Source organism: Larus michahellis, chromosome 12 (assembly GCF_964199755.1).
Source record: "Larus michahellis chromosome 12, bLarMic1.1, whole genome shotgun sequence".
Taxonomy (NCBI): domain Eukaryota; kingdom Metazoa; phylum Chordata; class Aves; order Charadriiformes; family Laridae; genus Larus; species Larus michahellis.
This window is the reverse complement of record NC_133907.1, coordinates 4,704,206-4,819,702: the sequence shown is the minus strand read 5'-3', so window position 1 is coordinate 4,819,702 and position 115,497 is coordinate 4,704,206. Positions and strand designations below refer to the sequence as shown.

The window sequence follows — 115,497 nt, the reverse complement described above, 5'->3', positions numbered from 1 at the left end:
CGTCTGCACAAGACCCTGTGCAGATAAAGCAAATGTAGCAGCTGCTTTTGCAGGCTCGTTCCCACCCAGAGGTTTGCGAGAGCTCGGGTGCCACCGCTGCGACTCCGAGGGGACAAACACCCCCACGCGTAGGCGGCGCAGGCGTGAGAAGCCACCGGCTCCTTCCCGTCCTCCTCTCCTGAGCCGTGCTGCCTTGCTGAGCCCCCGCGGCCCTCCCAGCACTGAGCGTGGGTCGACCGCGTCTGACCAGCGCTGGGACGGGCGTCTGTCACCCCTCAGTCGCGCCAGATTGCAGTGGGGGCCACAGACCTCAGCTCACCGGAGCAGGAGAGGATGGTTAAATAACCGGGGATGGCCCAGCCTGTGCCAGACGAGCTCCGCGCTGCCGGCCTCCCCCGGTACAACCGGGACCGAGGGTCTGGGGAAGGCAGGAGATGCTCTGAGCCACCCGGCAGCTCCCAGGATGTCTCACGAGCACCCACGTGTTGTTCTCTCGCTCTGCCCAGGTGGCTTTGACCCGGCGGTGGCTCGGTGGGAGTTTGGATGCTGGCGTGTTATAACCCAGGTTGGAGGGTCCCTTTGGGAGCTCTCCAGGCCGGCGGCGTTCCGGGCAGCGGTGCCGTTGGCGGGCTGTGCGTCAGCAGTGCTGAGCTCTCCCCAGGCCCCCCCACTGCCGCGGTCCACAGCCTCCCCCCGCCCCGCGTCCCCTCATGCTGAGTTAGTTGGAATTTCTGCCCAGCAAAGGTTCTCCTCCTGTGGGCTCACAGACGATGCGACAGCGGGGGATCTTTCTGGTAAATATTGACCTTTCTAACAGCATCCAAACACCCCAGCGTGTGAGTCCCGCTCGGTTTCCAGGAAATGGGCTTTGCTGGAAAACCCTGACAGAGCACCGCGCCATGCTGGCTCCAGCTCCCACCCCCTCGCACCCAGACCGCCGCGGGCAGTCACGGACCAACCTCGGATTGATCGCGAGTTTAATTAATTGAAAAGGTGAAATAATAACTTCAGAGGATAAAACCCCCTTTTGGTTTTAACTGAAGTTTCCAAAGCCCAGAGAGAGAAGAGGAACAGTTGGTAGCGTGAGCTTCTTCCTGGTAATTTAAGTGACTGCTTTCCCTAAATAAGCTGCGGCTGAGGACAAGCACATGGTAACATTTAAATGTGGATGTAGCTCTCTCCTGGCGATGACTCAGATGTTTAGTGCGCAGAAGATGATTTCCCCAAATGCTATGAGAGTACATAACAAGCCCAAGCCCACACCAGCCAGGCTTCCCCTATCACCCTGTGCTGTTAAATGCTTACAACAGGTGGGGGGGGAAAAAAACCACGCCACACAAAACCACTAGTTTATTTAAGGTGCTGAGGCATGGCCGCCTGTGACGTCTGTGCCAGGGGCTGACTCCAACGCCTCTCGCCGCAGCCAGGTGCGGCCATGACTCAGGGTGGCAACGGGTCCTTAAACCCACGAAACCACCGTCGGCAGGAGCCGACTTGCTCGTCGCGAGCGGGGTTGGGACACGTTACGCGGGCTTTCACGCAAGGAGGGCACCACGTGTGCTGGCCCACCTAAACGGGGTTAGGTAAGCGATGAACGTTTGTTTAAAGTGTTGGTGTGTGTTTTTCTAGTGAGGTCACGCACAGCCGGTTTATGCCTTGACGTCACGAACCAGGACCAGAACCAGCTGGGATTGTAAAGGAAACCAAGGGGGGATTTTTCCAGGCGTGAGAGGGATGCAGAGGGGATGTCACCAGTTCTGACTCATGATCCTGCTTGTCCGGAGTGGCTCCAGCCACCCTTGGCTCTGGGGTTACAACCTAGTAACAGGACAGGTAAATTCACTCTTCTGCCTGCGCTTTTCCCGACGCTTTTGTTTTGCTGGAGGCGGTTCTTTGTCCCCTGCCCTGCTACGTCGCTCCGCGGTTGATGGTGGGCTGAACCCTCCAGACACTGTGGGAGAGGACTCGGGGAGTGCTAACACACACCGATGTGTTTGAATTTGCCCATCATTATTCCCAAGAGGCGCCGATTTTATCTTCTTTTGAAGCGTGCGTCTCTATTTCCTCTGATCGTAGGGTTTTTTTTTTTTCCTTCTGATTGCAATCCCCTGCGTTGCGTGCCGGGGCTTTCCCCACTGAGACTCGTCCCTCGCTGTTGCACGTGTTATTTCTGCAGTGACCTGACGACGGGACCGAGCTCCTGCGGTGCCAGCGCTGCAGGTGGAGAGCCCTGGTGAAGCAGAGGTGAGACTGAGGAACTCGGCCATGTCCAAGAGCAGGAGCAGAGACAGCTGAAGCGTGCAGGGCAAACCAACCTCTGCTCCATTTGGGGGTCCCTCAGTTGGGGGGGTACCTGAACTGAGGTGCCAGAGAGGACCCCTGACATAGGCAGGGAAAGGGGTGCCATGATGTTAAGACAAAGCCACTGCCACCACCCCCACCTGGGATCGCACCAGGGATGCGGGGTGCACCAGGCTGCCCAGGGTGGTGGTGGAGTCACCGTCCCTGAATGTGTTTCGGAGTCGTTTAGATGTGGTGTTGGGGGATACGGTGTAGGGGAGAACTTTGTAGAGTGGGGTTGATGGTTGGACTCGATCCCAAGGGTCTTTTCCAACCTAAATGATTCTACGATTCTATGCTGTCAGGCCGGACCCAGACCTGCTGCGATGCAGCAGCAGCTTTCACGCACCCTGCTGTTGTTTCACAGCCCTCCTTTGCTGCTGGGGCTCTTCATACACGCTGGTTTCTGTCTGAGCCTCCCATGGCTTTCAGGGGGCGAAGTCTGAAAACGAGCAGAAGCAGAAGTTGCAAAGGAGAGGAGGCTTGGCCAATGTGACCCATCCCCAGCCCGGGCCGGTGGGACACAGGGACCCGAGAGGTGAGGCCCAGGCAGCCCCGGGGCGGGTTGGTGTGGGTTCGGCAGGTGAGGAGATGCACCAAGTGCTCTTGGGCTGAGCGTGGCTCAAAACCATTGACCTGCACCCGGACAGAGCTGGGCGAAACTCTGCCTCCTGATCACTTCCCTCATATTTTTTTTAATGAAATAGGAATTTTTGCCTCATGTCGACCAAAACCAGAATCCGACTGATAATTCTTTTTAATGAAAATGTGAAAAACTCAATGAAAACCATTAATGAAAAGGAAACACTTTGGTTTGTTGATATTATTCTTAGTAAAGAAGCTCAAACACTTTGACCCTACAAGTGTTGCCAAAGGGCCCCCACTTCAGAGCCACGTCTCACCTCGGGGTTGCTCCTCCCTGCCCCTTCCCTCGCTGCCCACCTGCCTGCGCTGGTCCCCAAAGGCCCCTTCCTTCCCCCTTGTAAAATGCGATGGGCTTTCTACGTTCCACGGTTCAAAGGAGTTTGGAGGTCTTTGCAGTAAGCAAGTTCCAAAAAAGCAATTTTTTTTGCATTTTCCTTTTTCCTTGCTTTGCTTCCTGCCGCTGAGTAAGGCGAGAACAGATGACAGGACCTTCCATCCATGACTCCGTAAGTAGATGCAGTTATTCGGGAGTATTTAGCACCCAGCAGACTTGTTCAGACAGTGCTGTAGCACTGACTCAAGAGTTAAAATGGGAGCTAAAGAAACATTAGCATGAAACTGTTTTTTTTTTAACAATACCTTGGATCTGGTTTCGTATGGTTACAAAGCACAAGAGCGTAGTTTTCACTTATTATTTCCAGCGTTTGCTTCCAAGCAATTGTTGGGAGGACAGCTGTCCTTCACAGAAAAGCTTGCTTTTGCCCTGAAAGGATTAAAAGGTCGCTTACGGGAATCCGTCCAGCAAACAGGGGCACAGCCGAAGCACGTTTCTTCTATTTGTTCAGCCATTCCTTGGCTCCCCTGAAATTTGCTCCCAAGGTATTTAGCCTATAACGCTCTGCTCTGGGTACTGCCTGCTCTTAGCTTGAATAAAAATACAATACATTAGTAAACCTTCTAATGCCCTTCAGCTTACATCAGTTTTCTGGGAAACATGGTCAGGAAGCTTGGAATGACTACAGCTATAATATCCTTACACAACACCCTCGCTGTTTAGAACCGCAAGCACTTCATGCATTATTATCTGGGTCAACATAAAATAGTCTTCCCAAAACAACTGTTTGCTTACTCTTTAAAAACAATGGCATTTTCCATCTTACACAATGTTTAGGGAGAAGGCTAGAAGAGCCTGCTGTGCCGTAATGAGTAAGCAGTATAGGAAATCACAGACTTTGTGTGGCCACACGTATGCAGGGGGGGATCAAGGTGCCGGTTGTTGCGTGCGCTGTCCCTTATCGCTGCTCACCTGGGAAAAGCACCAGGCATTCAAGGCACCAGGTGCCAGCAGCGTCCCATGCTCGGTTTGGGGATTTCCCGGCTGCTCTGAACATAGCGGAGCTCCAGCTGTGCAGGGCCTTAGCTGCAACAGAGAGGAGCGGAGCCGGGAGACTGGATCATTTTTCTATGGAAGCGGAGGGAACGGCAACTTCCCAGCTATTGCTACGAGAACATGAGCTCAGCGAGGCTGCGCGTTGGGTGGTCTGGGTGCTGCTGGCGAGGCTCAGGCATGGGAACTTAAGGGCGTTTTTGATGTGAAGTGTAAGGGACTAGATAAAGGTTTGGAGAGTTCAGATCGGCTTCAGGGCCGCGCTCCAATGTGCTCGTTCAGCCTCAGTCAGCCCGTACAGATTTCCTGATGCTGGTTTCTGTCTCTGTCGCTACTTCCTTCTGTGACACTGGAGCTTGGTAGGTGATTTATTGGATTTCTCTCGGTCTTCCCAGAAGTTAAGGCAAGAACTCTTTAGTTGGGAAACTCGGAAAGTAGGAGTGTACATTCCCCACTTCACGACTCTAAACCCGAAACAACATATCCGCTCTGACAAGATCAAACCCAAGTTCTGCTTTCATCCAGTTTCGCATGCCGTGCGCTGCCGTGATGTCCCGCAGGAACGGCCTTCCCTTGTGATTCAGCACCTCTTGTTTACAGAGATTCCCCTGCCCTTTGATACAGCAGCCGCGCTCACGGGGCATTTACTAGGTCTTTCACGGTCTGTGGCGGTGACTGTCCTGTGATCGCGCCTCTTCTCGCGGCAGGGAGATGAGCTGGCAACATTTCCGCCACGCTGAGGATGTGGGTGCAGACTTGGGAGAGCTTAGTCCTCGCGGAGGACGGGGCCGCGTGGGATCAGGCGCTTTCGGTTCAGTAGTTGTCCTTCCCCAGGTGACGGGCTGCCTTTGCTGCCACCGCTTCCCTCCCCAGGGCAAAGGTCTGCTGTTAACAGTGTGGTGTTCAATTTATGCGGGTATTACCTATAACTGCAAATATCTCATGTAAAAATAAGCCTCGTTTGTGCCAGAGGAGCAAAATCTTTCAGGAGGGCAGGATAACCCTTGGCAACTCCCAGGTCATCTTGCTCCCGACAGACGAACGCAGCTGACCGAGCAGCGGGCTTCGGTCACAAACCGGAGACAGCCACCAAAATCTCGGCGCGAGATACAGGGGCCGTCTGTGTATTCGTTTGTCTGTTACGGTTCAAAGGGGGAGGCAGTGAGGAAATGCTATTTGTAATACCAGTTTCTGGGAACAACAAATTCCTTATTCCTCTTTACGACCATCTTATAGAACCCCCCCCCTTTTTTTTTCTTTTGGTGGGAGTGTGACTCAAAAAAAAAAAAAAAAAAGTTGCTAAAAGAAATCTACAGCTGAGATGGTATCAGGTTATTTGACTTCTGAGAATTAGCAGAGGAATTCCTGACTATGAACTGAACTGGAACACAAGGAGAAACACAACAGAAACAACCCTGTAGGTTTCTGTTTCAGGAAAGCATTAAAGGATACACTTAATTTCACAGTGAATTTAGTTCATCCTCAGAGCAGCGCTTATGGCATGTACTGAGTACCAGTCGTGAGGCTGCACTGGATCAGAGGTGTGAATTAGTTCCTCCAAACATTTAGCCTGACATCCATTCAGCGGAAGGACGTACGCTTCAAATGATGAAGCTTTTACTAAACACCGCCGCCCTTGTACGCTGGCAGCTGCCTCCCCGGTGGCGCGGCGGGGAGTACGATGCCTGTAGGAAGCTGCTGGGGCCCCGCGGCCCCGCACAGCTGGCAGCAGATGGTTCCGCCCGTGAGGAGCTCGGGTTTAGGCAGGCGGGTTTGAGCACCTCCACGGTGCCTGCTGGCTGCTGTCACAGCCACAGCGGCAGGGAGCAGGGCCAAGAGACGACTGGGCGGAGGAAGGGTAGGCAAAGCACTTGTGGCTGGTAGAAAGACCGTACCATCTATGGACATGCACCAAAAGAAGTTGTTACTCATGAGTTATTGGTGTTAGTAAAGATTACTACGTATTCATCCAGCAAGGATTTCGTTTCAACGGTAGCTCATCCCCTGAGCTCCTAAGCAAAAATAACCCCTGCCTCATCTCCGCAACTACCACTGCCAGCGTGTGAGAGCACGGCTGGGGGAAAGGTGCGGCTGCTGCAAAGACGTCCTCAAAAAAGGATGCGGGGAATGCGGTATTCAACAGAGGACGCCGCTAACAATACTGAAATTTGGAAACTCTTTTGGAATTGGCAGCTTTAAGAAAAGACAGCATAACTGAGATGGAATGAGGAGATTCCTGCCTCCAGAAAGTCATTTTATGTTTAAACAAACGTCAGGCAGAATTCCACAACTGAGTAATTCACTGCAAATGTGACGCCTCTTCTTGTTTCCACTTGATAAGTACCTAGTTTATGGAAGAAATTTAGGTCATTTTTTCCCACAGTGATGTTGCATACTGTGCTGTCCAAGTTTTCCACGCCAGTCCTCAGTCATTTTCCTCCATGAGCTTCCAACTGCTTTTAGTACCAATTTGTTTCTTTCTTTCATCAGAAAATTTAACCTGCGCTCCCTTCCGAGGCAACAAGTGCCATGGGTGAAGGCTGGTGCTCACACCGAAGTCGTGCAGATGAAGTAGTGTGAGAGCAGGCGCTACTGACAGCTAGGACTACATCCTTGTGAAGTGGTTTTGGATACGAAAATCCCTCAGCGTGCATAGAGAAACTAATGGAAAGCCCCCAGTAGTTGTCATGGAAGCTGGTTTTACCAGAGGAGCAGAAAAACAACTCTCGAAGGGATTTCAGAAGCACAAGAAACAAAACCAAGGGGCAATGCTGCAGGAAACGCCCCAGGTCCAGCAAACACAAATCATGTGTGTTACAGACCAGGAACGCCTCATGTGGGATTTCCAACTTGCACAAAATTCCAGTGTGAAAAAGCACCTGCTCTAGTTCCTCTGGAATCCTTTGTCCTGATTGAGAGCTTGGCACAGGGCAAAGGCTCTTCCCCCACCTCTCCACTGCCTCTCGTCTCCCTGGAGATAGATTCAAGCCAAATTTTAATAGAAGACCGTGCCAAAAGGGATTTTTAAGAGGGCAAGCAGTCTATAACCTGTCTCTGGGGCTGGTTTTCAGCCTGTTTTTCTTGATTGTCCAAATTACTTTTGGGAAACCTACGGATAAACACTTGGGAGTAATTTCTTTCAGTCTCTGAAAAGACTGAAAGGCAAAACTCAATCTGCTTTTGGTAAAAGCGGAGGAGCATAAACAGGGCTACAGGCAGAGGTAGAACCCAGTGTCCTTTGTGCGTGGACACTGCTGTCTGTGGCTGCCAGCCAGTTACCATCTACATTAATCAGATTTTTATTTTGTTTTTAATTTAAAGGGATAACGGTCAAGACCAGGGACAGTACCGCTCTTTGCCTTTCTTAGCAGATCCCTCTAGAAGTTCTCTCCTTCAATCAACACCCCTGGCGAGCAGAGAAGTTCCACGATACTGTTTCAAGAAATTATGAAAAGCCTAAATCAATTCAGAAACCTCCAAGTGCTTTAATCCAGGTTTTTAGCTGAGGACTGCTGTAACCTCACATTTTCCAAAGCCACAACGAGCACCTCATAGTCAGTTATTCATGAGCCGACACTTCTGGAAATCGTGACTAACTCAACAGTCTCATGCCCAGTAAAAACATCATCACCAAGGAGAAGCAAACTTCCAGACTTGCAGCTAAGTGCCCTTTCAGCTTGTGATTGCTATCTGTAACGCGTAAAGGCAGATCCTTACCTTAAATGAACTAATGGATGTACTGGACGTGATGGCATACAGATGATGTTATAGGATGTGTCAGCAGTACAGAAGCAGGATCAGGAAGAAGAGACTAAAACCAGCTCAATTAGGAATAAAACAACCACTGGAAAGGATATTAAGTCCACCTCTCTGTTACAGGCTTCTGCTTGTTTCTTCTGAAACGGATGGTGCCAGCCACAGCCCTAAATAAGATGTTGGAACTGGCGCGAAGCTGTGTCTGATTTGTCCTGCTATTTCTCTGGGTTCTGTGGGACGGGATGTCGGGGCGGGTGGGGTAAGGTCTGACATCAGCCTCACTGAGAAGCCAGCCATCGGGCCGTCGCAGCGAGGGTAACACATCGCTGCTGCCCTGCAGCAGGAGGGGATGGGATTAGGTTGTACCAGCAAAAAGTGCTGTAATTCCGTCATTCCGTGTCTTTCCATCGTTCCAAACAAAGATGAAATTGCCACCACCACGTGGACAGCACTGTGATCCACAGAGTACTCGAAAGCATTAGCATCAGAAGTGGATTTGGGGATTTTTTTTTTTTAAGGAATGCTCTTGCCTCCTGCTGCTAACAGCTAATAAATGTTTGTATAGCAGAGAAATTCCAGACGGGTGAGAGAAAGTTAATCTTCTGCCAGTGTTCAAATAAGGCAAGCAGAATGACTACCATGATTATCAGAAACTTGGCTTTATCTCAGTGTAATGCATGCTGAAGGAAAAAGTGATTACGAAGTACAGATGATTAATCTGCTTTACCTTGGGAAGATAAAGCACCTCTTCAGAGAAATAAATTGCTGTGAACAGGTGTGGGCAAAACAGGTCCATCTCAGATGTATCAAAAATCGGAAAAACTGATTACATTCAAACTACTCAGAAAAGTCCTCGCTGTTGGTGAAGGTCTCGCGGGGGCGGGGGGGTGTCATATGCAACACAAAGGCATTTTAAGTAGGAATCTCTGCTTCCTGTAAGGACTTAAATAAAGCACAAGACTAAAATACGATAAATTATTGATTACATTATTGATCAAAATATAAGATAGTTATCAGCTACCAGCATATCATTTTAGACTATTCCAGTGGGTTTTGTTTTTTTTTTTTTTAGTGGATCTTATGCATTGACTACCATCCCTTTTCAGAATGCTTTTCCATGTCAATTCGATCCTATTCCACTGGCCTGTACTGAGGCACCATTAGCAGAAGAGCGCTGCTTATAGAGACTGAAGCCGCAATAAAACCAACTGAAGGAGGAAGTCATCAGTGTCCTTGTGTGGCCATTTATGACCACATAGAGCAGATGCAACCAAAAACCCCGGCTGACTTAGCACCATGCCATTGTCTTTGTGCTTCACGTAAAGCAACCGCACGTGGTACGTGATCAGTGAGATCCACGTCCAGGTTGTGCTGCCACAGCAAGATCTTTGTCTCGCAGCTGTCAGCTGATCAAGCTGAATTCCTTCACTGCAGTCATGCCGCAGCACGGAGGACACACCACGACTGGCGTGATTATTTCCCTGCTGGGCTTCCCCAGGAAATCTTTCAACAGTATCAGGTAGGTGTGCTTTATCTGTAATGCTGTAAAAACCTGACTGCAAGCTCTTTCCTAAAACCACCTTTAGGTGCCGAACAGCTGCCTCTGTGTGCCCCGTTAAGTGACTGCTGTTACCGCTGTAGGAGCTAACTCTGCACGACATCGAGCTTTTCACTCCCGGTTTCAGAGAAATCCTCCCTGATTCTTTGTGGACATCAGAGCACGCTCATACCTATGTATCGCAGCTGACGCATCTTTCTGGGTGAAAGACTCTCCCACTCTTGGAAACTTTGGATTCTGAAGTCAAAATGTCTGCTTTAATTTAAGACCTCCTGCTGATAGGTGCCACAAAGCCGTCTTTGTGTCTAGAAACTTGTGAGAACTGTTATGGCCTCGAGCTCAAAACTGTTTTTCCTCCCTAGCAAACAGGGAGAGGAAGAGATCTGAGAAGATTATGTGGAAAGCTTGGAAACCCCCTGGTATCGCATTAAACAGACATTTCAAGTTACTTGACTAAAGTGTTTTGTCTCTCAGCAAGGCACTTCTGTCCACCAGTGACTGTTTTACGACTTCAGTTTCATTGTTAGCACCAACCCTGCCAACCAAAACAAGAGCCAGGACCACAAAGATACCTTGAAAATATTCAGGCTTCCAGAGACGGCCAAGTAAGAGAGATTTTCCCTTATAATCAGCAGCCACTGGGTATCCAATACTTTTATACGCTTGAAACTCTCATCCCTACACCACAAGCAGCACCTAGAGAAAGTGCCACTTCTTACGGTAGGCGAGTGATCTTCAAGGGATCCTCTACGTTCACGGGGCACGCAGGAAACCTGAGATGGGCCGCTAGGTCTAAGGGAGCCTAAGGAAATCTCTGGTGTCTGGGTTAGATCTACTGCAGTTTAGTTCCTCTGGGATGTGATGTTGACATCAGCACCATTCAAATTCAGACTCGAGCACGGTGTTATACCACCTGTTCTAACAACAGCAAGTAATTGAAAGGGATTTGGTATCTTATCTGACAGTTCGCTTAGCTTTCTTCTATCCTAGCGTTACTGAGAAGTACAATTTTACTTTCCAGCATGCAATTGTTTCCACTGACTCCATGAGCTTAATGACACAGTCCAGCTGCCCTCACACTTTGACCCGAATGTGAGGGAATGAATTATGTTCTCTCTCAAAAAAAAAAAAAAAATATTGCAAATGAGTTACATAACAGAAAATTTAGCAGAAGGTTCTTTGACAGATGCTAAATAACATATCTTTAAACAAAGAATGCTGTCTAACTTGCTCAAGTAGAGCTTGAATAATGGCCCCCTTAGCACAGGATGGTCACCAGTGCCAGGAGTAACTAAAACATGCAAAGAGCAACACCCACTGCCAAACCACTGTAAAAAGAGATATTCACGTAAAAAGAGACATTCGGAGAACTGTTAGTGATACATCAGCAGAATTCCTAGCCGGGTAGGCTACATAACAAGTGAGCACTTTGACAGCTGCCTTTCTGTTCTTTCTTGCATTTCAAAAAACTAGAGGGCTAAGTACCAGAATTTCCAAACAACAGTTGTTTCAGCAAGAGAAGTTCAAAGAAGTAGGAAGCTTTATTGCATACTGATTTCTCCCTGCCCAGAGGTTCAGCTTTCGGCCTAGAAAGATCACAGAGAGGGCCTCAATTCATTCCAGTTACAGAAGATACCAATTATTCTTACAATTAAAGAGAATGCACAACAGAGAGATTGGCAGTCAGAGCAAGGTAGTGCTTCGGGATTCGTGTCCTATTAAGAATACCCATTTTAAACAGCGTGCCATTGTGCAGTTGCTGGCTTCCATATCTGCATTTACCACAGGTAAAAGTTACAAATCAACATGCCGACTGAAAATTGAGTTATAATCAACACTGTCTCTTCCCATTATACGAACAGCAGCATAACAGGGCCAGTAACACCACCTATAGTAACCAGGGGGCCGGAGCAGCAAGGTAGCTTCTCAGTTAGAAGGGACGGCCATTCCCCAGGCTCTCCCTCCCCTTTCGTATTCACCTGCACAGTTCCTTCAGGAGTTCCTTCATGTCACTGGCCTCTAGTCTGTTAGACTAACAAATCAAGAATCACAAAGTAATACAGTAGAAAATTAAGTGCTTTGCACCTGCAACAATGTATAGATTGCCACTTGGTCTGTGCTCTCAGGCCAAGGACTTAATACTTAGTGTAAGAGATACCCACCCCCCACCCAGCTGGAATCCTTTGCTCAAGTTTTTTAGACACAGAAAGAGAATGTTTGTCTCCAAACTCAGGAAAGAATCAGGTGTGATAGGAATCCAGTGGACCACCTTCTTTAAAGCGAACACAAAACTGTGTGGAAAAGGACTCTCCATTCCTTGGCTGACTTGGAGTTTCTTACGTGATGTCCTTCTTTCTCGGGGGCCGGTGAATATTCCTCACCACGCACTTCACCATCCATTCAATTCCCTCGTTCACTCCTTTGCTAAGGAAATAAGATAAGTAGACAAGATTAAAAAAACAAAACAAAACAAAAACAAAAAACAAACACCACCACAACAAAAAACAATGACAACAAAACCCCAAGAACAAATACATGGCTCGTGTAGTCCCTAACTGAGCCCTCACAAGAGCAAGCGAAGGGTTCTTGCTCTTGAAGGGCTGCTCTGCAGTTATTTACTGGCATTATTATGTTAGTTTCTCATATACACAAACAATGGGGAACTGATTTCTTTTAACTCGGTATGTAAACTCCATCCTTTATTTTTCTTCTGTCTGTACAAGTCTACGTTCAATTTAGTCATCAACTCTGTGGAAATTTTGGGATGAACAAGTATCAAACCACCTGACAGTCAGCTGGTTTGAGGTTATTTTGCTACAAGCCTCAGGCTACTTGTATCAGAGCTTCCAATCCCGGCTCCAACTTTCTGTAACCACCAAATAAGTCACCAACTCCCTGGGTCTGCACAGCTTCCCAACCAGCACTTCCACAATTTATTTTTTTTAATTTTTTTTTTTTTAGTGCAAACTCAAACTGAAATTTTGAAAGGAAATTCCACGCAGATCAAAACTAGAAGTGTTTGTACAAAACCCACAACAATTGAAAAGGTTGCATTTCATAAGACTGTTATCTAATGCTTCTCTTCCAGTCACTGCTTAACCGTTGTTCTTGTGGTCATTCAGCTGCTTAATGATGGCATTTGATTCTTAGGAATGCAGACAGCAGAGATTTTTCTCATGGTTTAAGAAGCTTTTCTTATCCTTTGCCATACCTTGTATAGTAACACAGCATTCTTGCTAGATTAAAAACAAGAAGAAATCTCAAAGCTCTGGATTCAGTACAGGCAGTAACTGAGACAGGAGTATTTGTAGCCATCTGGAACAGTACTTGGGGTTTATGCCAAATAGCACTTTTCACTCAAAGAACTGAAAGTGTAACCAAAGTATTGCAAGACTCAACGTGCAACAGCGATGCTAAGACATCAAGAATCTAGTGGGTCGATCAAGGTCATGGCATGCAGCTGTGGAGGCCTGAAGAAGAATCAGTCTCCCAAATTTTGGTCTGTTCTAGTCACTGTATCTTAAACCACAGGCATCCCCAGTGTAAGAACACCCTTGGAGATTGTTATATTATCTATATAACAAAGCTTATCTGCACGCCAAAAAATATGCAAGCAAGAGCATAATTACGCCACCAGCAATGGAACACCACTCATTTCTCTGGCAGTGTCATAAACAGCTACATTTTCAACTGACTTCTTACATGAAAGCCAGGAGCTGCAGCAAGCCAACGACTGGAAAGATTACTGTGTACAGAGAAGGGATAATAAAGGACAAGAATCAACAGCTCCATATGCCTCCAAGTCCCATTGCTCTCACCAGTAGTACATTCCTGTTGTGTTTCATAGGCAGGGTTTACAGATGAAGTTACTGACCTGGTAGAAGTCCAAGGTTCACAGACAAGTATCTGTCACTGCTGGGAAGGAAGCGCAGCTCCCTTTCACGGCTTATTAAATCCTATAGTACCACTCTGCCTGTGTGACGCCCTGCAGCTGTTCAGTTAACCACACCGCCATCCGTTCCCATACTTACCCAGTAAGAGCAGAGCAGGCCTGTGTCAGGCAGTCTCTCTTCCCAATTTTGTTAATGCAGTCACTAAATGCCGTCTTGATGTCCGGTATCGACAGACAAGTCTGCAAGGGAAACCAAAGAAGAGCTTGCTCTCTACGCTACAAGAGATAGCGACCTTCTTCCAAAATGAATCCTACCACATCCAAAGTTCTGCTTCAGCCAGGGTGGCACAACGCTCTTAGGTTAAACCCCCTCACCCACTAACACAGCAAATTCACTTCTTTACATTCCAAAAAAAATGAATACATTCTTTTTTCACCAAAGAGAATGCTATTTTCAGAAGTATACACACACTGCCACACCTCCCTGATCCTCAAGGTGTACACTTCTAAGCAAATAGTAATGAAAGTGAGCACAACCTGCACACCCTCAGGATACTCCTTCCAACCGGCTCCAAGCACCACCGTCTACCAGAACAGCACGAGAGCCTGTCTATTTACACAGCCTTTTGAAACAGTGTCCCCGCCAGAAGCCATGTCAGTTCCTGTAGCTGACTCCACCAATGGCCTGGATCATGTCCCCCTACACACACACTCTCACAAAATGGCTTAGATGTGATTTTTCCTAAGTTCTCAGCATGCTCCTGGACATTAAAGCCATGGCTGCCGTGGACTTGTTTGTTTGCATTTTGCGTGCAGGAGAAAATGCTGACGGCACCAAATGCAGCCCATTTTCTGATGCCTGGTATCACTTTGCTCTTAATCACCATCATGTTTTGCACTTCTGTGAGGTTGCTAGGAGATTGCTGGGAAATGGTTTTAAAATACACAAACGCATAAACCCACACTAAACCAGGAGATTACTCTCCTGACATAAATCAGTGTCACCACAAAAACTTTACTGAGTTACAAACACAACCAAAGCAAACCTGCCCTACCGAAGTCTAGACTTGGTTCTTCTTCCCTGAACACAGGAAACAGGTACAAGAAAAATCACCGACCTTTAAATCCTTTTCTCATCTCAGTGCTCACTTTTTCCTCAGAAGCCTTGGACAAGCCATGTAAGCACTTTAGCTGGCCACAAGCCCAGCTTCCTCTCTCTGCAGACATTTTGGATCTTCAGCGAGGCTCAAATACATGTTTTGGGCAAGCATTTACTCAAATGCCAAATCAGACCCTTGTGAGTCTTGAGGGTTAGTCCAAGTGGATCTACACTTTGAAAGAACTTGCAAACAGGAATTCAGTCTTCTACAAGTCTGGGCCTCACCTTAGCAGCAAGATGGAAATTAATGATACCACTTATCCATTTTGCAAAATACTGGTTCTGGAAAAATTAGCTATAGGAAGCTCCCGTAGGGATGACCACGTAACAAATAAGCAGGTTTCAGTGCTCAGCAATAAGAAGGGTTCTTAAGGAAATGGCTTGAGAGGAGTTTAATGACACCCAATTCACCCAGTGCCCTCGGATCCAGACTTGTGATTTTCCACTGCGAACGGTCTAGAATCCTTTAGTTGTGCAACTTTTGATGACTGTACTTTCTTATGACCTAAGTTGCGTTTCAAATTTGCAGTTTCAATCAATGAGCTGGAAATTGTATCCAGAAACGTCACATACTTAGAATCACAGAATGGTTTAGGTTGGAAGGGACGTTAAAGACCACCTAGTCCCACCCCCCTGCCCTGGGCAGGGACACCTCCCACCAGCCCAGGCTGCTCCAAGCCCCATCTAACCTGGCCTTGAACCCCTCCAGGGAAGGGGCAGCCACAGCTTCTCTGGGCAACCTGGGCCAGGGGCTCACCACCCTCACAGCAAAGAATTTCTTCCCTTATCCACCAAAGCTGTAACACCATAGCAGAAGGTGACCAAATTTGTCAGGCACAATTTGCCTTTAGTGAAGCCATGTTGGCTGTCACCAATCACCTCCTTATTTTCCATGTGCCTTAGCACTGTTTCCAGGAGGATCTGTTCCATGATCTTGCCAGGCACAGAGGTGAGACTAATCAGCCTGTAGTTCCCTGGGTCTTCCTTTTTAAAAATGGGGGGTTATGTTTCCCCTTTTCCAGTCAGCAGGAACTTCACCAGATTGCCATGACTTCTCAAATATGATGATGGACAGTAGCTAAGTAACTTCGTCTGCCAGTTGCCTCAGGACCTGCAGATGCATCTCATCAGGTCCTGTGGACTTGTGCACCTTCAGGTTCTTTAGATGGTCTCAAACCTGGTCTTCCCCTACAGTGGCTGGTTCCTCTTCTCCCAGTCCCTACCTTTACCTTCTGCGACTTGGGCGGTGTGGCTAGAGCACTTGCTGGTGAAGACCAAGGCAAAAAAGTGATTGAGCACCTCAGCCTTCTCTGTATCCCAGGTGACCAGGTCTCTCACTTCCTTCCAGAAAGGGCCCACATTTTCCCTAGTCTTCCTTTTATCACTGACATACCTATAGAAGCTTTTCTCGTTGCCATAACACAGCAGAGAGGATAGCATCAAACTATCATTTCAGAGAAGCCTTGTTTTAGTGTACCAAGGGGAAGCCATGAACTGGAAATCTTGTCTTACAGCAGAGGATGAGGTGGATTTACCCATCATTTCAACTACAAGAATCTGAGCTTCTCGTGCTCGACAGAAACTGTCAGCTGCGGCTTCTAAGTTCCCCTCTTTTCCACCTCCCTACCTACATTGCAAAAACATTTGTTTACAGATGTGTTTTGTTTCTCAGCTGAAACCACATAAATCAAGAGAAAACTAGGGAAGCTGTGATCACATAAACAGTGTACAATTACAATAATAAAATCCACAGATGACCTTTTTACCATACATTTCAGAGGAAACTCACACAACGTGACAAATCATAATTCTATCTCAACTTCCCCAAAAGAATCGTCTTTTCATGAAGGCTCTTCAGGGCACAATCTAGCCTGCCTGCACAACCAAACTCCTTTTACGAAGGGTTCAGAACAGCAGCACCCAAATTAAGACTCAGGAATGGTACCCCTAGATGAATATGAAGCAGCAAAGCTCCAGTTGCTGGAGTCACCTGCAGAAAAACATGAGAGGCTGTTTTAGGGAAAAAAGGCTGGATTGTAGAGTCTTTATCCGTTTGCCAAATGCACTGCAGGAAAGACAATGCTGCCGCTTGGCCTCGTATCAGAATAAGTACAGACTCTTCAGCCATCTCAAGAGTAATCAACTAGCAGAATGGAACTAAACCAGAAACAACAGAAAGGTGGATAGCCTAAAGAAAACTATTTAATAAAAAGTGTAACCAACCTGACCTATGTGGTTTTTTTTTTTTTTTTTTTTTTTTACACAAGCTTATTTTAAATTAAAATTGAAGCTTTGTTTAAATTAAAACAAGCTTATTTAAATTAAAACTATTTTTACAGGGAGGCTGTGGTACTTCTTAAGTTGGAAATTAGAATGGCCATCACGCAGAAGGCCTACTTTCTAGCAACTGTGTAGAAAAGAGATAACACTATGAGTCTTCAAATATATGCTGCTACTCATCATGACTCTTCTCATTTTCCAAAGACACAAGGAGGCTTTCCAACATTCTGGAGATATTTCCAAAATTTATCTTAAGATTAGGATGGCAAAACTTCCTCCCAAAGACATCATACAACACCCGATTATTTTCATATGCTATTTTTTCAGCTCAGTTTTTCCAGTATTTTTAACAGTGTTGCAAAATGAGCCATTCTGTCCTCAAGTTTTAACAGTTAATTGTACATCTCAGAAAAGAGATGTATTTGCTTTGATAAACCTTTAAACAGCTGCATTCACAACAAAATGACAAATATAAACTCTTATTTTGCAGCTTTTTCTGCAGTTAACAGCAGGTAAGCAAAACTGCCTAATATTTTCAAAAGTGACATTCTGACTCGAAAGGCAGTCCACATGAATTATTACCTATTAGACATTTAATTCCCTTACAAATCAATAGTTCCTTTAAAAAACAAATCAAAAACTCCCTCCCATACACACATTTGACACAGTCTTTGAATTACAAAACGATCCAAAACGAACACAGAGAATTCTCCTGGTGCAAAAAAAAAAAAATTCACATACAGTATTGTTACCGTATTAGAATTGTCATTTTGCAGCCTACGACTGTATTTCATCTCCTGGTCCGGCCAAGCACCACTCATGCTCAGCAGTGCTGAGTGGATGCAATTTACCCTGGGGTAGTGGGTAAACAGCCTATTAACAGGGGAATTCTTTTCTACAAGGAATCAGGGCCAAAAATTTCTTAAATTTTACAGAATTTCAGGCACTGAGTCAGAACTTTTATTAGCTAATTGGGAGGAATGTAAGTGGTAAAAAAAAAAATAAATGTCAGACGTACTACTTTGATATATTTCATCACAAGTCTTCTGCTGGCCTTTAAAGATGTAAGCATCGCTAATTATCTTTTATCAGCAAATACCAACAAGGCTAAGAATCCACTTATCCTCCCAAAACATGATCCACATTAACGACAGAGGGATGCTGGTGGGAATTCCCCACTACAATTACACGTCTGAGGATCCAAAGCAGAAACACCTCTACCAACGATAATCCTGTAAAGTTCAATTTTCTTCCAGATGTCTTCAATGCTGCTAGTTCAGTGTAAGAGGAACAGGCCTTCCAGCTTTCTAAACCTTGCTTAAGGGAGCCTGAATAATTACTGAAAAATAAGGTATAGTCTCTTTAATGTTTTACTGATAGCATTGGTGTCTCTCTGCTCCATGTCCATATCCAAGATCATACTCTAGGAATAGACCTCTGAATATACAATTTAGGTATTTCTTAAAAATAGGTATACCTCCCGACGGTGCGGTTTTGCTAATCTCTTGTCACAGTTCTACAACTGCATAAGGCACTGAATCTGGGGGCTGGTCTTGGATCCTCCAGAAGGGGCAAGGAGTCATTCAGAGTTTTTATCCTGAGAGCCTGCGCCAAAAACCTCTTTCTACTCGTAAAAAGAAGTCCACTTTTTCAATCATTTTTCTTTAGTCTGGCTAGGATGCCAGAAGAGCTGGCTTCTGCAGTATGCCCATAACAAAATATGCATATACAGCCATAAGGAAAACTGGAACAGCTTTCCAGGTCACTGCATAGAGTTTAATTACCAACAGCTAAAGGCAAGAGTGCAGACTGCTCCCTGCTGTACAGCTGTAGTGTTGCACGGAAATACGACAGTTAATATTCTTGTTTCCACGCAGAAATGACAGTCAATTTCCCCACATTCCAGGGCTCACAACAAAAATCAGGAGTTCTGTCTCTTAATCTCATGCTGTCTTTAAAGTGGAACTACATTTCTTTTATTTCTATGACTAGATAACCTTATCATCATCCGTCGTGAGGTGTAACCAAATCCTCCTTCAAAGCCAAACTGACCTCTATGTAAGTCTCAAGTATTTCTCACGAGTACACTCGCTGAGATTGGTGTAAAGTCCAGGGGAGGAAGCTGGGAAGTATTAGCATACTTTGAAAGAGATACTGATCACAGCTGCCAGGGCTGGTACTCCAAATTCTACTGGAAGTCTCTGGCTCCATCTAGAGATTAATCACTCGAACTGCAGCACTGCAATTCCAGGAACAATGCGTTGGAAAGGAGGAAAACATGGAAAATACCACAACCACTTTAGGCACTCCCTTCCTTTTTTCCCATGCCGCAGAGATGAAGACTGCCCTGGATGCATCACCTAAACAAGTCACATTGTAGCGTCCATGAACTTGTCGAATATAAAACAAGAGGTCTGCAGTTCTGGATATCATACAATGGTTAGAGTTGGAAGGGACCTCAAAGCTCATCTAGTCCCACTCCCCTGCCCTGGGCAGGGACACCTCCCACCAGACCAGGTTGCTCCAAGCCCCGTCCAACCTGGCCTTGAACCCCTCCAGGGATGGGGCAGCCACAGCTTCTCTGGGCAACCTGGGCCAGGGGCTCACCACCCTCACAGCAAAGAATTTCTCCCTAATATCTCATCTCAATCTCCCCTCTTCCAGCTTAAAGCCATTACCCCTCATCCTATGGCTCCCCTCCCTGATCCAGAGTCCCTCCCCAGCTGTCCTGGAGCCCCTTTAGGGACTGGAAGGGGCTCTAAGGTCTCCCCAGAGCCTTCTCTTCTCCAGGCTGAACCCCCTCAACTCCCTCAGCCTGTCCTCACGGCAGAGGGGCTCCAGCCCTTGGAGCATCTCTGTGGCCTCCTCTGGCCCCGCTCCAACAGCTCCGTGTCTCTCCTGTGCTGAGGCCCCAGAGCTGGAGGCGGCACTACAGGGGGGGTCTCCCCAGAGCGGAGCAGAGGGGCAGAATCCCCTCCCCTCACCTTGCTGCCCACGCTGCTGGGGATGCAGCCCAGGATGCAGTTGGCTTTCTGGGCTGCCAGTGCACGTTGCTGGCTCATGTTGAGCTCCTCATCAACCAACACCCCCAAGTCCTTCTCATGCTAGAAATATTTTAAATTATACCATCAAGAAAAAGCATTCCTTGCTATTCAGTGTTGTCATTGGTGGAATGCTCTAGGACAAACACAGTGTTTCACTGAACAGATCTTATCTGCTTATGGGAAAAGGAATATATTGCTCCACATATATTTGTCATGCTGTTCCCAGGTTATAGTAAAGCAACATAAACAAAGTGCACTAAACATTATTTGGCTGAATAAACAGGAAAAAACCGCATCAAGATACCAAGTCACGATACAAGAAAGACCCGCCATAGCCATGTAGTCTGTTGTTTACAGAAAAGGCTCAAAGATTGACATGGCTGTAACGAGCTTGCTTATGCCACTGGAAAAGGCTTGGAGGAGAAAGCGAAATAAGTAAAACTAAATTCAAAGCAATTATTTCCAGCAGCGGGAAAGTGCCATAGGAGCAGTCGAGGAATGCAAAATAAACTTAACACGAATGCAGAGCTCACCTTTCCAAGGGTAATTTGCTCACTTAAGAAGTAAAGCTGCAATAATCTTACCTCTACATCCTGCTTGTTAGCTAACACCAGAATGGGAACTCCTTCCAGAGCTTCGCTGGTAATCATCTTCTCTATAAAGCACAGAAACAAAACCAGAGGTTTAGCTAGTTCTAGAACATAAAGCTGTGTAAATGCCTGACAAACTACACACAGGGATGAAGCAAGAGGCTCCTTCTTGGATTATAGTTTAATTTGATCCAACCCTTCAGGCCACACAGCTTACTTCCAGAGCACAGGAACAGACATGATAGTAATGAGAGAACTGTGCCACAATACGTCATGAAATCACAGTATAGGTAAAACACAATGTACTCACCAAAAGCTCGTTTAGATTCTGAGAGCCTCTCTTCATCAGTGGAGTCAATAACATAGATCACTCCATGAGATTCAGCATAATACTGAAAGGATAACACAGATTAGTGTATCCATCCGCTAGGACCATTTGTTTCTCTTCCTGATTTTTTTTAATTTGGTAAAATTTTAATACACGTGGAAGAGATCTACCAGTTAGAGCCAGCTGTTTCTGTAGTATGTCTGAAGAGAAGAATGCCAGCACACAAAAGGCACTGCCTGCTGTGTTTGCAAGCCTACTGAATACAGCAGGTGAAAAAGCCTATCCGTCCCCAAAAAAGTTCACCTCTATCCACACAACCCTCAGTTACGGGTTGGCGATTGCTGTCTCAATGCTTTATATTTGCATTATTGCATAATCTTCGCTAATCTTGCACAGACATAGTTGAGTCTCTGGAAAAATGTTGATGCTAAATACTAGGGTTACCAATAAGCCTATATAACTATTAAATGTTCATACTGCTTCAGCTCTAAGAGAGACAAAAAAAATATATCTCCAACCTTGTCCCAAAGAGACTGTAGTTCCTCCTGTCCTCCAAGATCCCAGAACATTAGCCGAGTTTTGCCAACATCAATAGTACCAACTAGAGGAAAAGAAGAAAGAAACAACCCAATGAAAACTAAAGGTGTTCTCTAAAGCACCAACACCTGCACCCCCCCCAAGAAATCTGGGGTAGAACAGTCTTCTAGAGGAAGAAATCACATATGGTGGCTACTTTCAACAACAGAACCACCCCTTCGCAAAGAGTGACAACTAATATAAGACAAAGTCGTATCAGCACAAATAATATCAGAATCAGGCCAGCAAATGAATTCCAGTGAAATTTAGCTTAACCTCTAAGCGCAGTACTCAAATGGGATACTTGGGTTTTTTTAAGACTTCGGGTTTTTTTTCCCCTTATAAGCTAAGCAAGCCTATTTTATTCTCTTACAAAAAGACAAGGGGAGCTGGGAGATAAGATCACCACTTCCAAAAACTATTTTGCCCTTGTTGATTCTTAAACATTTCAAACAAGAACCAGCTGTTGTCTAATGCGCAGGTAAGCTGAGAAAATTCCAAATAGATTTACTTACTGTTTAAGCCTACAGTGGTTGTGATTTTGGACAAACTCATCCCTTTGTAGTTCTTGTTAAATCGAGTTTTAGTTTGTTCAAGGAAGGTCTGAAAAGGAACAAGAAAAAGTATTTACTCTCAAATATTTTACTAGCTAGGGTAATCCTAACCCAAACCTGCCTTTTCAGTTCTGCAGAATCCTGCTCCAACAGATACTGCCCTGCCTAACCTTGGAACAAACCACTCTTCTTGTTCCCTATTTTAGCAAGGAAAGAAGGGATCACAGGTGATTACGGGATTACCAAAGCCTCAGCTACATCCCTGAAAGCTTATACTAAATTTAAGTAAGAGGAAAAAGTTGCTTCTTTGGTGTGACATCACTAAAATAACTCACAACACAGATGAAGAAAGATTGACCTGTTGGAAGTTTTATCTTTTGAGGATGTTTAGAATTGCGTGTGCCCTCCACGCAATTGGTAATCAACAGCACTTACGGTTTTACCAGCATTGTCCAAACCAAGGATCAAGATGCAGTACTCATCCCTCTGGAACATGTATTTATAGAGTCCAGACAGCAGAGTATACATCCTGCTCCTGCAACAAGTACCAGGAAATCATTAACAAACAGGTCGTTTCCGAAAGTCTCACATTTCACAACGCAAGCTTCTCCCAAGACCAGATAAATAAGTGACGTTATTCTTTTATCAGTAACTCTCATATTTAGGCAATCGCAGGAGAAATCACAGATCCAAGAGAGATCACACAAATAGCTCAAAATCAAATTTTCAAACACATACAAGTGAGAGATTATCTTTCAAAGAGCTTAACCTCTGTTACTGCACGTAGTGCCCAGCATCTACTGCAAGCTCAACCCTCAATTGAAAACTATCCTGTCTGCTTTGGGGCTTAAAGGAGAGCTAAAGAAGACCTCGAATGCGTTTTACAGTACATATAAGACCCACATAAAATGAAACCAACTTCATATAAATACATAGAATAGGTATTTTGAGCAATAATATACAGGCCAGTCCCTCCCTCCTTCCTCCTGATCCTGTATTACGGGATCTTTAATGGTTAAACTGAGCGCAGCGTATCTTAAAGGCACATGAAACCCCCTACTTATCTTAATTTAAGCCTTCTCCAGCAACATTCTTCTGTTATGGTATCCACCATACAAGTATTTTGTCATCTTACAATGCCAGGAAGACAAGACAGGTAACTTAGCGAACCAAAAGCACAAGACTAAGAATCAGACAAAGCGACACCAACACCTGCAGAAGCCCACACGTGTGTCGTTGTTGGATTTCCACAAACAAGGCAAAGATTTACTCAAGAGCAGGAAACATTGGTACCAAATGCTACAGCTGACGCAAACAACATTGCAACAACTCTTCTGTTTAAATACAGGCAAAGTGAACTCAAGGCAAAGACTCTGAGAAGCAACAGTCTCTGAGCAAGTGCGCAGATAAATAATCACTTTGAAGCCAAACAACAGTGCCGAAAGGAATAAAAAGAAGTGTTTCGGAGTAGAGGTAAGGGGTTTCTCAGGCGGGGCACAGCCAGGCTGAGGACAGGGCACCGCAGGGCTTTACCCGCCCAGCGAGAGGGGACCCTTCACCCCGGGCCGGGCAAGCGGCGCAGGCTCAGGCCGTTCCCGGGAAGGCCTGGAGGCCGCGGGCTGGGGACAAACACCCCCGTCCCGCTCCCCTTTCGGGCCGGCAAGCGATCCCAGACGTGCCCAACCACAGGCCCGCTCCCCCAGGAGACCCCCCTCAACCCCCGCCTGACAGGGCAGAGGAGAGAAAACCGACCCTCCCCAACATTTCCCCCCCACAGCCCGGGGCCGGGTCCCGGCGGCGCCTCACAGGCCCACCCCGAGCCCGCCCATGTCCTGCAGCCCCCCCCACCGCGGCGCCGGACGCCCCCCGAGCGGCGGGTAGAGCCAAAGCCCACGGCCCCTCACCGGGTACCGGAGACCCCTCCCGTCACGCAGGGCCTGAACGCCGCCCGTCGGCACCGACCGCTGTCGCCGTCCCTCGCGCGGCGCTCTGGGAAATGTGGTTCCGGCGCCGCTGCGGGGGCGGTGCCGGCAGGGCCAGGCGGACTGCAACTCCCAGAATGCTCCGCGAAGAAGAGCATGCGCAGTAGAGGGGGCGGTTCGCTGCTGAAGTGGCGTAATGCGTTGGCTCGAGAAGCCGGAAGTGAGGGTGCAGGGGGACCGGAAGTTGGCGGGGTGTCATGGCGGCGGCACAGTAGGGGAAGGGGGAGCCGAGGGGCCAGCGGGGCGGCCGAAGCGGGGTCAGACCGGGTGGAGATCGGGGGATTGCTACCGCCACCCCCGTGGCGGAGGGGTCGCGCTGCGAGAGCCCGGGCTGCGGGGGAGCGGTGCCGTGCGTGGGCCCGGTGGGCTCCAGCGGGCGCCGTGGCGGGGGAGGGCAGGGCAGGGGCTGGCCCGGCCTCTCCCCGGACCTTCTCATCGCCTTTCGCCGCCTGGTCGCTGCAGGAGCATCTCCTGGTTACTTCCGAGGGGAGAGGCCGGACGGCGGGGTAGATGGTAGCTTCTGCAGAGAAGGTCTTGTTATCCAAAAAGTTGCTCGTCTTAAGTAAACTGTTTGCATATGTTCTGAGTTCCCGGAGAGGACACAGTTAAACACACCTTTATTTTGCTGATAATGGATGAAGAGAGTCTGGAAGCAGCCATTCAGACCTACAATGCCCAGCTGCAGCAAGTGGAGCTGGCTTTAGGGGCAGGCCTGGACCCATCGCAGCAGTCAGACTTGATTCAGTTGCAGGAGGATTTAAAGCAGCTGATAGAACTGACCGAATCCAGCCTGGTGTCTGTTAAAAAGAGCAAACTTCTGGCTACTTTAGATACAAATGCTGCTTCCTCCTCCTCCCCAGTCAGTCTCCTGGAACAGGACACCAACCCGGACAGCTCTGCCCAAGATGAGGAGTACGCTGCTTTTAAGGAAGCCATTGCTGAGCTTGGAACCGAGGAGGAGCCTTCAGCTAATAAGATAGCATCAAAGGCAGATGAAGAAACTGCTGACAAAAATGACTCAAAGTACAGTGAAGAGGAGGAGGAGTCTGACAGAGAGGAGGAGGAATTGAGTGGGATGAAGGTTAAAGCCCCCTACTACAGTTCTTGGGGGACCCTGGAGTACCACAATGCTATGATTGTGGGGACAGAGGACTTAGAAGACGGCAGCGCAGGAGTTAGAGTGCTGTATCTCTATCCAACTCACAAGTCTCTGAAGCCATGCCCGTTCTTCTTGGATGACAAATGCAGATTTAAAGAAAACTGTCGGTAAAAAAGAAAAAGGGGTGGGAGGGAGCTTATGTCCTTCCTGTAGCTGAAGGCCTTGTCCTTCAGAGGGTTAAACCTCCTCTGAAAGTACCATGTTTGGCTTTTATACCCAATGAAATGTTGCCTTTTTGTTTATGTTTTTAAAATGTGTTATGGTAAGCAGTGGCATCAGTTTGGATGTTTTCTTTAGCTAATGCAGAGATGAAATGGAAAATCACATGGGAAAGTTGCAGAGGTTTTACATAATCAGTTGAGTGTCTAACTTAATAACCGATTAAGTATTTTAAAATAAAACGCCAAAGCTGTCTGTTGACAGTACATACGTTCCAGTTGCGTGGAGAGGTTGTAGAGTCTCCATCTTTGGAGATCTTCAGAACTGAACTAGATAAGGCCTTGAGCAACCTGCTCAGTCTTTGAAGTTGGTTGTGCTTTGAGCAGGAGGTTGGACTGGAGACCTGCGTGTCTGTGTGATCCTGTTTATCTCAAAGGATCTGTGAACTTTTTTACTGGATGTGTCACAAGCAAGGAAAGCTTAACTCTCTGGGGTGGGATGCATTCTTTGTTACGTGGCCTAAATAACATGTTTAAGATGAAAAATGAATAACTTGTGTAATTGAAGTAATGCAGGATAAAACTTCCGCGATTACTGGTGAAGATTTATCACCAGTGACAACTTGTTTGCATTTCCTTTAAGGAGAGAAGGAATTCTTATTTAAAGCCTGCTCAAATGAGGTAGAGGTAATTCGTCTTCTGCCTTCCCTGGCAGGTTTTCGCATGGGCAGGTGGTCTCTGTGGAAGAGCTTCAGCCGTTTCAGGAGCCCAATCTGAGCGCGCTGGAGGTGGGCTCAGCCTGCCTGGCGAAACACAGCGATGGGATATGGTACACTGCAAAAATAACTGGTGAGTCCTGTGTGAGTGTGCTTTGCCAGGATTCTGTGTGGAAAATGAAGGTTCGTGCTTAAGTGAATATAAAACTTTACTATTTTGGTTAACGATAGAAAAACTTTAACTATGCTGTGTAGCTGCATCCCTAAACTGAAAATCTTGACATAGCTGAGAAAACAGTCTGAATTTTGTCAGGCTTGGGAAGGGAGTAGGTTAGGAAACAGGAGAGTGTTAGACAAAAGGGAGACATACAGAGCAGGAATGTGGAAAGGAAATGACTACATGGTCGTTAACTTCACTGAAGGGGAAGAGGCAGGTATTGCAGGAATTTGCATGCGTATTAGGTTAGAACTGCAATAATCTGCTCTTGTTTAAACAAAAGCCAGGGGAGCTGGCCCTGCCCACCGGCTCTTGATACAAGCTCCCCCATGTCCTGGGAAGGGTGAGGGTTTATTCTCTCTTTCTGTCTTTCTTTGACTATTATTAGGTCAGCGGGGAGCAAGTCTAACTTCTCTCTAATTCCATTTCTCAGCAGCCCATCTTTCTTCATTTTTAGAAATAAACCTTTATATATCAACACAGGCATTGTGGAAATAAATGTGCATTGCAGTGGGTGCTTCTCCCTCCCAGACAGAAGTCTAAAGCACAAAAACCCCCAGAATTTTTTAAAACACGTGTTCTGTGGGCCTTCCCCCTCCACCATGTTGTTCCGCTGTAGGTAGCTGTGTTTTAGAAAGCCAGTTGTGTATTGGAGACTTCCTTGAACTCTTGTTCCTTGCTTTTCCTTATGCAGACATTGACAGTGGTTACTACACTGTGAAGTTTGATTCCCTGCTACTCAAGGAAGCTGTTGTGGAAGGAGATAGTGTCATTCCCCCGCTGCGAAGTGAAGATGGTGCCGAATCTGCCGAGTCTGATGAAGACAGTGTTGATGATTCTGGTTATGCTAAAGGTAAGAGAGTGGGGATGGTGTGAGCGAAAGCAACCTGTGGTCTAGGTCAGCCTTTCTCTAGGACCTGTGGAATTACTTTCCTGGAGCTTTCATTATAAGTGTCTCACCTCTGATGAAAGAGTAGCTAATCTCTTTATATGTTGCTGAAAAATAGAGAACAGTAATTAGCTATTATGTTACAATTGCAAACTAAACTCTTTGTTTAATGCAAATTACTGGGCTAATGAAGGTTGGAGGTTTCCATGGGAACTTGTAACACATGCAAGAAGAGGGTGTGATGTTTTAGAGCCGAGTTCCAGGCTCTGAGTCTGTTTCTTATGTAGCTAGCTGAGTTGAGCTAATAAGTAAATGAGGAGACTTCCTCATCTCTGGGAGCTCCGTGTAGCTCCATGACCCAAGAGTATGAGACCCCAGTTATTGTGAGTGTTTGGTCGTCGATGAGGTCGCAGGAACAGCCATGCCCTCTTTTTCTATTGAAAGCTGACACAGAGAGAGGCCAAGTGACTTCTTTGAGGTTACGCAGACAGCACCGTCCCTGTGCTAGTGCCACAGTTACGTCACAGGGACAAAGTTGTGTCCTAGAGCTCCTTACATTTAGCCTAATAGAGATTATTGGATCCTAATAACACAAAATTAGCATTGTGGCCTAGAGGAGCCTCATACCAGAGACATGAGCTGGAGGCACAGAATAAGTATTAACATGCCACTGTGCCAAATTTTACTCTGGTGTATGTCAGTCGGTATCACCGTCCTAGAAGGAAGGAAAGGAAGCATAAAAACTTCTGGATGATTCTGCCTGGAACTATGAGATGGTATGTGTGTTAAATCAAGTGAGAGCTCTCATTTAAGTGACTCGCTGTGCAGTGGTTGTAAAAGGTGACAGCTCAACAGGAGCTAAGCAAGGCTGGATGAGCATCTGAATAATTCTAGAGTGGCAGAACTATATTGCTTTGCTTCCTGAGGGGTTTTCATGCTGTGGGGGTGCCCCAGATGAAGGTTTTGCGTAGCAGCTTTGTTTCTGTGTTTCACCAGTTTTTCTCTTCTGTGCCACAGTGATAGATTCAGGAGTTCCAGAGAATGGGGAATGGGCTCCTGCGTGCAGTTCCTCTTTCGGTGGCTGGGAAGCCCATACTCGTGGTATCGGCTCCAAACTGCTTGTTCAGATGGGATACGAGTTTGGAAAAGGTAAGAGGGCAAGGTGGTCCTGGTGGTGTGAGCGCCTGACTGCCTCGTCATCTCAGTCTCGTGATGGATCCTAAAGCTAGTTAAGAAAAACAAGATTTTTGATGAAGCTAAAACTTTCCTTTGCAGAAGGGCCTGTTAGATAAGGCTCAAGCTATGTGATGAATCACACCTGTGTGGAAGTGTTAAAAGGAAAGAAGGAATAGCTATCTAATCGAAGTACAGGCATATGTGCGCACCAGCCCCTGTATGGTAATAGCTAAAATTGGAGGCATTTGGAACCATGGTCAAGTTCATGATTAAAGCCGTGAGAACTATTGTGTGAGATGTTCAAAGGCTTTAGGTAGAAGGGAACTGATCTGTGAAGCTTCTGATGTCTGTGTTAAAGTATCTCCTGGCTCTAGACGCAGACTTCAAAGCCTGCTGAACTAGCTTCTCACTACACAAATTGTATTGAGCCTTGGGGGCTTTACGAGGCCAGTCTGCTGCCTGCATTTGTCTCTGGTTCTCCCAGAGGAACCAAACCAGTTCTAAGAAGAACCTGGCTTGAGAAGCTGAGAATGTGAGGCTGAACCTAGTTTCACAGAAACCGGCCTGACGGATGGCCTGGGGCTTTTTATCACATATCTCCTGCTGTAGAAGGCTGCTGTCGTAGCATCTGCATCCGCCGTGCTGTGGCCTTTGCTGCTCCCCTTGACTTGGGTGGTAGTTACAGCTTTTTGTACCTCCAAAAGCCTGTTGTTCTAAGCTTGTGACTGTCAGTGTGAGCTTGTGGTGGGAGGTGACTCGGAGAGGGGATGTCCTTGCTTGCAGTAATCACTTGGTGTCTCTCCTCAGGGTTAGGGAAGAATTCTGAGGGCCGAGTGGAGCCGGTGCAGGCTGTGGTACTTCCTAAAGGGAAGTCCCTCGACCAGTGTGCTGAGGTGCTTCAGAAGAAGAAACAGGGGAAGCTGGACCCAAGCAAATCGAGGAAATGCCGAGCAAAGGGAAACAGCTCTGGACGGTTTCCTGCAGGCGGCCGTAAGCCTCCTCGCAATGTGTTCGACTTTTTGAACGAGAAACTGCGAGGGAAGAGCACTGGGGAGAAGGCTGGAGGGATGGCCATGCCAGAGAGGAACAGCAAAGAGATCTACCATGCTAGCAAGAGCACCAAGAAAGCCCTGAGTGTCCGCCTCTTCCAGACTATGGAGAAGATTGAACAAACGCAGAAGGATATCGTAGGAATCCAGCAGGCCCTGGCACGCAACATTGGACGGTAGGAAAACATTCTCTTTGGGAGTGCAGGAGGAACTGAGAATTCTTGGTGCTTCTAGGAAGGGGGAGACTTGAAATGAGGTACAGGAGAAGCAAGTAAAATATATCCAGATGAGACCTAAGGGGAAGTGGAGGAGAGAAACTTTAGTGTGTGCTTCAGACCAGCTTGGACACTGGCAGATGTGTCTGGGGTCCTTTGGCTGGAATTTGGGCTGTGGCACTCTGAGGAGCTCTGTGAGGAAAGGTACTGACGTCCTTTCCTTCTCCTCCCCGTCTCTGCAGCTTTGCTGTTGAGCATCACAGGAAGACGTTTTCTAACCCAGATTGTGCTGAGCATCAGGTTCTTTCTGGTTTTTAGCAGGTCACTTGCGCTAATCCCCCAGGAAAGGGGAAACCCTCCTGGGATGGTGACAAGCCTTTGATCTTACCGTGCAGGATGACATTGCCGTAATGCCTTTTGCTTTCAGGCACAGCGTTGCTACAGCTCAGCTGGAGGAGAAGCTGGCTAATGCGCACAAACAGCTGGGGCAGCTGCAGGCCCAGGAAGCCAGTCTGCAGCGGGAGCAGAAGAAAGCAGACACGCATAAGAAGATGACTGAGTTCTAGTCTCTGCGGAAGGCGTTTGACTGCAGTGATTGTCCTTCTAGGCAGCCCCAGTGCTTGTGGCCTCTGAGCCTGGGGGAGCCATCCTGCTCCTCTGGGCCTCAGGCTGCCCAGCCTGAAAACTGGGCTGAAAAGCAGCAGTTTCTACAACCAGATGCTTCTGAGCTCTGCTGGGAGGGGGAGGAGTACACATCCGTTCAGCCCTGAGAGCATTGAGTAAGCCCGAGCCTTCTGAGGACTAAACTACAAGAAATACGATTCTCTGCTCTCTTGCACACTTCTTTCCTCCGTTATCACTGCGGTAGCACCTCCATCCAGAGTCTGTAGCTACTCGGGTGATAACGTTGCTGGCTACGAACCAGCTGAGGAGGGGCTCTGAACGCCCCACATCCTGCCATCAACTGTGGCTTGTGTTTGCAGCCAACTGACGAACGCAAGTGGAGGCAGGGTCCCGAGCGCATTCTGGCAAAGCAGAAAAGGCTTGTGCTGGGTGAAAAAAACAACAAAGGCAAATTGCTTCGGCTGCTCTCTACCTTCTCTTTTTTGCTCTGGGTTTTATTTGAGAATTCATCTTTTTGGGGAACAGTTCCCTGTAGCCCTAGTAAAATGAATAAACAGAAAACTGACAGCTTGGAGGTGGGTACTAGTGGCCTCCAGCATCAGATTTCATCAGTTTGACTGTAAGAGTATCCCTAGGACATGCTGTAGCCTAACTCATTGACTTGGCATGGGAAGCTGCGTGGTTCCACAAGTAGAGCGCCAAAGCTGGGGGAATGAGATAGCGGAGTAACGAATTCTCAAACCTCCTAGCTAGGAGCGACTCCACAGGGAACCTTGTGGGTTTTTGTCATCGTTACGTGAGTTTTTCTGTCCTAGGTGGCTCACCGAACACAGATCCTTTTATTAAAAAACCTCAAGACCCAGATCCAGGTCAGACTGGGCCCTGAATGAGCACAAAGATGAGGAGGGCTGGATGTGCTCAGCGTGCAGCCCGGTCTGCGCGTGAGCTTCAGGCTGTGCTGGAAGCAGGCCAGGCAAGCGAAGTGCCCTTCCCCGCAGTGTGGACAGTCTTTGGTCAGGAAGGATGTCTTCTCCCCTAGATCAGGTTCTGTGTTGGTGGCAGCCAGTCCTTGTTTCTGGTGGGACTTGTGCATTATCATTGCTTTTTTTAAAAAAAAAAAACCAAACAAACTTGTTTCCAATGTCATGCATGGAACACAAAATGTGTCCATGCAATGGACACATTTTTTTCTTAATTTAAGAAATCGGTTTCCTTTTATTCTGTGAGTCACTTTTCTAATGAAAAGTTTTGCTCCTTTAGTACCACCTTTTTTATCTGTTATTAAGCAAACTTATAAAGCTGTCAGCCTGGGCAGGGCTGCACCTACTCGTGGGGTCAGGCTGCCAAACTAACCAGAAAATCTCAGGCTGAAGGAGATACGATCAGAGTTGTTCAAGTCATGTGGGATTTAGCGTTGTTGCAGACACACCTCAGAAAACACAGAGCAACAGCAAAAGTAAACAAGATGAACGTCTTCAGGAAACCCTTTTAGAGCAACTGTCCTGGAAAGCGCTTGGGTCCTGCTGTGATGAGCACCGTGTAGATGCGGAAGGTGGCGTGGGCTGCCGTGAGCACTTCAGCATTCATCGGTTTCTAACTAAATTGGCCGTGCTGTCTTCATTGTTCTGAATTTTGTTCTCCATGCGCTGGGCTTAACTCAAGGGTTTGACAATGGCTGCTCAGTGCCCTTCCCTCACAAATGACTATTTGTTTCCCACACTCAAGTGTTGAGTGGTGACAAGGATTAATGTGCCCAGCTTAGCATGGGTGCTCGCTGAATTGGCCCGTGGCTGGTGAGCCGAGCTGGGCAGAGAAATTTCTGGGGTTTGTTTTGTACTCTGACTCTACTTAACATCATCTTCTCTTTAAGAATTGGATGCATTAGCCCTGTGTCTCAGCTAAGTCGTATTTTGACCCTTCCTTGGGATTTCCGCAGCCTTACTTGTCAGACTCCTATTCAAATGGCTGCTGCTTCCCACCCAAGACAGTTCACGTCCCTGGTGAATAAAGCTGGTTTTTATTTTTTCCCTCGGTCCTTGTAAGGCGTTGTTCATTTGCAAGGTAATGCTGATCTGTGGCGACCCGTTCTTTCCTTATGTTCCCCTGCGGGGAGAGAGCTGGCGCTAAAACCAGCCGGGTGGGGAGCGGAGCGCGGCAGAGGGTGCTCGTGTGTGCCGGGTGCCTGCAGCGCCCGTCTGCAGCGCTGCTCGCGGCCGAGGCGGGGAGAGACCCAGCCTACCACGGGGTGAAGCAACCACCTCTGCGGGCCAGGAAGCGAGCTGTGGTGTGCCCTGCATGGTGCCTGCACTGGAAGGAGCTCAAGAGGAGTGGGAGAGCTCAGATCGAGATGCTTGAAATGTTTGGGAACACCTAATTAGGAGTAACTCTGCGAGAGTAAAGGAATGAAATTCTCCAGGCTGGCTGGCAAGGAAAGGAGCATGGTCGGATTCCTGCTCTTCGTGCTCATCGGCTTTTGAGTTTCTGCAAAGTAAGTGGGGTTTGCTTTATTGCCTGGCAAAACTGGGTATCTGCGACTAAATCAGGGATTGAAAAATACTTTAAAAACCCCCGATCTCTATAGAAATTGCAGTGCCGTTGGAGATGCTGCTGCAGGCAGCTAGACTGGCCGGGCGGGATTCCTCCTCCGCAGTGGGGAAGCATCGGCTGGGTTAAGCTTTGAGGCGGCTGCAAGGAGGGCTGCGAGCTTTGTGTCACTTCATGCTTTGTCGCTCTGGCGGCATCTGGCCTTAAAAAGGAAGAAAAGGTGCTGGAGCTTGGCGAGGTGTGCTGGGGTCCCATGGCTTGAATCTAGAGGTGGAGCAAGAACCCGTTACTTTCAGGGTGAATGAATTGTTGAGTTCAGAGGTGTGGGGCACTGGGTTTTTTTCAACAGAAAAATTTCCAGCTGTCTTGTGGGGAGGGGGACGTGCATCTCCTTAATGCCCCCGCCCTGTATTTTGGAATGGGGCTTCCCATAACTGCAGCACTGAAGTCTCCGCTGGCGTCCTGCTGCCGCTCGGCTCCGTGGAACTCTGGCAGGTTCTCGACCTCTGCTCAGAAACGCGTTTCTCTGCCCGAGCAAGTGAGTTTCCAGCAATCGCGGAAGGGTGGGAAGAAAGAAAAATGCTGAAACGATGTCAGCCTCGACCGAAGCCACAGGGTGTGAGCAGGCGGGTCACTTACCCTAAGGTTTTAAGAACTGTATTTTCACAAAAGCCACTGCAGCGTGTGAGTAGCGATCAGGGCTGTGATTAGGAGCGTGCATCCAAGTTTTGTGACATTTGGGTCTGACGTTTAGAAATATAGTTGGCCCTTTCTAAATGAAACGCCTCCAGAGGAGTTTGACCATGAAATCTCTCCCTCCTGCTGCGGAAGCGCGAGTGAAGTGGGTGAGATCTTTTCCTGCTCCATGTTTGAAATAGTCTTAAAATTTACTAATTGCATCCCACCGTCGAGGGCAGATTCAGTGGTGTTGACTAACTATTATGGGGCTTTCAATTTTCATAACAGAAAAGAAAAACCAAAAAAAATCTACTTCTGCTTCTCGGGGCTTTTCTTTTTTTCAGTACAAGTCCCCAGGGTCCCCGAGCTGTGCTCGCTGCAGCCGTGTTCGCAGTCACTGATGGAAATCAGCTCGCGACGTTTGTGCTGATTTCTTGCTTTTAGTAGTTTCGTAGACTTTCTTCTCCTCCCCCTGCGCTGAACGCTGCGTGCGGTTCTATCTGGGTAGATGCATCAAAGGCCAGGCACAATCGTCAGCAGCAAGCGCTTAATTTTACAGTAAATTTAATCTGGTTTTCATGAAGCCCAGCCGAGAAACTTGCGCCTTTTGTAGGAGTCACCAAAAAAAAAAAAAAAAAACAAAACTCCCACGTCCTGGAGTACTGAACAGAGGGCACTGATGGAGCCTGTGGTCGGGTGCCGCAGGAGGGGGTCATTCCCTCCTCGGTGGGCTGTGGGTGCACGTCGCACGTAGGCAGCGGCTGCGACGGCTCTCATCTTCAAAGCCATCTTGGCTTGCGGAGCCAGCGCGTGACAAAATGCCGCCTCTGAGTCTCCTGCCCCCGGAGAGTAGCCCCGGGGCTGGGAGATCGATAACTTTATCGGCAGGAAATTTCGGGGGTGCGTTTCAGAAGGTCTGTTTGAGACTTTGCCTTGCAAACCTGCTCGGTCCTACCTGCGCGACTTCAGTCAGACGCCGGGGTTTTCCTCTCGAATCGGTAATTCTGGGAGAACCAACGTCTCGTCCCAGAAGTGGCTTCTCCCAGGGACTGCCGAGCCTGGAAGAGCGTGCGCTGGGCATTGCCGTAGGTCAGAAATCCAGGAGCAACCACCGACCTCCCCCCACCCCACCCCTGCACAAGAGAAAGTAGGTCAGAAGAATTTCTCTATATTAATTTTGATTTAGGAAGCTTCTCCCTTCGTTCTTCAAGCTTAAAAATTCAGGGGATGGAAAATCCACCCGCTGTGGGATAAGCTGCCCCTGTTGGGTGCCTGCCTCCGCGCGCTACGAGCTCTCACTCGGATGCGGACGGAACGCCAGCTCCCGGCCCTCGCCCCTCGCTATAATTTTGGCTGCTAAACCTCAGAGCCTGCTCGGTTCGGCCCCGAATGCAGTCACCTCTGCAGCCTGCGGGTCCTGTCGCTCTAATGAGCTAAAACAAGTTCAGCGAGGACCGTCTAAAGCCACTGCCCGTGTTGCAGGTAATCCCTCTAATTAATATATGCTCAGACAGAAAAGCGGTGTTGTCTAATTAAAACATCGCTGGAGAGGGAACAGCTTTCCCTTCCCAGCTCTGATCTAAGCCAGTCTGTCCAGCCGGGTTAGTCCCTAAAAGCTCTCTGTCTCAGCTTCCACGTTGAAATAATTGCTCTCCGGGGGTGAAGGCTTCAGCCAGGGAAGTTTCCGAAGGCGTGGGAAGTTCTCAGATAAAAGGGCGCTGCGAGTGGGCAGAGACGCGCTGATACCGGGGTAAAGATGCGCCAAAGACGCAGCCGTGTGACACGGGGGGCAGGGGAGAGGGGAGCGCCGTCGGTGGGGCGGCTTCTCAGCGCGGCTCGTCTGATCTTCCTCGTCTGGATTAAGATACGTGAGTGGGTGAGTAGGAGGCGCGCAGCGTGGCCCACGGGCGCTGCGTCCCCAGCCGGGCCGGTGGAAGCCATCCTGCTCGGCCGTGCCAGCCCCGTCCTGCCTGGGGACTCTGTCGCCAGCCCTGTCTCCATCAGTTACGCGGCTTCTTCGAGCCGTGCTTCGCTCCAGCGATGGGAAACTGCCTCGTCTCCCTTCGGAGCAGGCGTTCCCCAGGTGCTGGCGCGCACATCTCCAGTGGCAGGGAAGGATTTTGGGGAGCGGGGGGTGCAGGGAGCGGGGCTTGCGCAGAGCTGGGGGCAGCAGCCGCCGTCTCGGCGTCGGCACAGGTGAAGGGGTGTCAGCTCTTGCTTTGGGCTCTGCAGCACGCTGATGGCCGAGCGGGGACAGGGATGACGGGACGGGGTGTCACCAAGAGCCACCCTGGGAAAGGCGTGGGATCCTGAGGGGTTGAGGAGCATCTGCTCTTTGTGTCGGGCTCCCCGGCACCTTCACGCCTCTGCACCGCTTGCTCTGGCCTTGCCACTGCCATGGTTTGCAGGGAAGGACCTTTTTCCTTGAATAAAGTGCAGGGAAGACAGCGGGGTTTGGGTGAGGCATGGCTTTTTCTTTAGGCAGAGGAAAGTGGTCGAAAGGTTGGGCGTTTTCTGCTCTTGTGCCGTGCTGCCTGTGCCAAAGAGCCGGCCTGGCTGGGCTGGTGCTTGGTTGCGATCCCGCAAGCTCCTGGCCCAAGCGCGGATCGTGCTGGGATGCTGCAGGGAGCAATTTGGGTTCCTGCGAGAGCAGAAACATCACGGTGGGGTTTGCAGGGCTGGGCTGGGCTCGTTCCCCCGGGAGCTCGCCATGCACCGCACTGCAAATGGGGGGACGCGGGTGACGCCGGCAGCACCGTCGCTCCCACCCGGGATTTTCCACCCAATTACTCCGCAGGTCGCATGGTATGGGTGGATGGGCCGAATCCTGCGGGGCTCGGAGGGGGAGACGGTGAGACCCGCTGTGGAAGGAGGGTGTCCTGGTGCATGCCACCAAGGCCGGGGTGTGAGGAAGGAGAGGCGGCTGCGAGGCTGAAGCTCACCCCGTTTCCGGGAAGCTGAGTCAACTGTTTGCCCGTCCCATCTGGGTCACCCCGCGACCTGCGCTGGGGAGCGGTGCCACCCCCATCCCGCAGCCTGGGGTGGTGTCCCGGTGTCCCCAGAAAGCACACTGGCGCTTTTGGGGTGTCTCCAGAGGGCTTTCAGGACCCCTGGGCACCTCCTTTTCAACAGCTTGGTGGCAACTTGGGAGCTTGAATCCTGTTGGGTTTGTTGGGTGGTTTGTTGGTTTTTTTGTTTGTTTTTTTTTTTAAAAAGGAACCAAAATCTGAAGTTTTTCCAGGGGATGGCAGAGCACCCGCTTCAGGGTGTCTGCACCGAGCTGGGCAGAGCGATGGACCCGTCCCGGTGACCCTGGGGAGGGCAGCAGCTGAACACAAAATGGGACCCTCGATGCACGTCCCCCTCCGGAGCATCCGGAGAGACCCCCTGCCTCGGGGGGGCTGTGCTGCCGGTGCCCCGGCCAAGCCCTGGGGGCCGGGGAGCACCATCTCGTGCCGTGGCAAGCCCAGCAGTGCCCGGCTGCGCCCCGACTCGTGTTTTCTCTCCCCAGAGCTCGGCCCCGCTGCGCTGTCGGAAGCGGCTCCCCCATGGCTGCAGCCGGCGGCGAGGGGCTGGCGCGGACCCCGCTCCTGCTGGCGGGCGCTGCCCTGGCCCTGCTCGGCGTCCTGGTCTACCTGGGCGCCCTCTGCGCTGCCTGCAGACGGTACGTGCTGCCCGCCGCCCCCTGCTTTCCCTCCTGGCGCTGGGGACCCCGCGGTGGCATTTGGTGGCTGCAGGTGGAGAACCCACCTGTGCCTGTCCTGAGCTGGGACCTCAGGGATCTGCTGCTCGGCTCGCCCCGAAGCCCCGGCTGCAGCCCCAGCGCGACTCTGCCTGGCCTGATCCTGCCCCCCTGTGCCTCGCTGCCCCCGCATCGCACCCCCTGCGCCCAAAGGAGCGGGTCCCAGCTGGGGATGGGGGATGTGGCATGGCAGGAGGAGCCCCGCGGGATGGGTGATGCCAGGGGTGGTGCTGGGAATGCCCAACACGGCTCAGCAGGGTGCAGGATGCCACTGAGCCCCCGGCCAGCACGGACCCTGCTGCGGGGCTGGTGAGGGAACAGGGTTGTGGGTTTGGGGGTGCCACTGCTCCAGCGAGGGGCACAGGGCGATGCTCGTCATGACCAGGTCCGGGTCCTGGGGCACCCGCTCCTTGCCCCCGGTTTGGACGCCCGCCTCAGGCTCATCCCGCTTTTCCCCGCAGCAAGGGCAGGAAGAGGAAGGTCCCTCCGGATGGGGTGAAGCTGGTGGATGAGGTAAGCTCATGCTGGGGGGGGGGGGCAGGATCAGCCCCACGGGGGCTCTGGGCACCCCAGCTCCCGGCCCCCAGCCTGACGCGTGTTCCCCCCCCGCAGTCCCTGCTCAGACAGACGCAGCTGCGGTCGCTCAGCAAGTCCGACACGAAACTGCACGAGCTGTACCGGGTGAAGGCCAGGGATGACAGTGAGTGGCCATCGAGCCGGAGGAGATGATGGGGGCCGGTGGCCCTTGGAGGGTGCCCACAGTCCCTTTACCTCCCGGCAATCACACCGTGGCATGCACACATGTGCCGCACTGCCGGCACAGGGGTTGGTGCTTGCTGCATCCCCGACATTCCCCCCATCTCCGACATCCTCCCCATCTCCTCTCCTCTCCCCGCAGCCCAGCGACCGGCCAGCCTGGATTTCCCCTGTGCCGCGTCCCCCCCGGCCGCTGCTGACTCCCTGCACAGCTCCGGCGTCAGCGTCCTCCTGCACCGTGAGCTGCCCCAGATCCCCGTCCCCGAGCCCCCGGCCGCCTCCCCGGCCCCCAACCAGACCTACTCCAACCTGCTCTTCACCCCGCTGCGGAAGCCGGTGCCGGACACCGTCTACGAGTGCCTGGCGGTGGGGGGGGTGGATGCCCCGGTGCCCCCTGCGCCCACCAGCACCCAGGTGTCCCCTCCACGTGTCGGGCACGGGGCGGCCGATTACGCCTGTGTCCGTAAGGTGAAGAAGACGGTGCCCACGGAGGTGCAGGATGGGGCCACGGCGGGGCCTCCCGCTGCCCCGCGGTGCTGGGACGGGGCGGGCAATGTCCCCCGGGCAAAGGTACGGCTCTGGGGGGGGACAGCAGGGATGGGGCATGGGGCTGGTGCTGCGCTCGCTGGATGGGGCACGTGGGGGGCCGTGTAACGCCCTGTCTCCCTGTAACGCCCACGTTCGGAGCAAGGTGTAAAATAGGCTACTGCATTTCCAGTGGAGCTTTTGGCGGGGGCAGGATGAAGCCGAGACCTCGAGGGCAAGTGATGGCTACGGTGCTGGTCTCTGTGCCCTGCAAAAGCCTCCCTGGGTTGTGCAAAATTGGGATCCCAAATGGGTAATTCACTGCTGGGGGTGTGGGAAGCCAGGGGGGCGTGCAGGGATCTGCCCCTGAACCCCCACCTTCCTTTTTCAGCTGGAAGAGATGTACTCGACGGTGTGCAAAGCCACCAAGAAGAAAACGCAGGTCCCCGCATCATCCCCGAGGGCTGCGACGGAGGCAGGTGCTGGGTGGCCGCCCCCCCGCCGGGAGGAGGGTGCCACGGCTGGGTGCTGGTCCCCGGCAGCCCAAGCCCCCCCAGACCCCTGCTACGAGTCCATCAGCGACAGAGCCTGGACTGCTCAGGGCCGTGCCCCCGACCCAGACTACGAGGCCGTGGACGTTAACTGGAAGAAGGCGGCGAAACGGGACAAGCCGGGGAAATCCTGTGCCCCCGAGAACCTGTACGAAAGCGTCGGTGACATTTGGGCGGGGGAGTCCCGGCGAACCTCCGCCAGGACGGCAGCCAACGGGCTGGAGGTGTACATCACCAACCTATAGCATCCCCCGGGAGAGGGGTCCTCGGCCGGCTTTCCAGGGCGTTGAGCCCCACGGGGACAGGCACACACCAGCCCGGTGCCTGCCGGGCGGCTGCATCCCTGCGAGCGCGTTCTGTATATATTTTATGTTACTTTTCTTTGAGCATCCTTGTGCCATCCCCAGCCGGTGCCGGCGGGTTGACATCGGGATGCCCCGAGGTGGGTGGTTTACAGGTGCTGGGTTTACCAAGATGGGAACCGGGTTGGGACCGGTTGTGTTTTGGGGCGGGTGGTGGCCAGGGGGCTGTGGGCCAGTTCCCTGGCCCTGGGCTGCGGGATCAGGCCCCTCATCAGTGGGGTGATGCCATGAGTGAGGGTCTCCGTCCTCCTCCCTCTGCCTGGGGGAGAGCAGGGCCCCATCCAGCCCCCGGGAAGCCCCGAGCAGCTTCGCTCCCATCACTGCATGTCCCTGGTTATGGGGACCAGGGGCCAGCCCTGCGCCTCGGTGCAAGGGAGAGCGGGCTGCGGGCTCTGCTCCGTCCCCCACCACCCACTGCCGCCTTTCAGACACCTGCCAGGGTGTCTCCGTGAGCAGCCGTCTCCCAAACACCATTAAAACCCTGAGAGGGGGTTATCCTTGTCAGGAGAAAACGCTCTTAAACTGGGTCTGAAACCCTGGTTGTGGCGGCGGCTGCTGCAGCAGCGACGCCGCGGTGCCGGTGCTGGGAGAGCGGCTTTGGGCACAGCGTAACCCTGAGCGGATGCACCCGCCCGCGCAGACGGTTCTGCACCTCCGAGGTGGGGATGCGCAGCCACCCAGAGCTGCCAAAATGAGGTGACTGTCCCTGTGCAGGGACTCGCTCTGCGGCTTGGCAGGGGATGGGGGTCGGAGCCGGGGGGCGTTTGCACAGCGCTTGCTGCCCCCTCCCCTCCGCGTCACTCCTGGGGGTGCTGCGGCCTCAGCAGGTGCCAAAAACGCTCAGGAGAGCTGGACGCACACCTGGAGCCCTCGGACCCCGGGGATTAAACTTTCCTCCTCTCCTCCCCACAGGGAGTTTGGCATCCCTGCCCCAAGGACGCTCGGTGTCCCCTGAGCGATGCGCTTATGGTGGCCCTGGTCCCATTGCCCACCCTGGGGGTAGCCCAGCTGCCTTACAGCCGGCCCGGCCAGGGGCTGCCTGACCTCGTGGCACAGTGGCCTGGTGCTCACGGGGGCTGGCCGGGACCTGCGGCAGCAGAGCCGCCGTGCTGTGCCATGCCGTGCCGTAGGCAGGCAGGAAGCCGCGTGCCTTCCTTCGGCAGCTCTGCCCCGACGTCGCAGCAGGCGAAGAGATTAAAAACGAAAACAAGGCGCTCAGCAAAACCCGCTGCAGGCTGAAGACGTTGAGGCTGGGAGGCAGCTCCGGCGCTCGTGCCGCTTCGTCAGCCCCGCGCTCGATGCCAAACCACAGCCGCTCGAGATAGAGGAGCCGGCCCCGGCAGCTGCTCCCATCCCCCTGCCAGATAAGGGCCCCGATAGAAAACGGCACGGGGCGGCTGGCGCCGATGCTGCCGCACTCTTCCTGCTGCCAGCCGCACCGCACCGGCACGGGGGCTTCCCCCAAGCCGCCTCCGGCCCCATCCTTCCCCTGCTCCCTTTCTCCATCATCCCATCCCACAGCTCCCAAGGGCCGGGTCCCTCCTGCACCACCCGCATCCCCTGGGAGCCACGTTTGGGCTGCACCGGCCCCATGCAGGAGCATCGCATCCTCGCAGGACTGGAACCGCTTTGCTGCCGGGGCAAGACGGGCCCCGCGCTGCCCGCGGGGTCGGGATGTGGGAACCACTGTGCCGCTCCCCCGGGGAAAGGCAGGCTCGGCACCGCACTGGGCTGCCCCTGGGCCAGGGAAAGCTGCTGCTCTCGCTGAGCTGGTGGTGGCCAAAGCATCTCCCAAACCTGCCCCAACAGCAGCGGGAAAAGCCCCATGTGCAGGGCTGCCCATTTGCCCGTAATTCCCGTGCTGCCTCTGGGAATCAGGAGAGCCCGACTTGTATTTAAATAAGAGAACAACTGCCCAGTGCTTGGCGTGATGGAAAAATGAGCCTCAGCTGGAGGCTCAGAAACTGGATGGTGAATGAAGGATCCATCCCAACCCATCGTTTTGAGTCTCGTGGTCCGGCCGGGAAGGTTGGGGTCGGTGTCAGAGCGAGGGGAGCAGGTAGGGCTGGGAGTACCCCTCCTCGTCCCCAGGGACAGCCAGGTGCCAGGGCACCGCGGGCGGCAGGATCCACGCTCCTCCCCGTCGGCTGGGACCCCACTCGGGGCCGGGGTCCCTGTCACGACGCGGGGGGCTGGTGCTGCGAGGGGTCGGTGCTGCACGGAGCCGTTCCCCCAAGGGGGAGTGAGCGGGAGCCCGCCGCAGGCTGTGCGGTGCCGCAGGGTGCTGTGCGGGGCTGTACGGTGCTATACGGGACTGTGCGGTGCTGCACTCTGTAGGGCGGTGCACAGTGCTGCAGGATGTGTCGCATGCTGCACGGTGCTGCACATATAGGGATCTGCGCCCCATATGGCCCTGCCCCATATGGCCCTGCCCCATATGGCTCTACGTGCTGTATGGCTGCAGGCAGCATATGGCTCTGCACCCAAACCAGCTCCGCACCCACGCAGCTCTGCACGCCGCGTGGCTCCGGGGCCCGTACAGCCCCATAACCCAGGCAGCTTCACCCCCCCCCAGTATGGCCCTGTACCCCCTGCAGCTCTGTACCCCGCGAGCAGGCAGCCGGGCAGCTCGGGAGAGACGAGCAGCGCGGGCAAGGCCGCGGCTCCCTCCGCAACACCAACCGGGAGATGGGCATCACCGCCCAGAGCCGGTCCCTGCCCCAGCACGGGCACCCAGGTACCACGGGGGCATCTCCCAGGGATGCCGGCGCCAGGATGCCACCCCACAGAGCCACCCTGCCCGGGAAGGGCGTCGGGCTGGCAGCACCGGAGCCCTTGTGCAACGGGCGGGCGATGCTCGTGGGAGTTGCACAACACCGAGGCTGCTGGAGCCGCCAGCTCAGCGCTTCGGCCGGCGTTAACGATTAATCCAGAGCGGGGGGCAGCCGGCGGAGCCACCATCCCGGTCCCACTGCGGCACAGCCCAGGCTGGACATCAGAATTCCAGGGGGAGGAGAGGCGTCGTGCCTGCGACAGTGCTGTGGGGCTCCAGCATTAACTCCTCCGGGGCTGCGCTAATGAAGGCTGCGGGGCCAGAGCCCACCGGGACCGGGCCAGAGCCGCGGGATGGGGACGAAGGCTGCTGCGGCCGTGCTCCTCCTCCCTTGCTCCCCACTGTGGCCCTGCCAGATGCCGGGGATGCTCCTGGTCCTCGGCCTCCAACAGCCCTGGCACATCCAGGGCAGATTTGGGGTCCCGTGGGTGCCCCTGCTCCTGGGGGGATGCTGCCCTTTGCTTGGTGTCTCCCCCCTTTTCTGCAGCGTGCACGGGGACCCCGTGGGTGGCCGTGCCAGGGTGACACTCCATGTCTTGGCCAGGCATGTGGGGGCTTTCCCGGTTTGCTACTTTTTTTTTCACGTTTACGAAAGCACCTGTCCCCGGGCATGGCACAGGGTGGAGGTGACACCCTCAGCCACCCCCGAGGGCAGGGGACAAGGGGTGGCTGAGCGCCCCAGGACTCCTGGCCCTCCACCAAGCTGGGGACATCGCCCACCCCATGCAGGGGATCCCTGGGACACCGTCGCTGGCACCCCCATGGCCCCGAGCTGTGGGAAACACCCGTGTCGGCCAGCCCAGGGCTGCCGGGGGGGACAGCCGGGGAGGGGGACTGGCGGGGGCCACCGTCCGGGACAGCCGCACGGACTCTGTCCTGGCCTTTGGGCTGCGGGTTGGCAAATCAAACAGCAGCGGGGCCTGGGCGGCCCCACGCCGGCGCCCGGCGCTTTCGGACCCACAGGTTTTGGGGCAGGCGAGGAGCAGAGCGTGGGGGGGTGGGGGTGCAGCCCGGTCACCCCACACACCCCAGGTCCCCCATGGACCCACGTACCCCACACACCCCAAGTCCCCCCATGCCCCCCATGGACCCCAGGCACCCCGGGCACCCCACACCTGCCGTTCTGGGTGGCATTTGGCAGCGTTTCCCCATGGCGGGCAGGACCCACCCAACCCGTGTGGGGCCAGGACCCCCTTTCCCGCTGGGAACCGCTCTCCCACCCCAAAAATTCAGATATTCCCCCCTCCAGCAGAAGGACGCTGGAAATTCCACTGGATCTAAAACTTCAGGGGGGAGTTTGGGGGGACCCTTGTAAGTTTGGGGGCGAATAACTTTGTGGGAAGCCCCGCAAATTTTTGGAGAACCCCAACAACTTACCGGCAGCCCTATAATTTGGGGGGGGGGAGGGGGGGATAACTTTTGGGGGGGGAACCCCGCAAGTTCGAACGCTGCAAGTTCGGACCCCGTCACTTCGAGTTGTGCGGGGCCCTCCGAGCTGGCGGAAGCCCCGCATTTTTGGCGGGGGGGGGCGACGGACGGACGGACGGACGGACGGACGGACGACGGGACCCTTAATCCCACCCTGTAATGAGAAAATCAGAACTTTCGGGGAACACCCGGTAACTTTCGGGGAGCCCCGGGACTTTGGCGGGACGGGACGGGGCGGGGCGGGGCGGGGGGCACTTAACGGGCGCCGCCGGTCACTGTCGGAGTCCCAAAAGTCGCGGGGGGGTCCCGGCCCGCGGGGGGCTGGGGTGGGGGGGTGGCGGGGTAGGGGGGGGTGGGAGGTTCGGGGGGGGCGCGGCGGGCAGCGCGCGCGGCGGCGGGAGGGCGGGGCGCGCGAAGATGGCCGCTGCCGGCGGGGGCGTGTCGGGGCGGCGGGGGGGGTGGGCGTGGCCTCGGCGGGGTGGGGCGGGGCGTGCCCGCGGCGCGTAAAAGTGGCAGCGCGAGGCAGCCAATGGGAAGCCGGGAAAGCGGCGGCCGCGTTCCAACCCGCGCGCCTCCGCCAATGGCGAAGGGGGTGGGGGGGGCGGGGGGGGGCGTGGCCTGGCCGGCGCCGACACCGGGCGGCGCGCGGCGGAGCGCGCTCCCCCGCCGGGCCCGGCCGCGGCCGCCGCCGCCGCCGCCGCTTCCCCGCATGGAGCCCCCGCGCCCGCCCGCCGCGCTGCTGCCCGCCGCCCGCCGCCGCCGCCGCGACCCTCCGCCGCCGCCTCCTCCTCCTCCTCCTTCTTCTTCTTCTCTTTCCCAGCCCGCCGGCGGCGGCGGCACCGCCCCGAAGGTACCGGGGGCGGCGGCGACCGGAGGAGGGGGGGAGCCGGAGGAGGAGGAGGAGGAGGAGGGGAAGGGGGGGGGGGGGGGCGGTGACAGCTGACAGCGGCCCGCCCGAAACTTTCCCCGCCGCTAAAATGGCGCCGCTCGGGGACAAACTTTAGGGGGGGGTGTGGCGGCGGGGGCGCGGGGGGGGTTCCCCCCCCGCGCCCCCGCCGCCACACCCCCCCCCCCACCCCCCGGTGGGTGACAGCGCTGGGAGCAGCCTGGCAGGAGGATGCTGGGTGCTCCTGTCCCTGCAGACTATCGGGGAAGGGGGGGGATCCCTGCTGGATCCCGGCCCTGGTGGGATCCCACCCGGGATCTACCCAGGAAGGACCTGCCAAGTAGGATCCCAACTGGGATCTACCCCAGGGGGACCTGCCCTAGGGTGATCCCACCTGGGATCTGCCTTGGAGGGACCCACTGAGTGGGATCCCGCCCGGGATCTACCCTGGAGGGACCCGCCAAGGAGGATCCCACCTGGGATCTACCTCCGAGGGACCCACCGTGTGGGATCGCATCCGGGATCTACCCCGGAGCAACCTGCCCCGATGGGATTCCACCTGGGATCTATCCTGGAGGGACTCGCCCTGGTGGAATCCCACCTGGGATCTACCCCAGAGGGACCCACCAAGTGGCTGGGCTGGTGGCTTGGAGGCACCTTGCTGGCTTCCCTGGGCTACCTCCCTTCCCCGCCGAGTTTGGGGGGGATACCTGTGGGATCCACTGCTCAGCGGATCCCCTGCTGACCACCACCATCTCTCCCACAGGCTCCTCTCCCCTGTGGCGACCGGGGGCTACCGGCGGCAGCTGAGGGCTGGCTACCACACCTGGGAGAGCTGTTGCCGCGCCGGGAGCCGGCCAGCCGGGAAGCCATGCTGCGGATGCTGGACGCCGGGCTGGAGCGATGCCTGGCACTGCATTCGGCGTACATCCCCGTGCCCCGGCACAGGTAGGACCACCACGGCAGCGGGATGGGCAACGATGACGGCCACCACCCTGCCGGCACCAGCTTCACCACGGGAAGCCGGGATGTTTTTTTTTCCGCCGGCTGCAAGAGGAGGACTTTGGCCGGGGTCTGTGGCTGTGGCCGGCAGCACCCAGGGCTCTGCCTGGCCGTGGCCCCGCCGGGTGACAAGTCACGGTGCCACCTACGAGCCCTCGAGCGGCTGCGGTGCTCAGCGCCGGTGAGACAAAACATTGCCGGCACTGAGCGCCGCAACCGCTCAAGGGCTCGGAGAGCATCGCCGCTCTCCAGCGCCGTATTTATCCGTGCCCGTGGCACGAGAGCTTTGCAAAATGGCTTCTGTTGGTCCTGATCTCTCGCTTTTTTATTGAATTTAATTTTTTTTATAAGGTTTTGTTGGGTTTTGGGTTTGGTTTTTTTTGGTTGGGTTTTTTTTTTTTTTTTCCACTTCAGGAAGTTGTTTTGGCCCCAGCTGAGCAAACCCCGCGTTTCTCGGCGCTGACGGCAGGATGCAGGTGCCGGTACCCTCCGGCGCGGTGCTGGGTTCTGTGTCCCCCCCCCTCCGCCCTCACCAGAGCGGTGTTTTGGCCAGTTGCCTGCCCAGCGGGGTTTCCAGCCTGGAAACCCACAGAGCACCCATGGGTGCCTTTGCACATGGTGATGCCCCCAGCGCCATCACCCTCTGCCACCCGTGTCCCCTACCTCAAGCCACCCCGACCACCGTGGGTAGGGGGTCCCAGCGCCCCGGTGGGGGGAATGAAGGGTCCCAGGGGAGGGGGTGGTGTGGTTCGTCCATCCTCACTGCAGCCCCCTCTTTTGCTGCTGTTGGCAGGAAGCTCTCGGGCAAGGCGGGCATCGACGAGGTGATGGCGGCCACGGTGCTCACCAGCCTCTCCACCAGCCCGCTGGTGCTCGGTCACCCGCCGGCCACCCCCGCCCCAGGTAAGAGTGTGCCCCTGTCCCCCCCCCGCCATCCTCGGACATGTGTCCCATGGCAGGACCTGACCTTCCTCCTCCCCAGAGCCTGGCGGTGAGGTCTGGAAGGAGGTGCCCGCCATGTCCTCCAGCTGCAGCAGCAGCAGCAACACCAGCGGGGACTGGAGCTGGGACCCCCCCAGCGACCGCTCCACCCCCTCCACCCCGTCGCCCCCGCTCTCCAGCCACGTCCCCAGCACCTTCCTGCCCGCCCCGCTGCCGGACGAGGGCCCCGACGAGCCCGACGGCACCCACTTCGTCTTTGGAGAGCCCATCCCGCGGAAGAGGAAGGTGGGATGAAGATGGGGGTAGTGAGGATGGGCATGAAGAGAAGGATGAGGTTAAGGATGGGGAATGAAGAAGAGGATGAGGCTGGGGATGGGGATGATGTTGCGGATGGGGATAACGTTGGGAATGATGGGTTGGAGATGAAGTTGGGGATGAAGAGGAGGATGAGGCTGGGGATAGGGATGATGGTGGGAATGAGGTTGGGGATGTAGCTGGTGATGGGGATGAAGCTGGGGATGATGACGGGAATGGGGATAACATTGGGGCTGACAGTGGGGTTGGAGATGAGATGGGGATGAGGATGATGACGGGGATGGGAATGGCGGTGGGGCTGACGCTGGGGACAGGGCTGCCAGCCTGACGCCTCTCTCCTGCAGAACTCCACCAAGGTGATGTTCAAGTGCTTGTGGAAGAGCTGCGGCAAAGTCCTCAGCAGCTCCTCAGGGATGCAGAAGCACATCCGAACTGTGCACCTTGGGTAAGCACGGGGGGTCCCCCTCGGACACCCCCAGGCCTCCCTGCTGCCCTCTGTGGGGTCCTGCCGTGGGGGGAGAGCGCCGCCCCAGCCGGACCCCGCTCTCCCCGCAGCCGGAAAGCCGACCTCGAGCAGAGCGACGGCGAGGAGGACTTCTACTACACGGAGCTGGACGTGGACGTGGACTCACTGACGGACGGGCTCTCCAGCCTGACGCCCGTCTCGCCCACCTCCTCGGTGCCACCCGCCTTCCCCGGCCCCGAGGCGCAGGGTCCGGTGCCGCCGCCGCTGCCGATCCCCGACCTGGCGCTGGCCTCCCCCCGCAGCCCCCCGGCCCCCCCCGGCCTCTGCCACGTCCACACCGACCACGCGTACCAGGTGAGGGGGACGCGGTGATGGCGGGGGTTGCCGCCGTGTTCGCTGCCATCACCGCCACCCCCAGTCCCACCCAGCCGCTCGGTGCCGGCGTCGCAGCCGAGCTCTGACGCGGGGCCGTGTCCTCTCTCTCTTGGCAGGGCTGCCCGGCCCCCCCGCGCCCACCGGTGCCCGCCGCCGTGCCTGCCCCGCCACCGCCCAAGCCACCCGCCGTCCCCAGGTGAGCCATCGCCATCCCCGCGTGTCCGTCCCCTCGTGTCCGTGTGTCCGTGTGTGTGTCCCCCCCGCGGTGACGTGTCCCCTCTGCCCGCAGGAGGCCGCGGGGGGAGGCCAAGAAGTGCCGCAAGGTGTACGGCATGGAGAACCGGGAGATGTGGTGCACGGCGTGCCGCTGGAAGAAGGCCTGCCAGCGCTTCCTCGACTGACGCCGCCGCCGTGGTGGCCCTCCCTCCTTCTTGCACATTTTGCACTCGAGGTGCCTTTCGCGCCCCCCCCTCCCCCACCTCTTGACCCTCGCCGCCGACCCGGGGCCCCCCCGGACTCAGGGAACGGCCCCCCCCCGAAAGCTTTATGCACACACAACCCCCCCCGCCACGGAGCTTGTTCCCCCACCTTTTTCGTCCTTTGAAAATAAGCTAAATCTGCCCCCCTACACCTTGCCAGCACCGTGGCGGGGGGCAGCCGGCTGCTCTGGTCCCCCCCCCCATCCCCATGCTGGGTTGGGGACCCCCCCCCCCGGGGGCCGGGGGCTGCCCGTGGCTCCCATAAGCTGTGCCTGCGGCCGGCGGGGGCTGGGGAAAGGGGGTGTCCGTTCCTGCCCCCCGCCTGCTCCCGGGGGAGCACCCCCAGTGCCCAGGGCAGAGGTGGGCGCCTGCCCCCCACCCCCCCCCCCCGCCCCTTTTATACCCCCCCCGAGGGGGTTTTTACTCTTTGTATCGTCGTTTCTCTCTATTTTTCGTATCGGGGCGATGCTCCGGGAAGTGCCTGCAGGAACGCGCCCATTTGCACTAAGCCAAACTGCACAAAGAGGTGTCTTTTTTTTTTTTTTTTGTTGTTGTTGTTTTTTCTTTTTTTTGGGATTTTTTTTTTTTTTTTTGTTTTCCCCTCTCTCCTTTTTTTTCTTCGTGTGGTTTTTTTTATTTTTTAAATAAAATATATGAAAATTCGTATTTTTAAATACTCCCTTCCCAGGGCATGAGAGCGCGCTGGCTGCGGCAGCAAGATGCCTCCAGCCCCGGGGGGGTTTTAAGGGGCTTTATTCCCTTCAAACCCCTTTTACCCCCTCCCAAACCCCTTTTCTTTTTTCCCCAAAAAAACCTTCCCCCCCACCCCCTCCTCCATCTCGTCCCATCATTCGCCTGCCCAGGTCTGGTTTGGCCTGGTACACCCCCCTCCCTCCCCCTTACAAGGATGGGTGGATGGGGACGGGGATGGGGGGTGGCACTGCCACCCTGCCCCGCACCCGGGGCTGCGCCAGGGCAGGTGTTTTCCACCCTCCCCTTGCCGGGGGGTGGGGGGATGTCCCTTTGCATCAAGGACCCCCCCCCCCTTTGCAGGGTTGTCCCCCCTCCCCATCACAGGGGGTCAGAGGGCTTAGGCCCCATGGGCCAAGGCCGGTGCTGTGCCCCCCTCCTTGTCCCCGACGCGGCGCCGACCTGATGTGTCAGATCCAGAAGAAAAACAAACAAAAATAAATATTTGGAATTTTTTTTTTTTTTTAAAATTATTATTACTGGTCTTTCTTTACTTACTCTTAAGACAGACTCTTGTGTGCTGCAGGGTGGGCAGCCCCCACAGCCGGTGCTGTCACCCCCCCTCCCCCCGCATCCTATTTTCCCCCCAGGATGGCATCACTCCGCACATCCTTCTGGGAGATGGGCTGGATTAGTTTAGTTTCCCATCAGACCCTAAAAATAAGGAAATTATCACCAACACGTACACACCGTGGGGCGGGGGGGGGGGGGGGAAAGATGAGCCACAGGCACCTGTTTGGGATGGGCAGGGGACACGCAGCGGCTGGGGGTGAGCTGGGCTCCCCCCCGGGGCGATTTTGGCGAGCTGGGACCCCGCAGCAGCCCCATCTCCATAGGTGGGGACACACACACACACACACACGGAGACACACACACACACACGGAGACACACACACACACACGGAGACAGACAGACAGACAGACACACACACAGACACACGGCCCTGCAGCATCGCGGAGCTGCAGCTGGGGGGTGCCCACAGCCCCAGCATCACCCACAGGACCTCTGGGGAGAAAAAAAAAAAAAAAATTAAAAAAAAAAAAATATATTTGAAAAAAAAATAATAATACCAAGACAAAAATTGTAGCAGCAATTTCCCAATTTATTGAAACTGATTGATTTTTGCAAGTATGTCTAAGCTAAATCCCATCACAAAGTAATTATAATTAAGAGGCACGCCTCCGGCATGCCCAGGCAGACGAGAAACCGGGAGATCAACTAGAAAATAAGGTCATATTTACCTGAACTACATTTACAGAAAATCAGTACAACACAGCCATGTTCTCCCACTGACTCCTGGTTACTAAAATCTCCTCAACCTCCCCAAAATATTCAACACATCTTCAATACAAACACAGGTTTATAATAATTAATATAAAGTCAGTATAATATAGAATATTCCCAGCGGAAAAAAAAAAAAACCAACAAAAAAAAAAATCAACAATCTTCAAACACTGTCCGTGTGTGTGTGTGTGTGAGTTTAGCTTTATTTTTGTAGACAGGTTTAAAGCACGTTGAAAAATAAATATATATGAAAGCATACACACAGCACTCTTACTATGCAGAACTAAAAAAAAAAAAAAAAAAGGCAGAAATTCCAAACACAATATAGAATCTAAAAAAAAAAAAAAAAGAACCATTAATTATGGCTTTCTTCGGAGTTGCACATGTCACAGAATGAGCTAAAATAAGATTATCTTTCATAATATTGCAAAAAATTCCAGTTTTTGCATTATTTTTTCATGGAGTTTCTTTCCTAAAGGGCGATGTGCAAAACGGGAAGCATCGAGGCGGGGGGGTGCCCTGTGGGGGGTGGGGGGACGGGGCGGGGGGGCTCAGCCCCGGCGGGAATCGGGACACCCTGGGGGACAGGAATTGAGCCCCCACGGAGTCACGGATCCCAAAACACAACGCACCAAACCCCAAAGCAACGCGGCTCTCGCTTTGGAAAAGCAAAGTATTTAAAGGCATGAGTCGAGAGAAGAAACGAGCACCGGGATCTAATGCTAGAGTGGGTTTCCTCGCATACGAAAAAAATATTCATTTGTAGTCCAAAACACTGATTTTTGATTAAAAAAAAAAAAAATAAAGGAAAAGGACAGTCACTTTGCAAACCTTCATGAGACGCATCCCCCCGTCCGCCTCCGCACCGTCACTCTGGAGCTGCGAGGCTTTAGGGTGACCTTAAAATATACAAAACCCGGGTAGCTTCTGATTTTTAAATACGATTTTTGGAAATAACAAGTTGACAGAAGGCCACGCAAGAACCTCACTTCACCATTTAAGATATTCTCCGAGGCCCAGGCGGGGCGCGGTTCGGGGTGGGTTTTGGGGAGCATTTCTGGCGGCGAGGGCAGGACGACGCCGTCCGCGCCCAGCTCCACGCGAGACGGCGGCAAAGCGCGGCTCGAAATGCTCCCTGTACTCCTGGCACGCTTTCTTATTAAAAAAAAAAAATAACAAAATAAAATAGAGAATCATAAAGAAATTGAGGGAGGGACATTTACAAGTATGTACGAATACTTAAAGTAGTTATTGAGACCAAGCGTATCAATTGTTCACCTATAAGGGAGTTATTTTTTTTTTTTTTAAACTAAATCTGTATATATATATATACACACACATATATATATATTTAGAAAAAATTAAAAAAAGGGAACCTCAGTGAAGTATACAAAGCCCTGAAGGGAAATACAAAGACGAGACGCTAGAGGTTACTCGAGCTAGTGTTGGAGAGAACAGGCAAAATTACCGGGTTTTTGTTTAAATCTCAAAGAGCAGAAGTTTGCATAGGCAGTAAGATCCGAGAGGTCTGGCCGCGCGGAGCAACTGATGAAGTTTTATAAAGTTTCAGCATTAGGAAAAAAAAAACAAAAAACACAAAAAAACCCCCACAAACCAGAAACCCAAATATCCCCCCCGCCCCCCCAGTGCAAGCCTCGGGAAGCGCCCGCCGGAGCACGGAAGTTTAAAAGACCGATTCCTGCATTTCCAAGTCTGCAAACCTCCGTCGAAACAAAGCGCTTCAAATATACAGCAGGTGTTAGAAGGATTTTATTTGGTATTTATAGTGCGGGTTAGTAATATAGAAGCATGGGCTAGGCTATCACGGTGACATGGTAAAAGTTAGCTTTTACGGGGATTTTGTGGTTCTCTCTCCTTTTTTTTTTTTTTTTTTTTTTAAATTTATTTTTTGCATCCTCAGCTCAAAGACCTTCAAGGTGGCATCACCGGGAAACGCTTCTGGGAGCCACCTGCCTTACTGCCCACCCTTGGGGAAAAAAAAAAAAAGGAAAGAAAAAGAAAATAAAATATTTCCAAAGGAATTGCAAAGTCAAGCTAAGCGCCCCACAAGTCTGGTTTTAAAAAATCGAGTCGGGGCGATGGAAGAGGAAGGAGGACTCGGAGCGACGTCTCCTGCTCCTCCCGGGAAGGTTCGGCAGTGGATGCACGCTCCAGCACCGGAGCGGATGGGAAAGGCGGAATGTCACAGAAACCCAGGGGTTTTGAAAGGTTTGGGTTTTAAAATTATTATTTTTTTTTTAAATAGATTTTTTTACATATAAAAAGCAAAGCTACAGATATCTTTTAAGTACTGTATGTATTTGTCTACACGTAACAGGTGAGGCTGCAAGTTCAGGACCTCAGACACCCCTTACCCCACCAACCCCCCCTCCATATTTACAGGATAAATGACAATAAATACGGAGCCCGCACTCCGAGAGGCAAAGAATCAGGGTAAGGAAACAGCGACCTCGCTCTGGGACCCCCCCCCAACCGCTACGACTGCTGGAAAACAGTACACAAAGGTCCAACCGTAAAATAACTGGGCTTGTTTCTGTCTTTTTAAATACAGTAGGAGGGCTTTACAAGAAGCTAAAATGCAAAATTTGATATATATTTTTTTTTTTTTTAACAGTTCAATAAAAATGTTTCTACGCGACCCTATCGCTCTTTTCTTTAAGTATTTAAAGAGGAGGGTTATCCATTCTCACCGGCTAAAAGCAACAAGTCCCGCTTAACTTTTCAATCCCAAGGATCGGCAGCAGCCGGTGCTCGCGCAGCCTCACTGAGCCAAACCGAGGATTTTAGGAAAAAAAGACCCCCGTTTCCAAATCCCTGACGTGCACCCGAAGCGACAGAGCAGGAGCCTGGGGTGATGCGTGCCGAGAAGGCGGCGAACGTTCGCAAGGAACCGAAGAGCCGAGAAAAGGACTCGAACGCCATAAACCCAGGACGCGACCCCGAAATCGGGGAATGAATATGAACCGGGTGCCGGGGTCAAGGCTCCCACCCAATCCCGGCACCGAGTGGCTTAAATCCTTCCAGATTATTTGCTTTACTGGGGTTTATTGTACAAGATACTTGTTATTTCCTTTGCTGGGTGGAACCACGCTTTTGGTTAAGGACCACCAGACCTGCAAGAACGCTCTCAGCCCGCGGGGACGGCCGGTCCCGCCACGGGACGGGGCGGAAAATAGCACCTTTAGGCATTTGGCTTTTCCGGGTTGTCTTTTGTGGCAGGTTTCAAGACACCATCACCACAGACATCATAGAAAATTGCTCCACGGCAAGGAAAGAGTGAGGTCTTCAGCTTTTTTTTTTTTTTCTTCCTTTTTTTTTTTTTTTTTTTTTTTTTTAAAAAGCACCAGAAGCAAAGAGGTGAAGGGTAAAACGAGCTTCTTTTCAGGAACAAGACACTTCAACGCACTTTGTTGCTGTTGTCACTTAGCAGGAAGAAGGCAACAGTGGCCGATATGAACAAGGAGAATCCAACTACCTGGAGTAGCCCCACAGAGTCTGTTAGGAGACGCTGGGAGAGAAACCTGGTTCTTAGTCATAAAAAACCAAATGAAATAAAAAGAGGTTTATTTGAAAATTTACATGAAACCGGTGCAGCTGAAGCTGAAGGTCTGCGTCATGAATTAAATACGTGCCGCGCCTACCAGTGATGAACGAAGATTTTTAGATTGGCAAGGAAGAACAACGTAGCCAGGTGAAACCTCGGCCCCACCAAAATGTACGGGACGGGAGCAGCAAGACTTCCACCAGGCTGGGATCTCCTCACCTTGGCTTCTCGTGGTTCCCAGTTCATCCTGCGCTTTGCTAAATGCCTCATTTTTGCTACGGTTTGCATATATTTACGAAAAAGGCATATATTTACGAGCAAAGGGAGAGAAGTGACGATATTTGCAGAGAAGAATTGACAGGTAGAGAATTACCTGTGTCCTCTAGAGCAAAGGGTGCTTCTGGAAGCACCAACACGCATTTCACCGACCGCGGATACCCAAGGTTGGAAGACGGGATGTGGGTAAGATGCCAGTAGGTCCAAGAAACGTCATAATCTTTCTTTGATGGCGAGTCTTTTGGAAGCTAAGAATCTAAGAAAAGAACTTGTAAGGCTGTAATCTGACTTGCCTTTTGATCTATTTGGCTCCATAAAAAATAATAAAAACTCTCTTTAAATAACTTTCGCAAAAGGCCTGTATCATCAAGGGAAGCCCTCCAACACATCCATCCACTTGCTTTCACAACGTTAGCTTGTAATTCCACTGCTGCTGGGATTTTAGCACACAGACAAGGTGTTTAAAAAAAAAACCAAAACAAACAAACCAACAACCACCAAAACCCCCTGCTTTGGACACACAAATCTCCCCGGCGGGAAGGGCTGGAGGACTCATGCTTCGCCCACGGCGCAGCGCTCAGACCTGCAGAAACTCTACCTCCCTTGCATGCAACCCGGAGGGGCGGCCGCGGTCGGGGCTGTCGGGGAAGGGAGAAGGGGGAAGGCGAAGTCAGTCGCGTCGCTGGAAGCGACGTCGCTAAGACAGTATCCGAGTGGAACAGAGGAGGACTTGTTTAGAAAACACAAGAGTTATTTTGCACACATGGACGACAACAAGGCTACTTAGTTTTTTCCAACATACTCCTTCCTCCCCCACCCTCCCTCCCCCTACAAACAACAGAGCGGAACAAAAACCAAAAAAAAATATAATAATAATCCCTAAGAAATCCAGGTAAAATCCTTGTCGTTCTCCCCAGAGTTGTCCTGCTCCTGTGGAGAGTCGACATCTTTGTCATCATCTAAAATCACATCATCTTGTGACATTCCCACGTCATCTTTCCACTTGATGTCATCGTCGTCTCCCATCTCCTCATCTCCTTCCACTTTGATGTCATCTGGGTCTTCCATGTACTGGCCCTCCCCAGGGTAGCACTCGTCTGGAGACCCTTCTCCTCCGTTGTGGTCCAGGTGACCGGCCATGCCTCGACCGGAGCAATCGGCACAAACCCCGTGGCGACGAGAGCCGTGCTTTATCCCCACGCTGGCTGCAGACATGAACACTCGGTTGCACACTTTGCAGACGTATTTCTTATCTTTGCTGTGGACCTGGAAAAGGAGAACGAGTAGAGACGTTAATGCCAATGGAGATGGAGCGAGAGCTACAGGCAAGGACACGCTCCCCGGCCCTCTGCAAAGGTAAAACCACCGCTGCAGCCTGAGATAGTCACGGACTTTCACTGTGAACTCGAACCCACCATGATTAACTCAACCCTGTAATGGGGTCGCACAATGGAAAATCCTTTCGAGAGTGCCCTTTGATCATCAAACTAGCAGTTTTAAGAGCAACTTTTATCACTTCATTTTTTTCCTCCCCGTTTCTTTTTGTTTTTTTCTCTGGGGTGCAATAGTCGCGTTGCACCACCACCACCACAAGGAAAATTTTAAAAAGCAAAAAAATAAACCCACCACCCCCAAGCACCAGTTCTCTGCAGACCAGAGCAGAACAACCCACCACCAAACTGGTGTCAATGTCACCTTAATTTAGCGGTTTTTCTCCTGATCCCACTGCTGCCAAGAACCGAAGAGTAGAAGCACCGTTAACGCATCCTGTATCTCTCAAAAAACCCAGCCAGCTGCTGAATGCGCTTCTAACCTTATTTCTGACTTCTTTGGTGGATGAGAAGCGGTTTGTCACAAATGTTTCTGTTCTACAAACGATGCTGCATTCTATGCCCAAGAATAACAAGCATACGGAGCTATTGCGCTTACAGAGTAAGCGGTAAGTGGGGAAATGCTCAGCAGGACACCAGAAATCACTTCAAGATTCAAACTTCACTACACAATGAGCAAAATTACATACTTTGAGGAGCACAAAAACACCTAATCAAAGGTGAAATCTGTCACTGGCTACTTTTGCCATGTGTGGAAGACAAGGAGCTTGCTCAAAACATTCGTCTGCTCCTCTCCCAAAGGAAACGGCCAACCAGTGCAGTGAGATCTTCTCAATTCCATGACAAGGAGCCTCATCAGGTACTTTCATTTATGTATGTATATATATACACACATCAAAAATATATCTAAAATGCATATATATTTAATTTATATTTAGAAAAGTTCAGTTGGAAGGGACCTACAACAATCATCTAGTCCAACCACCTGACTACTTCAGCACTGACCAATATATATTATACATACATGTATTTTCTTTTCATACAGACATATATATGTATATTCTTTATTTTTATATATAGTAACGCCACATCAGGACAGCCCAGGAGCTCACCTTGGCCAGTGCCCTGTCGCTGGCACTGACCAGCAGGAGACACTTTGGGAAGTGGTGCAGGAGCAGAGAAGGATCCACCTCGTGTGTACCCCTATCAGCAACCAGCGATTTGGGGTTGTCCTGAGCAAGCCATTTCCTGCAGACCATCAGCTACCGGAACCTCTGGGCATGTATGGCCAGTGCCTCATCCTTTTTTAAACTCATTTGTTCTTTTCATGCTCACTGAGGCCTGTAGGAAAGGTTCTGTGTGGAAAAGTCCTTTCTTCTATTTTAAACCAGCTGCCTGGTGAGGCCGTTCCCTGCTCCAGCCCAGCACGGGATCACCTGCTCTCGCAACTGGATTCTCCACCGACCTGCGCTCATCGCTCATCTGGAATCACAGAATGGTTTGGGTTGGAAGGGACCTTAAAGACCATCCAGTCCCACCCCCCTGCCCTGGGCAGGGACACCTCCCACCAGACCAGGTTGCTCCAAGCCCCATCTAACCTGGCCTTGAACCCCTCCAGGGAAGGGGCAGCCACAGCTTCTCTGGGCAACCTGGGCCAGGGGCTCACCACCCTCACAGCAAAGAATTTCTCCCTAATATCTCATCTCAATCTCCCCTCTTCCAGCTTAAAACCGTTACCCTGGTCCTATGCCCCCCGGCTCCCAATCCAGAGTCCCTCCCCGGCTTTCCTGGAGCCCCTTTAGGGACTGGAAGGGGCTGGAAGGTCTCCCCAGAGCCTTCTCTTCTCCAGGCTGAACCCCCCCAGCTCTCCCAGCCTGTCCTCACAGCAGAGGGGCTCCAGCCCTCCCAGCATCTCCGGGGCCTCCTCTGGCCCCGCTCCAACAGCTCCGTGTCCTTCTGCTGTTGGTGCCCCAGAGCTGGAGGCAGCACTGCAGGGGGGTCTCCCCAGAGCGGAGCAGAGGGGCAGAATCCCCTCCCTCACCTTCGCCCTGCTGCCCACGCTGCTGGGGATGCAGCCCGGGCTGCGGTTGGCATTCTGGGCTGCGAGCTGAGGGAAGAGGACCAATTGACCCATCCTTATCCCCCTCAGCCCTCAGGGCCGCAGGACACTCGCTCAGGCTTTGTATCGCACCAGCCCCAGCCGCGCTCAAAGCCTGCGAGCTCTTCTGATGCGCTCCGGCTTCAGGTCCTCCTCGCTCTGAGCTAGTCCCCGCGATGTATTCTTCAACTGCATCCAGCAAAGCCATTGTATTCTAGGGGTTTTTTTAAACTACATGTAAGCTTTTTTTTTTTTAAAAGCAGCTGGCCAGGGCTGGTGAAAGTCATCTAACAGGACCTATAGGTATCACTCATTTTTAAGTGTTAGAAGAATGATTTTTCAGGCATCAAAAGCTGAATAGGATTACAGGAGGTGGTCAAGGGTGCAGAATAAGGGCTAAAAGAGCCCTACAAAAAAAGAAATTATAGAACAGGTACTAAAATGATGCATAATTGAGGTATCTGTTAAAAAACTGATCACTTCTGTCCCTCTTTTCCAACACTGACAGTTTAGTCAGCATATTCAAAGTGAAACATATTACTGGATGCAGCTGAGCAGAAATTAATCTTACTTCCCTTATTGCCGAATTAGTAAGTATTAAACACAGAAATGGCTTTTAGCCCTCAGTATGTGAAAATACCATTAGAAAGACCATATTCTAACTGACTAAATAACAATATTGTGGGTGAGAAAGGGGAAAACGTGCTGACACATTCTAGATTTCTGAAAAAAAACTTAAAAAAGGGAAAGTTCTCAGAAATGAAATGATGGAGGCAACCAGCTGGCACGACAAGGTGTTCCCTGCTGCAAAACTAGTTAACAGATCTTGAAATCTGCGTGCTTGCAGCAGGACCAAGCTCGCTGCTTGGATCTGCCTCCCAACACCAGAACCCCCCTGAGGAAATACGGAAGGGGCACCTCGGGGAGCAGGCAGTGCCCCGAGCAGATAGCCGGGCGCTCGTCCGAACAGACACATGCGCATGGAAGGAAGCGGTAGGGGATGGTGGGGTTCTGGACACCACAGCAGCTCGTCGCATAAGCTGCTCGGCCACCCCGGTGCGGGCACTGCCGTTTGGCAAGTTGTGCTGCGCCACTGGCATCTGCTGGAAGAGGACTGCCCGGGGAAAGGCACCGGCTTTTGCAGCAGCAGGGACGGAGCAAGCTGCAGAGGCGGTGGAATGCTGAAATAGTAACCAAATTCACTATGGATTTAAAAAAAAAAAAAAAAATTAAAAAAAAGCCACTCCAAGGAAATGGAAGCTCAGTACAAAAACAAAACCACTTTTTCCCATCTAAATTTATCCTGCCAGTTTTAACATAGAATCACAGAATGGTTTGGGTTGGAAGGGACCTTAAAGACCATCCAGTGCCACCCCCTGCCCTGGGCAGGGACACCTCCCACCAGACCAGGTTGCTCCAAGCCCCGTCCAACCTGGCCTTGAACCCCTCCAGGGATGGGGCAGCCACAGCTTCTCTGGGCAACCTGGGCCAGGGGCTCACCCCCCTCACAGCCAAGAATTTCTCCCTAATATCTCATCTCAATCTCCCCTCCTTCAGTTTGAAGTAGCTTGCGATGCTGCAACAGACTGGGTAAGAAAGTCCAGCATATAGAGAATTATATGGAGAAAAGTCACTTCAAACTAGAACGAAGGAACTTTTGGTTAAGTTTTTTTGTTTGTTTTTAAGCTGAAAACCTTGAGAGTATTACAGGGTAGCGCTTCCTTCTGGACGCAGCCTGTTCACTGCAACAGGGCGAGAAACCTTGGTTTGCGCTCTGCCACCACACAGAAGTATCACTTGGGATGCACAGATTTTAGAAAGAAAATCTTGGTTTTACTTTAACGTTCCAATTCAAAGAAAACAAGCATTTCTAGTCAATTTTGATTTTATATAAAGACTATCAAAATACGCTTTTTAATCTGAGTTAAATGAACTAAAGTAGTCCCTTTTGTCTTTGTTTATCAGTTGAGGAACTGTGCGAAACAAGGGGTTTTGGTGTGTTAAACCTACTTCCTTTTCCTACATGTTATTTTTGTAACGCGTATTTTTCTTTGACGCATACCAGCATTCATCTTTACAGATTTAGCCGAGAGTTGACAATTAAGCCCCAAACTGTTAGGCGCACTGGAAATAAGATGAGAATACCAGCAAAGCGCACGAATCCAGTAGTTAATCTTGCCACAGGCACCTCAGAGCACCCACATCACCGACTGCTTTTGTAAATGAGGATCACGGTGTCATTTGCATATAAGAAAATACCCCTTTTTGTAGCTTCATTTCAAAAGAAACTTCAGATAAATAATGAAACTGGAATTTTTCTGGGGCCTGCCTTAAAACAGTACCAAAAAAAACCCAAACCCAAATCCCTGTCCTTTTTTTCTTTAGTGCACCCATTCCAGAATACCTCTGAGCCATTTATGGCTCTTTGGAAAAGAAAATAAATCAGTATTGTCAGGCTTGCACTTTTTTTTCAGGAATTGACGCTAAAAATTTGTAATCCAGCTGGTATCTTCTAAACTAGCTTCATTCCTGACGTAAAAGAAGTCACAGAGAGATTCAGAGAGACATAGATCCTCTCCTGGGGGTGTTCACAAACAGCTGACTTCATCTCCCCGGGTGTGTTACAGAACTTGAGACTCAACAGAACCAAGTCACTCACCTAGAAAGATTCCGGCAGCAAGAAAACCTGAGAACTAAAATTAATTTGCAGATCATCTCAGCTTCACTCCTGGAGGGTACGGAGCATTTTCCTGCCTTCCCCACGGTACGTAAAGATATGCTGATTCTCATTAGTATAGAAATTTATAGAGCAAGAAAAGGAATTGCACGTTTTGTTACACTTGAACCAAGTTGCAGCACCGCGATTAAGTTGCCTTTGCAGGACTGGGATGAGGGAATTAAAGTTCTTTGTGGCTTTTTGAGAATTACAACCAGGAAAACATTAACTACTCTAAGCACACCTCCTCCAGTAAGATATACTTTACGTTCAAAATTTAATAGTTAATATAAATATGATGCATATAGATAATATAAATATGGAAAAAGTTATTTAAACGACCTCAACAAATCAATTCTTAGTCACTGAAACTGTCACCACTCTTGTGATTCTTCTTTTTAACTACCTCACCGCATTAGAACCTCACAGCTACCACCCTCAGTATTTAAAAAAAATCCAAGTTTTCTCTACGAGCTTAATTAGAGGGGCAACAGAGCTTGCTGGCATGCATTACTGAAATAATTACGCAGAAACTATTTGCTCTGCCACCTCCATAGCAAGCTTTGAGAAACCACTTTAGGACGGCAAATTAATTCTTCCATGGGGAAAAAAGCAAAATTTGGCTTAAAAATTTGTTTCAGAAGAAGTTGTGAAAAGTCAGACAATGGCACCGGCCAGCCTCCTAGTTGGTTTCGAGCAGCTGTCTTTAATGAGGCATGACACAACTGTCGATAACTAGGCACTGCCAGGCCCGGGTAGCTTTGCCTCGAATTCTTGCTGAGTGACTTATTTTAAAGCTTTCTGCACCGAGTTATTCAACCTATTAAAAAAAAAAAATTTTCTTTCCTATCTGGGAGACAGCATTAGCTACTATACCTCCCGTCCCTAACGGTCAGGCTCTCCAGGCGTGTAGGGCTGGATGGGAAGGAGAAGGATGTGCTGGAGAGCGATGCTGGGTTTGCCAGGCTGGCTCAGCCCCGGCAGCACCCGCTGCTTCCGGATGCAACTCGGGAACCTCCCGGCCAAGCAGGAGAGCAGCTCTGGATCAACAGGCAACAAAACACAGGGGGGCTTTGAAAGGTGGGGAAAAAAAGATACTGGAGAAGCCTTCATAGGAGCCCCAGAGGGGGAACCAAACTACAGACCTAAAGCAGATGAAGCTCCCAACTGCAACAAACGGCTGTTCCCAGCCGGTGCCCGCCCTTACCAAGGTGTGCCGCTTCATGTGCTCCCGGCGGGTGAACTTCTTCCCGCAGATCTCGCAGGGATACGGTCTCTCTCCCGTGTGGGATCGCATGTGTCTCTTCAGGATGCACTGATGCATGGCCGAAAAACTGCAGTACGGGCACTTGAATTTCTTCCTGATGACTGTGAACTCGTTGACTGTAAGAGAACAAAACACGCAGATTACTTTCAAAATGTCTCAAAACAGTCAGTCTTCTCATTTACTATTTCGCTGTTAGCTCACTGTGAAATCACGCTCTCACCTCTTAACCATCTACAATTTTTAAAATCTTATACTATACTATTGCACTTGTATTATTAAAGCTGAGAACTTCAAGTACCTTCATCAGAGAAGCTTTTGAACAAGCCAATACACAAACATGTAGCAACAGTCTGTAACACACATTGCCCAACGCTTGCTGAACGGCAAATAAAGAGGGCTCACAACCTGCTAGAATTCTGATTTATTAGAATGAATTACCCTCAATGTCAAGATCTAAAATTCTAACACGATTATTTGTGGAAGTAGCCGCCAGCTGCGAACAGAAGACCACAAACGTAAGCTCTGCGCTTTAGTTTTATTTATGGGGCGATGTAAGATTATCCTCACAGGCTCCAGGAGCGTTTCGGTGAAGGTGCAGAGAGGAAGGATTACCCAGAAGAAACAGGAGAGTCACAACAAACACACTCTACGTGTTCCAACCCTCAATTAGTATTACCACTGCGGCACGGATACAGGAATATAAAAGGATGCACAATGTTGAATTCCAGCATGACCCTTGCAAGCCTCCTTACAAGACAACTGTATAAAGCCCTTGATGGACTTTTTTTTTCCTGCCCCCCCAATTGTATTTTGCCGAAACAGAAGAGGGATGAATTCTTTGAAGCCGTTCTGACACTGTTGATTCTTTTCTTCTTGTCATCTCGGAAAGCAGACCCAGGGGACGTGTACAGTATTGACAGCCCAAGGGTCTAATTTGCCAGCAGAACGCACACGGCAGCTGCCTCCGCGTTTCCCCTCCAAACAACGTGAAAAAACAATATGCAAAATCCAGCAGGTGAAAACAGAATATCTGCTGCTCCCCGAGGACATCCACCCACTCCAAGTTTGGAAGTCACTGTCCACATAGATCTGATTTTAAATCTCCACCTTCTAATAATTCTATTGCTTTCCATTAGTATGCTAATTTCCACCCACTTTTCTCCTAATTATTGTCATTTCTCAAAGCAATATATTGTTTACATAAAAACGAGGGGAAAAAAAAGAAAGCAAGTTCTTGTTAATCACCTTAAGTACACTATCGTGTACGTAAATGGCTCTTGGTAAATGAAAATCTTCTAAGTAGGTGAGCTAAGGGAATAAGGGAAATACCAGACCCACTCCATGGCTTCTGACATACCCAGTACTTTGCAATATTTTTAGGTGCTTATTGAAATTTTATTTGCTACGAATGCCCTTCTAGCTGGATGCCCACCGCGTGGCCTCAGGACAGCGGAGATAATGCCCGGGAGTTGCACTGGACACTGAAAAACTGCTGCTTAAAAATGGCATTTTTGAAGAAAGTCAGTGGGCCCGTGTACTCGGTGTCATTTAATGCCCAGTTTGTGGGCTTTTCTTTTTTTTTTTTCCTTCTCTTTTTAAAGTGTATTTTGTCTTGTATTTGCAATACAGATAAAACCCTGTGAAGAGTAACTATCTTTGGCATTCGTGAAAAAGTGCTAACTACACGAAGCTACTAAGGGACACCTTTACATAAGGTAACACCACCAGAACAAACCTTTCAGCACAAGCTCACCTCAGAAAAAGTATTCTAACAAGTTTTTATTGTCCTAATGCAGAGTAAAGGCATGGTTCAATTTCTAAAAAGCTGCCATGATATGAATGTTATCTTAGCATTTAACTACTCGCGATTAGACATATTCTCCACACAGCCAACTTTGTGGAAAAAATACTTCCTTTGATTAGCAGTTTGAATTGGATCTAATATCCTTATATTCTTTCCTTGGGCCCTAGCTTGCTGCTCCGGGCTGCCCAGCGACTGTGGTGCTCCATCCTACAGGCGCTTTTTTTTTTTTTGGTGGTGGTTTGGTGTGTTGGGTTTTTTTTCCCCAGCACATTTGTAAAGCTGTCAAGAGAATTTTCCATCCCAAGGAAAAATAAACCAAGAAGAGCTTACTCACCCGGGCCAAGGCTGCAATACTGACGACAGGGAAAGTGCACGCTAAAGAATATTTAATTCACCCGTCAGTAATGATTACTCACTGGGATCAGGTGGAATTTTGAAGGGCTGGTTTCAAGTGACCGTGCCCTTGCACTGTTTTGGGAACCTCCCCAAGCAGATACTTTAACATGGCCCGATGCCCAGAGCCTCGTGCAAGCTCTTGTCGACGATAACTAAAATCCCAGCCCTTCTCCTGCCCCATACCTGTCTTCTGATTTGCAAGATTTAATTTTTTTTAAACAACTTAGAACATGAAAATTCTCTCTCTTCTATATTACAGGAAAAATACTTTTCGCTTTATCTTCTCCTTTGGATTTGACACCCCCTTGTCCATACAATCAGAGGCAAGGAGCCCACTTTCTTCTACATCAAGTATCAATTTTAGGATACAAAGCTATTTATGATAAATATGTCTCCGTTCTGATCTTGTAACTGCTCGAGCATTAGCAATACGCCACACAAATGCTTACATTCCCCAGGGTCACTATAAACCCATTACGATGGAGTCTAGACAAGGTAAGCGAGCTGTAAGCTGATCAAGGGGACTCAAGAGGGGACACGTAACGCTCCTTCCTCCAGCCCAAGGTCCCATCCGGTGGCACCCAACACCACAAAGACCACACGTGCAGAGCACGGCCAGCAGGACAAGGCGCTCAGCACGGTGGGTTTAACCACCTCACTCCGTAAAAAAAAAAACCGACACGGAGATCCCGACAGCAACCAGATCCCAAGATTACGAAGCAAAAGTGCTTTAGAGAAGAGAACACCACAAAATCCCCTATTTCCTACATCGCCAGACTGTATCCAATCCCACCATTTCCTGAATGGCCAGATGCCTTCTCTCGTTTACCATCCGTACCCGTCCCTTCCCTTTAGGGCTGAGCTATGGTAGAAGCTGAAAAGGCAACTCCGAGCGTTAGACGTGCAGCCCACGCCATTGGCACGCTGCTTTCACACACCAATAGCCAGTATGGAAATACACATAAACGTATTTCCAACACATTCGTAACACTCTCCGAGTCCAAGATCCCTCTTGCTTACTTTTGCCGGCACCCAGCTTAAATCGCTCAAGAATAACATTTTCAGCTTCTAGTACGCTTATATTTAAAAAGTCACAGAACACTTTTTGCAGCTATAGTTTTATTGAAAACTACTTTTTCACCAAATAGCCATAAATTTAGTTCTTGTATCTACAAATGTAAACACCTGAAAAACAACAGTATTGTTAGAAAAATAACTGTATTGAAGAGTTAACATTTTCACAGTACTGTTAAATATATGCACTCACAAGCACATATATTTAGTGAACAACATACCAACTTTGGTATAAGTATAATCTTTCGTCTAAACGACAATATTTTATAGCAGCATTAAGGTCCTAAGAAATAATCTTTAACAAGATCCTCAAGACCACCAGCAGTAGTGCCACGGATAACCAGCTACTGGCCACAACTATAGGAAGAAAAGCACCAAGAAACGGAGAATATAATACACAGAGTACCATAGTAAAAATCTATGTACTTAACTCCACTAAAATACTTACAGAAGATGTGCAGTTTTAAGACCAACACGATAATGCTTCAAAAAAAAGCCTTTGGTTTTGTCATTTCCAATAACTTTACCTATTTCAGCGAGGCAGCCACATGAAATAGGCTCCTGCATCCCTGACTTGAGAGAAGGGAAAGCACTAGTGATACAGGGCCTGATGGAGCTACTTTCGATGAGCTCTGTAAACTGATATCATCACTGAAATACTACACTCATTTGGTTATTAGGAAGAATTCACAAACTTAAAGAGAATTCTTGTCCATTTACTCATTATATTTAAGGTTATAAATAGCAAGGTGCCATTTGACTGTCAAACTCACACACCCCATCACCTTCCCCTGCCATTTTCTAACACAAAAATCCCGCTTTTAAAAAGTTTTCTACACAAACTCTGTAAGCCTTTGCTGTGTTATACCCTATGGTTCTAATGTTTACAAAAACCCCACTCCTGATGCTGAAGGCAACCACTGGAAATTCTCAGTGCTGAAGTCAGGAAAAGTCAGGAAGCACTCTGATGTACAGGCCAAGGAAAATACTACTGAAATCTCTATCAGAGAGAATGAGTTGACCTGACTACAGAAAAATAGGTCCATGTTGAATTAAATCCGCAAATATGAGAAAAAATGAACAAACACAAAACATCATTAACCATTACCACATGAACAAAGCCCTTTAAAATTTGCTGAACTTGCATTTGCTGGCATCTTACTTTTCCAATTCAGACAAACCCTACCAGGCTGCTCCCAAATTTCCAGGTAAGTCTCATTTTGGTCACAACTCTCTCTTCCGGCTCAGTTCTTTCCTCACTTGCTGGTTATTTAAAAGCAAACTAAATTAAGAGGCAATTAAACTGACATCTGCGACAAGAGAAACTGACCATAAACTATACACAGACAGCCGTGATCCACAATGCCAAAGATGTCAATGAGAACAAGAGTGAAAAAAATGAACGTGACTGCAAAAACAAACAAACAAACAAAAAACATTAAAGTGATTGAAGTATGGGGTACTACACTGAACATATAGGAACATATTCTCAGCTCTGAGTGCATCCTGCTCAAACAAAGAGTAAGAACTAAGCCAAGCAGGGAAACTCTGGCTTCCCAACCTGGAGAAACCCATCCCTAACTTGGCACAAAGCCACCTGCCCGAAGCTCCGGATCCCAGCAGGAGCAGGCAGAGCAGCGCTGACATGCAAGATACCTGTTCCCTCCTCAGGAGAGCGAGGGCAGCAGGATCCGGCCAGTCTCTCTCATCAGCTTTCCACAGGGAACAAGCCTGGCAAGAAACACCCCACTGGAGACCTCCAGGCTGCTCAAAGCCCACTTTGTGCATGACTAGATATTTCTCATTTTTGTCTCCCTGAGATGCAAAAATATTATGAGACAGAACTTTTCTGAAGAACTCTAAAGGTCACGCGTAGAAGTTGCCTTCATCTCCTCAGCTGTCCCTCTCGCACGTGAAGGAACTCTACCCTACAATGCTAAAGCTCAGGCTGCTGACAAGCTGTGTTGTAGGCACAGCAGCTGGGAAGCACTACACTTAATTACACTACTTTAATTTCACAGTTACTATAATCTGATTTTGCATGTAAATATATAGCAAGAGACACAGAAATATTTACTCTTAAAAAAATATAAATGAATTTCATAGAATAAAACAGGAATTACAATAAGACTTCTATCCTCCGGTAACAACCATTACTGATTTTGTATACGCGCCCTAAGCTACAATTGGATCTTCTATGTAAAGCCTCCTCTCCTTAGTTTCAACAACATACATTCAAGCCTGGCTAACTGAATTACATTATATTTAAAAAAAAAAAAAAAAAAAGAGTAAGAAAAATTTACAGAATTCCTGAAGACCACGGCCTTACACCAGTATATTTTTTAAAAAGTCCTAAAAATACTCAAACATAATACCAATAAAGTATACAAAGCCTTGCAACAACTTCCAAGCCCAAATAATAGACCCTGTTGCACATGTGAACAAGCAGCATGTTTTTCTCCTTTAAACGACATGGAAAACCAGACTTTTATAAACAGCTTATAGGGCTGAGCAACCCAGTGCTTTCACAGCTCCTAATTTCAAGCTGAAAAACCCTGAAATGCCCGAGTTGTCTAATGGACAGAGCACCGGAGCAGAACTCAGAAGACTGAATTCTATTATTAATTCTATTGCTAACACGCTCAACAAGCTGACGTATGTTATTTTCCCAGGGAACAGAAGGAAAACATCACCATTTCTTTTATAAAGCACTTTGAGATCTACTGATAGAAAAAGTTTAAGGCAGTATAAGCACACAGTGTGATGACACCGATAGGATAGCCAAAGTACCCATTATAGAGCTGACAAAAGTTATCTTTGCACAAAAATTGCACTGTGGCTGCAGTTACACAGTACCTGGAACCAGCACATTATCGACCTGATCAGCTTTGGGGAGTTACTCTATTATATTACACCTGCGGTACGTTTATTTGCAGCACGAGAACAATGGAACAATTCACTTTTCCTAGTTTAAAAAGAAGTGTCTTGCATAGGCAAGAGCAGCTACGCGTCCTCGGGATCCTCGTTTTGTCCTACCCTGTCCAAAAGCTCAAACCCGCCCAGCTGGGCAGAGCCCAGGTAACACGCTTTCACGTGGTTAGCGAGGTTCTTCTGGGTACCGAAGCCCTTGCCACAGAAGAGACACACAAAAGTACGCTCGTTCGAGTGCACAGACATAAGGTGCCGGTTTAAGTCTGTCTTGTCTCGAAACAGCTTGGCACAGTTAGGACACTGCATCTTCTTACAGTTGAAGTGGATGGTCTTTTCATGCCGGTCCATGTTTGATTTCAGAGTGAAGCTCGCGGGGCATTTGGAGCACTGGAAGCGGGCGAGCTGGCCAGGAGGGACGCTGTCGGGCCGGGAGCAGCCAACCAAGTCGAACGGGAAAAGCATGGAGAAAGCGTGCTCATGGATGTGCTCCTTCAGCTCCTCAGCACACTGGAAAACCCTCCTGCAGAAAGCACAGGTCAGCCTCTTGGCCAGGGCCGAATCCAGGAACAGGCCATCTGTGGTTATGTCCGTGTCTTCAGATCTCGAGAAACTCGTATCTACAACAGAAATACACATACACACATAGAAATCAGCGTCTGCTGGCATAAAATAATGGTAGTTTAAAAAAATATTTTTCTCTCGACTAACCTGAATCCGAGTTATCAAGCTGCCAAAGTGCTAAAAATCCATCGTAAGTGGCCTGCAAATGAAAAGCACGCTTAAGTTAAGGCAAGCATTTACAAGAACACATCTTTGTAGTTAGTGCGCAGACTCCCGTCTTATCATTGCCTTCACTTGCTCTTTAAGGGAGTTCATCATTTGACTTGGCAACCCTACGTGCCTTCACAAAGCTTTCACTGTCAACATGGCTAAGTTAACTGGGCCAGATTTTGCAAGACTCGGTGTTTTGAAGAGAGCAATCAACATGCCTGCTTAGGACCTGGGTAACTGCTCAGTTTTCAGTCTCGCTAACCATCAGTAGCTCCCACTCAGGCCAATGGGAAAGAAACCCTGGGTCCAAAGTGTCCAGCAGATACAACAGAACTGGAACATCCTCCCTTAGCCCCACATAGCTACTTTTTCTTTCCACATAGAAAAGCCCGTAGAAAACAAACACTTTCTGCATAGTTCCCTTTATGCAATGCTCTCTGGCACTGCTGACCCAAATTATAAATAAAAGCTGATTTTTTAATTTTTTTTCTCCCCCTGAAGCATTTGCACTATGCCAGCGTGCGGCAGATGGCAACCCTCTATGAGGCAGAGGCGTGATGCAGCCTGGGCAGGTCTGCTGGCGACCGCGCAAGCAGCTACCAGCCATTCTGACCAGCTTGCTTTGCTCTAAGGCGACTGCAAAGGAAAACTGGCGTTTCCACCTATTTGTTTAAAGGGACTAAAGCCTCACTCAAAAATATTAAGAATCGGAAATGCCACAGAACGCTAGGGATTTTATGTCAAACTCCTGTAATACAGAAAGCCAGCCTGCTTCTAGCTCTGTGTAGATAGAAGAAATCCAAATGCAAAACACAAGTGGTTGACAGAGAGCTGGGCACTCAGCTATCTTTATGCCATTATTAATATTCCTGCGCGCAATGTTTTGCAAACGAAGGCATTTACAATAAAAAGGACATGTATGCTCTAAAAAAAAAAAAAAATACAGTTTTTTGAACCAAGTGCTGTTGAGGTAAGGCAGAAAGGATGAAATTAGGACAGCATCAGCCCTGACCTCAACAGATTTCTAGTTTTAAAATAACCTATACTTAAAAAAAAAAAAAAGGGGCAAAAAAAAAGCGCTAACAGATCAAAGTATAAGGTATTACAGTCTCTCAAAGTACTCCTAACGGGGGAGAATTTGATTAAATAGATACCTTTGCATTTAAACATCTTTGCAGTTTCCCCCCACGATCTTACCTGGGTTGAGGAAGGCACCTCTCCTTTTATCATGGGTTCTGGTGACATTTCACCAGCAGAGCAGATCTCGGGGGGGCTCTGAGTGGCAAGGTGTGATGAAGGCAGCGGGGGAGATGGTGCTTCCACTTTGCCATCACATTCACCCCTTGAACGATTCAAGTTGGTGCCAGGCCCTGGGGAACACAGGAAACGAATCTCACCCACGTGAACCAGCACCAGCTGGTGGTTTTAAAAAAGGCCTTGCAAAGGCAGCTTATCTTCCGTCAGTGGGAGGGAATGCAGCAGGACAACGATGCCAGGCTTTTTTGTTTATTTGTTTGTGGGTTGATTTTCTTTTTTTGTTTTGTTTTAAAAACCAGCCTCCCCACCCAAAATGCCTCGTCTGCGCCTGATGTACGTGGTGGGGTTCTATCGCGTGGCGCGGGCGCTAAAGAGTCCGTTGGGAGAACGAAGCACGACGCAATGCAAATATCCAGAGCGATCGCATTTCTGAAAGACACCTCTTGCAGAAGCACTATTTCAAACACAAACAGTCAATCTTTAAGTAATGTACACGCAAACTTTATTCTAGTACTAGCTGTCTTGAATTTATTTATGTCAAAAAGCTTCAGATTTGACCGAGGCGTTTTATTTAATATAGTACTGTCAGTCCTTGATCTCAAAGTGCTTTACAAAAGATAGGAAGAAGCATTCCTTTCATGCTATAGCTAGCAAGCGTGGAAGTTCAAATATTTGTACAAAACTGTTTGATCGTACCTGACGGTCATCACATTCTACAAATCTACCACATTAAAAAATAAAACATTATTTGACTGGCCAAAGCAGAATCATAGCCTCTTGTCTATGCTGTAGCAACAGCCAAATGGTAAACAATATTCCAGAAACCGCACAGAAAAAAAGTCAATGACAAATCTACATACAAATAAAGACTGTAATCAAGACCAGCATACATTACAAATTGTCAAATGAACTTTAACAAACGCCTTGACTGAATATGGGGATGACACATTGAGCAGATCATTATTTTTGAAAAGCAAGCAGGTAAAAATCAGAAGGAAATATGGCATAAAAGTAAACAAATTCATACTTAAAGCACTCTATGCCCTAAAGGCTTTTTTACTTCTAACACAAAAGAGTCTGATTGAAACCTTTAAGCATATAAAACACACACTCTTCAATGCAGCTACAAATAACAAGTCAAAGTTTATACTGTGTGAATACAATACACTGATCTGGGTCACAACAAAGCAGTCAAGTGAAACCACACAAAGGTCTCTAAACACAAACAATCCCAAACCAAACTTTTTATCAGCTTTCAAAGGAAATTCTGCTCTTGTGCCACAAGCTGGATGTTTGATTTACCTTCCTCCACTTTGATTGCAGGTGGAAATCTTTCACAACTTAGCTCTATTCGAGTGTGATAACAGTGCTTCTCATTCTGGTGGTGCTCATCTATTGCTGTCCTCATGCAAAGGCAGGACAAAAAATGCTAAAACCCCATAAATTCAAAATAGGAAAAAAGTCAGGGGCGGGGTGGGGGGGAAGGGAATTCCTGCCTAGCCAGCCACCCGGTCCTTTTTTTCCTGAGCATCCCAAACTGATTCAAACTGCCCTGTTTACACTGAAGCTACACACTGTGACCACAGACAACTTAAGAGGCATCTCCGGGTTGCACTTCCTTAAACAAACGGTATTTTAGCGTAAAGATAAGCCAGTGGGGTCTGGCTTGATTGATTCTTTATTAGCACTTCTAGAGTTACACAGGTTCCTAAGAAACTATGCACTTCTTAAAGCCAAAGTTAAGGCTAATGAACAAGGACTGAAATAGAGCAAGGAGAAACAATAAACTCAATCATCCAACACAAACCACAAAGATGTACAACACAACAAAGTACAAAGATGATTTTTTAAAATGGTAATTAATATTTGGTTTCAACAACTGCAAGTAACATGAGAAACCCACATAAATGACCCATACTTTGTACACAAGAATGCAAACAGCACCTGAGTTTACGTTTTGCCCCATTCTGACTAGTACTGTGAGAAACCTTTTTCCCTCCTAAATTTGTATTGAAATGAATTTTAATGTAAAGCATTTTAACTTCTAAACCACAAATCAGAAGTGCTTTCCTTCAGTCAGCTTTGTGTATGGAAGGTGATGCACTGGTTTAGCAGTATTCATATGAATATAGTATTCTCTGACAGAAAACTATTGTGGAAAAGAGAAAGGCAAAGGTTATTATATCTCATTTCAAACTGCACCCATTCTCCCCTAAATCTTGGTTTGCCACGTACAAAAATTCCGCGCCAAACTGAATACATTTAACTCCCTCTCAGGAAAGTTGACCACTGTCTAAAATGTATTCCTTTAACATCCAGTGCAAGTATAAATTATTGGCTCCAATGAACCACTAACTAAAAATAACGTATTAGCTGGTTTGCCCGAAGAAAAGGGCTCTGTGTACCATGTAATCACTTGGACAGCAAAGCTTCATAGGAATTGCTTCTATAAACAGTTTCAGTTGCAACAGCGTAAACAGGAAAAGCCAAACTTAGACATATAAAAAAGTAGGCAATGTACTATTCTGAGAATCTGGAAGTGTCACCCTTTAAGGTAGTCAATCACCCCAAAATATGAAAGTTTTCTGACTTTTTTTTTAAATGAGAAAGCAAGGATGTAAACTAACCAACTCATTTTCTAATGATTATTAAAATTCTCATTCTCTCCATTATACTTGGCAAAACCAGCTAAAAAAACATTCAACTAAAGCCTTTGAGACTTCTGTAGATGTGGTGTAACCGTACGGAACAATGCTACCAAAGTTCAGTATCATAAATGAAATACGACACACATTAATAAACCAAGGAGCTCAGTAGAACAGCACTGCCGAAATTGGAAATCAGCAAAGAATAACCCGCTTTTACAGACAAACCATGAGAACATGTAAAGACGGGGAAAACTGAACCTCCTATAACATCTGATCTGAAAGACACCTCCACCACCACACTTCGCAGGTTCAGTAACTAATGGCACCCAAGATGACCCCAGCGTTACCCACGAATAACCGACATGACCTTTTTTTCTGCAAAACCTGCGTGTTCTTTAGCTTTCTGACAAGCACATGAACAACGTCAGTCTTGATCATACACCATGAACGTCGTAAATTCTCAGAGCTCTTCAGCTGCAGGTTTTCTGGCAACTGCGTTACCCAACAAGATATTTACATTTTGCCTTCCGATTTTGAATTAGTTTGAACTGTTTAACTTTAGAAATGATGTTTGACTACATCATAGTGATACAACACCCCACACACACATCCCGGGCTTCATTTTCCATCAGCAGAATGTTAAGTAATTTCACACCTCATGCGATCATTGCAATATACAATGAATTAGGAAAAACGTGGTAAAATGAAAACCTTGGGGTATCCTCTATTAACGTTTACAACAGTATGAACTATGCAGAAGAAAAAAATGAAAAACTTGTAATGTATGCAGTAACTTGGAGAGTAATATCCCCTTTAGAAATGACTCATCAGAATTCTAAACATGTTAATATACTCTTTGGATTTGTCCACCTCTATTAAGTTTTTTCCTCCAGAACAGAAAAATAAACTTGAATACTGCTCCTTGAGTCAGTTACTTACTGTAGTGCTTCATAAGAGAGTAAGAAGACAATCTAGTGACAACAGTTAGAATTAAAAACACACTTCACATTTTTTTAGCTCAAGAGAGATTTAAACTCAAGAGAGAAAGTGTGTTTCTTTTCAAATTAGCCAGATTAAAACTGTGCTGGTTTTGTTTGGGTTTTTTTTTAAAAAAAAAAAAAAAAAAAAAAACAAAAAACACGAACAAAAAACCAACCCAAAACTTGTTCACTGCACTCCTGCCTACTCCCCCTGCCTTTTTTTTTTTTTTTTAAACAACCCAAGACTTAAAATGACTCAACATCCTCAAATTGTGTTTGAAGAAAAATGCGAAAAACACCTACAAAGCTAGCACCAACCCAGACTGTGCTTTTAGATCTGTGGAATCTTCTTACCACTTGCTTTACTGTCGTTTTATACACTGAAAATTCTCATTAAACTTGATATCCTATTGTATTCAGTAATGAGCACTTAAAAGCAAGCGAGTCATATCAGAAAATCTTTTTCAAGTGATTAAAATAAATCGATACCTGTGAACCTGCGTAAGATGAAAGAAAAATATGTCCCTTAACTCCCTGCTTCTGTAAAGATCCTCTTACCAGGCCACAGCCACAGCCACCCACTGGTGCGAGAGCTACAGACCAAGCGAGCAGCCGTCTTTTTGTCTTATGCAATTCCCAAAGATGAGATAATTGAAGCTTAGCTGAAGGAAATTCAAGTAATAAGTGAAAGGACTGGAAAACAGGGACCTCAAATATAGGCTGGAAGGACCTCCTCAGTCATCGCATCCCTCACTGAGCTATCATTTACCCTCTTTGCTTTATTTTAAACCTAGTTGGTCTTCTGCCTACACCATGTCTGTTCCCTAACTCCACTTCTCAGTTCATTAGGCAATCTCTAATTTCTAACCCAAATTTATGAGTGCCTTACACTCATTTGTCTTTACGCCAAGCGGTCCTTCAGCTTTTAAGTAAAATCTAAAATCCTCCGCCCAAGAGAAGGATGATGGATAGAGGGCAGCCCCATCATTATTCCAGTTTACCATGACAGAAGATGAAAGCATTGATTTCACCTGTCAGGAGTCACAGATGAGAAGACGCGGAGCATCGATCACCCTCGCAGCTGAGCATCCATCTCTGCTCCCGCCTGCCCCGCTGCCAGCTGAGGGCTCTCTTCTCACCGCGCACAAGCCCGGCCACCCAACGGCTGCACCGGATCCAGGCAACCAAGGGATTTTCAACTCAGGAGCCTACTCTGAACCATCGAAATCTGATTTAACTGGAGATCATTCAGTAAGCAAACTAACAGTAACAAGAACATTGCATCAGCAGTTCTCCCGGAAACATTAAAGCTACAGAATAAGGTGCAAAAAAATTTTTCCCCCCTCTAAATTTAGGAAGATTTTTAAAAATAATAATACCACTGTTCAGAAATACGAATTGAAAAGAGATACTAAGATTGACATTATGTTGTGCAGTTTTTCCCCTTTATCATACAATCCAGGTGACCATTAAAAGTTACCTTTTTTTTTGGCATTAAAGAAACTAAAAACAAATATCTTCAGTGAACTTTTCATTCTATTTAATTGGTCAATTTTCTCAGTATAGATTAAAATAAACCTTCTCTGCTGGAAACTAACATGCAGTACTCAGAAAGCCACCGCTTCCTCTGTTTTATGTCATAAATTATATCCCCATCTTCTGAGAGTATTATTAAAATACAGCCTTAATAATTTTTCTTTCTTTGTGCACTGGAGAATCAAACTATTTTACGATTGCAATGAAGAAAATACAAAAGTATGCTGAAAGATGAGTTGTCCACATGTAATGGTACCTATCAGCTGTCTCCAACCGCTTACCACTAGAAAGACATTCGTGTCCATGGGCGAGTCTAACAAACCAATCAATAGCTGCTCATTACTTAGAGAGAAGTCTAAAAGTAAACAGTGAGAAGCAAAGATCACGCAGTCTACAAAATCACAACTGTTTCTACAGACACAGAAGCAGCAGCCAAGCCTCCTTTCAATATTAGCCAATTTTGGACTGAAAACCTTTGCAGCTACTTCTTTTACCATAAGGACTCTGTATTTTGTTTTTAAGTACCATTTTGCAAACAAGAAAAAGAGAAATTTGAGGACAAGTGTTACGTACATGTGCACTAAATACTTCCTTCCACAGCTTCAGCAGTTAACATTAAAGTTGGATCAATACCAGACAGAGGTTTCCACATTTTATAGAAAGTAGGATTAAGCAGCACTTAAAACTGGATATAAACATAGTGGTAGCAATAAATGAGAGCGTGACCTGTATTTTCTTCTTACTAAAGATTTCACTTAAAGTATCAGTAAACAAAAAAATAGAAAAACACAAACTTACGAGAGAGAGAATGCGTGCCTTTGGGCAAGTACTCAAACAGCAGAGAACTATCCTCTCCCAGCATGTCGGCTTTCAGAGACAGCAAACTGTTCTTACTCATGAGAGCCGCGCGCAGGTTGGCGACGGTGGCAGCCTGGAGCGCATCCTCCTTCTCCGGAGTCAGGGGCTGAGAGATGTAGCTGGCTTCCCCGCCGATGAGGGCTTCCTCGACGGTCGCGTAGGGGTCCGATCGCTCCACTCTGCTGTCAGAGCTGCTGGGCTCTGTCACTGTCACATCAGCACCTGCGTGACCAAAGATGCCATCAGAAATGCAAACAAATTCCTGGGATGTGGCACGTCGACCACACGTGCCTGTCTAACCACGGCTACAAAGAACTGAGACTTGGGAACTTATCACCACCTATTCTGGCCTTATTGTCACTTTTCATGTGTCTCGATCCCCTTTTCCAGAAGGTCTGAAGATGAACTTGGCCGTTCAGAGGCTCAGCAGGAAGTGCACCTACCGCACAGCCAGGGGTTTCTGTTCTTCCAGCCTCTGCCCACCTGCACCCTTCGCTTCTGCCACATCAACCCCAGCACCAAGCACTGAGAGGGCAGGGGAAAGGGGGAGAGATATGTTCCACCTCCCCCACAACCAACGACTGGATAAAATTTTAGCCACTTACTTATTTTAAACTAAGATTTCAGGATAGTCTGCTAGTACTGAAATTAGTTTCAAATACTTTAAGTCTGTTTTTTCCATAATTTTACTCTGGTAGTCTGCATTTTCATTCTTTCACTTCTTCCCCGTGATGAAGGTTTTGAAAAATCCAGTAATAAACAGTCTATAATAGCGGACTGCTAATTAGTATAAATTCCTTGGGTCATTTGTTTGAAATATACACAGTCAGCAGCGGTTCCCAGCATATATCACAGGGTAGGTTTTATGCAGAAGTGATTATGGGGGGGCAACCCAAAAAAATACAGATTAGCCACCAAGAAACTGTATAAAAACATAACAGACTATTAAGAAAACCAACAATTAGCAAACCCAAACAAAAATGAAAAAGCTATAATAAGGTTAATTCCTCCATGTCAAAATATACATTTGTTACAGAGTCCCTCGTGCTGTGAGCTTTGACTCATGTAAAGGAAAGTGACTCTTACACTTATCTTTACTCTTCACAGGAAGCAAAAAAAAAAAATTATCTACAGAAGAGGCTGTTACCCCATTTATAAAGCGCGTAAACCAAATTGCAGTTACCTACTCCAGAATCTGCAGCAGCAGAACACAGCTGACGTGCCCCAAACCCAGTCAAGTACCTGGCAAAAAGGGCTAAAACTTCCCAGCAAACGAATGCCTTTGCAGTATTTGCACTATCAACACGTAGAGGAAAGAAATACAAAGAGAAGGCGTTGATAACGAGTGATCAGATAGAAAAAGAAGCTAATTTGCAGGTCCTGAAGATTTTAGTGCCTCCAAGTTCAAAATATGTTTAAATCTACTTAATGTAACTGTTACAGTTCAGAATAGTGGTTTGATGTGTACAAAATTAACACTCAGCTGCTTTCAGAAATTCTTGCACTTCTCAGGGCAAGGAATTCAGGCGTTGTCCACATACACCACAGCAATAAACTTACTCCCCTGCAGAGGGTTTTGCAGCCCAGAGCTCAGGAGGAGGAAGGAGAAGGAGGAGGAGTGTGGCAGACTGGCATGCGGTAGTAGCGTCCAACAACGTCAAACCAGGGCAAGCTATCAATTTGCACAGCCTTATTGAAAAGTGCTAATGAGGACACCGGTACAGTGCCTACCTCCTGTAAGCTGGAAAACTGCTAAAGGAATAATATCATTATTTTTATCTCCATTTTACAGGTGGTAATGGCCAGAGAAAGACGCAGTGACTTGCTCCAGGTGTCCAGCCTGCAGAGCCAGGACCAGTCAGTGAATTTCCCAGCCCCAGCCCAGGGCACGTCAGGTTCCTTAACATGTTCAGATTTACTTTATTCAGATCTACTGTACTGCCAGTACCCCTTGCTGTTAACTTTTTCCACTTCCTTTAAAAAACAAAAAGCCTCAAAGCAAACAATAAGGAAAAAACAATCATTAGCAGAGTACTCCTACACCCCGGAGATGTAAGGAATAGCCAAGGCCGGGGCTACGAACACAGTAGCAGCAACTATGTGAACTACTCTCTCTTTAAAACAAACCATTTTCCCCCCTCCATCTGTGTTTTGCTTGTATAATATCCTATGATTGGTTTTATTAAATCTTAGCCAAGCAGAAGAATTCAATTGCTTTGAATTTTTACATGTTTTGTCACCCCTCTGTTACTGAGCGAGCGGTTAACAGGTATAGGCATTTTTCTAGATGATAATGAAGTTTGTTTTAAAAGCAAACATTTCCACATTAAGGGAAATTACAAGAGTTTAAAAAACAGCAGCTGCTACAAAAGGTGGCAAAGCAAGTAAATTCTAGCCCATTAAACCGGTAATGTAACAGACAGCTTTATCAAACCAAAGCAATGATAATTCCGCTATTCCTCTGCTCCTCACCACCTACATGGCAAATTACAGCAAATAACTGGTGCCAGGAAGGGTGTTTGTCAACAAAACGGTGTTGCCAAATAACCGGGCAGGCAGTAAATCACCTCGTGTTTTCTTCCTTCCTTTTTCATAGCCAATTACAGATGCTGATTGACAGTTGCCAGAATCCGTTACTGCCTGCTGCACATAAACACTAATTGCTAAAACACACGCAGATTAATTGTAACCACAACAAGACATTAAATGTTCCTCAAAAGCCAAGATTAGAGACAGACAGTGAAATAGAGGCTTTAGAGCTTCCAGTATTTATAGCTGATGTAATCTAATCAAATACATATTAAGGCAAAATAAATATCCACTTAGTCACATAAGTACCAAAATACTCTCAGTACACCAAAACCCCAAAAATGCATGAAGTTCCTCTTCACGACGCCTCCAAAACCACTTCTCTCTTTTCTCTAGAATACGGCTTCTTTTAACAAGTTTAGCCAAAGAATTATATGAATCAAAAGTATCTGTCACTTCCCAGTAATCTAAACTGTTTACTCCAGTGCTTCAACAGTACGTAAACCAAGCTTTAGTAAATGAGCTTCTATTTTGCAATTACTCAAGGCAGTGGGTCAGGCGCCAGCCCGAGAGCTCCCTCCGACTCCTCCACATCTCCTTTTTCACGCCCGGACTCCAGGCACCGCTTGCAGGAAAACCTGACCAGGGCAGCGAGCTAAAACGGGATTAACGCTGCTCTAAAAAACTGAGCTCATTAGTCTCTTTAGCAAATAATTATTTTGCAGTTATTCTATTACACGAGCCTACTTTCCAAGACACGAAAGCTTTAGAAAAGCTGTATTAGTTTGTTGACTTGAATATTTATTATTATTATTTTTTATTTTTGAATAAAACACACGGATTTTTTATTTATTTATTTATTTATTTTACAATTTTGGCAACAGTATTTCCACGCATCTCAAACTCCGAAAGCAACATTTAACTGGTAAAGTTCTTCCCTACGCACGAAAGCGTAATGGAAAAGGAATACAGGAAGCCCGATTACGAGCATCTTTTCACCGAGATCGCGCAGCGAATCCTTTCACCGAGAGCGCCCAGCGGAGCGCTGCAGGACAAAAGGCATTTAATTCCCAACCACGCTAACCAGGCAGGCTTTAACAGATCTACAAATAAGAATAACGCTGGGGCCAGTACAACACCCTGAACGCACACAGGGTGGCTGTCGCGCAGAAATTTACCCTCAGGCAAAACAAAACTGAACTGTACGCTTGCTCTGCACGGGAAGGACAGCCCCAGGAAAGCCGCTTGCTTTGCCACATTATGCAAAGCCCAAATCCAGATCAGAAATTCCATTTATCAGCAGGCATGCCACTACCACCATAAACCAACCAAACAAACAAACCCAAAAAAACCCACATTAACTGAAAGTCGTATAAACTGAGCTCCTGTCACAAACCCAAGTACCAGAAAACCAAGTTGTACTAATCAGAAAATCAAGAAGTACTACAGACAACTGACAGCCCCTGGGGAAGGGCTATGGCAGAAATAAAGGTGATGCAACTTACTAAAAGTATCCAAAGTAAATGTTAACGTGATAAATTGTTTTCCAAGGTCTCTGAGAAAACTGACAGTAAAAAGCATTAATCCTAGTCAAACAACTGAAAAAACACACAGGCCATCCCAGAAAGGCCAAGGAAAAGCTTCTCCATTTTAAAGAATCCATTTGAGTACCTTAACTAATTATTTTAATACACAAACTAAATTTTTTCTTGTATTTCTTCTCTGTAATGCTTCTGTTGTTTTTCCTCGTTAGAGCGTAAACTCAGCTGTTACCAAACTACCTCCTCAGTGTCTGCTTCTCTCACACCGCTTATTTCTTGTTTGCACTGTGTTTTTACCTTCTCAGTAAACCCCCAGTGGTGTTTTCTGTTGTTTCCCAGACTCCCAAGGCTATTATTCCCTTTCATAATTTGGTTGGTGTTTTGTTTTGGTTTTTTTAATAATTTTTTCCTCTTTCAACTTTTATTCCGGCTCTCTCACGTACATAGTTGAACATCTTCTAGAAATCTGTAGCTGGAGGACTAAACCCATGGGAAGAGAGAAATGTGTGCATAAAAGATGTATAAGATTACATCTGCTGCTGGAAAATTCAAAGCAGAAACAAGAATTAAAGGTAATTTTTTGCCAGGCTGCTATTCCTCAATATTGCTCTTTTCATTACAGTCTCGAGGTACAAGGAGATCCAAGAAGCCTGTCATCTTCTCTTCAAAGTCCTTTTCTGGCTGTCAGAAACACAAAGCAGTAATGGTTCTCCGCCGAGCATCCAGGATGATGAGGTCGCACGTCACAGATTCGTCACACCACTGCCTACCCAACCAGGGACCCAACCGTCGGCGAGGCAGGGGAAACACGGCGGTCCTTGAAAGGAGGGCAACAGCTTTTAGCTTATAATTCACAGACAAAGCTTTTAGCTTTTTTATCCAGTTTCTGTACGTTTTCTCTACCACCCCAGCAAATTTCAGGAGGCTTTTAGGAGCCCTTCCGACCTTGCCTCAACCCCCCTCGAATTTAGCACTTCTCCCCACAGCACGAGCCATTCCTCCTTTCGGAAGGGGAGGTTATGGCTGCTCAGCTCCTGGTGCAAACTCTCTACAAGTCCCCACAACCTCCAAAGACAACGTCAATTGGAGCCACCTCCTGTCACAAGAAGCATCCTTATCCTTTCCGCACAGCTCACCCGATCACACACTGCTGTGCCTGTTTCAGCAGAACTTCAGCCTTTAGGTGGTTCACCAGAACGAACGCCATTGTCCTGCTGGTTTCACCAGCATCCTTTTAACCCAACATCAGTCACACCGTCAACTAAACCCAGCCGAGGTCTCCGGCTGCCTGCAATTTGTGGCCACTTGCCAAAGCTAAGAGTGACAGCAAGATCCCACAACTATCTGGACCTAATTAAAGAAACACTGGACAAACTTATATCCTACTTGTATTTATACAGCACACTTGACAGCCATAAACAGTAGAATCCCCAGCTAAGTCCACCAAACACTTTCCCTCCTATAGGCAACCATGAAGACAGGCTGGCAAGTCATACTGCTCATTCTCTTTTTAACACTGTAACAACAAAGCACATTAAAACCCACAATAAAGTTTATAGGTGGAGACAATATTGTCTCTTTACATAAATTAGGGTGGAAAGGTGAAGGGAAGACAAACTTTCAGGTACACGAGTCCTGCTGTCAGAAAGAGAAAGGCAAGCATCGAGGAAGGTACCGTTTGAAAACAACAACTGAAGTGGTGTCACCTAGAGACAGCGAGAGAGCAGCTGTCCTGACTTGGGACAGCACTGTGCCGTATTACCTGGATCCATTTTTAAGAATCGTAGAATAAATTCGGTTGAAAGCGACTTCAGGGATACACTTGTAGAGTTAGATCCCATTGCTCAGGGGCTTGTACAGCCAAGTTCTGAATATCTGCAGGGAGAGAGATACCACAACTTCTCCAGCCCCTTCCTCCATCATTTGACCACTCTGTGAAGAATTTCCTCCTTTTGCCCCATGAGAATTTCCCTTCCTGTAACTTGTGGCCATTACCTCCCATCCTTTCTCCACACATATCTGAGAAGGGTCTGGCTCTGGACAATACATTCACCCCCTTTCTCCAAGGTTGAACCAAGCCGTCTCAGCCTCTCCTCCTACGCAGCATCTTGATGACCTCGGCTGGGCTTGCTCAAGCTTGTCAAAGTCTCTCTTGTCCTGGAGATCCCCAAACTGGATCTTGTACTCCAAAGGTGGTCTCACTTCCCTTGACACGCTCTTGGTAAAGCAGCTGAGCACGCAGCCAGCCTTCGCTGCCGCGAGGGCACACAGACCCCTCTTCAGCTCCTTGCTCACCAGAACACATTTTCTGCAAAGCTGCTTTCTCACTCCTTGCCTGCCAACCCGTACCGGTGCATGGGGTTATTCTGTCCCACACGCAGGACTTCACATTTGTCTTTGTTGAATTCACGCTGTTTCTGGCACTGCTGCCTTCCAGCAAATCATTCCTCCCAGTCTGGTGTCATCCCACAACTTGCTGCGGGTTCACTCCATCCCACCGCCCAAGTTGTTAATGAACAAAGTAAACAGCATCAGCCTTGGAAGCCTCCTGTGATGGATGCAGGCATCGTGCTTTCTGGGGTAGTGGTCTAGGATCTCCTGCACACAGCTGGGTAACTTGTAGCACAGTGGCAAATGTAATTTTTTTTTTGTTTACAACACAACAGGCAGAAAGGGGAGAGGGGGGCAAGGGAAGAGGTCCCAATATTAGCAATTTGTCCCACCCCAAACGCTCATTCCTGCATCTCCCCCTCCTGTTCCCTCAGTTGTATCAAGATTACATGCATAGTTGTGAGGTAAACCTGAGACAGGAACTAATATGTTAAAAATAAACCGGTTTATTAAAAAAAGTTATTTTTACACCCAGATCAGTTCCCAGTCCAGTTCACTACACGGTTGCACAGACATTTTCAGTGGAACAACTGCAGCAGAGCGTGGGGGTGCAATTAAGTACCAAGGGAAAGTGGGAGCCACTTAAACTCAGCTTTTCTTTCAAGGACGCTGCCCAATTATGACCTGAGCCAAACTCTTCTGGAAAAAAATCTTAGGTGAAATCAAAGACTTAATTTTCTGAAGTTCTTCTACCTATGTGTGTCAAGTATCTCTACAGATCTGTCTGACAGTAGATTTAATCTAAAGTTTCAGGGATGATGTTTCTTGTATAAGTTTAGGAAGATTTGGCTTGATCTCTTTCTGTGCAAAATACAATTAATTTTTAAACTCACAGGAAAAAAAAGAAAAAGACAACCCTTTAATTTCCTAGTGTGTTTTCTTCGGAGGAAAAAAAAAAAAAAAAAAAAGAACAACACCTGGGCTAGTAGAAAAACGACAATCCTTTACCAGCTGCTGAAAATATCCTTGAAGCCTGTATTTCAGATACCCCCTTCCTTTCTAACAGAAATCCTTCAAAAAATGTTTCACAACTCAGTTTGTTAAGCAAAATCCAGCATCCTCACATACTGTAATATTTACATAAAGAAGTGATGCCATGAGCTATATTGGTTTTGATTAGCGCATTTTTACAAACATAATAGTATACATGTGGATATGATAAATGTGTGCAGCATTCAAAATAAGCTCCAATTTCAGAACTCAGGAAATTATCAGGCAAACACAGATCTTTAACCACAACTTATATGATCATTAAAAACCTCCTGTATGTTAAAGACTGTAAGATATCCTAACGGAATCCTTACAGAAGCAAAAACGCTGTCTCCTTCAGACTGCACTTTTCCATCTCTTCTTCTACTACGGCTTCTGAACCATGATTCAAAGCAGGGTGACCTGGGACACTGTCCTGTGCTGTCAGGATTTGAGTTCCTGAGAAACACCATCCTGCATAAAACTGCACATTTCCAATGCTTTACTGTTCTGGAGGGCTCAGGGGGAGTCCGTGCCAGTTGAAAGGCAGTATTCATCATATAGGCTTGAAAATTATATTCAATATACAGCCATAGGACGTTCACCATACATGTTTTACCAACGGAAACCTTCTCCTAAATATCTCTAAAATAGTATTTCTAAAATAAAACAGGCTTGTTCTACACAAATAGGACCTGGGTTTATATTTGTATTTCTGCAGTGTTATCCTACAAGTATATTTCCATCTTTGTTTTACTCCGAACTAACCAGCGTACAAATATCAACTAGAAAATTCCCTCAACTGCTCCAGATATCTGGAAAAAAAAATAATTATCTTATTCCTGTGATATTTGTTTTTCTAACATTGACTCACGTTCTGCAGATATTTTTCTGTGGGCTGCGTCAGCAAAAGGAGCTCCTGGCCCCAAACCCATCTGTTTGTCCTGTTTGTTGCCACTCTCCCACCGCGTGTTAGTGACCTCGACTCAACTCTTTGTAGGGCTACAAAGTCAAGCTGGTCACTGAACTGATCTTCCCCAAAACAAGATACAACAAAACACCCAAATGCAAAGGAGGAGGAAATGGTTAAACTGGATGAGTTGACTATTTCTGAAGCTACTGTAAAATGGAATAATAAAAGTGGTCCTTGCAGAAGCAGGAATGACTGAGCAGCACAGAAACACCTGAAGTCAAACTCTTGTTTCCCCAAAACAGGCAGACTATCGCTTTAAAAATATTAAGGTTGACTGCAAGCTTAACCTCTTTTTCTAAGTCTCATAACTCAGGCAGTAAAAGGACTGACATTATTCTCTGCTGCTGCTTAGTACAGAGACAGTCTCTTGCTGCACAACTGCACACAAATAGACACAAACATGAAGGGACAGAAATATAACATTCAAGTATCACATTAAATATGAACACTAGTACTCATGATGTGACAAGATGCTGAGCCTTTGAAAATCCTCAAGAACAAATATTTACCTTTTGAAATAACTGCCTGTAAGAAATGTAAAAAAAAAAAAATTAAAAAAATCTGAGACAAATACAGCAAAGATAGGTTTTGGGTTTGATTCCTAGACACTGCACCTCAAGTATTAATTTCTACTATGTTTTTGTGCAAAATCAACACTTCAAGTAGGAAAGTAGAAGTCCTGAACAGTGATGATTGTGATTATTATTTTTTTTAATCTTAAAAATCTAAAACCTTATTTCAGTAATGAAACAAAAAAAGAGTAAAAAATATTTTTTTGGAAAAGCTGAGATCTCTGTAAAGATGAGCCTAGGGTAACCTTGGCACAAGGAACAACTAAAATAGTGAGAAGAGCACTCAAGAGAGGGGAAGTGCCCCTGATCTCTGGAGTTAAAGCAGATTAACAGAATCACGGCTGTTACCATAGGGAGGAGGAAGAGGAGGAGGAGGAGGGCGGCTTTGGAGCCTGGGGAAAACGGAATGCAGGGTGGGGAAAGGAAACAGACACTGAGCTTTGAGCTAAAGCTGGTTTAGGGTGGAACCATTTTAAAGCCAGGGTGTAGCCAGGGAATAAGTGTCTGGGTTTAAAGCAATGATTTTCACTTCCAGACTTGAAAATAACCTGACCTAACCCTTTAATAACAGAGACTCAAAAGAGTGAGTCCTGCAAAGACTGCGTCCTAATAATTTTGTTCACCTGTAACTGTGGCGATACGGAGAACGCAAATTATTCACCAAGCACTCTCGGCAATGTGTCACCAAAATTCAGCGTACGGACACAGGAGGTCAGTGTGTTGCATTTTGGGGTATTTTTGTTTGCTTGGCTTTGCAGTTTGCTGCAAGTGGCAGCTACCTCCACGCAGTAAACTTCACACACACGAAGAGAGTACCAAAGACGGTCTAGAAACCTGGGCAGCTCCATAAGCCAGAGGAATGCAGAACACGGGCTAAGCTGATTTCGGCACTAAGAAAGAATTCTGGGGGTGGCATCAGAGGACAAATCTGTAACCCCTCCAGCTCTGGCTGAGAAAGCAAGCCTGGCATCGCTGACTACTGCTGCTTAAGGCATCAAAATATCTCCCCAGTAAAAGCATCATTAAACCCGCCTCAGTCGTAGCAAAGAAAACTTCAATACCTTGTACGATGACTACAACTTCATGAAAAGCAGGTGGAAAAATGCAGTAATTAATTTTCCAAGTGGCAGGCAATTTGTAATTTACTATTACCTACCTTCAAAAATACTCCAACACCTTTCCAGTAAGCTGAAGGTTTTAATCAAAAACATCCATCCTCCTTAAAAAGTGATGTTTCCAAAATTGAGCATAAGTGATCTAAACAATGAACTAACAGTAGGAAACTACTAAAATTTGAGCCTGTGTTGTTTCAGGACATCAGATATTAATCTGACAACTGAAATTTTAACCAGCCTAGTTTTCATTCATGGCTGAATGAATGGATGAATACTTAAACACCTGCCTTAAGGTTTTACATTGCAACCAGAACTCAGACGGATTGGAGACTCTGTCTCTTCAAATCACAATCCATTTGAAGGAAGAGTAAATGACTGTGTTCTGTCCCAGTGATTTCTTTCAGCTGCCACGCTACACGCATCATTTCAACGCTGCACACTTTCAATCTACCTAGTAAGCATTCCCTGAGCATCTCCTTCAATACGTTTGTTTTCATCACATAAAAATCTACAATTTACCAATGTATCTTTATTTTAGACAAGATGAATAGTGAATATCCAGTATGTGATACCACGTCCCAAAAAAAAAAAAAAATACGCTTTTTGTACACTTTTTGAGGAGCAGGGAAAGCAGTTTTGTAAAGGTCAGAGCAGACGGCTCAGTCTGCCACTAACGGGAGACAGGCAGGGCGGGACAGCACGTGGGAGCACCGGTATTCACCATGCAGCTGCACTTCGAGCCGGAGCAAGAGGGTTTTAATATTGGGCTCCGAAAGTTAAAAAGAAGAGTGAAAAACAACTCTACAGGAGAGAATTAGTCTCAGTAAGGTTCATCCATCTCTAATACAAATAGCTGGGTAGAAAAGCCTAAAAATCAATTAATTCATTGTGCCTTAACGCTCAACAGGTATTCCTGGTACAGACACGTTCTGGTTTAACCTTGCACTCTCATCTCTTAGTCTGTCTCAGATACACCAAATTCAGGCTCTTTGTTCTCAGAACTTGTTCTCAGATCTCTTTTTCTATTATCCCTCTTCCCATTCTTTATACACTCTTCTCTCCCATACCACCTACCCCTCCTTTGCTTTCCCTAGCTCTATTCCACGTTGGCATAATCCTTCACAGCCAACAGCCTCCATCACCGATTGCAAAGCCCCATTCTTTCTGAACTCGTTCACACTGGATTTTCTTTATTTATTCATTAATATTAACCCTTCAGTGCCAGCCTACAGATCTTTTTTCTTCTCTTGTAAACACTACCTCTTCAGGACAGGTAACTTGATTATTTATAAAGCATCATTTAAACTCGTAAGTTTTATACAGGTTTTGCAGAACAGAAGTTTTAAGAGTTCCTTAAACATCTGAATCCTGAATACAAACACCATGCTCTATTTTTGCCTCTTTTCATTATGCAAGACCTCTATGACACTATTTGGACTAATATGCTTACCAAGTATCAGAACAGAAACAATGGAATTTTCACTGTTTTTAAAAACAATACTAATAATCAAGAAAAAAAATCATGGAAAGATTTGAAGATTTGCATCGAAAAGGTGAAAGTTACAGGAAGCCTGGTAGCTTGCTGAGAAAAAGACTTTTTTTCAAGAATAAAATCATCCTATAATAAGACAGTCTACACATTCACCTACCTGTACTCGGACAGGTCAAGACCTCACCTGCACAGAATTAGCTGAGAGTTCATCTACACAGAGCTCTTTCTTGCCTCCCTCTGAAGCCTTCTGAAACGTAAGCTCACTATACAATCCAACTGCTAAGTATCTGCGCTCGCCAACAACTCCCGTAATCGTAATTTGCTCTCCAGAAACCAAGACAGAAAAAGGGAGAGGGAATGGCTTACGACACCAGCTGTCTCCCGTCTTCCCAGAGAGCCAGTAGCACAACTCCCTACAGCAGGCACTGAAATCAGATGGTGTCATTGGAAAATGACGAACTCGAACGTCTTCTCACCATGAGGGAGGAAACTTGTGCATAATTGAAGATTTTGATGGGAAAATATTAAAGGAACTTGGAACTCTGCAAAGTCAGACGGATACAGTGAAGTCCTGTACATCCTCTCCATGAAGGTCACTGCTCTGGGATTACTTAAATCCTGAAGCTCTTCTTACAGAATGCAACAATTTCACTGCATGGAACTAAAGTAAAGCAAAAAGTTCCCAAACTGTAGCGTCTTTAAAAATGACTGGTTTGTTTTGAAAATAATTAGCTTCATTTCACAGTCAATTGGTACACGAAAATTCACTCGTAGCTTCAGGATGCAAACACTCAGAAGATGTGTGGGAGTATTTGCTTAGAAATAAATTCCTGAATCATAACTACTATGCTTGAACTAACACAGTAATAAAACCATCAATAAATTCTTCAAAAGACACCCTCCAAGTGACAGAGTTTTCCATTATACGAAGAGGCAAAACCAGCAACGTTTTGCTAGCATAACAGCTCGTCCAGTGAAGATAACTGTCCTCTTTGGCGAGAGCCTTTAAAATACCACCCGATCCTGTAGCCCACACACTCAGGACATGTAATCCTGTAAAAACTTTATCCAGCAACATTAAAGGAACAGCAACTGAAGGAAAATGAAGATGCTCAAGGCACAAGACTACTTCTGAATTTCGTAAGCATCTTTGATATTAAGACTAACAAACAGCAATATGTGTCTTTAGAAAACCTATGAAATTCGAGAAGAAAGGTTAAAATAAAAGGCAGAGTTGTTACTTTGGCAAGTCTGTGGAGGAAATTCTTCTTGGCTCAGTTATGAAGCAAGTTATTATTTATAAAAACCCATCCTTCAGTTTACTTTGGAGAATTGCTGTTCCAAGTTAGTGCAGCTTAGTGAGGAAAACATACATATAAATGGTTCATACAAGGAATGACAGACTGACATCCTGAACAACCCAAACAGGATGAGAAAGAAAAAAGTTAATATGTTTTATGCTAAACAGAGAATCCAAATTAATAGACTGAAACTAGCATGAAAAGATGGTCCTCACCAAGCTTTGTGCTTGACTGACACCACCCTGTTGAAACTGAGAGCTTAATCACGTTTCTCAATCTACCGTCTCGACTTAGTTTGGGTTCCTTTGCAAATCCTATCTGATCTTTCTTTCTTGGATGAAGAAGATACACCCTTCATGTCAGACATTAAGAAGCTCTTGCTTCAGCTGCTATTTCCATGATGTTAGATTATCATTAATAAGATTACTCCAGACACTCCTTTTTATTTTAATCCATAGCGTGATCAAATTCAAAGACTCTCAGCAGCACTCCACCAGCCTCTGGAAAAGAATCAAGTGATTTGGATAGAATTTTCTTACCAATTAAAAAAATCTGTGTCTTTTTGAGGCCCCATTGATTCAGATTTAAGTACGGTCTACTTACGTATCTGGGACACTTTAGTACACTGCCTGTATTGATAAGAACATTTCCCACTGAAAGAAGCACCACTACTTGTGTAAACAAGATGTTAGTTGTTTCAGTCACTGCAATGTGCTGCTTCGTAACACAACATCAATTAAGTAATCCTATATAATACAGGAGTAGCAGAGTATTTTTAACCTCTGAAGTATACTGCCCCAAATGATCACTGAATTAAAAGGGTGACGCAATGGCTACTTACAAGATCCACCTTCCAGAAGCTGCTTGCATGTTGGTGAAATGCGATGCTGCTTGCAAGCAAGACTAAATTAATATCTTGCACAATTTCAGGAGGAAGACGCTAATGCTGAACTTTTAAGATGGATGCTCCTAAATCAGCTTTTTCATTACCAGGAGGTGTGTGTTAGTCCTCCAGAATAGAGACATTTGCAAATGGTATCCAAATTATCCCACAATGAGGGCTTCCAGACTTAACAAGCAGCATCTTAAAATAACTGATTAGATCAGAAAAGTGAATGAGCCCCAAAGAACAAAGAGTCCTAGGTGCCTTTTTTCCTCTCAGCTACTTACAAAAGAACATTCAACACCCATTTCCTCAGCGAACGAGTACCTTTTCACCTTAGCTATGAACAATAGATAGGGACACTTCTAAATACATGAAGTTAAAAAAGAGAGCCCTAAACTATGAAGTCTGTTTTAAAGATTGAAGCCTGACACTACTAAATCAGAGAACTTCAAGCTGAAATTTAAACACATCCCAAATACTCATTACACAGTGCAGATACTTGCCATTATCCGTTTTCACACAAGAGAATCAATTTTTCTTCATGCATGGGAGCTAAGTTTGCAATACCCCTAGACTACTTCTGAATTCTAGCAGGAGAGGGAAGAACCTGGGATACCAATACCCAACACCTAAGGAGAGAACCCTGTAGCTTGGCAACTTGGGAGATGGAGCAGTTTGCAAGAGGGTTGCTTCCACCTGCTGGAGATGGGAAATATCAATGCGAGACCAAAAGGCCCTACTGCTTGTAGGGACCAAGACAGGGATGGTTTGGGATAGCGGGGATGGTCTCACTACACACTGAAAGAGAAGCAACCTTACCCAAGCGACCAACTCTGATTTCACCCAAACCACACATCAACACACACGAGCACATGAGAGCCTTGCTGCTGACAAGATGCCCAAGTGTTAACTGAAACTCAGCACACACAGATCTCAAATTCTCTGAATTCATACCCAAAAATCCCCCAAAAGACAAGAAAATTCAACCTAAAATGCAGGCAGGGCTCCTCCTGTGTGCTTCCCCTAAGCATGCAGAGACGCACCCATCCCATGAGCTGAAGAGCACAGAAACACCCCTTTTCAGCTGGGCAGAAAGGAGAATTTCATCTCTGCTCACCTCTCCAAATGGTCAACATGGGGAAACCTTGAGCAGCTCTGTCTCCAAACGTCCCCTGTGCTCAGCATGGTTACCTCCACTCCGCACACACTGCTCTTGGAACAGCTGCCAGACCAGCTGGCCCCTGCCAACATACGTAGCCTGTTGGGTTCTGGCATTCCTCTCGTTCTGGACTGTGAGAACTGCTGCTATTCAGTTTTTCCTTTTGCTTTACCAGCACTACTGAAATATTGAAACTACTCCCCCAACCACCACCACTCCGCTTCCACTTTCCCATCATGAGAAACACCTCTTTTATTGGAAATCACATTTAAGACAAGCTTGGGAACAAATAATTTGATTGTGCCTGCTGATGCGCTGTCTCAGCACTGCACTGAGTCAACACTAGACACCATCTTCCTCTCATCTGCAAACAGCTGTAAAGAAAAAGGCCACTTCTATTTAATTCCTTAACAATCAGGAATTAAGTAATCTAGACACCATTCAGCTTCCCGTAATACAATCTCTTCTATTTTGCACTGTTTCTAGTAATTTAAAGACATTCAATCTATAACCGGTTTGCTACAACGATCAGAGTTGCAGTTGTGTTTCTGCAGTCATTCCAACATGGGTAGTTTGCTTCACATACCTGTCCAACCCCCCCCAGACAGTACAAGTGACTGAGCTGTTTTTACGGGATGCTGCGAAAGTAGAAAATATTTGCGTGTGAACAGCAAACCAGGCAATCCATGCTGAATCTTCATTCAAAACAATCCTAAAATACACGTATTATAAAAATCATGATTCGTCATAAATCACTGTTATCTTAAGTTATCTCGCATTTTTCTTCTGACATTGTTTAGATTTTATCATCAGCCAATTAGAATAATTACATGCAAGCTTGCTGCAGCAGATAACTGAAATATCATAAATCTAAAAGACATTTGTACAGAGTTACCCGTTCAATGAAAACCACATTTAAACTTCAGTATGGAGACAACTTAAACATCCTTTTTCAGCCCATAAAGACTCTTCAGACTTTCAGTGCTATTTATATTGCTTTTTTCATCTGAATTTGGCAACATAAGGGTATACAATCTCACACACCCTTCTCCTGGCCAACTTGGACTCTGGTATGCAATGAAACACAGGATAACTCACGCAGACAAAGTTCTTCAAGTCAGCTTGAGGGAGTTTAATACCACACTCCCTTTGAGTCCTTAGGAAAAAAAGCCACCCAAACCCTACATCAGCAGCATTCCTGGATCTATTAACTGCCAGTGATTAATGACTCGACTAGGACCGTTATACTGAGGCAGAAAAATAACTACTGAAGATTCAAAACATGGCAAGAAAACATTTTTCTCCCTGGCTATACACTTTAAAATCAGCCACTCATCTCAGACAAGTAGTCACACATCAAAATACATTGTAAGCCTTAGTAGTACCTCAAAAACCCACATTATTCTTAACGGTTACCAAACACTTATCTTGCCATTACCAGCAACAAGCTATGGTCTTCTTACACATGAGAAAGTGACACCTGAGTATCAAGAAAATAGTATCGTTAAGACTAAATGACACCTGTGTGTGGTGTAATTACATCATCAATATACTCTGCAAGGAAAATTCTTCAACCTTGACATCAGTTTGCACACCTGCTAAAATAAATTCTAACCTTTTCTCTCATTAATTCCAACAATTATAATAGTGTTTTTGGGGGCAATTTAGGCCATTCTATGTTCAAGGCCAAAACAGAACTACCAGTTCCTTTCACAGGAGAACCAGCCCGCAATGCTGTGACACTGAGGTCCCCAACTGAAGCGTACGGTGCTTGGTTCTTTTGAATTGCTGGCAACGCAGGTTCCTACATTTTTCAGTTTCTGGCAAGCTAATATATTCCAGAGACTGATAAGATCACACCATAAACAGATCCAATTAACTCAGCATTTTTAATTTCAGCCACAAAAATCAGAATGACTTACTTGGGTCTCGACTGCTGTACGGCCATCCTGAGGCAGGTAAAAAAGACGGCATTGGAGAACTTGCCCTGCTGTCGTCCTCTACTTGCTGCGTAATATGCCGCACAGTTTCTTTATTTTTCCTGTTCTTCCTGCGCCCTGTGGGTTGCCAGCCATCCCCCACTCCTTGTTCCGAGAACGCATTCTGTATTGCACTATCCTTGGCAGAATGTAGTTCACCCCCACCATAATGTGACGGTGAAACCTGTTCCTCTTTGATACGTAAAGACCCATAGCCCATGTCACTAGACCAAAGAGACTGGGATGAAATGTCTTCGTGGTTCTCTGTTTTTGGTTCTTGATCCTCTTTTCCGTAACTGCTCCCTCCTTCATGGCAGCTGGCAATAGCTGAATCTCCAGAAGAGTTTGCTGGGCTTGTTCGCCGAGCCAACCAGGGAGATATACTCCTGCCAGCCACGACCGCTGAAATCAAAGCATCCGTGCTACTGCTGGAAGGGGCTCCAAGTTCATAATCGACGAGGTCATCTGAGGCATCTGACTTTATGCTTATGTCGAGAGCTGCTTTTATGAAATTGTGACAGGCTTGTACGATATCTGTCATTTGCAGATAGCTAGCAGCTGACATCACCTCAATGACGTTTCTGCTGGTCAGCGCTAGGTGTGCGGAATACATGAAGTCAATGATGGCTTTGAAGCCTTGTGCAGTTACAATGTCTAAATGTGTGACTGTGGCCTGGTCGGAGGTTTTCTGTACCTGGCAGTACAGCGTTTTGAAGTAGCGACTACTACCAAGCAGAACGTTTTTGTGAGCCTTAAATATCTTCCCCTCCACTATAATGCAAACATCACAGAGGATGCCGTGTTGTCTCTGCTCGTTAAGCTCACGCAGCAGATGACGGTAGTGGGAAGCAATCTCCATATCTTCCTTTCGGTTATTCATTTGGAAATCTTTGTGTTTCCTCTTCCACAAGTCCTGTATGGGGAAGGAAATGACAGTATTACAAAATCCAATACAAGCTCACAGACATGTTTTTCAGAGACTGAGACAAACCCCAAGTTGTACCAAATTAAGTAACAGGTTCATCTTGAAAGAATACCACAAAATACAACTGCTGCCTAGAAAGACCGTGCATTCATTACACGATGCAGCTTATTTTCACCAGGCTTCAGATAACTTACATTAAAAGGGACTAGATTTGAAGCTCAATCCTCCAGTGGCTCATAACATCCCAGAGAAACACTTCTTTAAATTACTACAGACTTTTAAGAAAACCTGTCTTAAGTTACTTGGTTAAAACAGCTGTCAGTTTTTACTGTTTGGGTTCAGTCAAGTTTGGTTTTGAAAGAGATACTACACTTGAAACCATGCAAAACATGAGAGAAACTATTGAAGAGTACTCTGTAACACAATTTCCTCAAGGGAACAAGCATTATGTGTAGCACACTGAATAGCTGAAATCCTCAAACAGCAAATGCCAATTGAAACCAGCTATTTCCCTTGCTATATTGCTGTTGAGGGGCTATAAATACTGTTTTCAAGTCAGAACAGCAACAGGCAAATCCAAGACCACAGATCACAAAATGTTAAGTCCCCACCCAAACTAAACTGGCAATAGATCAGAACGATGAAATTAATGTTATTTGAAGCTTAACTACTTATAAGCACAACATTTTTAACTTTACAATAAAGCATATTATTTCCTTGGCTTTACATCTCCAAGTTAACCCCACAACCACCCTAAGATACTGGGTAGAGAAATTCTAATAGTCACCTAAACATTCATCTTTAGAAAGGATGCTTATGACCAAAATAACAAAGCATCCATCAAGCTGAGAAGAATTCACAGGAATTTTCATCACCTTTCATAACATTTGACAGTATTATCCAAAAAAAGCCTAGTTAATGCCAGCCTGCTGCGTGGTAGAGACACATATCTTTTAAGTTATGCTCCAAATTATCCTCTTCTTACACCCCAAAACAGACAAAAAGATCTTAAATGTGGATATGTTGACAGTAATCAGTCACACTCATATTTTCAGACTGAATTTCATCCCACTTGCAAAGCACAAATACGAGAGAAGTAATACACCAACACCGAGTAGCGCATACATACATTTCCCGCAGCGTTCAGTAAGTCACTCCTACCACGCAGCTTAATCTGTTGTCCATGGAGCATCATCAGGAACTCCCTGCCCTTCATCTCCCAAGGTGACACTTCACTGGTGTCAGGCACATCAACACATTCTGTCTCTCAAGCGAGATGACTTCAAGTTCACGACACTCAAGGTGTTAAGGATGGAGGCTGGCAGCACCCAAACAGATCGATGAAGTCCCCTCCGTGACACTGTACCTCGGCAGTTACTACTTTTGCAATTCCATACTCGCCTTTGCTGCCACAGCTTTACAAAATCCTTGGCATTAATTTCTGCCATTTTGCCTACTTGGCAATCACTTACTTGGAACTTACTATCAAGGTTTATATACCATGTTTACAACAGTGGTTTAATGGTCCACCTAATTAAGAGTGCCAAGCTCCATAAAATGTGAAGGATATCTACTCCTTTCTCTCAAAAACTTAGATTTGTTCCGATATAAGAAGTTCCAACTGTAACTGTAACCCACTGGATATGTGGGTCCACACGTCAACATACAACTGTAAAACTAGTATGTGCTGACAAGACCAAATTCTGAATGTAATTACGGGCAGGCACACACATCAGAAGCCTGGATTTAGGCTACGGGTGGTTGCTGATAAAACCAAGATTACTGTACTTCTGAGCTCCTATGGTCTTGAAGCATACGTAGTTAAATATAAGCACTGTCAGAAAGGAGGCTGATGTGAGCTTGAGCAACTTTCTAACACACACCAAGTTCAAACACCACTTCAGTCCCATCTGTCCAAATCGGCTCTCAGCAGTGGGCAGTCCCAGGACAGCTACGATTAAGAAAGTTTCCTGACACCTGCAAGTGGGTTTCCCACACTGTGGGATACAGATCTGCAAGATCTCTGCCCCGTTCCCCTAGTCCGCACTATTACCATCATCTACAGGAGCAAAATAGCTACAGCTTAGCCAATGCCATTGGTTAGAAAACAACCTCTCGGCCCACAGAACATGCATGACTGCAGGACCGCTCTTCTAGAGAGCCACCTGACGATTCAAAAGTTCAAGTTATGCAATATTGCCTGCACAAGCTTCTCCAGTTCCGCAAGAACGGAGCTGTCTCTTCAGCAGTGTCAGAAATGCTAATTTTCAAGACCAGCTGGTCCCTGATCATTGAGACGCATTCGCTTCCCCCAAGAGAGGAAGGACCATCCTCCTGTAACACAAACAGGCTGAACTGCTGTTTATGTATTTCAAATTCATAGTTTTTCTACAGAATTAAGCACAGAATGCACGAAGAAGCTAATTTTTTTTTTTTTTTTTGAACTGGAAGAGGTCAACAACAATGTAGCTCTACACTATCTAATGACACTGCCTATTTACCATTGAAATCTGCCCAGAGACCTCAAATCAAATTCTCACAGAGAAGCCATCTCCACCTCGAAGAAATAAATGAAATACAGAAATAAAAATCAAACCAAGAATCAGAGTCAGGGAGTAAGAAAACAAACAAACAAACCAACCAACCACAAACAACCCACAGCACCCTGATTTTTCAGGTGTTTTCAGGTTATGGTAGAACCAGCCAGCACAGCAGCTCTCCAGCCCAGGCTCTGAAGGTGGCTGCCACCGCTTCCCAACGTCTTCACGTTTGAGAGAACCACCTCTTAAGGCAGAATGACAGTTCGGTTTTGTCTTTATTCCAGAAACCACTACAGCATCTACTTTTACGAGTTGAAGAGTCAGTGTAGTCCCCTCAGGAAATATGAATTGCCACACAGGATAAAGTGAGTTGTCCATCACCAATCCTGTCTTCAACAGCTGCCATATCCACATGATTCAGAGGACGGCACAAGAAAACCTCACAGCATACAATTACAAAGTGACCAGAAGGTTTCAGATATGGCATTTCCTTTTGCTGTTCCTTCACGGGTATCAAAATCCATATTACAATGCATCAGCTCCCATGAATTGGGGGAAGGGGAGTGGGGATAATATCTCCTGCAAGTATAATTTTCTCTTCCTCAATTTAATATGCCTTAGCAGCAGGAGTATTTGTCAATGTCTTCACCTGCTTTTGTGAATTTATGCAACAACAGCTTTTCTTCAATGTCTTTCACCTGGAAATTACACTGATTCCTTGAGACTTTATTTCTTTACTATTTCATGTATTTATTCAGCTTAGTTCAGTGGGTTGGGTTCCCCCTCACTCTTGATAACAGTCTGTTTTTGATATACCTTGTCCTTTGTTTAAGCTGCCCATGGCAGAAACGCAGATTAAAGTATCTGTCTTTTGCTACTTTTGGTTTAGACTGGACCACTTTGAGGTTCAGGCATTGACTGATCTGGATGAAGCACTTGCTGGCCTCTTTAGGCAACAGCTTTTCTCTGACTTTATTTCCTATCAAGGGGGTTTTACTAAACACACACATAAAAAAAAAAAAAAAAAAAAAAAATCTATGCAGGATTCCTTACTGGCCTCCCTCCCACCCACCAAGCTCTTGACAGAAGACACCCTCCAGGTAAGCCATGGATGAACAAAAGTGTGTCATTCCAGTCAGATCATACAGTCCTTGTATCTTAAGTGCCCACATTTCCAAGGACACCGTGAACAGGAGCAGAGAATGGGTAGGTATCTTTTGGACAAGAAAGCAAAAACCACTCAATGGTCTAAAATATAAAGAATATAAGAAAGCAAGTAAAAATAACGAGAATATACATTCCTCTATGCAAAGGGAAGACAACCTGCCCTTGTTCCAAAGTACTTTAAGTACAAAGAAAGAGAGATGAATGGGGAAGATGCCCACCAAAGAGCAGCATCTTTTCCACTGACAGGTGGGCACATTATAGCACTTTCAAGTACACAAGCAATGATGTGGATACTCCCCTGTTCAGTCCGATCAATAAAATTTAACATCTTCCAAACCAGCAGTAATTATTGTAGATGTCTTCATCTTCCTCCATCTAAAGGTCTGCTACCTTATACACAGCGTTCCACATTCAACATTTGTTACAGCATAGTACCTTTTAAATGAGAGGTCTTTGGGGGAGAAAATTAAATATGCCTCAAATTCAGAGGAATTAATTAGTTTTCTGTCTACTCATGTCAAACCAGAACATCCGTTTAATGTCAAGGATCACTAGGGAATTAATCCAAGTTAAATTTAAGGCAATTTGCTAGTAGTTAAAAATTCAGTAAGCTTCAAAACCCTGTGCTCTTGTGTTCCAATTTTTCATGCTGTTTTGTGGCTTGTTGATGGGTGGGTTTTTTTCCCCCCTTTTCCTCGTAACGATATTTATCTCCACTTAAAAGATGTTGTGGAAAGATTTCTTCAGAAAATCAGTACCCTTCAAACTTCTAGTGGAAGCATGGCAAAGATGGAATAAACTGTAGAGATTTTTCAGAAACAGACCTCAAACATCAATGATATATTTTTTTATCTCAGGTCTTTGTAGTACACTGAAGGATTTCAAAGTTGAGCACCTACTAAAATCCTTTAGGCCTGGGCCTGCGATGACAGCACATGGCCACAAGACAGCTTTCCAAGAAGCCCATGAACCATGAAAGCCCATCTCTAGATTTTCCACAAAATAAACTCTTCATAAGTCTTTTCGCAGACAGTACAGTAATTCAAGTCTACTACTATTCCGTAAATACCTAAAAAACATTGTCCCTAAACAAACAACACTTGCATGTAACAGCAAAAAGAACAAAACATGAACAGATTTAATAATCCCTTTCATGCAAACTTCTGCCAAGATACAGGCCAGGTTTTTATTTTTCATGTTGTCAAAAACCCAGTCTTAAAATAAGCATTAATAATTTATATAATCTTTAACCCTACCTAGAATGAACCTTTGCTATACAAATATAGCATCTATGAAAGCTGTTTATTTTGCACTATCAGTACAGTTATTTGAACAAGAAAATATCACCTGATGACATAAGAGTAAATAAACACAATCCTCAGGTAATGTTGGAAGGGTTTTAAAAACAGTAGCCAGTAATACTTACAAAGCCAGCCTCCCAGCATGCATACCTGTAATAAGTTGCCTGACCAAAATCGTAACACCAGTAAAATTAAGGGTACAAATCCATTGCATCTAAAACTCAGTGCATTATTTGAATTTTGACAAGAAGCCACAGACAATAAACAGAGTACGCACATGAAAGCCTCTACAGTACAATCCTTTGGGAAATAGTGAGGACAAAAATAAACTCCCTTCACTCAGATGGAAAACGGGGGAGAAAAAAAAAAAAAAGGACTAGAGGGATTTTTTAGGTTTTTGTTGTTGGTAGGGGTTTTTGTTTCTTTGTTTACTTTTTGCTGTCAGCACATAAGGAAACCAAAAATTTAAACTACATGACATTTAGTCGGTTACAATTTTCTAAACACGTTTCTACACTTAATACTAAGGACACAATTTACAGAGTACCAAAATATTCACTAGTGCGCTCCTCCACCAGCTACTCTATGCTCCCTAGAGAAAACAGGCCAACTGGAATTTAACCAAAAATGTGTTGTTTCCTCCCCCCTCTCCCTTCAGAGAAAAGTAAAAACAGATTAAGGAAGAACTCAAATTCACTGCAATGGTTTATTATACAAAAAACCCAAGACACACGCCCCACTTCTCTGCTTCCCCTGTGTTCTGTCCACATCTCCACTCCCAAGACATTCCAACATTTTTTAAATTCCTCTGCAAAGGAGCTCTGTAAGGTGAGATTTGGCTTGAAACGCCTCCTTGTGCAACAAGACACAGTGTGTATACAAGTTTCACTTTTGTCCAATTAAAGACAACAGAAATGCAGACAACTCCTCCTATCCGTGTGCCCTGTGCTGGGGGGAAAAAAAAAAAAAAAGAACAAAAAAAACCCAGCGTAACCTTAGCAACTGAAAGGGAAGGTACTTGTACTTAGTCTAAATGAGAGAGCAAGTAGAAGACTCAGGATATTAATGGATGAGAACTCCCTGCGAAGACACCGCTCGCGAGCTTAACAAGTACAATTCTCCAAAAGTGTTTTCTCATAAGTGTGTGTGAAGAAGAAGAGCACACAATTCTAGAAGAGTTTTAATTTCTTGATACTAGATACCCCAAAATGATATTCATATGTTCAACTCTGTTCAAAGTAGATGAAAGTATCAGCTTATGAAAATGAACAGTTGCCAAAAAGGAACTCTCTTACTCTATTCTGACTCACAAAACCAATCACTCGTTGTTTAAGTTGGTCATTCCAACACAACTCTGAATTCAAGAGAAACAGGCAGATGTTTGTAAACAGACCAAACCAGACCCTTGGGCCAAAGAGGTTACTCACAACTCAAGGTTTCGTGAAAACAACATTGTACCACTTTTCCCTTATGACTGGGGATGAGAATGTTTAATTACAGCGCAACAGTGCATGTTCATCCTTACGGGTTAGGAGTCACAGGAAGAAAATAAAAGTTTCGTCATTCAGTTTGAGAAATACTATAAAATTACAGAAAAAGAAAGAATTTTGGAGGCAGATGATTTTCAGTGAACTTAAAGAAAAATACTAGTTATGTTTTTATTGTCAAATTTGAGATGACCACTCAATTCTCTATGACTGTAGGGAAAAAAAAACCACAAAACCCCAAGCCCCTAAAAGTATTCAATTAACATCTGCCTGATAAGGATCGACTAAAATTTCTCCAATTTCAAGCCAATGCTACTCCGTCATCGACAGCATTAAAACAGCATTTCTGTTGAGCATCTCCGTAGTAGTTACGATCCTGAAAGTCCACGAGCAAAGTTCAAACAGCAGCAGGAGGGTAACATTACACCTTGGGCAGCTGTAATACATCGGCAAAGAAATCACTCGCTCAAATGGCTAGTTCTCAGGGCAGGCAAAGAGATTTCAACTCCCTGTCTGTCTGGGTTAGATTTAGTCAGGAAAAACAACACATTTAAGACCATACAATCAGTTTACAATTGCTTCTACCATGAAAATAAACAGATCTGAATGCAATTAGGAATCAAAAAAGAATAAGGACATGCAAAACACTACACGCTTCTAGTCATTCACCACCTCATTAAAGCTTTGTTTCCACAATCCAAACACAATCCACAAGCAAAATCTAACTCCAATAAGCAGAACATAAAATAACAGGGAGCTATCACTAAACACCTCACTCTCCACCCAAAACTTTAAACCAGCAACTTGGCTTCGGCCTTTGGCCTGTTGAACCATCTACCTGAAGTTACGGGGACGGGAGTGTGCAGAAGCTGGACTCTACAAAAGTGCAACCAAAACACAGGATTTCTGAAGGTGTCTTAGGAAAATCCATCTATTAATCTCCATTAGCTCTAACGGCGCAGGAAGAATTTCAAGAGAAAACCAGGTCTGAAAATGAAAGCTAAGGGAAAACCATTAGCCTCCACATTTTGGAAGGAGGGCAATCAGAAATTTAGAAACTGTAAAGTTAAACGTAGGAGGGGGAATAATAATAATAATAAAAAGATCAGAGATGCACATTTGGACATTTTGCTACAGTGTTCTTAAATTAATAATCAGTGAAAAGATTTTTAGTTATTTTGTTAGAGAAAGCATGTAAACTTTAATATTAAACAAAAAAATAAAATCCAAGACAATTACTTCTTACCAGTAACAAACTGGGTTCCAGGTCTAGTGTTTCTCCTACAACAGCTGAGGACATCAACAGCCCTAGGGCAGCACAGGTAGTGCACTGTTCTGTGACCTTCCAACAGCACTGGGGTGAACTCTTGCAGGAGAAAGAACTATAGCAAAAAACAAAACCAGAAGAAGTTATTAGCATTAAACTACAAGATTACTGAACAACAGTGACATATTTCCCTCCAAACTCAGAGTTATAACATCCCTAATTATGACCCAATGAATCCGAAAAAATGTTAACTCAAAATGTATCAATACATTGCAGCTAATTAAAGCCTGGCTACCTTTTTGCAACAACGTAAGCAAGAGTTACTTCTTAAAGTATGGGAAAAAGATTTCTAATTTTAGATAGTAAAACTTCAAACAGATCCTTGAAACAACAGTGTTTCCTGTTTGGTAGCTTTTCAAAACATTCTCACTTTAATGGCTTTTTAAAGAGACATTTGTGGCCCGAAGGGCACTAATTCACCTTATCTGACCTATAAAATACTGAGGTTAAAAAGCTACTAATACAACTCCTGAAAAAAGTTTGCAATGGAATATTCAAGAGAATTTCCTCTTGAAATGTTTAATGGCCAGTTTAATGGCCAAGTTAAGAGACAAAACAGTCACAAGATTTTGAAAATTCTGTGTAAAATATGGATAGTTAGGTACAGTAAGGCACCTTCACAGATAGAATTTTCAGATAAAACATTAATGTTTATGATTACGAGGTATAAAAACCAGCTCATCTACACAAGGGTTATTTGTCTGTGAGGACACATTCACTGTAATTATCAACTTGTACACCTGATTTCACTTTCTTCAGAATAGCATATTTACAACATTGCAATATTTGTAAAATATTTGCAACATTTAACTCCAACTAAAATTTCTGACTATGCTTTATTCCAAACTTCATACTGATGATATTCTTTTAGTCATTACAGCAAAGTATTTGCCATATATTTCTGATCTCTGTATTTCAGACATCTTCAATATAGAGATTAGGTCTCTTCATGAAAATAAGCTATAAATCCATACTGTTGATTTCAAGACTGACCTTCTGTAGTAACAGGTTGTGAACGAAAACATCAGGAGATAAAAATTAAGAAAGCTTTTCCAATACAAACTAATGTCATTATAAAGGGTGAAATAACATATCTAATAAACAAATGAAGTAATAAGAAAAATCCAAGCATTCTTATGGCAACAAGCAGAACTCTGAAAATCTTGAAAACAAATATAACCCAACCAAATGACCAATGACTTCGTTCTCAATTTCTATTTCAGACTGCCAAGTCTAGCCTTTCTCTAATTCTGATTGCTTCCCCATAGCAATTGTTTTGGCTAGCTCTTTTTAGTCCTGTTACTTAGTTAAAAAAAAAATAAAGTGGGGGAGTAAGGGAGCCAGACCAACACAGACACATGGGAAATTACTTTGTTAGCAATGTGTAAGGGTAATACGTATTTTTCACTTCATCTTAGGACTGTTACTGTTAAGACTCTCATTTACACCTCTGTCCCAGAGTCACAAAGTGAGCCAGAGTAGTCTGGTAAGAACAGTAAAGTGGACACCTATACTATTTTGCACTGCTCTGCATTTTTGCTTCTTGCTTTGAGCTCTGCACCTGTTTTCCTCTTCTAATCGAACAGATGTGAACCAAGTGACTATGATTAATGGAGGCACCTCTGCCACAAGTCAGGAACAGAAGAATAGCCAGAGGTATTTCTTCAACTGTTGCAGTCGGTAAGATTTCTAAACAAGCCTTTGTTATTAATATTAAATCAAATTTTATAAAGAACTGTAAGCCCTCGTGACAATGTTATCTCCAGCTACTCTTTCTCTTTCCCTTGCCACATTACAAAAATATCTTTAAATACCGAGAACTTACCAATATTTGAAAATGCTTCCTGTTAGCAAAAATAAACGTCACTATGTTTCACAGCTGGATAGTGCATGTTTTAATGAGTAGAGGAGAATGGCCTCCGGTGACAAGCTCCAAAAGGTTCATCAGATGTCCTGTATTTGGGAATGGAAAGAATAGGAGGCAAAAATTAAAATCTAAACTTTAACTTAATGCGAAAACCTTCAGTGTCACATAATGACAAGCAATAGTTACTGCATATAAGTAATTGCATATTTACAACACTGTTTGCGATTTTGAACAAGAAATATTCTCATATATAGTAAATACCTTCTGACACATAAGAAAAATGATTTAGCTCTTGTGTTAAAGAGTTTAACACACACATTTTGAGATCATTAACACTTCTGACTATGCTTCAAAAGAAGTGCTTTGAAAAAGTCACTGTAAAAACCAATACTTTATACGAGGATTTCAAACAATTTTAGCATTATTTTTTGTTCTAGTTAACATCATAAAGTTTCAGTTAATGTTTCTGCGACAGCCGCCATCCCCACACTTTAAATGGGGTTAGTATTAATCTAACCTCACAGTTACAGTGATTCCCCTCCAGACCAAAATATTTGCCTAAAGTTACAGAAAAATTATGTGCCCTCATTATACAAAAGTACAACGTTTGAGTTCTGTTCCCACCCAACTCAACTGAATCGCAGCTTTCAAAAGCCAGTGTCACCCTCAAGTTAAAGAGCAGTGTGCACAAAAGTACTAAGTGAAGTGGTTTATTCCTCCTTTAAAAATTTTGAAAAAAGAAAACCCGCAAAGATACAGAAAAAGAAGGTAAAACAGAAGGTAAAGGTTTATTTTCCATGCCTGTAAAAGCTACACAGCCCGAAATACAATATTCCAACTGGTAACACAACAGGATGCACCTTTCCTTACAGGGCACTAGGTGCATGCCCTAGTTCAAAATGCTCACTTGCAGTAATATTTCTTTGTATTTCCTCTGCATTTCACTTACTCATTTCCCCATAACTTCCAACTCTGTCCATGAGCCTATCTCTCCATCACGGTACAGAAACAGTTACTCATATCATTCCCCTATTTTTCTTCTCTCTCTCATCTGGTCGCACCAAGAGAAGAACACATCCAACACTACCCATACCACGGACCTTGCAGAACACAGCAAGACCATCAAAGAGCTAGCCAGCACTTAAAAAGCCAGTACCTTACAGGGTACCAGGCTTGGGAAGTCTGGTGATATTAAAAAAAAAAAAAAGAAAAAAAAAAGCTGTATCTGCTACTCTAGCAGTGAAGATTAAAAAACAACCTGAAAAAATACGAATGCCTGTGGCTAGTACGACACTTACCGGTCCAAGTGCCATTAACTCCTACGAGATCTTAAGCTTCCACTAAAAAGAGAGTCACAGAAGTATTCTAAGCAAAACCACTTCGCCCTTGTATATCTATTACACAAAAAACAACATAAAAAGCACCTTAAAAAAAAGAAAAAGAGGATTAAAGAACTGCAAGCACATCACGCTGGCTGGGAATTGCCCTGAAGAATGGTTCCCCCAAAACTTTCTCATTGTTTTTTGGCTTTTTAACTAGGGGATCTTTGCTAAAGTTCCCAAACCCAGTACGTAAAAAGGGAGGGAGCCAAAGAAAGAGGAAGAATCATGAGGTAATTTTTAAAAAGAAGTACAGCAGTGGGAGGAACTGAGAGAAAGAGCACCTCAGAGACAGAAAAGACACAGAAGGACTCAAGAATAATCTAAGAGTAAGAAAATCAAACAGTACAAAACTAAAGATCATACGAGGTGCTCTGTGAAAAATCTAATTTTGTTTGTGTAATTCGCAGCACAAGCACTTAATGCCTTGGATAAGTATCCCTTTTTACTTTTTAGTATAAATCTCATAATCCAGATCCGATCAACTATTACAAAAAAAAAAAAAAAAAAGAGAAACAGAGTGAAACCAAGAAGGATACAGTGGTAATAAGAAGGAAGTCAATAAGCTAGTTTTATATTTAGACACCACCTCAATTCTCCAATACTATAGTGGCAGGACTTTTAGGAGTACTGCATCCTGACTACTTCGTTTATCAGTACTTAAATTAGTTGGTGTTGGGTTTGGGTATTTTAAGCACCTAATGGCTAATACAGACCATCAATTCTTCTCTTTCAGAGCATGATTTGAGCACTAGTCAGAAAGGTATTTCCTCCAATAGTGTAATAGTGCAAAAGATGCAAATTTCATTTAACCCTTTCCTCAAAGGGAATGTGCTAAGCACCTGAAATATCAACTCTTTCTGCAGAGTTCTTCCTCACAAGGTGAGAAATACCACAAAGCAAAGTTGCTTGGATGGAATAAGGAGTTTGTTCAATACACGAGGAGGAAATAATTAGGAAAGATAACTAAGTATTTAAGTATACACAGGTATAAACATATTCTTTAATATGTAAAATCCTACTCACTTTTCTAAGTAGGGTTCTTAAGCAGCTAAATTACTGGCACACACACTGACATTCTTGTTACTAAGTTTATTTTAATCCATACACAAGTTAGCAGCTGTGTTTGTAGAATATTTCTGATGCCTTGTTGCCTCCCTCCATTACAGGGGACCCCAACTCAGTTTTCCTATAAAGCGAACGCTGGCAACTTCCAACATCGACAGGACATTTTTCTTCCCGACTGCACACACGAGTCAAGCGAGTAACATGACAGAAGGGATCACCACTTTATGGGCTAGAATAAAGACAGACAAATCCCCAAAAAGCAAGGCAAAAAGGTGAGTTTCAGCTCTAACCTGGCATCTACCTGTTACATTTCAGCAAAGCTACTGCTCCTCTCGGCAGCCGCGTTATTCCAACGCGCACGTACATCTCCTTACCTACCCGCAACAGAACACCGCACAGTGGAACACATTTCCATCTAATTAGAATTACTGTCAAGGACCTCACCCTGCCTGTGAAGCACAAGGAAGCTATTCCACACCAACATTTCAACAGCAGTCAAAACACAAGCGGATGTTTCTTAAATATATGGGTAGGAAAGAAAGTTAAAGCAACTGTTCAGAAAATAACTGCACCACAGCTAACTTGGTAAGGGACAGAAAACCCCACCCACGAGCCTCTCAACTCCAACACATCTCATAGGAAATTTAGTGAGGACTTCACACTAGCTTGCACTTATGAAGAATAAGTGTTTTCAGCACAACTATCATTTTTCATCAGTATATTAGAAAATGTTTTGGAAGAGCTGAGTAAACCCTGGCACTCTTGTTTCACAGAAGGGGAAAAGCAGTTACACCACCAGCGTGTTTAATCAACAGCTATGGGATGGGAACTGAATCCCAAGCAGCTATTCCCGCAAACTGGACATAGCTGTGCTTCCAGATACACCAAGGCAGCATGAAACAGAGGACTATCGAACTGTTTAAGGAAGTCAAGATTCTCTCCTCTTGCCTCTCAAGTGAAAGAAATCCCGCAACAAGCGATATACGCTTTTATTTCTCCTCCTGCCTAAAGGACTAGAGATCTAGAGGGAAGTGAGAAAACCAACTACTGAAGGTTGTATTTAAGAGGGCTGTAAAACAAAGGTATCACCTAGCAAAACAAAAAGTCCTCAAGAAGGATTAAAGTGAAGTTTTTGAAGCAACAAATTTTAACACTGGAGTCCTGACTGTCATTGTACTTGGCCGAAATATCATAAAAATGCTCCCAGAGACCCTTCGGTGAGGAGCAGGATCGCAGTACTTCATGCAGACCAAATACCTCCCTCTATCTCACGGACGTGGTAGGTCCTCGTACTCTCGCCTAACATGACCCCTGCTATCTACAGACAACCCCACAGCACGCCTGCTTTCACTATTAATACATTTTAAGTTTCAAATATCACACACACAAAACACAGGTAAGCTACGCACTTAAAAAATATTCAAGCCAGTTGCAAGCCAGAAGCAAAATATAAACATGGTATTAAACCTTTTGTGCAAAGTGTCAGAATTTTCTAGGGTAACGCTCACAGCCAGGAATGGACACGAACTGCCAGCTCCTGGGAATTATAACGGACATGTGGGATCACCATTACAACTGCAGGTAGCTCTTCAAAGACTTAAACTAAGCCCTCTCTTTGCGCTTTTGTTTGCCCATTAAACTAAGCACACAGGAGCCAGGAAAACCCCTGAGAATGCTTTTTACCAATTTAGGGGGAGCCTATAGAGGGTTACAGAGTGCTCCAGAGCAGCCAGTAAAACTGGGAAGAACATTAAGGGAAAAATGTCCTGGGAAAGGTTGAGCTGTTTATGAAATAATTCTGCTCTGAAAGCAAGCAATAGCAGTTTGGATTGGGTGTTAGCCTGCTGCCGCACTGCTGGGAGGACAGGAAACTTTGCTTAGAAACTTCAAAAACACATATCTAAAACAAAAATCCACACAAGTGGACAGCAAAGACAAAAAGAATATGCTCGACCCCACAGCAACACAACACATTACCGGAGGAAAAGCAGGCGTATTAACAGCAAATAACAAATCTTTCTGTTTCAGACATGAGGCATTTTTCCTTTTGAAGGAGGACTGTTGGGGGGGGCGAGGTGGGGGCCTGCTAAACTGGTTTTCCTCTAAGCACTTCCAGTAATAAAAAAAAAAAAAAAAAAAAAAAAATCCTCTTGCGAAGAACATATCCACTGTTGTACAACTGTCCCAGAAAACAAAGACCACGGGGAGAAAGTGGCCCATTTTCCTCAGTCTCCAAGAACCCCGTGTACAGGTCATGTTTTCAAAGGCTACACACCCTAGAACGAAGCAGCATTCAAAGTATATGAATAAACATCTAACGTTAGAGTTATCAGAATACCCCATTTTTGGGTACCACACTAAAATTGACTCAATTACACCAAAGCTCACATACAGCCTAAGAAAACAACTGCGAGAGGAGTTTAGCTGTGAGTGAGTTTCCCCCTCCTGGACAGGCTGCATCAAAAACCAAAAGACTAGTTTTCTGTTTCAGTTACAGTTATCCCAGTAGCGTACCAAACCACATAATATTTTTCAGCAACGTATGTTTGGGAGCTCCCCTAAATACTGTCTGCAGCTCCCTCCAGCCATGGGGCAGGCTCCTCTACCCATTTCTTGCCACTTCCCAAAAAACACCTTAAAGCGGTAATTCCTCACCACATGTTGAAAATATTGTGACTAATAATATACTCCACCCATTTTTTCCATCACTAAGGATTTCAAAATATAAAACTTGACAAACAGAGAGAAAAGCTAGACAGAATTTAGAAGAGGAAAATAAAATTTTATTTCCAATTAAAAGATGCTATAAAAACATAAAAGGTTAAAGCAAGGTAGTGACAAAAGTGGAAGAGCTATCCAGACACAGCAAGATTCTTCCTCAGAATTACGTTTCTCTCACTCGTCTTGGATAATGTAGCTTTTCCTTTTAATCCCCACAGAAAAAAAAAAAAGAGAAAAAATACTCCCTGCCCTTTTTGAGAAAATACATTTAATGCATTAGTAGCAGAGCCACTCTATGTACACAGAGAACCCACACTTGTAATAAATACTTGATCGAGTTCAAGAACTGAGATCTAGATCCGTATTACAGTGACTAAATGCTAAAAATGATACCAGTGATGCAATTAAAATGCACGCAATAACTTTGGTACAGGTGTCTACAATACCACTGTTTGCAAAACACATCTCCTAATTAGCATGGCTTTAAACAATGCTGATAATAATCCAGTCCTGTAAGGCTTGCCAAATGAATCATTGAGATTGCAAAATAAAAAGCATGAGGAATTCATTAAAGAGCTGTTAAACTCTCCTTTGTTTATCTTTCCCCTGTCAGGTGTAAAAATAAATAAATATTGGTTTATATCCCTGGATTTCATCCGAACGCTCAGCTTCACAATAACGCTCCGGTGAAGAACCTCCTCAGGAGGTACCAACATTTCTTCTTTTTTTTTTTTTTTTTTTTACCTCCGTTTCAAAAGAGAAATCCTCCCACTATTACAGTACTGAAAATCTGCTCCATTCTCTATTTGTCATCTGGGATTGAGTTATCAGACACTACTTGTATTACTTTGGGAACTGACATGTCTATTTACAGAGACACAAAGGCAATCCACCAGCACAACCCCTTCTCCTACCAGCACCTTTCACAGCACCTCTCCTTCTCCCCTCGGCCAAATTTTACACACAGTTTCTTCTGGGGAGGAGGGAGGACACCTCACTAGTTTCCCAGCATGACAGAAAACATTTACAGCCACTTTTGCACTTGTTACAGCCTTATGAAAAATCACCTATATCCCCCCCAAAGGAACAGCATTATATTTTCAAGGTTTTTTTTTTGTTGTTTCTTGGGGTTTGGATTTTTTTTAAAAAAAAAAAAAAAAAGAGGGTCACTTCCCCCATTTCAGCCTGCAATTAAAATGGAGGCAAGGCCAGGCGATCTATGTCTGGCTTTAGGGGGAGACAATAACCCAAAACAGGCCTGGCTTTAAAAAAAAAAAAGAAAAAAAGAAGAGAGGGAGAAAGAGAGAGAGACAGGCAGAAAGAGAGAAATACAACATGCTTCACCAGTATTATTACCTCATCCCTTTTTCCAAGCAGTTTTGAACCACACTCCTGACAAACTCTTGGTCCAACTTGCACGGATGCTGGTTTTTAGGGGGCGGAAAGGGTTTTAATGCTGGAGCCGGGATTGAGGCTTGGCTATTCGCAAGTGGAGCTGCTGTTAAAATGCCCCCTTGTCTCTTCTCCTCTCCCTTGAGCTGGGTGTTGACGCAGCAGAAATTACCAGCTGGAAAATTCCCCTTTTGGAGGTTACGGGGGAGGGGGGGTGGGGGGGGGAGGAGGGGGGGGGCGGGCGGAGGAGCGAGGGGAGGGGAGGGCCCGGGGAGGGGGGTTAAACCCTGCCACTTACCAAGTTAAGCCATCCACCCACACCAAAATAAGACATCGCGTCCCAAAGAAGGCACCGTGCCCCCCCCGCCTCCCCCTCCCCGCCTCGGCGGGGCAGGCAGCGATCGGGCCCCCCGCGGCAGAGGAAGGTGGGGGGTGAGGAGAGGGGGGTGTGTGTGTGTGAGGGGGGGGTTGATAATAATGATGATAATAAATGAGCGGGGGGGGGGCTCCCCGCCGCCCGCCTCGCCTCAGGGCGGCCGCGGGGATGGGGGCGGCCCGCCGCTGCCGTCGCCTCAGGGGGCGGGCGGGCGGCCATGGCGACCCCCCCCCCCCCCCGGCTCGCCTCAGGGGGCGGCGCGCTTACCTGGGCCCCATGGAGGAGAGCGGGGTCTCGGAGCGGCCGGAGCTGTGGCTCCGTCGGTCACTCCGTGCCGCTCCTCCGGGTGGGGAGGGGAAGGGGAAGGGGGGAGGAGGCCGGAGGAGGGGGGGGGGGGGGGGTGAAGCCGGCGGAGGGGGGAGGCGGGGGGGGCGCCCGGGCGCGCTCCCGCCGCTCCCTCGGGCGCGCGGGGCGCGAGCCCGCGGCGGGCGGGAGGGGGGGGGAGGGGATAGCAGGAGGGCGGTGCCGCCCGGCGCGTGCCGTCGCTTTCCCCGCCCACCCCTCCCCAGCGGCGGCCGCTGATTGGGCGGCGGCGGGCACGGGCCTCCGTAAGCACCGCCCCTTTTTCCCCGCCCCCTTCTCCCCCCACCCTCGCCACCCCCCCCCTTCTCGCGCCGGGGGAGCGGGGGCGCCGCCGGCGGCTCTGCCACTGCCGGACACCGGAAGTGAGGGAGGGCGGGGGCGCGCGCCCGGGCTCGCCCGCGCGGAGCACGCCGGGACGGCGCGGTGACAGGGCTGAGGCGGGCGGACCCCGGTACCGCTGCCGGTACCGCTGCCCCCTCCCCCCCCCCCCCCGTGGCCCCCCCCCCCTCTCCGGGCCCCTCTGGGGTCTCCTGCCTCCCCTCGTCGCTGCCGCAGGTGCGCCCGGCCCGAGGAGGGGGCGCGCCGCTGCGGTCAGCGGGCTCCCCCGCAACACACACCGTCGGGGCGCATCCCGTCAGGCCCACCGAGGCCTCCCCGGGAGCCACCGCCGGGCCAGGGCGAGCAGCAGCCGGGTTGAAGATCGGGGAGGGCTCCCGGAGGGGCTGGGCCGCTGCTGGGGCCGTGCTGCAGCCTCGTCGGCACCTTGCAGGGGAGGGAAAAAAGTCACTTTTTCGCTCTGAAGAAATAAGCTGTATTTCACACAACCACCTGGAATAAAAAAATAATATTAAAGATCTGCGGCCCTGCAGACTTCAGAGCCCCTTGACTTGCCCAAGCAGCGGGGCGCTGGCCCGGCTTAATGGCCGGAGAGCGTGGCTGGAGGTCTGGAGAATGAGGTTGTGCCACCGCGAAATGGAGATCACAGTTACTCGTCGGCCGTCAGATCCGGGGATGAAAAACCTCTTGTTGCAACAAAGGGCAGGATTTTGCCCTTTTGATTGTCGCGCTGAAGGATCTGACAGAAACTGCCCTATATTTCAAAGGACAGAGCTTAACAGGACAGGATAGGTCTGGAGCGCGGAGGAAGTCAACGCCGGCCGTACGATAGCTGTGGCGAGCAAGGGAATCGTTCTTGAAATCTGCGGTCGCTGGATTGTGAAAGCAGGAACTGGTCCCACAGATAAAAATGTTTGCAAACTGTTTATCAACATTTGCATACTGTGATTGTGCCCAAAATTGGGGAAATACACATGCGAGTAACTGGCGTTGGCCGTTTGTTTGCATAGTTAACTGACCTAGGTGTGTAATCACAGCAATTGCCCGGGTAATTGCCTAAGGTTAAAAAATTTCCTTCGTGGTTTCCTTTCCCTCATCCTATGTATTTTTTTCATCTCTGGCTTTCAAGTAGGAGACCTACTGTTGAAACCTCGAAGTTGCCTTTAATGCCTACTCGTTATTCAAATCCATTTCTACAAGGTGCATTTGATCTCTAGGATGTCCCCTCACAAAAAGTGTATTTTGCACTTTTTAATCTGTAATTTAAATAAACAGGTGTTCCATCATGTGTTTTCCTCCCCCTCGTTTCCTCCTTCATACCCTAAATACCTTTAATTTTTGAAAAGACGATGAATAAACCTGATTAATGAAAATGAAATGTCTTTTAACTCCAGCATGTTTTTAATTACCTCTTTCTTTTATATTGCAACAGAGTCCAAGCAGCACCTTCCTAGAAAGAGCTCCATTAAAATGCAAATGAAGGCTTTGCAGAAGTTGTCTGTTAATGCAACGGAGGACGCAATTTCTTAGATTTGAGCAACACCGAATCATCACCAGGCGGGGTTTTCTGCTGCCACCTGCTCTTTCTGCACGCGCAATCCCGTGTGTTTGCCTCCTCGTACGCGCATTTTCCAGCCTCCGTCACCTGTGGGTGAAGCGCACCGGAACTAAACAGCCAAAATCCCTTTTCCACCCTAAATGCTCAAGTCGGTTTCCATGTGAAACTATCCCCGCCGCCCCTGCGGGTGTTAAATCCTTCTGTGCTCTAAGTCTCTCTTTTTTTTTGAAGGTTAGAGAGGCTGACTGAAAATGAAGCTATATCTTTATGTAAATATATCTATTTTGCATAAAATCTATATTATACCTGGTGGCAGCTATAAGCACTCCCGCCTTTCCTCGCTCCTCCGTATTTGAGACCGAGCTCCCCTTGTTATCCCAAAGCTCCTCGGGTTCAGCACATACGTTCCCTTCCTCTCCTCCTACCCAGGGTTTCTTCCTCAGGTCTTTGTTGAAAAAAAGTATTTATTTATGTAGTATTTATTTGTGTGTCAGGCTGGGCTGACTCCCCCAGAGCAGCAGCAGCTGCAGCCTGGGCGCTGCCCTGGGGAACGCGCTCCGAGAGGGGGAGGGTGGCGGCAGGCCGAGTTTCCCAAAGCTGCTCTGCACAAAGGATTTCAGGAGACTTGAAAAGGTTTAATAATCTTTTGCCAATCACACTCCCTCCTCCTTTAATTAGAAGTTTGTATCCTATTTTAGGTAAATACTGCAATTGCTCAGCCTGTCCTTAGAGGAGAGGTGGTTTCTCCTCACAAAGAAGGAAAGAACGTGTGTGGAAAAAAGAAGAGAATAGGAAAAAAGATGAGCTGGAGGAAAAATCGGGGTAGTTTGTGTGGGTTTTGGGTGTGCAAAGCGCCATAAAGAAGGTGCGCAAGGGAGAGGTTAAGAGCATCACGATGCACCTCTTCAGAGAAATGTCAGGGATAACAGACCGCGTGTTTCCAGCTTGAGTCGACATCCTTTGCACGCCACCATACCACAGATTTCATCCAGGCAGGAACGGCCGGAGGTGAAGGTGTTCATTGCTCTGCTGATAGGTTTTAGCCACTGGAGAAACAGGTAAAAGTCATATTCCTGTAGCACAAGAGAGTTTGGAATCGTCCCATTCCTTTCTTTACGAAGAGCATGGGAATGTATCCCAGCCGCCGGCACAGCCAAGCTGAAGCCCCGTGCCAATGCTGAGCGGCTAATCATCATCACTGGGTGCGCAAATTAAGTGCATGTGGACTTGGTGTGCGTGTTGTTGAATTCTTCTGCCTGCTCTGTGTCCCTGCACCTCCATGATTGCTCACTAGACAATCTCAGAGACTTTACTGGTGCTAATAAGCCATCCTCCCTCTGTCCCCTGTGCCGGGGTAAGGTGGGACCGGACCAGGGAACAGCGATAGCGGAAAGCTGCCTGGGTTGCTGCCTTCATACTGCATCCCATTTGCAAAATCATCCGTAATTGTGAAGCATTCTCATTCCATCTCCTCTCTTCAGCTCTGCTCTACCTTATCTCAGTTGTAGGAGATTTTGCATATGATAAAATAAAATGATTTCTTGCGTGTCCTTGTGATGTGGTCAGTTCGGAAGCACGTTGAGAAAACCCAAGTGGCCTAATTACTCTGTTTTTTTTTCCCCTACAAAAGTTTTGTGCTCTGAAATAAAGGTGCAAAAAACCCTCCTGGATGATCTCTGATCTGTAAGCTCTGCTCGCAGCGATCCCCCTTTTGTTTCCACATTCTGTACGTGGTAGACATGGATCTCCATCTCCATCTCCGAAACGCCTGTTCTTCCCTAACTACAACAGGAAGAAAGCTCTTTTGCAGGGCCCCGCTCCTACCCGTCACAGCAGCTCGGGATCCCTGAAAATCCTGGGACCAACAACTATGTCAGCCACATTGAGAGCAGCTCACTGATGTCGGAGGAAAGGGTTAAGGGACCCACATTCCTGTCCCTTCTGCTCCGATCAAAGGTCAGGCGGTTCTTTAGGTGAAGGAAGGGAGGGAGGTGGTGCAGCCCTGACCAGGTCATTTGAGGAGTAAACCACATCTGAGCCGAGCTAATGAAGCAGTATTTGTCTCTCTCACAGGCACATACTCCCGGTCTGCGCCGGGCAAGTTGGAATTCCTGCTCTAGTGGGAGTGAAGATGTCGATTGTATTTTTTCCATGATGTGTATTGAGGCATTTGCTAGGTTGTGGGAGTAAACACTTGGGGGAATTCTCCATGAGCTAGCAAGGGCAAGACACAAGCCTACTAAATATGGTGAATGAAGATTACAAAAAACCCCTGGAGAATAAAACTCCCTCCTTCCACCCCATCTCCCCCCCCCACCCCACCCCCCGCATATTTTTTCTCATTATCGCGCACTGCCATTTCACTGCTTGCTGGGTAAATCCATTGCCGTTTGTGCGACTAAACACATTGTGCTGCTTTAGTTTTATTTTCTGTACTGAAGGGCAGCGCTGGGGTGGTCCTTCGTGTCTTCCCTACTACCCGAGACGCACCGCACCATCCTGCTAGAGAAAGCAGAGACGACACCAAATACTCAATGGGGGGGAACAGCAGGAAATACTCTCAGGTCTGTAAATACTTGAGGGGGTGAGAGATGATGCTCACGTACAAAATATTTGACCAGCCGCATCCCACTGACCTCCTTTGGTGCTGCTCTTGAAAGGGATTGGCCGGAGTCAGAAACAGTTGATCTTTAATGCTCCAAAAATACATTCCCTTTCAAAGCCTCTCAAGTGGAGAAGCATCCAGGCTGCCAAATTTGGTCCCCACTCCCGGCTCCTCGTGGCCCGGCTGAGCTCAGCCCCGGGGTGTTCGTCCAGGTTCACCCAAGGCTGTAGATGATGGCGAGGATGGAAGGTGCTGGGGCCATGGCACGGGGCGGGGGTGCAGGAGTGCGTGGCGGGGGGGACAGCAGCAAGCTCTGTCCCCAGACCTTCTCTTAGCTGCTCCTTCCCATCTCGTCTCTCACCTGCACTCCTCCCTGGGGTGGCGCAGCCACAGCCAAACCTTGCTTCTGCAGACCCCGTTGGGAGCTTTGAGACAACCTGGGGCCCCTGCGATTCCC

At 47.2% G+C, this 115,497-nt stretch overlaps 5 protein-coding genes across 16 annotated transcripts; 3 read left to right on the top strand and 2 right to left on the bottom strand.

The window, feature by feature from the left end:
* Positions 1–11,208: 11,208 nt before the first annotated feature.
* ARFRP1 (ARF related protein 1) lies at positions 11,209–67,858 on the bottom strand. Of its 2 annotated transcripts, none has more exons than XM_074605521.1 (8): positions 67,854–67,858; positions 22,545–22,645; positions 22,071–22,158; positions 21,498–21,580; positions 20,962–21,043; positions 20,646–20,716; positions 13,718–13,818; positions 11,209–12,110 (listed from the first exon to the last, which is right to left on the bottom strand). In XM_074605521.1, the coding sequence occupies exons 2-8, from the start codon at positions 22,635–22,637 to the stop codon at positions 12,023–12,025; spliced, it is 606 nt and encodes a 201-aa protein (XP_074461622.1). In that variant the 5' UTR covers positions 22,638–22,645; positions 67,854–67,858; the 3' UTR covers positions 11,209–12,022. The 2 variants fall into 2 exon arrangements, with proteins under 2 accessions (XP_074461622.1, XP_074461621.1); XM_074605520.1 differs by lacking the exon at positions 67,854–67,858 and adding an exon at positions 24,014–24,113 and having other exon boundaries at positions 22,545–22,644.
* On the top strand, positions 24,271–32,325 carry ZGPAT (zinc finger CCCH-type and G-patch domain containing). Its single transcript, XM_074605304.1, has 6 exons — positions 24,271–25,357; positions 26,124–26,257; positions 27,036–27,194; positions 28,248–28,379; positions 29,214–29,631; positions 30,098–32,325. The coding sequence occupies exons 1-6, from the start codon at positions 24,723–24,725 to the stop codon at positions 30,234–30,236; spliced, it is 1,617 nt and encodes a 538-aa protein (XP_074461405.1). The 5' UTR covers positions 24,271–24,722; the 3' UTR covers positions 30,237–32,325.
* Positions 32,608–39,911, top strand: LIME1 (Lck interacting transmembrane adaptor 1). 2 transcript variants are annotated; one of them, XM_074605062.1, is made up of 6 exons: positions 32,608–32,782; positions 37,028–37,180; positions 37,720–37,771; positions 37,871–37,958; positions 38,157–38,584; positions 38,931–39,911. In XM_074605062.1, exons 2-6 carry the CDS (start codon positions 37,065–37,067, stop codon positions 39,333–39,335), a joined length of 1,089 nt encoding a protein of 362 aa, XP_074461163.1. In that variant the 5' UTR covers positions 32,608–32,782; positions 37,028–37,064; the 3' UTR covers positions 39,336–39,911. The 2 variants fall into 2 exon arrangements, with proteins under 2 accessions (XP_074461163.1, XP_074461164.1); XM_074605063.1 differs by lacking the exon at positions 32,608–32,782 and having other exon boundaries at positions 36,294–37,180.
* Positions 44,395–48,247, top strand: SLC2A4RG (SLC2A4 regulator). Of its 3 annotated transcripts, none has more exons than XM_074605413.1 (8): positions 44,395–44,563; positions 45,366–45,547; positions 46,395–46,504; positions 46,584–46,828; positions 47,203–47,303; positions 47,414–47,678; positions 47,816–47,895; positions 47,989–48,247. In XM_074605413.1, the coding sequence occupies exons 1-8, from the start codon at positions 44,423–44,425 to the stop codon at positions 48,098–48,100; spliced, it is 1,236 nt and encodes a 411-aa protein (XP_074461514.1). In that variant the 5' UTR covers positions 44,395–44,422; the 3' UTR covers positions 48,101–48,247. The 3 variants fall into 3 exon arrangements, with proteins under 3 accessions (XP_074461514.1, XP_074461515.1, XP_074461516.1); XM_074605414.1 differs by lacking the exon at positions 44,395–44,563 and adding an exon at positions 46,016–46,077 and having other exon boundaries at positions 44,804–45,547; XM_074605415.1 differs by lacking the exon at positions 44,395–44,563 and adding an exon at positions 44,806–44,939.
* ZBTB46 (zinc finger and BTB domain containing 46) lies at positions 53,782–110,659 on the bottom strand. 8 transcript variants are annotated; one of them, XM_074605511.1, is made up of 11 exons: positions 110,446–110,658; positions 109,767–109,948; positions 103,201–103,328; positions 101,295–101,430; positions 92,572–93,541; positions 75,662–75,943; positions 69,640–69,812; positions 68,380–68,431; positions 67,986–68,288; positions 61,407–61,582; positions 53,782–55,320 (listed from the first exon to the last, which is right to left on the bottom strand). In XM_074605511.1, exons 4-11 carry the CDS (start codon positions 101,346–101,348, stop codon positions 54,934–54,936), a joined length of 2,397 nt encoding a protein of 798 aa, XP_074461612.1. In that variant the 5' UTR covers positions 101,349–101,430; positions 103,201–103,328; positions 109,767–109,948; positions 110,446–110,658; the 3' UTR covers positions 53,782–54,933. The 8 variants fall into 8 exon arrangements, with proteins under 8 accessions (XP_074461612.1, XP_074461614.1, XP_074461613.1 ...); XM_074605513.1 differs by having other exon boundaries at positions 109,767–109,977; positions 110,446–110,552; XM_074605512.1 differs by lacking the exon at positions 110,446–110,658 and adding an exon at positions 110,101–110,231.
* Positions 110,660–115,497: the final 4,838 nt, after the last annotated feature.

Coding starts and splice junctions, on each gene's coding strand:
- SLC2A4RG (XM_074605413.1), top strand. CDS start 44,423: ATGGAGCCCCCGCGCCCGCCCGCCGCGCTGCTGCCCGCCGCCCGCCGC. Junction 44,564..45,365: donor GCGGCGGCACCGCCCCGAAG/GTACCGGGGGCG, acceptor TCTCTCCCACAG/GCTCCTCTCCCCTGTGGCGA. Junction 47,679..47,815: donor ACACCGACCACGCGTACCAG/GTGAGGGGGACG, acceptor CTCTCTTGGCAG/GGCTGCCCGGCCCCCCCGCG.
- ZGPAT (XM_074605304.1), top strand. CDS start 24,723: ATGGATGAAGAGAGTCTGGAAGCAGCCATTCAGACCTACAATGCCCAG. Junction 25,358..26,123: donor AGATTTAAAGAAAACTGTCG/GTAAAAAAGAAA, acceptor CTTCCCTGGCAG/GTTTTCGCATGGGCAGGTGG. Junction 27,195..28,247: donor TGATTCTGGTTATGCTAAAG/GTAAGAGAGTGG, acceptor TCTGTGCCACAG/TGATAGATTCAGGAGTTCCA.
- ZBTB46 (XM_074605511.1), bottom strand. CDS start 101,348: ATGTCCTCAGCTGTTGTAGGAGAAACACTAGACCTGGAACCCAGTTTG. Junction 93,542..101,294: donor TGGAACCCAGTTTGTTACTG/GTAAGAAGTAAT, acceptor TTCCCCATACAG/GACTTGTGGAAGAGGAAACA. Junction 68,289..68,379: donor GCTTGATAACTCGGATTCAG/GTTAGTCGAGAG, acceptor TTTCTGTTGTAG/ATACGAGTTTCTCGAGATCT.
- LIME1 (XM_074605062.1), top strand. CDS start 37,065: ATGGCTGCAGCCGGCGGCGAGGGGCTGGCGCGGACCCCGCTCCTGCTG. Junction 37,959..38,156: donor GGTGAAGGCCAGGGATGACA/GTGAGTGGCCAT, acceptor CTCTCCCCGCAG/CCCAGCGACCGGCCAGCCTG. Junction 38,585..38,930: donor GCAATGTCCCCCGGGCAAAG/GTACGGCTCTGG, acceptor TTCCTTTTTCAG/CTGGAAGAGATGTACTCGAC.
- ARFRP1 (XM_074605521.1), bottom strand. CDS start 22,637: ATGTATACTCTGCTGTCTGGACTCTATAAATACATGTTCCAGAGGGAT. Junction 20,717..20,961: donor AGAATCTAAACGAGCTTTTG/GTGAGTACATTG, acceptor TGTGCTTTATAG/AGAAGATGATTACCAGCGAA. Junction 13,819..20,645: donor CTAACAAGCAGGATGTAGAG/GTAAGATTATTG, acceptor TTTCCCTTGCAG/ACTTGTCTGTCGATACCGGA.